A 144,179-nucleotide genomic window follows, 5' to 3' on the forward strand; every position below is an offset into this window, starting at 1 on the left:
GTTATGGTCACGCCAACTTCGATGCATGGAGGTCGGAGAAATTGGGAAAATGAAGATTAATAATGCTTACCTAGGAAGACAGATGTATGTTTATCTACTTATCTGAGAATATTTTGGGGAAATAATTTATTATTGTATGGACTAACGATTTGTGTACATAGTTTCACTGCACGGAATTAAACGTGGGCTCAGAAATGTTCATATTCGTTGTTAGTTTTGAGTCTAAGGGAGTTATTTAAATTAAAAGAAAATATTAATTTGCCGATGGAGTCGACTGGGAATCTGTCACGAGATGCATGTCTCTATTGGGACTTGAATAACGTGTCAGAACCATTGAAGAATTTACGAGCATCTTGCAAACGCTGTAAATCAATTGTTTACTGTGTAGTTCAGATCTGTTTGTATCGATTCCACTGGGGGAAGCATTCAGTGCAAATCCTGGATGGTTTCGGAAAGTGTTTGTTTTCTGGAATCTACACCCGATTCGAATTTCGACAGATTTGTTCCCGCAAAACTATGGTGATGGAATACAGAGCCATACACAATTTCGGCGGCGTACTCGGCTCCGAATCTGTGGAACGCCGCTGGAGACTTCGTTGTGTCGAAAAAGTGTAAGTAGGCTGTTTAGGTTTTTATGTTGGTAACGCCACGTAGCGCTCTATATGAAAATCACTGACTGTGCCGTGTGAAGGCTGTGGTTGGTTTGCATTGTTGGAGTATATGCTATTGTAGTGTTGGGCAGTTGGCTGTTAACAGCGCGTAGCGTTGCGCAGTTGGAGGTGAGCCGCCAACAGTGGTGGATGTGGGGAGAGAGATGGCGGAGTTTTGAGAGCGGATGATCTGGACGTGTGTCCATCAGAGACAGTAAATTTGTAAGACTGTATGTCATGAACTGATATATATATTATGACTTTTGAACACTGTTAAGGTAAATACATTGTTTGTTTTTTATCAAAATCTTTCATTTGCTAACTACGCCTATCAGTAGTTAGTCCCTTCAGTAGTTAGAATCTTTTATTTAGCTGGCAGTAGTGGCGCTCGCTGTACTGCAGTAGTTCGAATAACGAAGATTTTTGTGAGGTAAGTGATTCATGAAAGGTATAGGTTATTGTTAGTCAGGGCCATTCTTTTGTAGGGATTTTTCAAAGTCAGATTGCGTTGCGCTAAAAATATTGTGTGTCAGTTTAGTGTTGATCAGAATAAGTAAAGAGCGAAATGTCTGAGTACGTTCAGTTCTGCTCAGCTGTTTGAAAATCAAATGATGTAAGAGGTTTATCAGCACAGTAATTCACTAATTTTTCTAAGAGGACGTTTCAAAAGTTCTGTGAAAATAAGCGCAGTGGCGCTGATATTTCTGCGGCACTTCAATAGTGTGTCGATTTTAATAAATGTACAGTTTTATTTGGTGTTTAATTAATACGCCGCAATTGACAATTTATGTTAGATATTAGTTTCTTTAAATTTAAAGCAGACTGCATCAACACCACTACCAATAATTACACTATTGATCTGGCGCTTAGGATATGTATGTTATTGTATTATGAATTTGTGTCTTGTAAATTTGGGTGCTACTTCATTACATATATGGCACGCCAACATGTTATGAAGTGGAGGTGTGGGAGTTAAGGAGCACTGCGCTCTCATTTAAATATATGGCCGAAAGAGTCAGCCTACAGGAATTATGAAACGAACCCTGTCGTCCAGGATCGTGTGCCACACAGGGTGCAGATTAACCACGAGATGGGGAAACTCACAAGTGTCTATTGTCTATTGAGGCCTAAGTGCTGCAGTGTGCGAGTGAGACAGACAGGAACCTACGTCATAAGAAAACCCAGTAGAAGGCGTTTGTGGCCGGAGGGACGTAGCAGTGTTAAATATGGCGGACCCAAGGTCGGCCATAAAGGGAAACATTCATGAAAACTATTTAATTCTGTAGTAATGCAGGGAATGAAGCCACAGTAATTTTAATCTACCTTCCTTCATAAAATTTCATGGTGATCCCAATAAAACTTGAATATTGATCATATCTATAATAGTTTAGGATTTACTGTTAAAGTGGAATTCACAAGTTTTGTAACAAAGACCTGAATGCTAAAATCTGAACGCTTTAGTCGATCTTAACGATCGACATTTAATGTAGAAGCGCATCATTAAAATGACAAATTTTGTAAATATAAACTCTGTAACTTCATTTGTTTAAAAGATACAGTAAATTTAAATTATCAGTGTTTTCAGTTAACCATCAGATCATTTCCTCCACACAAAACACATTGAACGATGACAGCATTACGCGTTATTGAACCATTAGGTAGTAGAATATCTGTTGTACAGTTTAATGCATAATAGTTACTTTTGTTCTTTATTTATTTATCAGATAGCACATTGTTGCAAGGCTACTGGCAGTGACATTCAAAGTTAAGAAGGAAATTGTGTTGGTTTTATGTAACAGAATTTAACAATGGATATTATTGTTACTTTATTTAAAATGTGAAAGTGGTCAAGTTTTGATTATTTAAATATGTTGAAATGTAAAATTATGCAGAATAAGCCAACCAGATGGAGGGCTTCAGGAAAGGAAACTGCACTAGTCAGTTGGGCGAGTATGCTCGGCGCGCGGGAGCGGGGCCTGCTACGGGCAGAGGGATAGTGTTGGTGCAGACGCGAAAGCGGACAGTCGGTCTTTAGGCAGCTAGGAAGTGAAACGACTTAGAAAATTTCGCGTTGTGTGGTATTGCGGGACTTAGTCTCTGAGCGGTGAGCAGCCGAGCACCTGGTATCAACTCTAACTTTTCGTGTAATTATAGAGGTGGAGTATTGGACTTGTGTTTCGCGATGAGAAGTAACGGTGTATTTCTAACAGACGCTCTCTATGAAAAAATAATAAGGTATGTTGGTACAGTCATTATTGGTTAATGAAGAAGTATGTCCAGGAAACACAGAAATTTACACAATTGCTGAATGAAACACGTTATGCTATCAAATTTTACGTACCATGGTGAGTTGTTCAACAAGCTTTGTGAGGCTCATTCGTCTGTTGGCCGTAGTGGGCGAGAGAGGATGATAAAGGCGTTGTCTAGTAGATATGTTAATATAACTCGTCATGATTTAGAGCTGTTGTGATAATTTTCATGTTTTATTTTAAGTTTCATAATACATAAATTATTAGTTTAAACATGTTATTTCATTGTAGTATTATACTTTTCCAGTGTCCACTTCGCATTTCCTAAATTTTACACGTTTCGTAGGGAAATTATGCCAATAAAATCAAAATTAAAAACCTTGCCTAAAAGCTCTATGCTTCGAAATATCGCCTAGGCATATTACATAATGCCTAGATTAGACGCTTTACCGGTATCGTATACAGGGTGAGGCAGCTAAGACAGGCCACTGCAAATACATCTAGAATGAACAAATATATCCAGGTGTTGTTTTCGCCGAATTGTGACGGACACTATGGCGAATTTCCTGAAGTTCACACGTAATTTTATCGTTTATAGTCGCCAAATTAAGCACAGTCTGTGTTTTTTTTCTAATGGAACTACACATCTTTTTGCGGTATTTCAAACAATTTTCTAAGAGGACTTCAACGACATAACGTGTATGGCACTCGATCAAATTTCTGTCCTGTTACATCAGATGAAAGCAAGCACGTAACTTAGATGCGTTTCGTGTGTTTATTATCAAGGCTGTTATACCCAGTGTTCAGAACGTTGGCTCTGAGCTTTACTACATGCTATAAAGTGAGTCTGAAGAAACAATGCTTCACGTTGGATTTCATCTGGAATTAACGGCAGCACATGCCCGTATTATAAGGCATTTCGTGCCTTTGGGAGTGGCCGGTGTTTCCTAAAAGACCTCTTGTTTTAATTTTCGCGACAGACAAAAGTACAGAATTGGCTAGTTTGGTGCGTGTGTAGACCATTTTGCGTTTTCTGAACAACCATTCCAATGATTTCCAAACATCCTCGTGAGAGGATCTGTCATCTTATTGCCGAATGGGAGGGACATCTGTCATGTTGGTACCATACTGACTGCCTTATGTCCAGTGTGATATCTTGCAACAACTGCGACGGCAGCATATCTTAGGAACTCGAGATACTATAGCGTATTTAAATTCTCATCAATAAAAAAAGACCAATGATGCGGATCTTGAAGAAGAAGCACGATACATTGACAGACAAAGAGTGTTATTTTTATCTACCTCTTTGAGTCAGAACTGATTTTCAGCTGACGATTAGTGCATATTGCGAAGACTGATTTGCTCATAGATTGTAAGCAATGCTTCTTCCCTAGACAAAATTTAGCATAGATGTGCCGCATCACTTTGCCCTTATCGTAGATAACATTCGAAGAACTGTAACCAATTTTTGCCTTTTTTTTGCATGGCGTATTTTACTCACCAAACTTCCAGTTTCAAAAGTTTTTTTTTATAATGTTTGCAAAGACAAATAGTGAGTGCTTGGCACGATCTGGATACTCTCCAGCATACAACCGCACTGCTGCTCTAATAGATTGGCGACATTCGCCGTAAAATATATTCGTATTTTCGACTGTTGTGTACCTAGCGAATGTCTCAATTGCTTTACGAGTTATCTCATTGCTAAAACAACAGAACACAGACTGATGGGCTTCAAGCGCACAGGTTAACACGGGAACCATGCTGAGTTACGCGTTTGCTTAATTTGGTATAATAGGGCAGACGCTTGTGGTACCTCTTATTCTGAAGGCGGGACAGTGGTTTTCGGCGCTTTTATCTTGATACTACTTGTATTTGATCAAGTCGCTGAAGTTTTCTTGGAAGGTTCTTTCAAATGACACAGAAAAAGTATAAAGTTCCATCAGAAAAAAAGAAGTAGATTTTGTAATTCGGCGAATATAAACGATGAAAATTACTTGCGAAATTCTCCAAAGTGTTCGCTATAACTTGGCAGAAACCGCACCTCGACAGATTTATTCATTCTGAATACACAGGGTGTTTCAAAATGTATATACGAGATTTAAGGCTTTGTAGCACATATTACATTCACCTTACAATTATAAATAATACACAAAGTGAAAGAGAAACACAAACAGTTTTTCTTACAATTATTCAGTTTGAACACCGATCACACATCGAGTCGATAGGCGAGTTGTTCCGAAACCTTGATCAATGTGTCAGGATTGTTTCTAAAGTCGGCTAGGCACATACACATGATCGCGTCAGATCGTGTGTGAACGTGGAGGTCATGCATAACATGCTGTGTCAACCGGCCCCTTGCACCTCATCCGCCGGTCGGATACAACGAGTTGTTTCACCGAAAAAGAAATGCCGACAAACTTTCCGCGGGGATATTTCTTGGGGCTAAGCATGAAAGATTCGCACTAGCTCAACACGTTTTTCACTCACTCTTTGTCATTCCATACTCTTCCCATTGCGCACAGGTATACAAACAAAACTGTTTGAGTTGCTCTTTCATTTGGTGTACAGTTGTAAGTTGAACATAGTCAATGCCAAACGCCTTAAAATCGGTATGTTCATTTTGAAACACATGGGGTGGCCTGTCTTAGCTGCCTTATCCTGTATAAGCGGAACAAAGAGGAACGAGGGGCATCCTAGCGACGATAAGGGCCGCAAATGGGGAAATCCTCTGACGTAAGTGACGTTGACAAAGGACAGATTAATACAGTGAGTCACCTCCGTGTTCTCATGTTGAACTAACATATACGATTGCAGTGGGCACGGTATCATCGAGATTGGAGTGTGCATTAATAGAAACATGTCGCCTGGTCAGATGAATCACGTTTTTTATCACAACAGGTCGACGGTCGTGTCTAGATACGCTGTCACGCAGGAGAACGGCTACTCGAAACATGCACCGCAGCATAGACAGGCTTGCGGAGGCAGCATTATGCTATAGAGGATATTCACCTGAGCTCTCTGGACTCTCATGGAACCTGTGGTAATAAACTAAGGCACCATGTCATCTGTAGACCACTTGGACATTATTGCGGTCCCCCTGGCTTCACTTTGTGCTCGATGTCTTCCTCGAAGACATAATCATTTTATACTGGTTTGAGGAGTAAGAAGGTCAACTCACGTTGATGTCTTGGTTCTCATATTCCCCTGATCTGAACCCTATAGAATACATTTATTACGCTGTCGGCACTAGCTGCGTGGCCACAAATCATTGGATTGTAATTTACGGGAATTGCGGACCTGTGTTAGGGGCACATACCTCAGGAAATATGGTAAGAATTTATCAAATCCACACCAAGCAGAATTTCTACCGTACTGCGCTTCAAAGGTAGACCAACATGTTATTATGCAGGTGGCCATAATGTTTTGACTCATCAACGTGTATTAAATGAAAGTCCTGTATACATGAATTTGTGCTTCCTGATCACCCGACAAATAATGCCACACTATCCATTCATTTCGTTACCGCTGTTGTATTCACTTCCTCTGCGTACAGATGCCAAGTTATGAAGACTCATCTCATTAACAGACACTGTATGACAGTCGTTATTCTAAAATTTTGATTATCTACTGTCGTTTGAAAGAGGGGATATTAGATAGTAGTTATTAAAAATACTAGTTAAGTAATTTCAGAAGCAAGGCACTTAAAATTGGCTGCTATGGTTTTGGTTCTCAGTTTGTTGGGAAAGGCCTCGCTGTCTAGCTCCAAAACTCTATCCTCAATGGTTGTGATTTTGGTTTTGTGATTCATAGTCGCTTCTTAAAGTGCCTATTTCTATTCTCTCAAGCTTTTTCTAAGGTACAGTGAAAGAACAATGGTCAATTAAATTTCGAATTTAGCAGAAATGTTAATGAGAAACTTCACTGTAGATATAATGTTTGTTAGGGACTGTTTGATTAGGCTTTAGAGCTTGTTGTCTACTTTGAATTAACGGCGTTTGAATAGCAAGTGTTCAACCGTCTGTATAATTATATGTCTACAGAGACTTGGCTGTCAGTTGGTAATGTCTCATTACTAAGATGAGGTTGAAGATTTGCCCGAAACATGGCCGCTATCTTCAGTATCCACCCTGATAGTTGCCAGTTTGTTTGTCAGTTTGGCTTTCCACAGTATTTTACACTAAGATGACAAAAGTCATAGGATTCCTCCTAATATGGTGTCGGATATACTTTTGGCCGGCAGAGTGCAGCAGTTCGTCTAGACGTGGACTCCACAAGTCGTTGGATGTCCCCTGCAGAAATACTGAGCCATGCTCCCTCTATAGCCGCCCGTGATCGCGAAATTGTTACCGGTGCATGATGTTGTGCTCGAAATGACCTCTTGATTACGTTCCATAAATGTTCGATGGGGTTCGTGTCGTGCGATCAGGGTGGCCAGATCATTCGCTCAAATCGTCTAAAATGTGGCTTAGATCAATAGTGAACAATTATGGCCCGGTGACATGGTGCATTGTCATCCGTAAATATTCCATCGTTGTTTGAGAACACGAAGTCCATGAATATCTGCAAGCGGTTTTAAAATAGACGAATGTAACCATTTCCAGTGAATGATCGGTTCAGTTGAACCGGTGGATCCAGTCCAGTCCATTTAAACACAGCCTACAGCACTATGGAGACACCACCTGCTTACACATTGCCTTGTTGACAACTTGGGTACGTAGCTTTGTAGGTTTGCGCCACACTTGAACCCTACCATCAGCTCTTACCAACTGAAATCGGGAATTTTATGAATTTGTAATACATTAGATTTTTAAGTGGACAAAGTTGTGTGTAATAGATCTCAAACATAAAGAGGTTAGTACGCCTGGTGTATACTCATGAAGCAACCAGGGAAACGTTAGGATAATCATTTGCAAAGTGGCTTATTGTCTGAATGTCACCTCAGTCACATGTACTTTCAGTGTAAAAGCCCCAGTTATTCATTCCGATATCTGTTAAGCTGCACTCACACCTCCATCAGGTGATGAAATCATGGAGCTTTAATAGTCAGATTATCAGTAAGTTCGTGGTTCCGGGCTTCAGTGGCTTGCCACTCACGTTTCCACTCAGCACCGCTGTCGAACGCATCGGATAGCATTTGGACTACTTCTTCATATGCTGGTCTTCTGTATTTGAAGCGTTTCCTAGGCAGTGACAGTAAATCTTCGTAAAGAGGAACTGACTCATTTCTCATTTTTAGAAACTTACAGGCAAGGGTTGTAGAGAGCCGCCATTCAACAAAGGTGAGCTGGACAGATTGGCAGCCAGAAAATAGGCGTAGATCTGACTGTGTCACTAATGGTTCTCATAGCTGCAATCAAATATCAACTTTCTTCACATGAGCACTGCGGAGCCAAACTGGTGCGTAATATTCTGCAGCAGAGTATACCATCGCAAGGTATGCTTCACGGAGAACTTCTGGATTTGCTCCGCAAGTGCTATATGCCAGCTTCTTCACAAGGTTCACTCGTGCTTTTACCTTATTAGTTGTGTTGGAGAGGGGTTTATGACGTGTCAGAGTTTTGTGGCTATTAAAGTCGCCTGCATATATTGTAAGATGTTCTAGTATTGTAAGTTGCTTGGGGCGAGTGATGTTCGGTGGTTCGTAGATGTTTACTACATTTATGTTACCAATTTGTATCAGCTCTACCATCACGTTTTCTTCAACCGATGCCTCTTCGAGGATAACTGATACATATTTAAGTCACTGAAAACAAAGGTAGTAATCCCATATTCAGGGTGGTTAATGCTGGACACGATTTTGTATCCAGGAATATGACCTCGCTTTCACGGAGCAATTTCGTCTTCGGTGTGAGGCTATAACATCCACCTAATACTCACGTAAGATTTTTGACAGCACTTCGCTCTTATTTCTGGAGAGTCCAATTAGCCTAACTCTCGCGGAAGGCGTTTTGGAAAGAGAGAGGGAGAGTCAGTACTTTCAGATTAAAGCCTTACCATATTCTTTCGATCATATACAATTCTGAATGACCTTTTTGTGAAGGTTACACTCCTTCAGTCTTCTGCAATGGCTTTTCGTTTTCAGGTTGAGTATTCAAGACTCCCAGTAACATTTGGGATCTTATTAGGTATTACAAATCTTACACTATTCCTTCTAATTTTCTCCGTTTTTCTGTTAATGAGTTGAGATGTCTGTTAACCAAAGAGCACGATTTTATTGCACATTTGGCAAATAAAAGTGTTTGTGGCCTTGACAGGGAATGGACGTTATGTTGAAGTTCAATATTTTCTCTATTGACGCAGAATGGAATTTGAAAATGTAGCGTTCCCATGATCCTATTGCCAACTTTTTCTTCCAGATATCTTTAGTTTTTAGTATCAGCCAAGCTGTATTCCAATATTTTCGTTTCTAGTAATACCAGAATTAAGATGAGATCTTCTTCCAAATCTCGATTTCATTGACGTGATTTAGCGACTTTTAGCATGGAATTGACGTTGTAGTGATCGGAACAAGTGTATAAATTTTTCATTTCTTCGCTTTGACGTTATAGTGTGCCTAATAACCCGCTAGCGGCGCGATAATCGAGTGAATGTGGAACGATTTGTGGGAGCCCGAGGGAAGATGCGGTGCGGACCGCGTGGCAGGCACGTGCCGGCGGCGGGGGTGGGGACCGGGCTGCTGCAGCTATCGACCCGCCCGGGGGCGCAGCCCGGGGCCTCCCCGAAACTGAATAAATGTTTCTTACACACACACAGGAGGGCCCCTCACCGCGACACCGTTCGCCCTCCGCGGCGAGCGACCTCCCGCCGTTCGTTCACCCGACTTCCTATTTCAAACGTCGCACCAAAACATAAAACACTTCGCACAAGATGGGTGTTGTCAACATGAAACACACTGCGGATTCCTCTGCCCATCTGCCGATTAGATGTGTTGAAACCTCGCAGCTTCTACCAGAACTGCAAATGTGAACAAGTCCAAAAATTTCCCATCCCCAGCATCTACACAAGAGTGGTGAATTTTATTAAGAAGATCTTGAGTTTCACCATAATCACAGTGTAGTTTTAGGGCTAAGTGAAACAGCCATCATTACGTAGGTAGGTTCAAATACCACAGCGCTTCACGAGACACTGTCCTCCCATGGACGTCCGTAGAAAGTTTTCCAGGGAGTTGGGGGCGGGGGCGGAGGGCGGAGGAGGGGGAGACTTTAAAATAGCCATTTTTATGTAAGTTCAAAATGCTCAAATGGCTCTGAGCACTATGGGACTTAACTTCTAAGGTCATCAGTCCCCTAGAACTTAGAACTACTTAAACCTAACTAACCTAAGGACATCACACACATCCATGCCCGACGCAGGATTCGAACCTGCGACCGTAGCGGTCGCGGGGTTCCAGACTTTAGCGCCTAGAACCACTCGGCCACCCCGGCCGGCCTTTTATATAAGTGAACTGGTCAGTTTCGAGACATGTCTTGCTATAAGAACTATATTTTACATGTGACACAAAAACTTATATCCCACGAAATTGTTGGTTATCCACTCAGTGTATGAATAAATGTCTGTACACAAGGTTCCGGCTGGTCCCGGCGGAGGTTCGAGTCCTCCCTCGGGCATGGGTATGTGTGTTTGTCCTTAGCATAATTTAGTTTAAGTGGTGTGTAAGCTTAGGGACTAATGACCTTAGCAGTTAAGTCCCATAAGATTTCATACACACACTCCAGGTTCCGGAAGGGAGGGGGGGGCGGAGAAATCCCACTTGTCACTCTTTAGGACGCCTATGAGTCCCACTAGATATGGTAAGCTGTTGCTGTTCTCTGATCTGAAAAACCGACCAACCAACCTGTCACAGGAGGACCTACAGTTCCACATGGAATCCTAACCTAGATTCAAAAATGGCTCTGAGCACTATGGGATTTAACTGCTGAGGTCAACAGTCTCCTAGAACTTAGAACTACTTAAACCTAAGTAACCTAAGGACATCACACACATCCATGGCGGAGGCAGGATTCTAACCTGCGACCGTAGCGGTCGCGCGGTTCGAGACTGTAGGGCCTAAAACCTAGATTCAAATCGATACTTTCATATAAATTATACAACGCCATTCTAACACAAGATTGCTCACTCATGCTTATGCGGCGGTGGTGGACGAAATTTTCACCGCTGTTATTTGGCAAAAAAGGGAAGCAGGGGTGTTGGTGACAGGTTCCTGATTTTTCACGTGCCGTTTGAGAGTGAATCACTGGAGAAATTGTCTGAAAGTGGTTCTATGAACCTCCGTCAAACACTTAAAATTTCATTTCAGTTTAAATTTGCAAGCACCTTGCTGCCTTGAAAGTTATAGCCACTAGTTAATGAAACCAACTTGTTTCGCAGTGGCCCAGCGGTTCCCGGCGCTACAGTCTGGAACCACGCGACCGCTACGGTCGCAGGTTCGAATCCTGCCCCGGGCATGGATGTGTGTGATGTCCTTAGGTTAGTTAGGTTTAAGTAGTTCTACGTTCTATGGGTCTGATGACCTCAGCAGCTAAGTCCCATAGTGCTCAGAGCCATTTGAGCCAACTTGTTGGACTACAAGAGGAGTGAGTGTAATGATCGTCGCTGTCGCAAAATAACACATAAAGCCAGATCCTACTGATACAAAACAAGCGAGTACAATCTTCGTTGCTTTCACAAAACAGTAAGTAAATTATCCTTGTAGTTGACCTCCGTGCACAAGGACAACACCGACACAGCGAAGTGAATCAGCTGGAAATACGACAGGTTACATTTACTTTTTAATGGGTCCCCTAACCAGAACAAGTTGTAGGACAACTTCAAGGTTCTTGAAATCTAAGTCAGATTAACAGTTATTTATTTGCTCTAATAACTGACATAAATCACAATGAAATTAAGACGGAGAAAAATCAAATTATAAAATGATGGTAACGCAGTGAGGAGGCACCAAAGGTGTAGAAATGGTTCAAATGGCTCTGAGCACTATGGGACTTAACAGCTATGGTCATCAGTCCCCTAGAACTTAGAACTACTTAAACCTAACTAACCTGAGGACACCACACACACACCGAGCGAGGTGGCGCAGTGGGTAGACACTGGACTCGCATTCGGGAGGACGACGGTTCAATCCCGGGTCCGGCCATCCTGATTTAGGTTTTCCGTGAAAAGGGCACGGCCGATTTCCTTCCCCATCCTTCCCTAATCCGATGAGACCGATGACCACGCTGTCTGGTCTCATTCCCCAAACAACCAACCAACATCACACACATCCATGCCCGGGGCAGGATTCGAACCTGCGGTCGTAGCGATCGCATGGTTCCAGACTCTAGCGCCTAGAACCGCTCGGCCACTCCGGCCGGCTTTTGTGAAAAGTAAGCAAGTAACGGGCTGCACAGAATATGCACCGCGCTACCGCCATTGTGACACTTACATTCCCCTAAAAGGCTAGCATACGTTGATCAGCACCAAATATGAGCCAGAGATGATCCCCTCAAGAAAAAGCGAGGAAAGCACACATAACTTCCCTCCTTTTGTGTAAAAGACACACATTTTTAAAAATGAAGTTGACAGTGGACTGAAGCAGTGTTTTCATGATTGGTCAAACTTACACACCATGAACACTGTCCAGAGCGACGCAATAATATTGGCTGAAACAAATTTATATAGTGAACGCAGCTGACTCTCCCGCGCTGGTCGGATGGGGCTGCGGCATCTGGCTCTTTAAAGTACAGACAGAAAGGCTAGAACGCTGTGTGGTGGCTGTGGAGCAGCTATGGCGTTTACAGACCACAATGCAGGGATCTGCCCGGCATTCAATAGTCGTAGAGCCAGTCGCTTCCCGACCTCTGCGAAACTGCGCGTATCTTCAGAGAAGCTCTTTTAGACTTATGAGATACACAGACTGCCTTCTGCCGACAAAGAAGGCCACTCAGACGTTTCCGGCGTCACATCCGCCCCAGTGTAGGGATCACAAGGCAGCCCTTCCGAATACAGCACTCCAGTATCCTCACTAGAAACAGCACGAAATAGCGGTAGAAAATGAATTTGTATCGCATAGCAATATTTGACAGTAACGTCACATCACGATAGTAACGCCACAGCATGTTGGATGGTATTCTGCCACCGTATTTCATTCTCTCCACTCCCTTCATTCCATAATTATCCTTGAAAACATAAACAGAACACTACAGAGCACAACAACCAATCACAATTGTACACACGATTCAGAAATATACGTGACACCTCATACGTACAAAGTCAGTTACGGCAACATCAAACTAGTCCAGTAGGGCCTTGATAACAACGAGGAGTTCGTAAGTAGTACCCAAAGTCAATAACCTGCTGTCGGACCAACTTTGAACATGAAAGCGTTTTCAGATGTGAAACTCAAGTTAACTGCTGTATCGTAACGCCAGTGACACCGCGACTGCAGTGTCAGCTCTCTACAATGAACGGAACACTTTCATTAAAGTTTTCCCATGACGACAGTTTTCTGCAGAAAAAAAGATTTCGTTAGTGGCAAATTTCAGATGGTTTCTCTCTCTCTCTCTCTCTCTCTCTCTCTCTCTCTTTCTTTCTCTCTCTCCCCTTTTTCTCTATCTCTCAGTCATGGATCCTTTTTACACTTTGGGAACGCCAGCAGCTTCAAACGCTTTATTGTATTTATTGTAACAGGCGTAGAATTTGTTCTGTCCTTGATGACTGCTCATAGTTGCGGCAATATACCAGGCCTGTCATTCATATACGAGATGTGTCAGAAAAGTAATTAGACTGACAACACCGTGAGCAATTTGGCAATGCTGCGTTTTGCTACTTATGTAGACGGGTGTGTTCATCCCTTCCAGATGCTCCGTCCGAGTTTCAGCTCCATGTAGCCATCACATGATTGTGGGAGCGCCATCAGTGAAGCTGTGTTTTTGTTGTGTGTTACGAAAATGGAACAGCGGAATTTAGAGCAATGTTATGCCATCGAGTTTTGTGCTAAAGTTGGGGAATCCGCGAGTGGGACCTATGAGAAGTTGAAAGATGCCTATGGGAAACATTCTTTATCAAGATCAAACGTTTCTCGCTTGCACAAATAATTTTTGGGAGGCCGAGATCACGCTGAAGGTGAACCTCGCTCAGGAAGACCTTCAACTACCCAAAACTGACGAAAACGACGAACGTGTGTGCACTCTTGTGAGATCTGACCGACGTTTAACAATAAGGATGATGGGAGACCTGTTAAACGCTTTCACCATACATCAAATTTTGACAGAAATTTTGAACATGCGAAAGGTTTGTCCCAAAATGGTGACGAAAAACCTCAGAAGTGAGCAAAACGACAATCGAAGCAACGTGTTTGTTGATGTTCTTGAGGGGATTGCCAATGACCACGAATGGTTAAGTCGTGTGATCACAGATGATGAATCTTGGATTTTTGAGTACTACCGTGAGACAAAGCGGTAAAGTGAGGAGTGGCACACTCAGGCATCTCCTCGACCGAACACAGCTCGAATGAGCACATCAAAGATCAAACCAATGCTGACTCACTTTTTTGACACTAGGTGTATCGTGCATAAAGAATTTGTTCCTCCAGGACGAACTGTAAACCAAGTGTTTTACAAAGGTATCATTCAAAGGCTAAGGAAAAGAGTGAATCGAGTGAGATTGGATATAGCCGACAAGTGGATGCCGCATCATGACAACGCCCAATGTCACAGGGCCACTTCCATCACGGAATTTTTGACCTCGAAAGGCATTCCTGGTGTTCACCTGATGTCAATCCTTGTGACTTTTTTCTTTCCCTGAAACTGAAAAACTTCTTAAAAGGACGTCATTTTCGGACTCTGGAGAACATTCGAAAGAATGTGACCACAATGTTAAAGGACCTACCAGTTGAACCCTTTCAGCGCTACTACCGAGACTGGGAGTAACGACTCTGTCGGCGTGCAGCTGCCGAACGGAATTACTTTGAAGAGGACAATATTTTTGTTTGAAAAAAAAATACAAACTTCAGTAAATAAAAAATCTGTGGCATTACTTTTCTCCCACATCTCATATCTGGGAGAATATGACCGTATTTCCTGTCAATACGTCACTCCAATTCCGTAATGTGTATGATACCACCCGTCGAAAAACGATCTCTTCAACTGATCAATTATTTTCTAAATCTGTGTTCACTTTCAAACACGAAATCGAATTAAGTTGTGCAAGGGGTGTTCAAGAAGAAACCATCCGGAAGCTACAAAATGAAAACCGCTGAAGGTATAGTAACGTCATTGCCTACTGTAACGTGAAATTCTCCTCTAGAATCACTTTTCCTCAACAGTAGTTGTCGATACCAGTATTATTTTTCAAATTTTGGACAGGTCAATATTATCTCAGCTGCTTTTCTGAATGCTATACACAATAAGCTATACTTCAAGTTAAAATTTATGAAAAGAATTTCCTTTTTTCGATGTTACAATCGATAAGTACTACCTTTGAATGTACAATTAAAATTATTTTCTTAGAAACATTTGAAATTAGGAATTATTTGGCACACTTAAAATATCTATTATTAATTACACAATCTAGTACTGTTTATTACGTTTATTTCTGGATTCATTTATGAAATAATAATTGAAACTAATAGAAATTCATTTGTCCAGAAAAATTGTAAACCTTTTGAAATATTGTTATTACCGCAGAGAGAAGTGGTAGTAAGCATGCCTCTGATGTGATCGAACGTATTTTTATATTTTGGACGAACAACGTAATTTCGGCTCTGTTAATATGCAAATTCAAAAGCATGTATGATATACTAAAATGTGCAAAGTATATTAACGTAACAACAAAAATTCTGCGACAACAAACTTCAAATTTATTTAGATCAGTTCAATCATGAGGACCTAAAATGTGATAATTTCAGCTTCAAGAATCAGACCCCTAAACAAGAAGAACTGGAGCCAACACTACACGAAAAGCTAAGGAAACTAGAAAGTTTCTTATCAAATTTTTCACAAAAGACTTTGCTTATTGTGTACAATAGCCGAAATTAGGAAAGAGGATGGAGATTACACTACGAAAGCAGGTTTGGTCCCTAGAAGAGCGATGAGGACACAAACTTGCCGCTAGAGGGAGCTGGACGCACACCCACGTGACAAAAGAGCGAGCACGCGCCCTCGTAGACCGTCCACTGCACTCAACCGTGCTGAAAACGGCAAAATAGAGGCGTAAAAGAATGAAAAAGGGTTGTAGTGCGTTTTCTGGCAGCGGAAGGAGTTTTGCGAACGGAAATTCGTCAAAAAATGGCGTAAGTGCACGAAGAGTTCCGCAAGGGTTAAGGCGCGGCACAAACGATTCGAGGAACTAAGGATGTCGTTGGCCGATGTCTCACGATATGGAACGCCACACCGCATTACCGACACCATTGTCCAGCGCGTGTGTGCCCTCATTACTGAAGACCGACGAGTTACATTGACAGCAATTGCCCCAGAGGTCGGACAGCATCGTAACTGCAACGGTGATACAGTGCCCGCCGTAAACTTGTGCCATTATTCAATTAATTTCCCTTCGCTACACACCTCCCACTGTAAGGAAACACACTACACACCTTTGTTCTTCTTTTGAAGTCTCCATTTCCCTGTTTCCAGCACTACGGAATTAAGTAGACGGTCGACGCCTGCATGTACCCCCTGTCCCCCCCCCCCCCCCCCTTGTCACCACGTGTGTTTGCGCCCATCTCCCTCTAGCGTCGAGTTTGGTGCCTCAGTGCTCTTGCAGACAGTACACTTTCTTCAGCTGTCATTGACGTAACGATCCCTTTAGTGGTTTTCATTGTACAGCCTCCGCCTTTGTTCTTTTTGAATGCACCTTATTCGTCGACACACAAAATCTACAAGCCAGTATACAGCGCACAGTAGAGGGTACCAAGTAACGAAAATAGCTGTGTATAGTGTGCATGCGAATCTTGAATATTGGCTACTAATTCGCAGCTTCCAACATTTAATTTTGTTATTCTATAATTCGGTCGTTTTCGCTTACTAATTATCGCAGGTTACTCCATAGATGTGATTCTGGATTCTGTCCATACTACCTACTGCAAACACAACTTGTTTGTCTTTGGAGAATAGACTGTGAGGTTTACGGAAAGTGCGATATACGTTTCCTGGTGATCGGGACAATGAGAAGTGTGCCTGCACGCAGGATATGCTGGAGTCCAACGTTGGAACAAGCTCTCTCGCGTGTTCTGGGGTGTGAAGACGACGCGTTCGGGGTTGAATGCCGCTGGACGCTGAGTTCGTTGTATGCTGAGATGGTATCTAGAGTTGCACTCTACCAAACCTACGGTTCGATAGTTTTGGTACAGTACATAAACGATGTCGTAAATGGTAAATTACGGTACCACTAGTAGCATTTTTAGGGAAAGAAACGTAAATGAATATGTAAGAGATAAACTGGAAACAGATGATTTCTCTTTGTTTTTTGTTGATGTTTCTTTGCTTTTTTCTCTGTTTTACACATAACTATAACAGCACATCGTTCAATCTAAGTCAATTTTAATATTTTATATCTTTATAGAATATAAAGTCAGTTTTATAAGTAATAAAAATAAGCTGATCCCGTAACTTCTGCGCTTTTATGTAACCCAAGGAATTACTTCTGATGTAAGTACAGTTTACATGCAGAAACAAAAAAACCTATACACACTGACAGAAAAAGTCGCAACACCAAGGAGGAGTTATGCGACATAAACGAAAGTTGGTAGACATGTTTAAACATCTGAAAGATGATGTCTGTTCCAATTTTGCACCACTCGCGTAAGAGTGTAGCTAGTAGCGCCGCTATAAACATGCAAATCAGGTTTGTGGTAAGTTCTATAGGACCAAACTGTTGAGGTCATCGGTCCCTAGGCTTACAAACTACTTAATCTACCATAAACTAACTTACGCTAAGGACGACACACACACCCATGCCCAAGGGAGGACTCGAACCTCCGAAGGGGGGAGCCGCGCGAACCGTGGCAAGGTGCCTTAGCCCGCACGGTTTGCTTTAAATACACGCTGTATTGGTTGTGAGGGTTAGTTGCCTTTGAGATTGGACGTGGTGATTTGACGGCAGTCAAGAATCCCTATAAGGCGACAAACACGTCATTATCGACGTCTCATTGAGGTTGAACGAGGTCGAGTAATAGGGCTACTAGAAGCAGGATGTTCCTTCTTTGTTGTTGCAGAAAGACTTGGCAGGAATGTAGCCACTGTACATGATTGCTGGCAGCAGTGGTCACGAGAACGTATGGTCACAAGGAAACCGGTCTCCGGGCGGCCACGTGGCGCCACTGAAAGGGAAGACCATCGTGTTCGGTGTATGATGCAGGCGCATCGTACTGCATCTGTTCAAAGAAAACTTGTGTCTCATTTCAAATAAGTACCCCGCTCATACAATTATAGTCGGTGGTGACTTCATTCTACCCTCGATATGCTGGAAAAATTATACGTTAAAGCCGGCGGCAGGCATGAAACATCATCCGAACTTGTACTTAATGCTTTCTCAGAAAATTATTTTGAACAATTAGTTCATGAGCCCACTCGAAGCGTTAATGGTTGCGAAAGCATACTTGACCTTTCAGCAACAAATAATTCTGGACAAATAGTGACTGTTGTGACGAATACAGGGATTAGCGACCACAAGGCTGTTGCTGCTAGGCTCAATACCGTAACATCTACAACCATCAAAAAGAAACGCAAAGTATATCTATTTAAAAAAGCTGATAAAAATGCTCTTAACGCCTTTTTAAGAGACAGTCTTCACTCATTCCGATCTGATCACGTAAGTGTAGAAAAGTTGTGGAATGTTTTCAAAGAGAGAGTGTCAACAGCAATTGAGAGATATATACCACATAAATTATTAAGTTATGGTACGGATCCCTCATGGTACACAAAACGGGTCAGATCGTTGTTGCATAAGCAACGAAAAAAGCATGCCAAATTTAAAAGAACGCAAAATCCCCAAGATTGGCAAAGTTTTACAGAAGTTCGAAATATGGCGCCTACTTCAATAACGAAATTCTGTCTCGAAGTCTGGCAGAAAACCCAAAAAGATTCTGGTCATACATAAAGGACACCAGTGGCAAGACACAATCAGTACCTTCACTGCGCGATAACAACGGTGAAGTCACTGATGACAGTGCCACTAAAGCAGACATATTAAACACGGTTTTCCGAAACTCCTTCACCAAAGAAACACGAAGTAAATATTCCTGAATTTCAATCAAGAGCAAGTGTCAAGATGATAAACATAGAAGTAGATATCCACGGTGTAACAAAGCAGCTTAAATCATTTAAAAAAGGCAAGGCCTCCGGTCCAGATTGTATGTTCCTCTCAGAGTATGCTGATATAATAGGTCCATATTTAGCAATTATATACTATCGCTCGCTCTTAGGAAGTTCCGTACCTAAGGACTGGAAAGTTGCTCAAGTCACACTAATTCCCAAAAAGGGAAATAGGAGTAATCCACTGAATTGCAGGACCATATCACTAACATCGATTTGCAGTAGGGTTTTGGAATATTTACTGTGTTCGAACATTATGAAATATATCGAAGAAAACAATTTATTGACGGGTTTAGAAAACATCGTTCTTGTGAAACACAACTATCTCTTTACACTCATGAAGTAATAAGTGCTATCGACAGGGGATGTCAAATTGATTCCATATTTTTAGATTTCCAGAAGGCTTTCGACACCGTTCCTCACAAGCGTCTTCTAATCAAACTGCGTGCCTACAGAGTATCGCCTCAGTTGTGCGACTGGATTCGTGATTTCCTGTCAGAAAGGTCAGAGTTCGTAGTAATAGACGGAAAGTGATCGAGTAAAACGTAAGTAATATCCGGCGTTCCCCAAGGAAGTGTTACAGGCCCTCTATTGTTCCTAATCTATATTAACGACGTAGGAGACAATCTGAGTATCCGTCTTAGATTGTTTGCAGATGATGCTGTCATTTACCGTCTTGTAAAGTCATCAGATTATCAAAACGATTTGCAAAATGATTTAGATAAGATATCTGTATGGGGCGAAAAGTGGCAATCGACCCTGAATAAAGAAAAGTGCGAAGTTATTCTCATGAGTACTAAAAGAAATCAGCTAAATTTTGATTACGCGATAAGTCACACAAATCTGAGGACTGTAAATTCAATTAAATACTTAGGGATTGCAATTACAAATAACCTAAATTGGAACGATCACATAGATAATATTGTGGGTAGAGCAAACCAAAGACTGCGATTCATTGGCAGAACACTTAGAAGGTGCAACAAGTCTACAAAAGAGACTGCTTACACTATGCTTGTCCGCCCTATTCTGGAGTACTGCTGTGCAGTGTGGGATCCGCATCAGATGGGACTGAGGGATGACATCGAAAAAGTATAAAGAAGGGCAGCGCGTTTTGTATTATCGTGAAATTGGGGAGAGAGTGTCACAGACATGATACGTGAATTGGAGTGGCAATCATTAAAACAAAGTCGGTTTACGTTGCGAGGGGATCTTCTCACGAAATTTCAATCACCAGTTTTCTCCTTCGATTGCGAAAACATTCTGTAGCCACCCACTTACATAGGGAGAAATGATCATCACGATAAAATAAGAGAAATCAGGGCTCGCACGGAAAAATTTAAGTGCTCGTTTTTCCCGCGTGCCCTTCGAGAGGGAAACGGTAGAGAGACAGCATGGAGGTGTTTCATTGAACCCTCTGCCAGGCACTTTATTGTGAATAGCAGAGTAATCACGTAGATGTAGATGTAGATGTAGATCTGCAGCAGTAGTTTTAGCAACAGTTGGCATCTCCGAGCCAGACGTCCTGTAGCGCGCATGCCACTGACTCCAAACCACCGCCATTTGCGGCTTCAGTGGTGTCAAGCGAATCCTCATTGGAGGGCTGAGTGGAAGTCTGATACGTTTTCTAATAAAAGCTGGTTCTGCCCGGTGCCAGTGATGGCCGTGTGTTGCTTAGAGGGAGGTCAGTTAGTGTCGACATGTCGCCTTGGCCTGCTCGATCACCACATCTGTCTCCAGTCGAGCACCTATGGGACATCATCGGACGACAACTCCACCGTCGTCCACATACAGCATTAACGATCCCTGTATTTACTGACTGAGTGCGACATTCGTGGAACTCCATCCCACAAACTGACATCCAGCGTTGCGATTTTTTGCCATCGGTGTAACTATTGTAGTTATTTTGTACTCAATGGAAAGTTCTTCATCATGATCAAAGGCAAGAGTTTCCTGTTATTAGTGATAACGCGAAAAATGTTTATGAATAACAGAAACATGTTTTATATGTGCTAGACGAAGTACTGAAGCGATGTTTGACACATTTTTTGATTTTTTGTTTTTAGTTTTTTTCTAATAAAATGCGTTTTCCACCGCTGCATGATAAAACTGTGTTGATTTTTTATTTTTACTATAACTTCCGTATGTTTCACGTTACAAATAAACAATTTTCGTATTGACCCTGATTTAAACATTGACAGTTTCAGTTTTGCTGTAACTACTATTTTTTTTAAATAGTAGACACGAGGGTAACTTTGTAGAACTAAAATGATACAATTTTTCGTACAGAGCGTCCAGCGAATGAAACTCTAATTTCAAAATTAAATATCTCGAAAATTAAGATTGATAACGAGTGCCATAAAAGATACGTTTATTGTGAAAGCAGTAAGAATTATATACGTAATTTATATAGAATTTTCTAAATAGCTCGAAAAGTTGCTAACAAACTGCTCGGTACGCTGTGCAGCTCGTACAGTACGAGCGTGCATAGTCTAACTCGTCCTCTGCAAGTAGTCTTTGCAGTCACATCGCAATATTTTCGAAATTTCTACCCCTGGCAGTACCGAGGCGGCGCAAACGGACAATGAAATTTGTCATCACATCCTGTAGTTTCTCAATGGAAATGGATTTAGATGCCCTAAGATTGCCGATTCAAGCTCGTCCATCATGGCGGGATGGTTCTAGTAGACTGTATCTTTCAATGAGCCCCACCAAAAGTAGTCGCAGTGATAGGGCGAATATGGAGGCCAATCCATGCCTGCACCAGCAAGTTTGCAATAATCCATTGCACTGACTCTGTTCCCGAAGAGTTCATCAAGAATGAACTGAAGGGGAAACGATGGATTCTAGAGTAGCCCCCTTGTTCTTCATTAGGCTCCCAAAACTTATTAAAGCTCCAGCCTAACGAGTTGATGAGGCATGTTTCAATGTTGCAGCCGAATTTCTGGACTTTTCTTTCTGCTTCGATTCCGACAGAGCATGGGGTACACGACTGAATTTGAATGCTTTGATTATTTTCTTACTGAGGTGGAACAGCTCCTGGAGTACAGGCACACCTATGATGTCTTTGATGAGGAGATTGATGCTATTAGCAGCACATCCTACATATGTTATATGCATGTACTTTTCTTGCAATATTCCCCAGGCAGCCTGTGTATTTCTTGCCTTGTCGATGATCATCGCTATGAACTTTATCTTGTGCCTTTGTGAGTGCAGTAGGTTACGAGCCTTGGTAGAGAATCTTCTTGTAATCAATTTATCTGAATGGTAGTACTGTCAACTTAGTCACTCTTACTGTCAAGGAAACTTTCTAAAGTCTTTTCAACTTGTACTGAACTTTATTTATTTTCGGTTATTACATATCAAAAATTTGTACACCGGTAGCACATGAGCTACTAAGACTTTTTTGCTTTTTGAAGTGAATTATGTGTACTTACATTTATGTGCTCTGTCTCATTCCGACTTCCTGGTCACTTAAGCTCTCTTTATACGTCTTATCGTGCCTTGTACCTTGCAGCCAATATACGATCGTCCGATGCGAAGCGTAACATTTAATTTGAGCAATTGGTAACATTTTAGAAGTTTCTAACTTCATTTCACATCAACGATAGCATCCTTTAGTACAAATATCATTTACCTCATTCTTTGCATGGTTTTTCAGCCAAAAACTATGTTTTTGTGTTTACGCATATGACAGAGTAGCAGCACCTCGGCAAGTGCATATGTTCGATGCATTATATTTGAGTGTTATTATAACATTCTGGCGCTCACCTCCTCATCTGCTCTGCAGCTGGCTACATGACACTTTTATAGTATTTGTAGACTTAGAGAAAAATTTGTACAGTGCTGACTGGAATATTCTCTTTGAAGTTCTGAAGATAGCAACGGTAAATTACAGGGAGTGAAAGGCTATTTACAACTTGTACAGGAACCAGACGGTAGTTGCAAGAGTCAAAAAATGTGGGTGAATTCCTAAGGGACCAAACTGCTGAGGTCGTCGGTCTCTACACTAACACGCTACTTAAACTGATTTAAACTAACTTATGCTAAGAACAACGCACATACCCATGCCCGAGGGAGGACTGGAATCTCCGGCGGGAGGGGCCAACCAATCAGTGACATGGTTCCTGGAACCGAGCGGTTACTCCGCGTGGCTTCTAAGAGTCGAGGGGTACGAAAATGATGCATTGGTTGAGAAGGGAGTGAGATAGGGTAGCCTATCTCAAATATTATTCAATTTGCACACTAAGCAAGCTGTAAAAGAAACCAAAGAAAAATTTTGAATACGAATTAGGGTTCACGGAGAAGAACTAAAAACTCCGAGGTTTACCAATGACACTGTATTTCTGTCAGAGACAGAAAAGGACTTGGAAGAGCAGTTGGAAGGAATGGACAGTTTCTTGAAAGGAGGATATAAGATGAACACCAACAAAAGGAAAACGAGGATAATGGAATGTAGTCGGATTAGATCAGATGATGCTGACGGAATCAGATCAGGAATCGAGACACGCAAAGTAGTAGATGCATTTTGAATATGGGCAGCAAAATAACTGACAATGGCCGAAGTATGGATGATGTAAAATATAAACTGGCAATGGCAAGAAAAACATTTCGGAAGAAGAAAATTTCTAAACATCGAATATAGATTTAAATTTTAGGAAGTCTTTTCTGAAAGTGTTAGTATGGAATTTAACCATGTATGAAAGTGAAAAATGTACGGTTAAGAGTTTATACAAGAAGAGAATATGAGAATTTGAAATTTGGTGCTACAGAAGAATGCTGAAGATTAGATTGGTCGATAACGTGACTTGTAAGGAGATAGTGAACGGATGTGGGAAGAAAAGAAATTTCGTGGCACAACCTGACCAGAAGAAGGGATCGGTTGATAGAACACATTCTGACAAATCAAGGGATCACCAATTTAGTAGTGGATGGAAGTGTAGAGATAGACCAAGAGATGAATTCAGTAACTAGATTCAGAAGGATGTAAGTTGCGGTAGTTGTTCGGAGATGAAGAACCTTGCACGGGATAGGACAGCATGGAAAGCTCTGTCAAACCATTCTTCGAGCTGAAGACGACAACAACAAAACCATATAATTATGTTTTCTATAATATATATTATGATTTCAGGTTAATTATGGTTTCAAGTGTATGGTGTGACTATGTCAATTTTGATTGTGAGCTGTGAACTGATTGCTGAATGCAACATGGAATGTGCAACATATGAAGGCTAAGTGGTAGTGTTGAGGAAATTTTACCAGCAAGACGGCTTAATGGACGAACTGGAATAATTGGATATCAGGGGGAGACTGCTAAGCTGTATTCCTAGTGCCGACTTACGTTAAGGTGTCAGTAATACATAGAAATTAACGTAAAGAGAGGGTGAAATGCTAATCTTGGTACAACTGAACAAGTAATATTTCTTCATTTATGCATGTTGAGCTGTATATTGTTTTGTTCTAAATGTGTCATGTTTGTGAATAAACCCCTTTGCTCCACAGGCACTGTGAAGGATGAAATAGGGCGATAAGTTGTATACATAAAAGTGCCGTTCACATTTTTCAGATTTAGAACCGGACTATAGGGGCTGGCAGACTGTTATAATGCAATGTTTTGTACCGACCAATTTTTCACTTCCAAGGAAAGCTGTTTCAATGTGGATGGTGTTTCAATACAATGTATATGTGCTTCTGTTTTTGATGTGTCTCATTTTATTGCAACTTTTGTGTTCCTACACGTTAAAACATTCACGTCGTGTGCAAAAAAACATCCATTCTGAGGAATAAATAGAATGCAGATTTGTGATCCACACACAGACCCGCCAGGTTAGCCGAGAGCGCGCCGGCACGGTAACTCAGCGTGTTCGGTCAGAGGGTTAGTACCCGTCTGTAATAAAAAAAACTGAATTAATCGATCAACAACGAACTGAAACGGGTGTCTTGAGACGTCCGCCACGAGCAGCCACAACGAACGAAAACGAACAAAATGACACTAAAAAAAAAGAGCTCTAATGCGGTGTTTCTTGGACTCAGGAAGGTGTGCAGGCCGCGGGTCGAATCCGCCTGGCGGATTAACGACAGGAGGCAGTGAGCTGGCCGGCCTGGATTTTTTTTTTTTTTGCTGTTTTCCACGTCCCACTACGTGAATTCCGGACTGGCCCCCACGTCCTACCTCAGTTACACGACTCTTAGACATTTGAAACACATTCGCACTATTTCATGGTTTACACTAGACGCAGACAGCTGGGGCGGCGGCAGGAAGGACATCCGGCCACCCATTCAAACTAACCATACCAAATACGGTTGTAACCATGCCGACCCTTCGGAAACTGCGGGATAAAGTCACAAGCAAAAGAAGAAGAAGTCGTGATATAGGCACACTGTTGTGCTGTCAGCGCTATTGCATGATGTTTGTTACCAGTCTGCATAAATATCATGGTATGATATGAGATCACAAGTATCCGGACACCCCCAAAAACATACGTTTTTCATATTAGGTGCATTGTGTTGCCGCCTACTGCCAGGTACTACATATCAGAGACTGCAGTAGTTATTAAACATCGTGAGAGCGTAGAATGGGGCGCTCCGCGTAACACACGGACATCGAACGTGGACAGGTGATTGGGTGTCACTTGTGTCACACGTCTGTACGTGAGATTTCCAACCTCCTAATCATCCCTAGGTCCACTGTTTCCTACGTGATAGTGAAGTGGAAACGTGAAGGGGCACATACAGCACAAAAGCTAAAGGCTGACTTCGTCTGTTGCCTGACAGAGACCGCCGACAGTTGAAGAGGATCGTAATGTATAATAGGCAGACATCTACCCAGACCATCACAAAGGAATTCAAAAGTACATCATGATCCACTGCAAGCACTATGAAAGTTAGGCGGGAGGTGAGAAAACTTGCATTTCACGGTCGAGCGGCTGCTCGTAAACCACACATCACGCCGTTAAATGCCAAACGACGCCTCGCTCGGTGTAAGGGGTGTAAACATTGGACGATTGAACAGCGAAAAAACATTGTGTGGAGTGGCGAATCACGGTACACAATGTGGCGATCCGATGGCGGGGTGTGGGTATGGCGAGTACCCGGTGAACGTAATCTGCCAGCGTGTGTAGTGCCAACAGTAAAATTCGGAGGCGGTGGTGTTATGTTGTGGTCGTGTTTTTTATGGATGGGGCTTGCACCCTTTGTGGTTTTGCGTGGCACGATCACAGCACGGGCCTACACTGATATTTTAAGCACCTTCTTGTTTCCCACTGTTGAAGAGAAATTCGGGGATGGCGATTGTATCTTTCAAGACGATCGTGCACCTGTTCATAATGCACAGCTTGTGGCGGAGTGGTTACACGACAATAATATCACTGTAACGGACTGGCTTTCACAGAGTCCTGACCTGAATCGTGCAGAGCACCTTTGGGATGTTTTGAAACGCCGACTTTGTGCCAGGCCTCACCGACCGACATCGATACCTGTCCTCAGTGGAGCACTCCGTGAATAATGGACTACCATTCCCTAAGAAACTTTCCAGCACCTGACTGAACATATGCCTGCGAGAGTGGAATCTGTCATCAAGGCTAAGGGTGGGCCAACACCATATTGAATTTCAGCATTACCGATGGAGGCCACCATGAACCTGTAAGTCATTTTCAGCCAGGTGTTCGGATACTTTTGATCACATAGTGTAAAAGGTAATGTATTAACATGTGCGAGGAATAGTGATCTTGAAATGTAACTAATTATTATTAGTTATTTTTATATGCACAGAACAGACGTTAGAGCTCTTGCCAGTTCCATATTTGATATTTTATTCCTTTGTTGGTGAAATTCGTTAATTTCGTCAACATAACAACGGTAATAATCTTTAACAGCCCAGTGTATTTGCCCTCTGAAAAATTTTTTTCAGTCATATTAAAAAACGAGTTAAGAAATGTTTTCCATCTTCTAGAAAGGAAATGAAAAGTTGTACAGTAATGAATCCCCAAGCACCTAATCTGAAAGTGTAGCTGAAGATACACAAACAACGGACTCCTTTTAGACCTCCTGTAAATTACATAAACATTCAACTACACTTATTAAAAAAACAAAATGAATTGCTTAACGAGTACTATAAATATCTATAAATGTAGGGTAAGAGGAGTAAAGTGGCCACTCTAAGGGAAATTGAATTTTCATCAGTCCATTGTTACTGATAGTGGCTTGCTGCTAGACTATTTGAATTTACATACTGTAGAGTATCACGCCAAACTGCTAAAGCGAAAAAGAAAATAACATATAAGAACGATATACCTTTTTCTAAATTTGTACACCCTGGCACTTTTCTCTCAATAAGGGGGTAAAGCACCCAGTACCTCGCCATTTTTTTAGGTGGGTTATTAGTGCACAGTACACTTTTATGTTGTAAAAACTACATTTTAGGTGCCTAAAATAGGCTGCCTCAGTACTTCGTTTAGACTTTATAAAACCTAAAACAGGCCCTAAAATTATTATGCATAAAAAATAAACATAATGTAAAATACACACTGATTGATATATGAGCATATTACTACTCACCAAAAACAAGGAAAATGAAAATATATGTAGCTGCACAACACAGCAAACATTGTCGTTGTTGTTGTTGTTGCTGTTGGTCTTCAGACCAGAGACTGATTTGATGCAGTTCTCCATGCTACTCTATCCTGTGTAAGCTTCTTCATCTCCCAGTACCTACTGCAACCTACATCCTTCTGAGTCTGCTTAGTGTATTCATCCCTTGGTCTCCCTCTACTATTTTTACGCTCCACGCTGCCCTCCTATGCTAAATTGATGCCTCAGAACATGTACTACCAACCGATGCCTTCTTCTAGTCAAGTTGTGCCACAAATTTATCTTCTCCCCAATTCTATTCAGTACCTCCTCATTAGTTATGTGATCTACCCATCTAATCTTCATCATTCTTCTATAGCACCACATTTCGAAAGCTTCTATACTCTTCTTCTCTAAACTATTTATCTTCGACGTTTCACTTCCATACATGGCTACACTCCATACAAATACTTTGGGAAAAGACTTCCTGACACGTTAATCTATACTCGATGTTAACAAATTTCTCTTCTTCAGAAACGCTTTCTTCACATTGCCAGTCTACAACTTATATCCTCTCTACTTCGACCATCACCACTTATTTTGCTCTCCAAATAGCAAAACTCATCTACTACTTCAAGTGTCTCATTTCCTATTCGAGTTCCGTTAGCATCACATTCCATTATGCTCGTTTTGCATTTGTTGATGTTCATCTTATATCCTCCTTTCACGACACTGTCCATTCCGTTCAACTGCTCTTTCAGGTCCTTTGCTGTCTCTGACAGATTTACAATGTCGTCGGCAAACCTCAATGTTTTCATTTCTTCTCAATGGATTTTAATTCCTACTCCGAATTTTTCTTTTCTTTCCTTTACTGCTTGCTCAGTATACAAATTGAATAACGTCGGAGATAGGCTGAAACGTCCCCTTAGAAAAATTATACATGACTGTGCTTAAACTGATACACAATATTTTTTTTAGCGCAACGCAATCTGACTTTCAAAAATCCCTACAAAAGAATGGCCCTGACTAACATTAACCTATACCTTTCGCAAATCACTTACCTCACCAAAAATCTTCGTTACTCGAACTACTGCAATACAGCGAGCGCCACTACTTCCAGCTAAATAAAGGATTCAAACTACTGAAGGCACTAACTACTGACAGGCATAGTTAGCAAATGAAAGATTTTGATAGACAACGAACAATGTACTTACCTTAATAGTGTTCAAAAGTCATAATATATATAGCAGTTCATGACATCCAGTCTTACAAATTTCAAAACTCCGCCATTTCTCTCCTCACATCCACCACTGCTGGCGGCTCGCCTCCAACTGCGCAACGCTACGCGCTGTTAGCATCCAGCTGCCCAACACTACAATGGCGAGAATTACAACAATGCCAACCAGCCACTGACTGCACACAGCACAGGCAGTGATTTTTATCAAAGCGCTACGTGGCGTTACCAATATAAAAAACCTAAACAGCCAACTTACATAGCCTCCATGCTCCCCACAAAAAATTTTACAAATTGTTTTGGGCAGTGGCCAATACAGATTTGAAAAAAATTTTTATAATTACAATAACAAAGAAATGAAATGCACACACTTATAGAGACAATGTTGGTCAAAAGCTAAAATTTTCTCACAGTCCATAAAGACAGTCCTGATCGTTCATCACAGTAAAATTGCAGTGTTTTTCTCAAAGTCTGAGCAGTAAAAGAAAATGCACACGGAAGTAGTGGATTTCCATGCAGTCTTGAAGAAGTAGTGTTGTCCTTCCAACGGAAAGACAGTGCTGACTCTTGACATGCAGACAGGTAATGGTCCACCACAGAGCAAACCCACAGCAGAGTCATTCGAAGTTTTGAAGAATATTGGTAGGTAGGTCATCACAGAGCTGACCCACTGTAGTCCTGGTAGAGAGTATGGTATTGGTGGGCCACCAGAGGTGCAGACCCACTGCAGTCTTTGTAGAAATAATGGTATTGGTGGGCCATCAAAGATGCAGACCCACTGTAGTCCTTGTAGAGACGGCCAGCAGCCATCTGTTGCGACTGTGCAGGTGCACAATCAACATCGAAGAGTCTTGCGGAGAATATAGCAAGTCCATGAACCACCACTTGTGCACTCACAAAAATTTTTTTCGAAATGTCCTTAGAACCAGCAATGCTGTTAACTAGTCCCTTGCTGAATTATTAACACACGTGCAAACACTATCAGTCCCTACTTCTCACATATTGTCCATATACTATGACCAACAGAAACGTGTGCAGTGAAATGTAACTTACAAATTACTTAATTCGATGAACTGGTGTCAATTACAATTTTATAACATAAAAATACTATAACAAAGGTACAAAATACATCATTAAAGAACATAACAATACAGATAACATTTGTAGTAAAACCGGCTTTACAAAAGAATAGAACTAACAAATACATCAGTGTTACACAGTGTTACAGGAATTATGACATAAGTAAATACATAAGAGGTCAGAATAACTTTTGAAACATCAACTTTACACATGAGCATTAAAACAAAACAGAATAAATAATGTCTAAGCATATTTACAAGGTAAATAACATATTATCAGAAAAATTCTACAACATAAATCTTATTAGCTAGACACATACAGACAGGAAAAAAACAAATACACAAGGGAACACAAACACATAGAGGGTTAACACAAAACGAAAGGACAGGGTTTGTTTTACTGGAGTAATTTGCATGGAGATTTCCCTTTGTTCATCATTATTCCCAAAGAGTCATATCTAAGCCTGCTTTCTGTATTCTGTTCACATCCTCTTTCAAAAATTGTTTTTCTCCACTGTACACTACTTTTTTGGCCAAACCATTTTCTTATAGCTTCTCAATGCATTTCTTTCCATTCATCACAACTCGTTCTCTTATATAGCCTACCCCATCTTAAGCTAACTTAAATCAACTGAGCTCAGATGCTAAACTAAGGGACGAGGCAATGCAGCAGCACAAAACAATTAACACAAACAACAATGACAAAATATGGAAATTGGCAAAGCAAGCTAAGTAAATATAATTACCAAGCAATGCAACATTACAACTAATATGAGCCAATGTGCAGCAACAAGAAAAATAAGTCAGTAGTAAAACTACACTCCTGGAAATGGAAAAAAGAACACTTTGACACCGGTGTGTCAGACCCACCATACTTGCTCCGGACACTGCGAGAGGGCTGTACAAGCAATGATCACACGCACGGCACAGCGGACACACCAGGAACCGCGGTGTTGGCCGTCGAATGGCGCTAGCTGCGCAGCATTTGTGCACCGCCGCCGTCAGTGTCAGCCAGTTTGCCGTGGCATACGGAGCTCCATCGCAGTCTTTAACACTGGTAGCATGCCGCGACAGCGTGGACGTGAACCGTATGTGCAGTTGACGGACTTTGAGCGAGGGCGTATAGTGGGCATGCGGGAGGCCGGGTGGACATACCGCCCAATTGCTCAACACGTGGGGCGTGAGGTCTCCACAGTACATCGATGTTGTCGCCAGTGGTCGGCGGAAGGTGCACGTGCCCGTCGACCTGGGACCGGACCGCAGCGACGCACGGATGCACGCCAAGACCGTAGGATCCTACGCAGTGCCGTAGGGGACCGCACCGCCACTTCCCAGCAAATTAGGGACACTGTTGCTCCTAGGGTATCGGCGAGGACCATTCGCAACCGTCTCCATGAAGCTGGGCTATGGTCCCGCACACCGTTAGGCCGTCTTCCGCTCACGCCCCAACATCGTGCAGCCCGCCTCCAGTGGTGTCGCGACAGGCGTGAATGGAGGGACGAATGGAGACGTGTCGTCTTCAGCGATGAGAGTCGCTTCTGCCTTGGTGCCAATGATGGTCGTATGCGTGTTTGGCGCCGTGCAGGTGAGCGCCACAATCAGGACTGCATACGACCGAGGCACACAGGGCCAACACCCGGCATCATGGTGTGGGGAGCGATCTCCTACACTGGCCGTACACCACTGGTGATCGTCGAGGGGACACTGAATAGTGCACGGTATATCCAAACCGTCATTGAACCCATCGTTCTACCATTCCTAGACCGGCAAGGGAACTTGCTGTTCCAACAGGACAATGCACGTCCGCATGTATCCCGTGCCACCCAACGTGCTCTAGAAGGTGTAAGTCAACTACCCTGGCCAGCAAGATCTCCGGATCTGTCCCCCATTGAGCATGTTTGGGACTGGATGAAGCGTCGTCTCACGCGGTCTGCACGTCCAGCACGAATGCTGGTCCAACTGAGGCGCCAGGTGGAAATGGCATGGCAAGCCGTTCCACAGGACTACATCCAGCATCTCTACGATCGTCTCCATGGGAGAATAGCAGCCTGCATTGCTGCGAAAGGTGGATATACACTGTACTAGTGCCGACATTGTGCATGCTCTGTTGCCTGTGTCTATGTGCCTGTGGTTCTGTCAGTGTGATCATGTGATGTATCTGACCCCAGGAATGTGTCAATAAAGTTTCCCCTTCCTGGGACAATGAATTCACGGTGTTCTTATTTCAATTTCCAGGAGTGTAGCTTAACAGAGTAATACAAAGTGAAATTTAGTAGCACTATGCATGGCAAACAGCAACAGCAAATGCAATAACTTATATCTAAACATGACAAAGCTCAAGCAGAAAAAATATTACACTAAAGATGGCCATGTCTAATACCTATGTCACGTCTTAACACTAGAGTGATGCATCACAATTTATTCAAACAAAGAAATTACCAAGTACTTGAAAAGAAAATTCTATATGCAATTCCTGTGAAGGGAAATGTCTTTTTGTGCTCCTTTGTTTTTTTTTAAGTACATCATAAAGTTATTCTTTACTGGGTCTGTAGACATAAAATATTTATATTAGTAAATCTATAAAATTTTATTTTAACCAATTTTGCAGGGTAGCTAGAAACTAGATATTAAACAAATTGAGCAATCTCTCAACTAGAAAGACAATAGATGTAAAAATGTTTCTCATCATTTCATTAGGCATTTTAGTAAATATCATAAATTAAGAGCTCCAAAGTGTAATCATATGTTTTCAAGTTTCAGCGTGTCGTATTTGCGATGCTTTCTACAAAGAAATGTCAATAGCGAGGATAATGGCCTCTTTTTTTTTCACCCATGCCTCTGAAAGGCACACACTAATGGCTTTTTTCCAGGTGACTGTCACGCAGCTGGGTGCCCATGACGCATTACGTGAAGGTGGTCACTTAACTTTCTCACCGAAATATTTATGACACCAGTTTGCACTACAGTGACAGTCTCATATAAAAAATTTCACAGGTCGTGAATTTGCCTTACAAATGTGTAGAAACAAAATCCTACAAATATAACAGTGTCCAAAAAATTTTCGATGGCGTTGTGATACATTTATGCATATACATACATTTCATAATTCTGAAAGTGCGATTCTTGGTTCCCAACATCCTTTTCCACAAATCAGAGTCCCAAACCACTACTCATTATTCCTTACCTTATTATACATATACATATTCATCGACACTTCTTCAATATTTCATCATAATAAATACGTAGCATAATCAAATTCCTCATATAGCATCAGCTTATTGATCGTAAACATACCGCAACAGCATAATACACATCGTCATCATAACATCGTAAAACCTCAGCCAAATCTCAAAATCGTCGTAGCTTCCTCCAATAATTTCAAAACCTAAAAAAAATTTTCTGCTCATTTCAGTAGTGTCATCTACCTCAAACGTACTTTAAAAATCATGATCCCATACCAAATACATCATTCAAAGCTCTCATAGTATCACAATGGTTCCGAAAAAATATGAACAGTTCACAAAGTACAGACAAAATACAATTTCATAAGTGTGAAGTTACCCAACTGTGTAATTGCGTAAACATGTGTCACTGATGTAGTAAAATAAATGTTTGTCTCTCTCAGTTAAATGATCAGATAGCTGTGTAATTTATGTGTTAGAGAAATATGGTACTGATGTGTAATGTTGTATAAGCAAATACCATATTAGCTAGGGCTCCTTGTGCTTGCCAAACACATGGTACACAAAGTAAGCATGTACGCCCCTGAGGATTAATGTAATTATACCCTGAGGTGTTACAGATTACAGCAATGGAATGAAATGTATCATGGAAAACTTTCTTTGTAATTCAAAAATCTTGAAAAATAAATGGCTTAAGTACAAAATTAATCTCTCAAATGCGTGTCCTGTAGCGCTAAATGTGCGTCTTGATGTAAGGTAATTCTGTGGAAGTGTCGTAGTTATCGTCCTCTGTAAGCAAAGTTCTGCTGAAGTCAATGTACTTACCTCATCATAAACGAAAGTGAAATGCTTTGCGTATAGACATCGTAGTTATTACGTACCTTAACGTGATCAAGAAAGTACTATAACGTAAGGTATTGTTGTGCTACGGAAAAAGCTATCTCATTGTAGCTATACCACAAAAGTTACTACTAAAACATCTTTTACTTTCCAGAATAATACAGAAAAACTGTGCAGATATATAACAGATACACCGCAAAAGCAACAATGTAAATTGTGTCACATATTAGTAGTGTCGCGATATAATCGTGTAACTGTCAAATAAACTAACCACTGTGTCATCTGGTATCTCTCAGAAAGTACTTTAAATCTAGAATGTATTTTCAAGTAAACCAAAATGTTGCATTAAAATCTCATTAGCAGTACCGGTACATGTTCTAAGTATGTCAGCCTTATAGTCGTTACGTAATCGTGCAACTAACAAGCAGGAATGTACACACACAATAACATTGTGTCGTCTGTTCACTATAACAATGCACTCGTAAATACTGTCTAAATATGTTCCCTAGGTTCTAGACTGGATAGTGAACTTCAAAACATTGTTGCATGTTAACAGTTTCTAAGTCTGACAAAGCATACTAGTAACGTGAAGTGAAAAATTTTATGGCAAAGACTAAGTTACAAAGCAGATTATCTTTCAATAAACAGTTTTACATGTGAAATGTGGTGCAATCCTTTACTCTTCCTAGTACGCAGAGTTTCAACTTCAACGCAATTATCATGTGGTATACGTCGGATTCTGTAAGGTCCATTGTAAACTAGAAAGAATTTGTGACTCAAGTGTTTCTTCTTATGTGACAATGAATGAGCTTTAATGAGAAGTTTCTGACCAATATATAATTTCTTTGCATTTGCTTTATCGTGTAGCTTTCTCCTTTTGTCTGCTGCAGATTTTATATTTTTAATAGCTAAATCAATTATGTCTTTGTGTCGAAGTTTACGTGTATTCGGAAAAAGTACAAGCTGTCGGATTCTGTTCGGTGGTTCTTCATTCTTTAGTACAAGAATAGGTGGTAAAGCAGTGGAGTCATGAGGCATTTCATTCAGCACGTTTTGAAATAAGTGTAAATATCTGTCCCAATGCTGATACTTTCTGTGACAATAAAGTCTGCAAAGCTTATTGATTTCTTTCATAATCCGCTCAGACGGGTTACAATGTGCTGAGTACAATGAAATAAAAACAGGTTTGATTTTATGGTTCCGAAGCATGCGTGACCAAACAGCAGATCTGAATTGCGGTCCGTTATCTAAATTGACTTTACTAACGTGTCCAGCTTCACGTAAGACATTTTTAACAAAGGCGTTGGATACAGACCGTCCAGTGGCTTTACGTAACGGAGTGAAAGAAACAAATTTGGAAGGAAGTTCAACAGCGACTAGAACGTACGAAAATCCATTCGATGTTCTGACAAGGGGTCCCAAGAGATCAACAGCAGCAAATTCTTTTAATTTAGAAGGAATGATAGGAAACAACGGAGCACGATGTGAGATAGTAGATGGTTTCGGCTTTTGACAAAGTTTACAAATAGACAAGATTCTTCGAATTCTCTTTTCCATATTGTTAAAATAACAAGTCGTCCGAAGAATATGATAACATTTTCGTGGGCCAAAATGTGCATAGCTGAAATGAATGTACCAAATGAGCTCATTAACAAAATCTTCAGGAATGCAAAGTACCCATAGCTTGTCATCAACAGTGCAGCGTTTGAACAGTATGTTGTTTCTAACCAGATAATAATGCCGAATCTGTGTGTGTGTCTTTTCATGCCATTTGCTTTTGATGTCTTTCCAAATCGGATCTTTATCTTGTTCATGAGCAATGTCCTTTAAAGATGTGGTGATGAAGTTTTCAAAGGCGACTTTCTGAATGTAAAGAATACTGAAATTTTTCTCGAGGTTGCCTTCTGTGTTACTTTTCTCAAGCTCAGCCGGTGCGCGTGACAGTGCGTCCGCAATAACGTTCTCCTTGCCGAGAATGTAGACTGTTGTGAAGTGGAATTCTTGCAGAAACAATTCCCAACGTTTTAACATATCATGATTTAATTTTGAAGACATAAGAAATTGTAATGCACGATGATCACTGTATACTTTTACGTGCTTACCAGAAAGAAAGAAACGGAATTTGTTAAATGCCCAAACGATAGCTAAAGCTTCTAATTCAGTAACGGAATAATTTTTTTCAGATTCTGTTAGCACTCGGCTAGCAAAAGCAATGGTTTTCTGAACAGTAGTGTCATTTTCTGTGGCTTCTTGAAATAAATGGGCACCAAGACCGGCTTTAGAAGAATCCGTGCTAAGGCAGAACTCTTGTGATAGATCTGGATGAGCTAGTATTGGCGCGTTAAGTAGCGATTCTTTCAAAGAATTGAATTACAACTGTGCTTGTTCGTCCCAGTTCCAAATAGTATTTTTTCCAGTGAGAGAACAAAGTTTTGGTGTAACTAGAATTTGCATATTCAGAAAACGACGGTGAAAATTTACGAGACCTAGAAAACTGCGGACTTGTTTTTTTGTGGATGGAACTGGAATTGCTCTGATTGCTTCTAACTTTTCAGGATCCGGCTGAATGCCTTCAGAAGAAATAATATGTCCCAAAAACTTCACCTTTGTCCTACCGAATTCAGACTTTTCCAAGTTAACTGTAATTCCAGATTCTGCAAAAATACGTAACAAACTGTTGAGGATGCGATTATGTTGTTCCCATGAGGCTTCTACTATTAGAATATCATTCACATATAAGGTGATGTGACGTTTTAAGAAATCAGATAATATGGAATTTAACCCGCGAATGAACGCTGCCGAAGAAATGTTCAAACCAAAAGGAAGTTTCCGAAATTGATAAAAAAAACGCCGAAACAAAGGAAAGCTGTGTATTTTCTACATTCTGGATGAAGTTCGATCTGATAAAAGCTGGATCTGAGATCAATAGAAGACAACACTTTTACACCAATAAAATTTTGAAGAAGTTCTTCCAACGTTTGCGGCCTGTCTGTTTCAGGAATGATGATAATATTGATTTGTCTCGAATCTAAGACAAGCCTGATCGATCCATTTTTCTTCTCAACAACATGTAATGGATTGTTGTATGAGCTTACTGCAGGCTCAATAATGCCCTCGTCAAGCATAGATTGTATTTCTGTTCTAACACGGTCCCTATAATGTGCCGGAATTACGTATGGTCTAACACAAAATTTAGTATGCTCACGAACCCGAAATTGGTATTGAAATCCCTTGATTGTTCCTGTTTTGTGAGTAAAAACTGTGGAATGTGCTTGTAAAATCTCAAAAAGGTCCTGCCTATCAGTGTCATTACAATTCTCAATTGTTTGAATTTTATTCTTAATTAACTCATTAGTATCAAATGCGCCGTCGATATCATTCCTGTCAGTACTTGCAGAGTGATTGTTAGTGTCAAGTTCCGTCGAAAATTCCGAACTGTTGTCTAACAGGAGGTAAAGCCGATTAATTTCTTCGTCATGGTTTGAGAACCAATCTATAAATTTGAAAGCTATTGACTTACCTTCCTTCTCTAAACTTATTTCAGCATCGTGAAAGTTTAAGATTGCTTTGTATTCATTCAAAAAGTCTACTCCCAATATAATTTCCGTCGACAATAATGGAACAATAAGAAAGTTCATAGAGAAGCTGTGGCTTTGGCAAAAGAATTCTAAGTTGGTTTGTTGGCATACATCTACACTTTTTCCAAAGATCGCACCTTGTAATTTAATCTTACATAACGGAAGTGTAGGGCAATCGTGCGATTTGTTGCATTTGCTAAAGCTGTTTCACTAATTACTGAAATGGGACTGCCAGAGTCAAGTACTGCCGTAAATTTTACGTCATTTACTGTAATGTGAATCACAGGATATGCAATGTTGTTATGTTTTACGTCGTGTTCCTGGAGTAAGATGTCCCTAATGTCTTCCATTTTTACGTAATTACTAGCTACAGCAGCTGCGTCGTCAGTTTCATAAGTACGTTTTGTGGCTGCCAGAGGTGTGAGTCATTGCCTATTGTCTCTTTGTTGGCGCGCGTCGTTATTGGGATTTGGAGACCTAACTTCTACAAATTCACCTTGTTGAGAGGGCCCAGTCCTGTTTAAATCCCGCCAGTTCTGATGCAATTCAGGTCTGTCGTTACGATCATATCGTCTGTCGTCATGACAGTAGAGTCTATAGTTTCTTTCTTGTCGGTCACGTGGTGGAGAATTTCTCCCTGAATCGTAACTGCGTGCTGGACCATTGCGTCTAAAGTTATTCTGTCTCCCTTGATAATAATTATTTTGGTTCCCATATTGTCTGTTTCTCTGATTGTCTCTGTGATAGTCACTACCGCAGAGAGGTGATCTTTCCCTGTAATTATAACTACTCTGCCAACGGTTGTCATACAGGTGGTGTCTGTTTTGGTCACGATGTGTGTTGTGAGAATAGCCTTGTCGTGTCCAGTTATTATTTCTTTCATCGCGGAATTGCGACGGATGTGACCTGTAATTGTTGTGCTCCTGTTTTCGCGTTCCGCGACTGTCAGTGTCAATTTCTAATTCTTGTAAGAGTCCCTGAAAAGCTTCGATGTCGTCTTTGCAACGTCCTGCCAAAATAATATGTCGTAAATGTTCAGGTAATTTGATTAAGCAAATGCGGATGAGTTCTGAGAGTCTGTATGGGTTTGACAGGTACTGATTCTTGTGCAACATGTCTTCAAAATATTTCACAAGGCTGGGGAATTCAGATTGTTCGAAATGTTTCATCATTATGATGCTATGTTTCACTCGGTCTTGTCTAGCTTGAGACCAATATGCTGAGAGGAAGGCATGATAAAATACTCCTTCACTGTGACAATCGTGAATGACTGATCGCATTCTTACAGCTGGTTCCTTCTCTAAGAAGCCACACATAAATTCTAATCTGTGCTGCAATGACCAGTTGGGAGGAAAACAATGAGAGAATTGATGAAGCCATGCTCCTGGATGAATGTCGTTGCCAGAATTCTTAAATGTTTTGAATTTGCGTGTAGTAATGAACAGCTTATAGTCAAAATCATCTTGTCGTCGAGTCGCACAACGCTCATTGTTACGTCGTTTCGGCGGTTCCATCTCAAAATTCAATGCGCCTTGCCAATTTCTTTCATAATTTCCGAAGTGTCCTGTGTTATTATTTTGTGGTTGTTCCGTATTTCTATGTCCCTCTTCCCGTACTAGAGCGCGAGTGTCCTCTGAAATATGTAATTCTTGTATTACTGGTGCCAACTGATCTTGTACTTCCCGGATTTGTCTTTTGTACAGTGTATTGACTTGATTTTGATTTTGTTTGAATTTTCTAATTTGTTCATACTCTTCAGTGTCAGTAAAGGCTACAAGTCTTGTCTCATTCAGATCATCATCTACCTTTGTAGATAAGTTAGTGAACTGATCCGAAAGTTCGGCTACTTTCTCCGATAGTGTACTTATTTCCTCAGTGGGTTTTATCTGAACCAAGTTTCAGAGTGTCCATTTGTGTTGAAATCATATCTACTGTGTCCTTTAAGTTTTCCTGAGTTTTTGCAAGTTGCGTAACCGAATCGGTAGATGCATCTGAGTCAATTTTAGCTTGCAAGGTCTCATGATTCTCATGAACAATAGTTTGCAGTTCTTTTATGGCTGCTTCGTGATTCTGTAATGCATTTTCATACCGCGAAAAAATGGTTTGAAAATACTCACAAATTTGTGTTTTTACTTCATTACAGACTTTTTGACATTTCGATTCAATGTTATGCAATTCAGTAGTTAAATCTTCACGTGTTTGTTCAAGTGAGGTGTCTAACTTTAGAAACTTTTGCTGTGTTTGTCTCTGATTTTTTTCCATTGTGTCTAACTGTTGCTGTGTTTGTCTCTGGTGTTGTTCCACTGTGTCTAACTTTTGAAGATTTTGTTCCATTGTGTCTAACTTTTGAAGCTTTTGCTGTGTTTGTCTCTGATTTTGTTTCATTTGTTGCATTAATTGCAATAATAATGTATTAGTGTCTGGAAACTGTTCCTCTATGCTTTTCAGCAGTGCATTTGCACCGGCAACATTCACATTTTGACAAGCAGAAAGTGTGTCTTGACTTATTTGAGAAAACGGTGAGGACGCAAAACCTGAATCTAAAGCATTTGCAAGATTTTGTCCTGTCATTTCGGATTCCTGAGGCAAGCTGTTGCCGACCGATCGATCGATAATGCTTCCCTGTTCACTAATTGTTTCACTGCCTAAACCATTATTTGCAGCCCGCTCCATTTCCCTATGCACAATTACCAAATTACTACTTTGAACATTGGTTAATGCATTACACGGTGGCGCTAACACACTGCTTTCATCTTCACTGTCATTTCTCAGTTTTCTTTGGAGCCTAGTATTACGTTTTTCACACGCCATTATTGTCACAGTATTTCACACGACAACACAGAAAATCACAATTTGAAGAGCAAAATAAGAAAACACATTAACATAGCATTGAAAATAATATCTCTTTAATTGCAAGAGCAGCTGCGAAATACTTCGTGCAAATATACATACATGCCACAGCGGTTTTACCTGTACTAGAATGAAAAACTACAACTACAAAGGAAATTCTCTCTACAATTAAGCGCTAGCAATAAACAAAGGCTGCACTAATTTCACAAACTACAATAAAAAATCAGAAGATTCCAGTGAGGTATCCTCGGCTAAGGGTCGACATATGAAACGTCCCCTTAGAAAAATTATACATGACTGTGCTTAAACTGCCACACAATATTTTTTTTAGCGCAACGCAATCTTACTTTCAAAAATCCCTGCAAAAGAATGGCCCTGACTAACATTAACCTATACCTTTCGCAAATCACTTACCTCACCAAAAATCTTCGTTACTCGAACTACTGCAATACAGCTAAATAAAAGATTCAAACTACTGAAGGCACTAACTACTTTTCAGGCATAGTTAGCAAATGAAAGATTTTGATAGAGAACAAACAACGTATTTACCTTAATAATGTTCAAAAGTCATAATATATATAGAGGTTCATGATATCCAGTCTTACAAATTTCAAAACTCCGCCATTTCTCTCCTCACATCCACCACTGCTGGCGGCTCGCCTCCAACTGCGCAACGCTACGCGCTGTTAACATCCAGCTGCCCAACTCTACAATGGCGAGTATTACAACAATGCCAACCAGCCACTGACTGCACACAGCACAGGCAGTGATTTTCATTACAGCGCTACGTGGCGTTACCAGTATAAAAAACCTAAACAGCCTACTTACCCTGTCTCACTCCCTTCTCAACCACTGCTTCCCTTTCATGCACCTCGACTCATAACTGCTATCTGGTTTCTGTACAAATTGTAAATAGCCTTTCGCTCCCTGTATTTTACCCCTGCCACCTTCAGAATTTGAAAGAGAGTATTTCAGTCAACATTGTCAAAAGCTTACTCTACAAATGCTAGACACGTAGGTTTGCCTTCCCTTAATCTACCTTCTAAGATAAGTCTTAGGGTCAGTATTGCCTCACGTGTTCCATCATATCTACGCAATCCAAACTGATCTTCCCCAAAGCCAGCTTCTACGAGTTTTTTCCATTTGTCTGTGAAGAACTCGTGTTACTACACTCCTGGAAATTGAAATAAGAACACCGTGAATTCATTGTCCCAGGAAGGGGAAACTTTATTGACACATTCCTGGGGTCAGATACATCACATGATCACACTGACAGAACCACAGGCACATAGACACAGGCAACAGAGCATGCACAATGTCGGCACTAGTACAGTGTATATCCACCTTTCGCAGCAATGCAGGCTGCTATTCTCCCATGGAGACGATCGTAGAGATGCTGGATGTAGTCCTGTGGAACGGCTTGCCATGCCATTTCCACCAGGCGCCTCAGTTGGACCAGCGTTCGTGCTGGACGTGCAGACCGCGTGAGAAGCCGCTTCATCCAGTCCCAAACATGCTCAATGGGGGACAGATCCGGAGATCTTGCTGGCCAGGGTAGTTGACTTACACCTTCTAGAGCACGTTGGGTGGCACGGGATACATGCGGACGTGCATTGTCCTGTTGGAACAGCAAGTTCCCTTGCCGGTCTAGGAATGGTAGAACGATGGGTTCGATGACGGTTTGATTTGTACCGTGCACTATTCAGTGTCCCCTCGACGATCACCAGTGGTGTACGGCCAGTGTAGGAGATCGCTCCCCACACCATGATGCCGGGTGTTGGCCCTGTGTGCCTCGGTCGTATGCAGTCCTGATTGTGGCGCTCACCTGCACGGCGCCAAACACGCATACGACCATCATTGGCACCAAGGCAGAAGCGACTCTCATCGCTGAAGACGACACGTCTCCATTCGTCCCTCCATTCACGCCTGTCGCGACACCACTGGAGGCGGGCTGCACGATGTTGGGGCGTGAGCGGAAGACGGCCTAACGGTGTGCGGGACCGTAGCCCAGCTTCATGGAGACGGTTTCGAATGGTCCTCGCCGATACCCTAGGAGCAACAGTGTCCCTAATTTGCTGGGAAGTGGCGGTGCGGTCCCCTACGGCACTGCGTAGGATCCTACGGTCTTGGCGTGCATCCGTGCGTCGCTGCGGTCCGGTGCCAGGTCGACGGGCACGTGCACCTTCCGCCGGCCACTGGCGACAACATCGATGTACTGTGGAGACCTCACGCCCCACGTGTTGAGCAATTCGGCGGTACGTCCACCCGGCCTCCCGCATGCCCACTATACGCCCTCGCTCAAAGTCCGTCAACTGCACATACGGTTCACGTCCACGCTGTCGCGGCATGCTACCAGTGTTAAAGACTGCGATGGAGCTCCGTATGCCACGGCAAACTGGCTGACACTGACGGCGGCGGTGCACAAATGCTGCGCAGCTAGCGCCATTCGACGGCCAACACCGCGGTTCCTGGTGTGTCCGCTGTGCCGTGCGTGTGATCATTGCTTGTACAGCCCTCTCGCAGTGTCCGGAGCAAGTATGGTGGGTCTGACACACCGGTGTCAAAGTGTTCTTTTTTCCATTTCCAGGAGTGTATATTGCAGCCGTGGCTTATTAAACTCATAGTTCGTTAATTTTCACATCTGTCAACACCTGCTTTCTTTGGGATTGAAATTATTATATTCTTCTTGAAGTCTGAGGGCATTTCGCCTGTCTCATACATCTTGCTCACCAGATGGTAGAGTTTTGTCGGGGCTGGCTCTCCCAAGGTATCAGTAGTTGTAATGGAATGTTGTCTACTCCCAGGGCCTTTTTTCGAGTTAGGCCTTTCAGTGCTCTGTCAAACTCTTCATGCAGTATCATATCTCCCATTTCATCTTCGTCTACGTCCTTCTGTATTTCCATAATATTGTCCCCAAGTACATCGCCCTTGTATAGACCCTCTATACACTCCTTCCACGTTTCTGCTTTCCCTTCTTTGCTTTCCGTCTGAGCTCTTGACATTCATACAAGTCGTTCTCTTTTGTCCAAAGGTCGCTTTAATTATCCTGTAGACAATATCTATCTTACCCCTAGTGATATATTCCTCTACATCCTTACGTTTGTCCTCTAGCCATCCCTGCTTAAACATTTTGCACTTCCTGTCGATCTCATTTTTATGACGTTTGTACTCCTTTTTGTTTGCTTCATTTACTGCATTTTTATATTTTCTCCTTTCATCAGTTAAATTCAATATTTCTATTGTTACCCAAGGATTTCTACTAGCCCTCGTCTTTTTACCTACTTGATCCTCTGCTACCTTCACTACTTCATCTCTGAAAGCTACCCATTCATCTTCTACTGTATTTCTGTCCCCCATGCTTGTCAATCGTTCTCTAATGCTCTGTCTGAAACTCTCTATAACCTCTGGTTCTTTCAGTTTATCCATGTCCCATCTCCTTTTTGCACCTTTTTGCAGTTTCTTCAGTTTTAACCTACAGTTCATAACCAATAGATTGTGGTCAGAGTCCACATCTGCCCCTGGAAATGCAAACATTATGCTACTTCAATGTCCAGACTGTTCCCAAAGTTTTTAATTTTCCCAAGATAAAAATATGGTATTAAACGCCTACAGCCGTATGTTGAAATACGTGTAATATACCGGGTGAGTCAGTAACTATTGCCACCTATGATAGTAGTTGAAAAGTTTGTGGGACAAATGTTGCATGGGACAACGTCGGCCATTATATGACGTTGGTTTTTTGTTGCTAGGTGGAGTCGCGTCAGTGATGTGAAAGTAAACTGTTTTTTTTAATGGGAAGCTATAATTCGGTACTTATTCTCTGATAGCGGCTATCGAGACGAATGCAATGGTGTGTAGCTTTCGGAGTTATTCTTGGTGGCAATAGTTAGTGACTCACCCTGTATAATTTAATAAATGTTTGTTAAACCAGTGGTTTCAAACATTCAGACTATAGTTAGCTTGCCGGTCCTGGTGGCCTAGTGGTTCTAGGCGCTTCAGTCCGGAACCGCGCGACTGCTGCGGTCGCAGGTTCGAATCCTGCCCCAGGCATGGATGTGTGTGATGTCCTTAGGTTAGTTGTGTTTAAGTAGTTCTAAGTTCTAGCGAACTGATGACCTCCGATGTTAAGTCCCATAGTGCTCAGAGCCATTTGAACCATAGTTAGCTTCACAGTAAATAACTAAAACCTTTTCTAGGTTCTACAGAGAAAAACTATGGCACTTGTCGGTCAGTATTAATTTATATCCCGAAAAAGAGCGTTCTACATCAACGAATGTAACAGAAGCACACTTCACTTTCGGCACATGGTGGATAGGAATGCTGCACTCAGGGAGCTGCATTAAATATGTATGCTGATGCCCACAAGTCCTTGAGGCCGGTGTTCTGCAAAACCTTTTGCATTTTTGTCCGTACTTTTTCTCCTACTTCACCTGGTGCTTCATTACTTTTCTTTTTAATTTTCTCCAGTAAAGAAATGTTCTCGTAGATAGGTCTCTCTGAACCTTCTAACTCAGAAATAACTCTTGCTATAAACGAGTAGTTGGCTCTAATATAAGCCAAGTCCCGTTGGATTGAGGGCTCTTTGGGTAATTGCTTCTCTGAAGTTACAGAGGCGGCATTCTTCTCTAGATTTACAATTATCTTTCTGAACTGCTGTGAGATGCTTACTGCAGTTTTCTGCTGCTGCTAACCAAGTGCTCCAGCGGGTGACAACAGGTTCAGGTGGCAAGGAGACATCTGGTAATCGTCCTTTAAACGCCTGTATCCTTTACGGCTCCTTAACAAAAACTTTCTTTAACATGGAAATTAATTTATTCACATTAGGAAGTTCTGGACTTACTTGCCCTGCTATACAACTGGTAGCATATGCTACACAAGGTACATGCAGCATCAAAGGGTAGAATATTCGAAGCAAATGAAACGCTGCAACCATATATGCATCGGCATCTGTTAAGGCCCGGAGAACCTTGTCTTCATGCACCATATTTTGTGACTGCAGCTTCAGCCCACTGTTGGCAAAGTGTGCAACTGTTTGCTAGTTATGTTTTGGGAGTTGTTTTGTACAAGTCAAATAAGTGCGGGACGGTGCATCTAGATCTCACTTGCCAACAGTCAGATTTGCAATGATCCGCCAACACTCTCAGCAGCTTCATCAACAGAAATCCATATGGAATACTCTCTAACATCTCCTCGGATTCTGTGCAATGCAACAGTGTAAGTTAAATCCACATAATATTTATATAACGCTGACTCTGCAGTAACTGACAGGTGGCGGTACTTCTCAAGAAATCTTAAAAATAGTATTTTCTAATTTTCGAAAAAGGATGTTTGCTGCCACAGATGTATGACTAAGATCACTCCAAAATTAGTTCTTTTTGGTGGATTTATCAGATGTCTTTGTTAAAAGCGTCTACTTCAATTCTGATTTTCGTTTAACATATCCTTATGTTACGTCCATCTGCATGCTGAAAAAACTGGCTCTGAGTACTATGGGACTTAACTTCTGAGGTCATCAGTCCCCTAGAACTTAGAACTACTTAAACATAACTAACCTAAGGACATGACACACACCCATGCCCGAGACAGGATTCGAACCTGCGACCGTAGCGGTCGCGCGGTTACAGACTGTAGCGCCTAGAACCGCTCGGCCACCCTTGCCGGCCTGCATGCTGAGTTAAGTGGGACTTTTATCAGTCGAAACCTAATACAAGAAAGAAACAATATGCTATATAGAAGTGTGTATAAAAGGTATTTTGTATTGTTAAGGAACACTAGTACTTAATTTTAGCAAAATAAAAAACATACAAGAAAAAGTAGCAATTTTAGTTTTCCAACTATACTGTCACTGAAGAGACATTTTTATACAACTCAAAACATTAAAAAAAACAAGACTTGGTGTGCCGTCTTAAAATCATTTATGCTTTGTCCAGGAGGTATAATATTTTCACATGGCTTACTTTTTCTTTATGTCAAAGCTGAACTCAGCAATTTAAAGTTATAATAATAGTGAACAACTGAGTCCTGATGTCTATTAGTACAATTTTAAACAATATTTACAAAATAATCGCCGGCCGGAGTGGCCGTGCGGTTCTAGGCGCTTCAGTTTGGAACCGTGTGACCGCTAGGCAGGAAAAACTAAGAAGCAGAAAAACACAAAAACTGACCTCTTTATTGCATGCGTGACAGAACATAGTTTCTCCGTCCGTCGTATACAGAGGAAACTCTGGAAGCCACAGTCTTATACGAATAGACTTTGAATTATCTGTTTTCGGCATTTACTTCTGTCTAATTACTCGCGCACTGAAACTGGAATAGATTTTGAGCAATGAACATGTTACACTTTATATATCCATTAGTACACTACGTACGAGTTTAGTTTGGTGGTTGGATGACAAAAATTCGTCAATGGCCTCGATTTCCTTCAGTGAGAGTCCATGTGTAACAAAGGAGAGCGGTGAGGTTTCTTTACTATAATGGATAGGAATCTTTAACTCTCCCCTTGCATATATGGTTTTCTTTCATATGAGGTCATTTCAAGGCCTATGAACAGCTTTCTCTGTAGAAATAGGCAGCTGGCCAGGATTCTATAACCTACAGTTCTCCCACCTTCGATTCTTGTAAGCAGTTCTCATCTTTTGAAAATACAAGACTTTTATGTTACATTAAAGAAACAGGTGCCGTTTAGGACAAGCTAAAATTGGCAAAAATAGGCGTTAATGTCGAAATACGCTGTTTTAGATGCAATAAAATTAGCGGCTTCGAGTTTAATTAGTCACGAAACGCATAAGTATAAGTTTATTTGCAACTGGGAATTAAGGAAAGAATTGGTTTTAGCGTAAAGGTCCGCGGTCTGATTATTAGTATAAAAATGAAATGGTATTATGTTTTGCTCTGCGAATTAAAATGCTAACCTCCTAACCGTAAATGCTAACCTCCTAACCGTAAATACATAAAAATCATTTATTCATTTCTAAAATATAATTAAGAATTTCTTGTTCTCCTTCTTTGTTGACCATACTCTGAAACGGCTGTGTTTCGATCAGTGCTAATTGTCGTAATTTGATGTCGTGATTTAGAGCCACCTGAGGGCACTCCGATTTCGCTCATGCGCGTCATATTCTTAGCCCTACATGACCATCTGATATGTTTCTTACAAACAACAGAACCAGCCTAATAAGAAAACTTATAATTATTATCATTCCTGCATAATGGATAACTAGGATGAGAGCCTTCTGATTTCTTGATAGGCTTATTGGGGAAACGAAGATTACGTTATGAGTAGTGCAATGTTTCCTGATTCCTTTTCTACTGCCTTACTCAAAAACACTCTTTCGTTGATTCAAAATATATCTAAGAGCAAGATTCACACTTGTACTTTGGGGTCTCATAGTATAGATTTGAGATGAGAGATTGTGTATTACAAGGAGCGATAAATTATCTGAAGATACTTTAAACACGAGGTGTGTTTATTCATCAATTATTATGAGTCATCACACAAGCCCGAGAATTATATGCCATGTGACGGCTCCTTTCAATACCTGATTAGAGCGCTCAGTGACCTTGTTCCTGCACCGCAGTATGATTCTCTTCGCCACGACCAGACAGGAGGCGCGCGAAGGAAAAAAAGTGAAAATGTAACGCCACACGGTTGAGGGAGAGTGGGGTGTTGCTCGCTATGTGTTGCACTAGAGCTCTTGTTTGGTACGCTGCCTGGTGAGGAAGAGCGCAGAGGCGTCACACATTGCACTGAACGGTTTGACCGGCTTTTTATCGGTATGTGCTGCACCACGAGGAACAATATTATCGAGCAACGTCGCCCAGCAGCGTGTAGCGTGGTTTTTACTGAAGATTTCTGAAAGCTGAGGTTTAAGCTTAGCTGCAGTTTGCAGCCGGCCGCGGTGGTCTAGCGGTTCTGGCGCTGCAGCCCGGAACCGCGGGACAACTACGGTCGCAGGTTCGAATCCTGCCTCGGGCATGGGTGTGTGTGATGTCCTTAGGTTAGTTAGGTTTAAGTAGTTCTAAGTTCTAGGGGACTTATGACCTAAGATGTTGAGTCCCATAGTGCTCAGAGCCATTTGCAGTTTGCTGAGGCATATTCGTCGACGATTTACGGCCATCTCATGTGCACAGAGGGATTGTGTTGGATCTAATGAGGTTTGATTTTTAATCTGTGCCAGTGTGTTTTGCTCTGTGGGAAACCTGTTTTGCTGCTACTGACCGTGGCCTGGCTTTGGCGATATTAGATGTAATTATGTTGCACATCGTTTTAAGTGGCTTTTCTTGTAGTGAAGCAGTTTGTATTCTGTTTAGTTTTCAGAAGTCTGTTAATGTAAAGTATTAAGCCAGGGCTTAACAACTGGCCGGTTTTGAGCGCGAGTACTCGCGTCTGCTCAGGCACGTGTTCGCGAGCAGGTGCAAGGTCGCGGAGTAGGGAGTAGGGAGGGAGGGGAAGGAGGGGAAATGCGCGCGCACGTTTGAACAGGGCCGCAGCGTGCCTATTGAATTCGCGCCGACTGTGTAACGTTTAAAGTACTACGATCAGCTCTAACAGTCACTTCGCAGGTTAAGAATCATGTCAAGTCGCCGTTGTGTAACCCCAACCATGTTTTCGCAGTTCAACCCCCATTGGGAGGAATTGTATCTGTTTACAGTAAAAGATGGTGTTGCAAAATGTTTAGTACGTCACAAAACGCTGAATTCTTTTAGGAAATTTAATTTGCAGCGACATTATATGTCGTACCACGCGAAAGACTACGGAAGTGGAAAATGTGATGGACCAGATCGTGCACAGGAAGTTATTAAACTTAAAAGGAAGCTATCCGAAGAAGATCTGGACGACGAAGAAAAATCAACTGAGGCAGCTCTCAGAGTGAGTTACAAAATTTCTTTGCTTTTAGCAAAATCCCTGCGCCCCTTCACTGATGGCGATTTAATAAAGAATGTTTGGTAGTTGCAGCGCAACATTTGTGTCCATCTCAAGTTGAAGAGTTTCGGATTGTGCCATTATCTAACATGACCATTATGCGTCACATACAGGACATGGCAGACGACGTCCAGAGCCAGCTTGCAAATATCTGTAAAGATTTTATGGCGTATTCTCTAGCTCTGGACGAAAGTATTGATATCACTGGAACAGCGCAGCTTGCCATCTTTATTAGAGGTGTTAATAGAGATCTTCAGGTGAGGGAGGAGTTCCTGGATGTAGTAGCCATGAAGAACACTACAACCGGAGGTGATATTTTAAGTAGTGTTGAAGAAAGTGTTGAAAATATAGGAGTGTCGTGGAATTCTTTAGTTTCAGTGTCTACAGACGATGCACCAGCGATGACAGGGAACAAATCAGGTTTCATTGCGCTGTTGAAGGAGAAAATGAAAAAACTGACCGTGCCGAATGAAATAAGGTGCGTTCACTGTGTGATCCACCAGGTAAACTTATGTGCAAAGAGTATCACTCTAAAAAATGTGATGAGTGTTGTTGTTCGTACAACTAAATATATAAGGAAGCATGGGCTACAACACAGGCAATTTAAAAGCTTTCTTTAGGATGTAGAAAGCCAGTATGGTAGCCTGCCTTATTACAGCGAGGTCCGCTGGCTTAGTCGTGGCGAATTATTAAATCGATTTTTTTGCCTATTAGATGAGATAAATATGTTCATGGAAATAAATAACATGTGTGTTCCTGAATTGAAAGAGCCTTCATGGAAATGTGATCTCGCGTTCTTAGCAGATTTAACTAGCCATCTGAATGCTTTGAACATTTCACTGCAAGGTAAAGATCTGCTAATTACTCATTTCATAGATCGAATACGAGCTTTTAAAATGAAATTGACACTTTGGGTGAGTCAGCTGGAAACAGGAAATCTAGATCATTTTCCTAAATTATCATCCATGCAAGATGTTCACAAAGACTGTGAACGTTAGTCACATAGTTTAGTTGCCCTTAAGGAAGAATTTGATCAACGCTTTCAAGATCTGACAGCACTAGACAGTGATTATGAACTGTTCTCCTCTCCATATTCAGCGAATATTGAAGAGATTCGTCCTGAGCTGCGACTGGAACTTATTGACCTGCAGTGTGACAGAGAATACAGAGACAAATTTCAGAACAAGAAAAACATTTTGGAATTCTGCAGACACTACCCTCAGGATAGATTTCCTCGTTTGCACAAACTGGCGGCTACAATAATATCAATGTTCGCTTCCACGTATGTTTGTGAACAACTGTTCTCTGGGATGAAATGTAACAAGACGTGCCTGAGAAACGCATTGCCTGATCGAAATTTCAACTGCACGCTGCGCCTAAAATGCACAAGAACAATTACTCCGAACATAGACGCAATTGTAAAGGGCAAAAAGTACAAGATAACCGAGAATCCCACACTTCAGTGACACCTTTTATTGTGTAACAGTTCACAAATTAATACGAATGTAGAGGCATACACTAAGCTAATAAAATTATGTGGCACGTGTATATTCTCCTTTATTTGTTTCATTTGTCGCAGCAATAATTCGTGAGTGATATCCCTGCAGGTGGTCGCCGATTTACATTGACTGGCGGCAGCTTGTGCCCCACGTGACTCTCCCCACTCTCCGCTCTGGTCCGGTAGTGGGGGTAGCGTGCTCGCGCTGCTCCATGCTCGCGCCTGGCTGTTCACAGCTTGCTCCGCGAGCACGTATGTTGTGACGCCCTGTATTAAGCTGACCGGAAAGTAATGTCGTTGCTACGTATGTCGATATTCGTTTGTCGTTTAGCACTTCGTTTTATACTTAAAACTAGTGTCAAAGACATTTTAGAATTAGAGTGACTTGAAAGTCTCTTCGGGTTTGCTGCCGGATCCTAAAATCAACTTGACTCGATATTTCGGCGATCCAACTATTCGCCATCTTCAGGAAATGCTGCTTCTGCTGCTGAGTCCCGCTGAGAACTGACGCAAGATTGCAATTCGACGTCCTATATAGGCCACCGTTCAGTACACGGCGCATGCGCCGCCCATCACGGTTTCTGCCTTACAAAACAGGGAGGTGGCGCCGCCCGTAGTGAATCACTGCTGGCAGCGATATATCGCAATCCATGCCGCACCGAAGAACGTTCAGTTTTGATGCGAGATAATACGGGATTCCACGTTTTGCTAAGAGGAAACCTATTGTCTCTGTTGATTAAATTATCAGCCAACCTAATTTCAATCGCCTCGTTATAGACACTATTCCAAAAACCGGAAATGTTGGCAATCACAACAGTTTCCTCGAATTTCATTTTGTGTCCCTCATTTAGGCAGTGTTCTGCTACGGCCGATTTTTCCGGCTGTTGTAGCCTCGTGTGACGGCGATGTTCCACACACCTGTCATGCACTGTGCGAATAGAAGGGCCAACGTAAGCTTTCCCACATTGACACGGGATTTTGTACACTCCGGGTTTCCTAAGTCCCAAATCATCCTTCACAGAGCCGAGAAGAGCCCTAATCTTAGAAGGTGGACAGAAAACACTCTTAATGTTAAAATTCCTTAAAATTCGTCCAATCTTAAACGATAAGCCTCCAGCATAAGGAAGAAAGGCCACAGACCTATGTTCCTCTTCGTACGCCTCCGGAGATGGTCCAAATTCCATAGCCCGACGAATCTGTTTCTCGGTGTATCCATTTTCCTTAAAAACAGTCATCAAATGCTCAAGTTCATGGGTTAAGCTGTCTGCGTCGGAAATGGCATATGCTCTCCGTACCAAAGTCCTAAGGACGCCACTACGTGGGCGCTATCAGATTGGATACATAGGAGCGCCATTACCAGACAATCCTCGAAATTTGAACGGCTTCTTTCTCGTTCTGCAGCATCAGAAGTGGATAAACGTCGGCGTACTGTGATTAATCTCTCTAACAAGGCGTTGGATGGGTCCACAGCGTCGATATTGGAGAAAGGTTTAAATTTTTCGCCCACTCCCACAGAGTTCATATGCTCTGTAGGACAAGCAGTACACCGCCTACCCGTGGATCAAGCAGAGGAAATAAGGCAAGAAGTGTCGCACGCATTACGTCGGGCTCGACCACCGCGGGATAACATCTCTTCCGCAGAGAGGACAGCCATTCGTTCCCTTAAGAATGATGACGAAGTAGTAGTTTTACCAGCTGACAAGGGGAATGCCACAGTTGTAATGACGCGGGATGATTATGTCCTAAAAATGGATTCACTTCTCAACGACGCGGCGTACAGAAGACTATCTAATGACCCCACAGAAAGGATCAAACGTAAGACACTTTCACTGTTGAAAAAGAGTTCGTTGTCAGATGATTTACGTAAGAAACTTCATCCTGGTGCTGCCGTTCCACGTAGGTTGTATGGTCTGCCTAAGTTGCATAAGGAAGGGGTTCCTCTACGCCCTATTATTAGTAATTTGGGTGCACCCTCTTATAACCTGGCAAAGTACTTATCACCTGTCCTCAGTCCATTTGTTGGCAAGTGTGAGCACCATATATCCAGTTCGGTGGATTTTATTCGACGATTGGGATCTTTGAAGTTGAGTCCTTCAGATCTGTTAGTGAGTTTCGATGTGGTATCCCTATTTACACGAGTTCCCCTGGAAGAGTCCCTTAGCTTGTTCAGTGAAAGACTGGATGAAGAGCTGGTGAAGCTTTGTCGTCATGTGATGACCTCCACGTATTTTTTATTTAACGGTAACATTTTTGAACAGAATGACGGAGTGGCTATGGGTAGTCCTTTGTCACCCATAGTCGCCAATTTATTTATGGAGGACTTCGAGGCCATGGCACTGAGGACTTCAGCTTTGCAACCAACGTGCTTCTGGAGATACGTGGACGATACATTCTTCGTCTGGCCGCATGGACGTGATGTTCTTAACAGATTTTGGGACCACTTCAACTGTCTTCATCCCCATATCAAATTTACTATGGAGGTTGAAAATGATGGGATGCTTCCATTTTTAGACGTAATGGTTTATAAAAAACCAGATGGAACTTTGGGACACAGTGTTCACCGAAAGCCGACACATACAGATTGGTATCTGCACCCTAAGAGTTTTCATCCACCACACCAACGTAGTGGCGTCCTTAGGACTTTGGTACGGAGAGCATATGCCATTTCCGACGCAGACAGCTTAACCCAAGAACTTGAGCATTTGATGACTGTTTTTAAGGAAAATGGATACACCGAGAAACAGATTCGTCGGGCTATGGAATTTGGACCATCTCCGGAGGCGTACGAAGAGGAACATAGGTCTGTGGCCTTTCTTCCTTATGCTGGAGGCTTATCGTTTAAGATTGGACGAATTTTAAGGAATTTTAACATTAAGAGTGTTTTCTGTCCACCTTCTAAGATTAGGGCTCTTCTCGGCTCTGTGAAGGATGATTTGGGACTTAGGAAACCCGGAGTGTACAAAATCCCGTGTCAATGTGGGAAAGCTTACGTTGGCCCTTCTATTCGCACAGTGCATGACAGGTGTGTGGAACATCGCCGTCACACGAGGCTACAACAGCCGGAAAAATCGGCCGTAGCAGAACACTGCCTAAATGAGGGACACAAAATGAAATTCGAGGAAACTGTTGTGATTGCCAACATTTCCGGTTTTTGGAATAGTGTCTATAAAGAGGCGATTGAAATTAGGTTGGCTGATAATTTAATCAACAGAGACAATAGGTTTCCTCTTAGCAAAACGTGGAATCCCGTATTATCTCGCATCAAAACTGAACGTTCTTCGGTGCGGCATGGATTGCGATATATCGCTGCCAGCAGTGATTCACTAAGGGCGGCGCCACCTCCCTGTTTTGTAAGGCAGAAACCGTGATGGGCGGCGCATGCGCCGTGTACTGAACGGTGGCCTATATAGGACGTCGAATTGCAATCTTGCGTCAGTTCTCAGCGGGACTCATCAGCAGAAGCAGCATTTCCTGAAGATGGCGAACAGTTGGATCGCCGAAATATCGAGTCAAGTTGATTTTAGGATCCGGCAGCAAACCCGAAGAGACTTTCAAGACTTATTACGCCGGGAAAGCCTACATAATCACATTAGAGTGACTTGTTTGCTCGGAAGCGATTAAATCTGAACTGCCTTTTTGCAATTAATGGTGAAATGGCCAGCCAAACACCATAAGAGATATATATGAAGCATCGTATGCTTTTTGACTTTCGTAAGTGTAATTACGCAACACTTACTACCAAAAATCATTTGCAATGATTATCCAAGTGCATCAGACGATTGCAAATGCCAGAGGTGGTTTTCTAAGTTCAGATACAGTAATTTTGATCTTTCCGATTAGTACCAGTCAGGAAGACTATCAATTTTATAAATGACATGTTAAGGGCGGAAGTCGAAGAAAATCCGTGTCTGACAATCGATAAACTGACACACACTCTTAATCAACCTTGGTCGACTATTCAAGAGCATTTGCAGTAGATAGGCAAAGACAAGTAAAACTAACCGATGCACCACTTACTATTTATTTCTTAAGGGTAGAATACTGAAGCGTTTTTTGATCGCTTGATGACTAGGTATGAAACATGGGCCCTCTATGATAATCAAAAACGCAATAGACAGTGGCTCTCCCCGAACGACTCGCCACGAAGTTCAACTAAGCCATGTTTACACCTCAAAAAAGCGTTTCTGTGTATTTGGTGGAGTATTCGCGTGGTCGTTCATTTTGAAATCCTGAAACCTGGACAAACTGTGAATGCAGGCCTTTATTGTTAACAACTCGATCAAGTAAATCAATCTTTGATTGAAAAGTGTCCAGCAACTATCAACAGAAAAGGCGTTATTCTGCAACACGATAACGCAAGATCGCACGGCGCATGTCGAGTCCTGGAAAAAATTAATGAGTTGGGGTGGTAGGTATTGCCTCACCCACCACACTCGCCTAATATTGCCCCACCGGATTTCCATTTATATCGATGGCTACAACATTTTCTAAGTGGTAAAAAATTTGAAAATGTGGATGATGTCCAAAATGTCATATTTTGCTCAAAATCAATTGATTTTATTGATCCGAAATTGAAAATTTGCACAATAGATGGCGAAAATTTATAGATAACTAGGGTGATTACATCATAGATTAAAAATAAAAACTCGTTAACCATTTATCATGTTAACTGAGGCACCTCCTAGTGTACACGACGCGGTGGATCCGTCCTCACAGCACTGTGAGTGGCGGGTGGTAGCTCGTTCGTGTCGCTCGAGGAGGAGGGCCAATGTGGAGACTCGCCACCTGTCCTCGCTCATTCACCCTGTGAGTGGACAGGTGGCCGCTCCTTCAGCAGGACCCGAGCAGGCACACAGGGGTAGAGGTGTTTACTGGTTATTGGGAGCTCCAATGTTAGGCGCGTTATGGAACCCCTTAGGCAGATAGCGTTCGGGACTGGAAAGAAAGCCAATGTATACTCGGTATGTCTGTCGGGGACCTCATCCGAGATGTGGAGGCTATCGAGCGTGCAGGGTGAAGTAGTCTGCAAGTTGTGGCTTACGTCGGCACCTACAACGTCTGTCGCAAGGATTCTGAGGCGATCCTCAGTTCTTACAGGGGGCTGGCCTCGCCCGCTAGGTGCAAGCAGAGCTCACAATTTTCAGCATCGTTCCAAGAGCTGATCGGGGTCCTTTGGTTTGGAGGCGAGTGGAGGGCCTCAACCAAAGGCTTCGTGGACTCTGTGACGGAGTTGGCTGAAAATTTCTGGACCTGCATTATAGTGAGGGGATTTGTAGAAATCCCCCTGATAGGACAGCTGTGCAGTACACAAAGGAAGCAGCTACTAGGGTACCAGAGTAAATGCGGACTGCACATAAGAGTTTTTAGGCTAGACGGTAGTTTCAGGTGCTCTCATGAACACCCACCAGTCGGTTCACTGCAAGGGAAGTCAAAAGACGTTCAGAATAGACAATTCGACTGTCATAATTTTATCGGTAAACTGTTGAAGTATTCGCAATAAAGTTCCAGAATTTACTGCCCTCTCGCGCTCAGATTATTCTTGGGACTGAGAGCTGGCTGAAACCCAAAGTGGAAAACACTGACATGTTTAGCGAGTCGTAGAACGTATGCCGGGAAGACAGATTAGAGGCCACAGGAGGGGGAGTTTTCATTGCAGTTGACAAAAATTTTGTCTCTATTGAGGTCGAAGTTGAGTGTGACGGTAAAGTTATCTGATAGCGTGTAACAGGTCTAGGTGGAACAAAGTTAATTGTTGGAAGTTTTTACCGGCCACCCGATTCCGCTGTGACAGTTCTAGAGTCATTCAAAGGAATTTACGGTCAATAGCGCGTAAATACTCAGATCGTGCAATACTAGTTGAAGGCGACTTCAACCTGCCGAGTATAGACTGCGATGTCTATGCATTCGTTGCGGGGGGTACAGACAGACAGTCGTGCGAAATACTTTTGAAATTTTTTTCTGAAAATTGTCTTGAGCAGCTAGCTCGGCAGCCCACACGCAATAGAAATATCTAAATACTCAGATCGTGCAATACTAGTTGGAGGCGACTTCAACCTGCCGAGTATAGACTGGGATGTCTATGCATTCGTTGCGGGGGGTACAGACAGACAGTCGTGCGAAATACTTTTGAACACGTTTTCTGAAAACTGTCTTGAGCAGCTAGCTCGGCAGCCCACACGCAATAGAAATATCTTAGACCTCGTAGCTACAAATAGACTGGACCTTATGGACAATGTCAGTATACAAAACGGGGATTAGCGATCATGATGTCATTATAGCAACTATGATTACGAAAGTTAATAAATCAATCAAGAAGGCTAGGAGAGTGTTTCTGCCAGATAGATCAGATAAGTGGTTATTAATATCTTACTTAGACAGTGAACTGGCATCACTTAGTACCAGTAAGATGGATGTAGAGGAATTATGAGCAAAGTTTAAGCAGATTGTAAATCGTGGTCTGGAGAGCTACGTTCCTAGTAAGTGGATAAAGATTGGAAGAGACTCACCATGGTTTAATAACAAAATTCGTAAGATTCTGAGGAAGCAGAGGCTATTGCACTCTCGGTTCAAAAGGGGACTCACAAACGCCGACAAGCGAAGGTTAGGAGAGATTCGTGCGTCTGTGAAAAGATCTATGCGCGAAGCATACAACAACTACAACCGTCACACCTTAGCAAAAGATCGGGCAGAGGATCTGATTTAATTCTGATCGTATGTAAAATCGCTAAGCGGATCTAAGGCTTCCATTCAGTCCCTTGTTGATCAGTCTGGCGTGGCAGTTAAAGATAGCAAAACGAAACGGACGTTTCAAATTTCACGTTCAAGAAATCGTTCACGCACGAGAACCGTACAAACATACTGTCATTTGGCCATCGGACAGACTCCCGTATGGACGACCTAGAAATAAGCATACCTGGCGTAGAGAAACAACTTAAAGATTTGAAAACAAATAAATCACGAACTCCGGATTGGAATCCCAGTTCAATTTTGCAAAGAGTACTCTACGGCACTGCTCCATTATCTAGCCTGCATTTATCGTGAATCTCTCGCCCAGCCCAAAGTCCCAAGCGACTAGAAAAAAGCACACATGACTCCAGTATATAAGAAAGGTCAAAGAACTGACCCGCAAAATTACAGACCAATATCCCTAACTTCTGTTTGCTGCAGAATCCATGAACACATTCTCAGTTCGAATATAATAAACTTTCTTGAGGCTAAGAAGCTTATGTCCACGAATCAGCATGGTTTTAGCAAGCATCGCTCGTGCGAAACTCAGCTCGCCCTTTTCTCACATAGTATACTGAGAACTATGGATGAAGGGCAACAGACAGATTCCATATTTCTAGATTGCCAGAAACCATTTGACACGGTGCCCCATTGCATGCTGTTGACAAAGGGACTAGCATATGGAATAAGTTCACAGATATGTGAGTGGCTGGAAGACTTCTTAAATAATAGAAGCCAGTATGTTGTCCTTGACGGCGAGTGCTCATCAGGGACAAGGATATCGTCAGGAGTGCCCCAGGGAGGTGTGATAGGACCGCCGATGTTCTGTATATACATAAATGATTTGGCGGACAGGGTGGGCAGCGGTCTGCGGTTGTTTGATGATGATTGCGTGGTGTATGGTAAGGTGTCAAATTTGAGTGACTAGGAAGATACAAGACGACTTAGATAAAATTTTCAGTTGGTGTGATGAAAGGCAGCTAGCCATAAATATGGGATAATGTAAGCTAATGCGGATGAGTAGGAAGAACAGACCTGTAATTTTCTAATACAGTATTACTAGTGTCCAGCTTGACATAGTCAAGTAGTTTAAATTTCTGGGCGTAACGCTGCAGAGCGATATGAGGTGGAACGAGCATGTGAAAACTGTCGTAGGGAAGGCAAATGGTCGGCTTCCATTCATTGGGAGAATTTTAGGGAAGAGTGGACCACCTGTAAAGGAGACCGCATATCACTAGTGCGACCTATTCTTGAGTGCTGCTCAAGTTTTTGGGATCAAAAAATGGTTCAAATGGCTCTGAGCACTATGGGACTCAACATCTTAGGTCATAAGTCCCCTAGAACTTAGAACTACTTAAACCTAACTAAACTAAGGACATTACACACACCCATGCCCGAGGCAGGATTCGAACCTGCGACCGTAGCAGTCCCGCGGTTCCGGAATGCAGCGCCAGAACCGCTAGACCACCGCGGCCGGCTTTTGGGATCCGTACCAGGTCGGATTGAAGGAAGATATCGAAGCAATTCAGAGGAGGGCTGCTAGATTTGAGAATGGTAGCTTCGAACAAAACGTAAGTGTTACGGAGATCCATCGGGAACTCAAATGGGAAACCCTGGAGGGAAGGCGGCGTTCTTTCCGGGAAACACTATTGAGAAAATTTAGAGAACCGGTATTAAGCTGACTGCCGGACGATTCTGCTGCCCCCAACATACATCGCTTGTAAGGACCACGAAGTTAAGATACCAGAAATTAGGGCTCATACGGAGACGTACGGACAGTCGTATTTCCCTCGCTCTATTTGCAAGTAGAACAGGAGGCGCAATGAGAAGTAGTAGTACAGGGTACACTCTGCCAAGCGCCTTACGGTAGCTTGAGGAGTATCTATGTAGATGTATATCACTTTTCCGGCCCCTCTAATACGAACCAGCTAGGCACTGGTGTTAACTAAAATGATGATATTTGTGCCTTCGGATTGTTAAACCTAGTGTACCGCCAAGTGCAGCTTAAACGAGTAATTGTACTTGGCGCGCATTTTACGCTGTAATGTCCATTGAGTGCTTATACTTCTTGTGTGTTTAAGTGTATGGCATGTGTGTAAATTTCATTTCTGTATGTTATACTCAAGTGGCCCATTGGCGCTAGTGGTTTTCGTAACTTGAAATGCACACACACTACCTATGTGGAGCCGAGAATTTACTTGGTGGGTTGACCGGGTGCCCTCGCTACAAAGAAGCTGATGATGAATTGTTATTTGTTTTGAAACCTGTCCGTCTTTAATTCTTGTCAGTAACCAAGTATTAAAGTTGTGACTGAACTTTGTCATCTTACTCTTTTATTGATTTTAAAACTGCTTTGCTAATTGAAATTCGTTAGACTAAGATGTAATCTTAGAGGTCAAAATCTCTACAATAACTTTTCATTTATTTTCAGTTGATGGATGGTTCAGAGTGCTTTGTTTAAACTGCTACATTAATTGAAAATTGTGTTTTAGAAGATTGTGCCAAATTTCCTTTGTGGAGACCTTCGGAAAATAAAAGCAATTATTCATCTACATCAACATCTACGTGATTACTCTGCTATTCACAATAAAGCGTCTGGCAGAGTGTTTAATGAACCACCTTCATGCTGACCCTCTACCGTTCCACTCTCGAACGGCGCCTGGGAAAAACGAGCACTTCATTTGTTCTGTGCGAGCTCTGATTTATTTTATCGTGATGATCCCTATGAAGGTGGGTGCCAACACAATGTTTTCGCAGTCACAGGAGAAAAATGGTGATTTAAATTTCATGAGAAGATCCCATCGCAAGGGAAAACTCCTTTGATTCAAAACAACCAGGGGTGCAAGCCCCCTCCATGAAAAACACTACCGCACCATAGCACCAAAAGTCTCCGAATTTTATTGTTGGCATTACACACGCTGGCAGATGACTTTCACCGGGCACTCGCCATACCCACACCCTGCCATCGGATCGCTACATTGTGTACCGTGATTCGTCACTCCACATAACGTTTTTCCACTCTTCAGTCGTCCAATGTTTACGCTCCTTAAACAAGCGAGACGCGGTTTGGCATATGAGCAGCCACTCGACCATGAAATCCAAGTTTTCTCACCTCCTGCCTAACTGTCATAGTACTTGCAGTGGATCCTGATGCAGTTCGAAATTCCTGTGTGATGGTCCGGATAGATGTCTGCCTATTACACGTTAGGTCCCTCTTCAACTGTCGACGGTCTCTGTTAGTCAACAGGTGAGGTCGGCCTGTACGCTTTTGTGTTGTACGTGCCCCTTCACGTTTCCACTTCACTATCACAACGGAAACAGTGGACCTAGGGATGTTTAGGAGTGTGGAAATCTCGCGTAAAGACGTATGACACAGCCAACTGACCACGTTCGAAGTCCATGAGTTCCACGGAGTGCCCCATTCTGCCCTCTCACGAAGTCTAATGACTACTAAGGTCGCTGATATGAAGTACCTGGCAGTAGGTGGCAGCACAATGCACCTAACACGAAAAACGTATGTTTTTGGGTATGTTCTGATACTTTTTATCACATAGTGTATGTTTCTCTTCTTGGCAGTTGGTCTTGCTAGGAATTCAGAACGACTGCATCCGGTTCAGAGACTTCATCAGCCACAGATAACGCCCGAAACCTATTCGTCAAACGAACTGGAGAGGTCATACGGTCGGCGCCTTGGAAAGTCTTTCGCTGGCTGCCCGACTTTGGTATGTTCTCCCAATCGACCACGGGTGAGAGGTCAACCTCAGTGCAGGCAGTAAACGGGGCGGCCACAGCACTGGACCGATTGGGGGACACATGGGACGCGCTCGACGTGCCTGTGCAACGGAAGCCAACACCACCTGAAGCTGTGAGCGAAGGGTCACCAACTCAGCTCACATCTGTAGACAGAAATCACAGTTCCCATCCATTACTGAAGTCACTCCTGTTTGAAGCTCGTAAAAATATGTAACAAACGAACGGTTTACTCGCCTTATTAGCAGCAGGAACTGGAGATGCTCTTTCACTGACGGTATAACCGACACTGAGCTATACTAACCAATCTTACTCTGCTGGTGCCCAGTGCCTACCGCTCCAGTGCTCCATGCAGTTGCTACCATGGTAAAGATCTGTCACTATATCAGTGGTAGTAAGAAAGTGGTTGTGTGCCAGGAAACACAGAGGAAATATGGCAAACTTATGAAATTAGGTTAGTTGAGATATATTTCTTAGTATCGTTCTCTGTGTAGTGTTACAGGTTATTTTAATGTCAAGCATAGCTACCCGAGAATTGACGGGCATCTCACATTTAAAAAAGAAATTTCTCCAATCCTAAGTGAGGGACCAAATCACTGAGGGAAGCTTGACGGAACTTCCACAGATTTTGTGGGGCGCTTTGGACTGCTCGTTACAGCTGAGTAAATAGGATGTAAGTGAGATAGGTGCGGCTGCTAACCTCTGCTTCGAATACCTCACCGCGGTGGAAGCTAGTAATGAGTTTTTACAGGATAGCTGCCCTTCCCGTGAACAAACATTGCTTATTTAAGCTCAGTTAAGCCACTTGGTTAATCGTGTGGAAGATTTGTTTCGGATTAATACAGGTAGGGAGCAAATTCCAGTCCTAAAAAAATGTGGAGGAAACTGATGGGGATTCAGATCTTGGCCAATGGAAGGATCGGAAGACGGTATTAATGTAAATGTAGAGCATAAGGCTGTGGCGACAGGAGGTAATGTGGAGTATGGCGTTGCTTTAACAAACTTCCCAACTCGATTGCTAGGACACTACAGGCAATAGAAGTTTTGTCAATTGAGTCGAATATCGAGATGGTTCAGTTTTGGCGTGAACGGTTAGGTTACACCGTCAAGTTGACGACCTGCAATTTTCGCACCTTTCGATATTTTAGGTGATTAATCCTCTCGGCACTGGTAGATTTAGTGGGCTAGTTGAGCAAATTATTCACGAGCAAGGATCCTGTAGGAACTGCGTAGGACAATTGTTCATCAAAATCTCTCCAGCAAAAACAAGAATGAGTTAACAAGCAGGTATTATTTTACAGTTAGAGGAGGAAATGAAAGTTTTGCTCATTACGTGGAGAATACTCGAGAAGCTAGGCTGGCGTTATGTTTAGAAACTACAGAAAGTGACATTGTTAAAGATAATTCGGATGGCATGCGCCTTGAGGGCCGCTGGCGGGTGATTTTCGCGGCAAAGCCTAAACATTTTGCAGAACTTGATCAGTTAGTACCCACTTTGGAAAGTTTCATCTTTCATGACGGAAAGAGGACGACAACAGCGTACGAATCTGTAGAGAAAAGTCCAGTATATCTAGGAGCGGAACAATACAGGTAAGGTTCTTTTCGCGCCGGTAATTGTTATAGATGTAATTAGGCGGTTCGCGATTGTAAAATTCGGCAAAGTAATCTTAACAAAAGCTGACGGTATTGGCGAAGCGATGGGCCGTCAAAGGGTTGTAATAATGTTATGGGGCTGAAGCGCGAATATCCCTTCAGTTGCACGACAATCAATCACGAATCGGTCTGTAGTTTACTGGATTCGGGGAGTAGTTGTTCCTTAATGTATTATCATTGATAACAAAGACATAGGTCCATTTGTAAATTCCCTTTCTTGCAATCCGTTAATCACAAATGTCGTACGGTGAGTGGGAAAGTTTGCCGTTGCAAGGCAAGATACGGGTGCAAGTAAAAATTCTGGATTTATCTTGACGGTTAGAACTCCTGGTAGTTATGGGCCTGTCTTCAAGTCTTATTATGGGTTGTGACTTTATGGTCAAGATGTAATATGTTTTCGATTATGCCGGAAAAACTTTTTTCTTCAAATTTATTGTGCAAGCATAAGCGGCCGGTAGATTCATCGCAGTGGAAAGCGTCGAGCAAACAATTCCAATCAGACCATCTTAAAGCCACAGGTAGCTCATAAAACAATAAATTTGATGGATGAGTTCCTTAATATTTTGACAGATTTGTTGGGCGTCACTAACAATATCGAATATGAATATAACATTCAATGAAGGGATCAGGTGCCAGTACGGCAGTCGCCGTACCATCTGTGTCCACCAAAGCTGCCTGAGTTGAAGGAGCACCAGAAAGCTGTGCTGGAGTCATTCCCTTTACCGAATCTCCACGACTGCTTTACATGGTTCGTGCGAGCCCATTATTGACAGTACTAGATCTGAATGAGGCCTATTATCGAATACGATTCATCGAAAAATCTAAGCCCCTAACAACCTTCCGTACTGATTGCAATCTGTTCTAATTTACCAGAGTCCCATTTGACTTGGCAATGGGTACTGCCGTGCTATCCTGCTTACTGCATTCCATCTTGGGAGACTAAAAATTTCAGTGTGTTTATAACTATTTGGTCGCTGTTGTCGTTTACAGCCGAACTTCTTCAGGGCACCTAAGACACATAGGGCCGGTTTTGGAGCGCCTATGGTAAAGCCTTCTTAGTTTGATTTAGTCTATCCGGAAATTTCTTTCCTGGGACACTTGGCCGGCCTGAGTGACCGTGCGGTTCTAGGCGCTACAGTCTGGAACCGAGCGACCGCTACGGTCGCAGGTTAGAATCCTGCCTCGGGCATGGATGTGTGTGATGTCCTTAGGTTAGTTAGGTTTAATTAGTTCTAAGTTCTAGGTGACTGATGACTTCAGAAGTTAAGTCGCATAGTGCTCAGAGCCATTTGAACCATTTTGAACACTTGGTTTAGGGCCAAGGAATTGCAATCCACGAAGAGCGAACGAAATCAATACATGATTATCCACCCTCAAACGACAAAAAGGGAATAGCCTGATTCATGGGGGATGTTTAATTCCTTGCGCAATTCATCTCCGAGTTTGCACAGTTAGCCGTGCCGTTAATTCAGCTCCGTAGGAAAGGTGAGCATTTTGCTGCTATGAGAGCTACCAGACGGCGTTTGACCCTTTAAAGTTGGCTTTCAGTAAATCCACCGGACCTAGGAATCCTAGATTTTGGAAAGGAGTTTGTCCTTCTAGCTAAGACGTCCAATGCTGGGGTTCTGTTTCAGAAGCAAGAGGAAGAATGTCGGCCTATTGCTTATGCTTCTAGGTCCTTGTCTGCTCACGAAATGACATGTTCTTTTTATGAATTGGAGGCTCTCACCATGTTATTTGAGTTAGAGAAGTTTCGCTTCTCTCTCGAGCATAAATGTTTCATACTGGTGAGTCCGCAGCTCGTGGTCTAGTTGCTGCCTCTGGATCAAGGGGTCCCGCGTTCGATTTCCGGCCGGGTTGGGGATTTTCTCTGCCCGGGGACTGGGTGTTTGTGTTGTCCTCGTCATTTCATCATCATCGTTCATGACAGTGGCTAAACTGGACTGAGTAAAGAAACTGGAATGTGGGAAAAACTGGAACTTTTGTATGAGCGCTGCCGACCGCTCAATTGAGCGCCCAACAAAACCAAATATCATCATCATTGTACTGATGACCGATAACCAAGCCCTCAGCAAGGTTTGGGCGGGGCCCAGGAAAACCAGAAAGGCAGCCTGCATGTTTGTGTTTTAAGTTTTCAGTGGGGCATATAAAAGGCTCTGATAATCAAGTGGCTGACGCCTTAAGTCATATGTTCGAGACCAAGCAAACTGTCGCTGAGGTACTGTGAACCGGAGAACTGTTTTTACTGAATGCTGCAATTCAAACGGAGATCACATCCTTGCTCGAAAATTTACAGGAAAAACTTGATGATGAGATCTCCGGGGTCGCAGAGAGGCAGTTTAGGAAAGGCGGCTCAGAATATGGATACCAGCTCATTAGAGGAGTCTTATGCTACCGTACCCACCGCGATAGCTGGCCGAAGCTTTGTTCGCCCAAGCAGCTTGTACCAGCAGTCTCTCAGGGTTTCTATCGGCCATTATGTGGGGTACACTTAGGAACTTACAGAACGGTCAAAACATTAAGGTGTACCTGAAGTCGCCAATGTTGAATTCTGAAATGAGAAACTTAGTGGCTTTAGTGGCTGAATGCTCGGAATGTAAGGAGGCAGACGCGAATATGAATATTCATAGAGTTCTAAGAACATAAACGTATGGAAAAGTTGTCATTGACTATTTGGAGTCATTGCCCCCGGACCAGAAATGATAGATCTTAGTTGTCGTAGACGCATTTAGCCGTTTTGTGTGGTTGTTCTCTAGAAGGGTGAATGACCACTGGTATTACCACTAAACACCTACAACGTCTATTTCCCACAGATCTGGGGTGGCTCAACATTGCCCTGAATTCAGCGGTCCTTGAGGCCCTTAAGACCAGCCTGCAAGGTTAACTTTTGGCCATCCACTCAATTCAGTACTAGCAAATTTGTGGAATATGAATGATTAGTTGCCAGAGAAAAATGATGCCTAAATGATTAAAAAAAACTTGTCTAGGGCACTCAGAAATATTCAGCTTGCACACTGGAGATGAGCTTGGCGTTATAGAGAGGGGAGGCGCCCAGCCTCTGTGAAAGTCAGGGGTTTAGTATACATAAAAAATTTTCATGTCCGAAGTAAAGCTGCCGAAAAATTTTCCACGTTTCCACGTTTTCGGTGATATAACAGATTCCAAATCATCCTTATAATTTTCAAAGTCAACTAAGGTGTTTCTCCTGTCTAGAGAACCAGCAAATGTGTCTTCCACCCGTCTTTCACCTGCTAGATGCGCACACCACAATCGGTGTTCTCTCAAGCAAATAAAGACGGGAAATGTGCAGCAGCAGTCAACTGGACGATTGACATGGGAGAGAATAATGATCCAGCGCAAACACACATCCATACTGAATCTTCTCAAATTTCCACAGAGAACACATGCGAGCACGAAGACTGCCCACACATACTGAGTATCAGTTCGGTATTCAGCCATCCAGAGGACGACACAGTTAGGTTAGGTACATTCCTATACCCCCAACAGGCCTCTCCATTCGGACAGCTCCTGCCATTAGCTGGAAACGTGAATCATTCCCGCCACAGGCTACCGCTGCTGTGCGCCACGCCCAGGCAGAATCGTCCTAGGAAACTGGCCACATACATATTTGATCGCTATACTTACAATTAAATATTACGATTGTGGTCTCAGTTGGACGCAATTCGACAATGAGCGAAGTATCAGAAATACCCCCTGCTGACGGCTGTGACTCTGAAAATAGAAATATCTGTACCATTCTTATGACCTGACATACTTTTCCAAGTAAGAAAACAATCTTTCATTCCCCTTACGGCTATCGCAGTATTCCACTTCAATTCCATACCCTCCCTTACGTTTCGTAAGTCCCTATGAAGTTGTGGAAGTCACGGCCATGACAGATTAAAAATGGAAGAAGCTCAGATCAAGAAGAAGCCAATACTGATGCCCACTACGCATTTGGTTAGGGCTGGGAAACCGACTCATGCGTCGCTCCTACCGTTACCTGATGACAGCAGTCAAAGACTGTGCTACTGCACCGCGGCGTGATGGTCTTCGTAGCAGCCCGATTAGAGGAGCGCGAAAATAACAAAATGAGGACGTAACTCCGCACGGCGGAGGGAGGAGGAGGAGGATATTAATTTTTAAAGTAAAGGAACTTTCCCGGCATTTGCCTGAAGGCATTTAGGGGAATCACGGAAGACCTAAATCACGATGGCCGAATGTGGGTTTGAGCCGTCATACCCCCCAGTGCTAGTCCAGAGTGCTAACCATTGCGCCACCTCGCTCGGTACAGTGGAGGGTAAGAGTGGTCTTGCTCGCAGTGTCTTGTGACAGAGCTCTTGTTCGAGACATCACCTGGTGTAGAAGAGTGTAGAGATGCTAGACACTGCAGCGAACAGTTTGATCAGCTATGTATCGAGGTGTGGTAGGCTGTGAGGAATGTTATCATCAGGCTGTATGAGCAGTGGGATAAAGACAGTTCTGATGTAATTTTGATATCAAATTGATATCAATAAATTAATTAATTGATCATTTAATTATCCCCACCCTCTGATGATGTCATGGGTTGTTCCCAGCCAGCATGTAGGTCCCTCTCAGGGAACTCCCAGTCTCCACCCCTCCACCCTTGAAATGGTGGGAAACTGAAATTTTGGGAGAAATTCAAACATGGTGGGAAATTCGAATTTAATAGTGGGAATATCAAATATTGTTTGTGTTCACTTCGAGATTCAGAGACCAGCTAGCCTAGTTCACAACACCACCACTGGAGGGTGCTGTTAGCCCTCTCTCACTCCCCTCTCCCATCTGTTCCCCCTCTTCCCCATGATATAATCCAAAAGAAGGAGCAGGAACCAATAGCAATGCTGAATCTGGTAACGTGATAGGCTGAAGCCTATAATTCTTCAACAACAATCATGCATCCTATATTTTTACAGCTAACACATGAACATGGAAACTACATAGCCTGGCATTGAGATCTAAATGAATAACTCAGAATCCAGTGGAATCCACATCAATGTCATTCACACACCTGTACAATTCTCTTGTCCCTAGTTTTGATGCTGAAGAGGAGAGCTTATGTTCTTCATTTTGAGCTGCTTCCTCTTTTTTGTTGGTAAACCGATTTCCATGAAACCTCCATTTCCTAAACACAGTTCTTCCACAACCCATTATACATAAATCTTGACTTCCACATAAAGGTTTGCGAATTCAACCGTCCACCTACTAATATATGTTGGTATTGTCAAAATGTAAATAAACCACATGCAAGAAAGTTTTCTGGCAAAGATGTAGATGTCACCCAGAGATATAGATGTGAACCAAAGATATCGAAAGAAAATAGCCTTTACAGTGACAAAAATTCCTCTGAAGCAAGCTGTTGGCCAAATATCAGGAAAGATGGGAGTGGCCACCAGTGAAGAGTTAATCATTTTAACAATTTAAAGGCATTTCTAAAGCTGCTATCATGATAAAATTCACACACAACATAGTTTAACTGTGTAGATGAAGAAAATAATACTTTTTAAAAATCAATTTTTTGGACCAAAATCCATTACATCCCCCTTAACTAATTCTTAACCACATTTTTCCTTTATTCCAATATGTATATGGTAACTACACTAAAAATCGAATTAAACACATTTTGTATTAATAATGGTACAATCATTGACATATTAGTTAACATTTCTATACACTTACATTTTCGTTAATATAATAATTTTCATTTTCAGCTCATTCATCACCATGAGCTATCATTAATTTATCAATTAAAACCCTAACATCAGTCATCAAAACATATTCAAGTAGTTTTTTCTGTGCATTTTTGTTACTCTTTCACCTGTCTTCTCACTTTCTGAAAAATTTCTAATTGATTGTCTAAATTTTAGATAACAATTCAGTTCCTTTCATCAAATTGTTCCAGTTTATATCCCTGCTTGATTTGATTTTATTTGAATTCTTTTCAGCATATAGAGCACCAGAACCAAATAATGTATTTTCATGAACTTATCAAATGACAGAATCAAATTTTGTACTTATATCATCCATAGACTATATAGTTACCTATTGTTACTATATCAAATAGTTACTATATCAGCTACAGATGATACAGTTACAAGATTAATTAATCTATCTATACCTTCCAATTCTATTTCACTGATAATTAATTTGTCTTCATCAAATTTTCCTCATAAATTACCAATATATTGAAACATATCAACAGGTGTTAATTAAAAATTTGTTCTTTTCGATTTTTATACTCTTCATATTTATTTAATACATCTACTATTTGTGATTCACTTAACGTATAATCACTTGGTGGTATATCTTCAAATTTTTCTAAATGTTGTTGCTATGATGAGGAACAATTTCTTTTTAACTTATCTGTTTTCTTCAATTGCTTTTAACACATTATCACCTAAACCTTCAGTTCCTTTTTTACCTTTCTCAATTCATCAGTAACAGGTTGATTTTCTTTTTGAAGTTTCTCATATCCTGTTTTGGTTCTTTTTTCCACTTTTTAAATTCTTCTTTTAATTGTTCAACTTTTTTCTATTTCATTTAGCTTGTTTAACAATTTCTGAACCAAAAATGGTAATTTTGGATCTTATTTTGCAAATGCTTAGTTAAAATAAAAAACATTAATATTTTTTCAAACATTTGTGTATATGTTTAACATGTTTAACATTTATGTTTGTGTTTAACATTTAGTTTTATGTTTAATGTTTGTGTTTAACATTTATGTTTAATATCTGCATTTAATATCTATGTTCCATTTTTATGTTTCATGTTTACGTATTACATTTATGTTCGCTGCCTAATTTTTATGTGTCAAAGCATTAATAATTTTATTTATTTTCAGCATACAGTCTTAAAAGAGGTCAAAATAAAAATATATTAACAAATGTTTAATACCTTTTCTTGAGGTAATTTAATCAAGATAGCAAAATACTGGTTCTTCATATGTTTAGCAAAATTTCCATTATTAATTTTTCTTAACATAGCTATGGTAAAAAATAAGAAATGATCCTCATTCCAACATTTAATAATTTTTTCTCTAAAATCATCAGGATCTAAATATGCACTAACAAATACGATTTCAGTTTGTGCCATTTAGTCTACATATATTTAAAAAGGTCATGCTAAATTGTATATGGACGTAAAAGAAAGTGTTGCAACTGTGTTAGGATTTAATAATTAAATTATTCTGGCTAGTGATAGAATTTATTACTAATAATATTCCACAAATTATACCATTTGAATTAATTAATGTTACTTTTAATTTAACTGAAAGTATGTTTGTGAAAATGATGATTAATTTCACTGAGAAACTAATAATCTTGCTTCATGTAAGTCTAATACTGAAATTGGTGGACAAATAATTCAGGGTGTAAAATGAATGTTACTGATGAAAATGTTAATTCGATTGATTTCAGTGATGCTAGTGTAACAGTTCTTTTGAAAACGAATTAATAAATTTTAATTCTTATAAATGAACAAGATTGATACTATAAGTCTTATTCTTTTCTTGTGAATGGTAAATCTTAAAATTACCTACATATTCCTAATAAAGAGATAGAAATTAACATTAATATTTGGTGATGGCTGGTTACATCCATATCATCCATATCATCGATATCAAATTACTACAGCTGATTGAACAGATTATCCAACTGATGATCGAAAATCAAATAAAAATAATTGAAAACTATGAAGCAAAACCATCCTGATTTTGTAAATACCAAAAAAGTAAATAATATTTTATCTAGAATAGAATATCATTTTATTTCATCATCAGTTTTATAACATTTAAATTCGTCATATTCAGATAGCTTTTGTATGTAAGAACATATAACTGATAATAGTAAAATAAGGAGCAAAAAATATAGTACTATTTTTGCTTGAGATTTTTGGTAGGTTTTTAAAGATTATAGAGGAGTAATGTGGGACAAAGATTTAACCATAATTTTTATTTGGAGTTCAAGTTGAAATGATGTTATTCTTTTATGGGCCACCTATAATGATTCTTGAGCAAAAATAAAAGATATGTTACAAAAAGAAGACAAAACTGTATTTGAGAATATAGAAATACAGCTGTCATTTTTTAAATATTAACCAGTTTATGAGCTTAGACAATGGGAAATTCTACTCAAAAATCCTAATATACCTTTCTTTTTAGAGACTAATGAGGTAGCACAATTAAGTGGTATGAAAAATTTTGAGACAGATATGAAAATTATTATAATCCAGTGCAGTTTAATGGGCTTAATATTATTTTTGTTGCGTTGCAAACTAATTGTAAAAATAATCAGATGACTCATTCATAATTATGCAATCATTTTAAATTACATAAATTAGATCTGAAAATGGAAGAAATATTTCCATAATAAATGTGGAATTTAGAGGCACCACATAATTATTTGAAAGCTTATGATCCATTTCGTGATTTTATATGTGTTACACAATTAAAAGGAGATGCTGATATAAATCCATATAATTTTGTTACAGCACACACACACACACACACACAGACACACACACACACACACACACACACACACATATATATATATATATATATATATATATATATATATATATATATATATATAAACTCGGAATTTTTGTATTTTTCACATTTTTAAATTATCACCTTTTCTCGGTTTTTTATTATATTCTTCAACTTGCTCATCAAAAAATGGAATATTTTTGTCCATCAGTTTTTATTATAAACAGATCAGTATCCAAATTATTAAAAAGCAACACTATAAATTTCTAGTTTTAATTTTTTTTTGTTCTTGGAGTCCATTTACAACAAAATAATTAATTACAAAAAAGTTTTTCTGTATTTGCATAATGGATAAATTACATTTTTATATTAAACATGTTTTCCATTTTTTGCAATGAATAAATTTAAATTTTTAGATACAAATAGCATATATGACCCTAGTTATATTATTAATAATCAGATATATTATGAGAGATAAAGAATACCTTAAAGTGACAATCTGGAAGCCACTGTCAATCATTTAAAACCTTCAGATGAAGAAGCAGCTCCTGTACAGAAACGCAAGAAACATGCTTTGTGGAATGAGGAACGAGATGTACCGATTCAACATAGACATAAGGCCTGGTTAAATGACCAACAACAGAGAACTCTACGCTCCAGGGAGGAATTAATAAATGCCAGACGATCAACAGCCAAAGAAAGTAGAAAGGTCAAAAGGCAATTTTATAAGGACTCGGTAAAATCTATCGAGGATGCTTGAATCACCACAAGACGAGAGATTACTATCAACCATTCAAACACTACCAGTCCAAATACAATCCATCTACTTTATGATGAAGGATACTAACGGAAAGGTAGCACATAGCAATTATGACACTTCAATTATATTGGCTAAATATTACAAACAATTACTATATAGTGTAGAACCTGAACACCATTTGGAATTTGACCCCTATCTAAGAAACAAAACGCATTTAGAAAGAGTTATACCACCACATCCAGATGAAATACAAACAGCGATTAACTCACTTTGGAGTTATAAAGCAGCAAGTGAGAACCAGCTAGTGGCAGAACTTTCGAAGTATGCAAATGTACAAACTATTCATAACTTACACAAACACCTTACTGACATTTTGAATACTGAGAAGTTACTAGAGGAATGGAATGTTGCAATAATCCATTCACTACACAAAAAAGGCGATAGATCGGATCGGAATAATTATAGGGGTATATCTCTGCTGGATATTACTTATAAAATTTTTCCAAGGTTGTGTATTTCAGAATTCATGATGGTGGACTAGGCGAATATCAAGGAGGCTTTCGTCCAGGACGAAGCTGTCCTGATGAAATTATTAGTCTCAAAGCGATAATGAAACGTCAAAGGGTCAGAAACAAGAAGCTAGTGAGCAAATTTGTCGATTTTAAAAAACCCTATGATATTATTCATTATGGATCTCTGCTGTCAATTCTTAAAGAATTTGGTTTATATCAGAATCTTGTCAACCTCATTGCAGTCACCCTTTGAAATACCAAAGCTAGAGTGAGGTTCAGAAATGAATTCTCTGAACGTTTTGAGATTGATACTGGCCTTCGACAAGGCGACGGATTGCTTCTATTATTGTTCAGTTGTGTGCTGGAGAAAATCATGCATGAATAGAACAAGATATGCACACCATCTGTTAAGATTGGAAGAAAGATTTGGCTTAACTGTCTTGCATTTGCAAATGATTTGGCACTGTTAGCAAACAATACTGACGAAGGAAAGGTTGGATTGAAAATTTCGTTTGAGAAAAAAGAATTGATGCCCAGCTTCCCAGTTGTCACATCCCATATCATACTCCATAATGATCAAAAAATTAAAGTAGGAAAAAAGTTTAAATATCTAGATGAGATCATTACCTGGAATGCTAATGAAAGACCATCAATAGAGAGTAGAACATTAAAAGTACAGTGAGTGCAGAGAACCATATGGCCAACCTACAAGAAACGACCTCTCTCCATACATGCTAAATTTCGACATTACTCACCCAGCGTTAAACCAGAACCAACATATGCAAGTAAAACAATATTCAAACTAAATGCCCTTAGCAACAACTGACAAATTTCAGAAATTTTATAGAAGAATATTCTGAACAATTATCAGTAAAAAACATCAAGTTAATAGGCAGTGGATACTTTTGCCCAATTCAGTAGTGTACAAAGGAAGTTAATCCATTATTGATACAATGTGGAAAAGAAGGATTGCATTTTTCGGCCACATATCTCGCCTACCAAATACTAGAATCCTGAAGCAACTTTTTGACTACTTCTGGAACAGTAAACCCAAAAACGTCTGCTTTAAAGAAGTACAAAGTGATCTGGATGAATTGAACATCACCACACATCAAATTCAACACAGAGAAGAGAAACTGCTTCTGAAGAACAAGTACACATGACTGACATTCAAACAATTAGAAAGGAAGAAGTATGTCATATCTGCAGAAGAATGAGCAGCCAGATCACAGCGAATGAAGAAATTTTGGAAAACGAAGAAATTGCTGACTGCTAAGACCTAAACTTAATCATTGTAGACTCTGTTGTATTATGTCTTATTTTAGTGCTCCAATGTGGGTGTAAACTATAGAACTAAATAAATAAAATGGAGAATGTACTTGAAAAGCTCAACAGTGTAAACAATGCAAAATTGATTGAGAAAACCAGTAAGATGTAACTGCCTAAGTACACAATATGGAGAAAAATTTTGTATGGAGATCAATAATGAATTTAAACTAATTTTGCCAAACAGATTTTTGAAATTAAGTAGTGGGTTTGATTTTCAATTTTTTACAGATGGATATCTTAAACTGAGACACAAATAAAATAGCTATAATGTATTTCATGATATTGAGGTTCTAGTTTAAATATTATTGAATTTGAACATTTTCACTGTTGTTTGTTTAAAGAACTATTTTGAGCAGATACTGTTTGTGGTTTCAAGCTCAATTTCTGAGAAAATGAAATATCGTGAAATTTCAAATAAAGATTGAGGAAAGTGACAGAAACTTTGACAAAATGATAGGAGAATGATTTGTCATTAAAAAATGATTTAGTAACAAGTTGTGAGAAAACTTGAAAAATAGTAAAGTATTCATAAAACGATTAAAATATTAGAGAAAAATGGTCGAGAAGTGATGAAAATGGATGAAAAAACGAGTAACTTTATTTGAACATGTGTGATAAAAGTTTTTGTTGTGATTTTTTTATGAGTCGTGGAAAACATGGAAGATATGTGTTTTTCGTCATAGATCCGATCATTGTCAGCAATATTTTCTCAAAATTTCGCGTTTTTTTCACAATCTTTTAAGATCTGAGCTAGAATCCCCAAACTATGTCTAATTTCAAGTGTTTTGGATCGCCCTTGTGCTGGGCAAAATTTTTATTCCCCACAATAGTATCGTCTTAGGGTCGATATCCTACAGTACAGATAAAAATTATGAATCTTTCAAAATTCCCCCTCCTCATGCAAATGGAGGAAATCTGTTGGTTCTTTTTGCATTTTATGTAGTCTATGGTGGGCCTTAAAGGGCTTATGGGAATACAATTAGTTCACAGTTGGTTTCTTAAAAAACTCCAGAAAAAGGGAGTTTTTACAATTAATGCTCCTTTTGGAGCACAAAAAATGCTAATATGTTAGTGTTTATTTAAAAGACTCTGACTGAAGAGTGGATACCAAGACGGCTATGCACAGAAAAGAATGAAATTTTTACGATATATTTCTAAGTTCTGAATGTCGAACAACCTTGAAAATTTTCTTTATATCTTTATCTGTTTCCAAGATACAGAAGTTTAAAGTTCCCCTATTTATATACGTAAAAGACGCATGTGAAATCCAGTTTGAGGCGAAAAGTGACGCAGCATGGAGAAATAAGGTCTAAGGTGAGTTCGGTATCATCTAGGAAAACCATGTTCTAATACTGAAGCACATGCAAAATTTTTGCACGTGCAATTCGGTATGACGTGTAAAATTAGTTTAGCGTTATTTCAGTTTCACATAAGTAAACTCTCAAAATTTTACTGACCAATACGTTCCGTTTCTTATAAGTTGATTCACTACTGCAGTACGCTAAAGAGGAGAACCAGCGGAAAAATGCTCCTTTTGGTATTGAATGAGTGAAAGAGACAATGGGAATGTGAGACACATAGAGGGACACAGTGGCAGTGGAACATAGTTGACAGAGACAGAATTGTACCTAGGAAAAGAGCGGAGGAGACAGTGCCGGTTGGGGAAGAATAAAGAGAAAGAGAAAGTGGAAGTGTGTAAGGGCCAGTAATAATGAGAGATAGAGTATATGACAGTGACAACAAGGAAGAAAGAGATGGTGACAGCGAGAAGACGCTGCAGCCGTGGTAAGGAAAGAATAACGTAGTAGCAGTAAGAGAGAACAAGAGAGAGACAGTGACAGTGAGGGGAGCCTATACTAAAATGACAGGGTGTGTAAGACTGGCTGTATGACAGCAGACGGTGAAAGTTCGAGAGACACAAAGAGATAAACACGATGGAATGGGCTAAATAAGTCAGTGAGAATAGGCAAGTGAGAGTGTATGGATATGAGCGACTAACAGAGATGGAGTAATGAGTGAGAGCGAGATACAGTTAGGGGAGTTTGAGACAGTGAGAGGCGAGTTGCATATTAAAAAGAGCATTAATATGTCCATATGCCAAAATTTTTAAAGCTGACAAGAAAAGTAGAATGAGGCAGCTGGTACACAACTTTTCAGTCAGAGCCTTTTAAACAGGAGCATATTCGCCTCTTTCATGTGCCCATAGATGCATTTTTCCACTGGTGATTTTATACTTACAACTGAGTGTGCAAGTTATTTTATCTGTCAGGAAGTGGTATATCTCTGATGACGCTTCATAATGATGTTCACCCTTTCACTATGGAGTAAAGAGAACAAGTGGCAGATCCATTTGACAGATAGTAAGTCTGGGCATTGAAGAAGAGTGGTGGAGGTAGACAACGACAGCAATACAGAAACTGGAATAACTATTTTGGTCTGCGCTCATATATTCAGGTCAGTCATCTTTGATTCTGATGTGGTTGATGATGTTATGGATCGCCAGCTTGGATTCTAAACTTAGAATCACACAGGATAGTACCTGTAGGGAGACATCATAGAAATACTGTTCAAAAAATTTTATTCAAAGATATATACCATTAGCCATGGAATGTTGGAACAAATATATAACATAATTAATTATAATGATATATAAATAATTAAAAATCAACATTTGCTTATAAAATGTAGTTAACTAATTAGTAATTTGTACAAGTCAAACATGAGCTTTACTTTAAATACTGTTCCACACACACTGAAAAACGCGTAATAAAATCAGCTGTTATTTTATGTCCCAGTTGCTCTCTGTCATCAACAGCTGGCTGCACTGCAGAATACATACACTGTTTGTTCTTTGTAGCACGAGTTTCTTACTGTAAGCAACAGATGTAGAAAACGCGAATAGTTTCATTTTTAGAGCACCCGTTTCTTCCTGTCGCCCAGAGATGTCCGCACTGGTAAAAAACGATAACTGTTAGTCCTGTTTACAACAGAACGTGAAATTAATTCTTTTCGCATGTACAATGCTTCTGAAGGGTCACATTATTCTAAAATGTCTGAAAAAAAGTCTGAAAAGCAAGAAAGTGCAAGTATCATAATGTTAATTTCGACATACACAAATAGTTACCAAATTAGTGCCTAAAACTGTAAAGTAAGTGCTCCAATGCTATTTACATGTCCAATAACAGTTGACATGTTATAAGATAGGCAAAGGAATCGATGTCATAAAACTAACCTGATCAGGTTTTTAGCTGCAGAAAATTACATGTTCGCTAAAATACTATGGAAAGCAGGCAAGCACAGAAACAGACTGACACTCCGAATGCAATTAATTAGGCTCACTCTTGATGTAAGCCATAATAGATCATTATACTAAATATCTCCACATTTAAATTGTTCTCAAGAACCATTTTAGGAGGGATAAAGATAATGTATCACATTGTACACTAGAAAAGTATAATCAGTGATACTAGTTAACAATTGTTGCTATTATTACAAATGACAAAGGCCTGGTGGTAGTAAGGCACAATAACAACTTTCGACAAACTTTGCAATAAGAGCTACGGTGCCAAGTCTCTCTACATGCCTTACAGATTGTATTTTCTCTAATCAACACAATTAAGTAACCCATTCATCTAACAACGAAAGTGTGAAAGTATCACACACATAAACACAAACACACAATATAACTAGAAAACAAACACCATTTTAGAAAGGAAGGAAGAAAGGAAAGAAGAAGACGTTCAATTTTAGGAAGGAAGAAGTTTTTTATTACAATATGTTATTTATACTGCAGAACGATGTGGTGTTTTTATACACATCCATGAGATGACCAAAGATGATAATGGAGAGAGATGTTGAAAGAGTCAATATCTCGAAAATAAATAAAATTAGTTATCACTTATTGTATTATATGTGAGGTATCACACTTGCAAGCTCTATGGAACATTAAACTAAGTTCAGTTCTAAATTGTCTGTATAAATTATTAAAAAACATGCCACTTGCATGTTTATTATAATATGTAAGACCTCCACAAATATTAGAGCAAAAATATAGTTGTATTTTATGTAATAACTGACACATTTTGCAAGCACAATAATGCATCAAATTAATAATTTTCACCCCTAAATAGTTTGTATTGCTAAAAAAAATATGGATTAGCTGACAGCAGTAGTTCAACTGCGTTAAAGTCATCTAAATACATAAAAATTGGTTGGACATGAGCAAATAGACTCATTACCATCCCATTTAGTCATTTAAGAATTTACAATAGATGTTTAGTCAGTGTAGCTCAGCGTGTAAGGAAGCTAATTTAAAGACACAGGCTTATACATGCATGAAGTAGAACAGTCCCATTATTTGAACTACAATGACCACACATTTTTTCTAAGAAAAATATGTGTATTACCAAAATTTGGTTGTTGTGAATTATTAGATGCTTTGCATTTCAAATTCTACAATAAGGCAGAAAATGTTAGTCCACCCACTCCTCTAGGTGAACTGTATGTGACTGGGGGCTAAACTACGTAATACGGTAGCCAGTATTGCCATAATGAATGTCCACCTCCGAGTTCCATATATTAAGGAACACAACTAGCAGCAAAGTATTGGACATTCTCTTCTGTGAGCACTCCATCTCCATTGCTTTTAGTTCGAGACTGTGGAGTAAATAAACTACTGCTGCAATCAAACACTGCCTCTACGCATCCTGCTGTGTACATTTACATTAAATATTCACGTGCAACTGAATATGGATTGTCTATGCTATGCATTACTTATTGTGTTAGACAGACTAAGCTGCTGGCATCTGTATGTTAGAGATGTGTACTATGACTCTGTAGAGTATTTGTTTGGTATGGTGTGACACACATGTCGGTTTGGCAGTAGCAACCCTGAACTCGCAGACTAAGCATTTTTGCAAGCCTCAGCCTGTCCTAAGAAAAGCACAGATGAATTTTTGTCTGTCAAGTCAGTGATGTACTGGAGATTGCACAAGTATTGACTCACTGACTAAGTGTTTCCGCAAGCCCCAACTCTTCAGGACTTTTCGAGATGGTGAAATATGACATTTTAGACGGTCATTAAAATAAGATCCATCTACTAGTCGAATTGGATGTTGGGTGTAAACCAGTAAAGGACGAGTATGCAAATGCCACCTACCTATTCGTCATTATATACAGTTTGATTGCTAGCAGATCTAAACACATGAATGTGGGCCTAGCACCAAACTGCGTTTTACTAGTTATTCAGTGTCCATCACCCTGGTAATGTTAGTCTGGGGGACATTGGTAGGAATGGTTCAATGTGGTTCAAAGGACGAAACTGTCTTAGTCTCCTACACATGAACCATATGGTATCAGCAATAGGAATAATGGAAAAAATTGAACAACAAATACACGCCTGCTTATACTTTATGCAAGTGCACTGACGAGTGATCACATACCTCCATCACTATTTAATGGTGTGTTGGATGGCTGACAAGAGGCTATTGCAGTTGTAAACACTCTCTCAAGCACTCTATCTATGATGTCCCCACACTATTGCCATGTGACGACGTGTTGCGAATTAAAATGGAAACTTGTCCTACCGACAGAATTACTATAATTTAGTGATGTCATGGCGTTGTTTTTAATCACCTCAAAGTATGACCACTACACAGTATTCCAAAACACGTATTTAAATATGAGGGTGCCTCAGATGTTTCATAAATTCTGCCATTGATTATTTAGCAACAAATACCTATTAAGTCTACAGTGTTCTCTCATTATGACTGTGACGCCTGGAGAAGACAACCCTAGTATATTCATGAATAATAAAAACGATGGAAAAAATCCGAGTATGTCCACTCACAACGCATGGATAGTTACATTACGGTGTCCTATTTGTTTTCTCCTTAGTATGCCAAAGAAACAAAACGTGACTGAACAACTAACACACTGCAGTATTTAAAACTATTGCGTTGAATAACTTGTTTCTGCTTTACTAAAATCAGCGACATAAACAAACCAATATATGAACCTCGTAATCCAAAAACGCATGTAAATACGTATCACGTGGATGCTTCCTCGCTGCAACTAGACTAACTTCCTCAGCATTCAACAGGGTCCAACATGCTGACATCACACCAGAAACGTCTGCTTGTCAGAACTAACGACGGCACAGCAGATGAAAGAGATGGGACAAACACACACACACACACACACACACACACACACACACACACACATACAAGACTCCTGGCAACACTGTCGCCCGCAGTCAGAGGGTTGTAGAACATAGCGACAGACAAGCAACGCAGTTGCTAGTAAAAACTACACAAGGCGAGACCTGCTGCAGATACACTGTGGTTACTGTGCTGTTATTTGTGTTACTGGAAGAGGAAGGTGTGGACATTTTATTATTACATGCCCGTAAAGGGCGAAAGCTGGCAATACCTTTATATAATAGTAAAACAGCAGAAGAAATTTACACAGTGTTGATTAAAAAACATTTGTATTTCATGGAAATTTATTCAGAAACTATTGTCGTTTAAATAAGAGATAGTTTAATTTCGTGTTCAGTTTTATTAGTGATGACATAAAACCACAGTGCGTAAGCAGTGCAATAAGTGCAGAAATAAAATTGTTTTTGACACTCAGGAAAGTTTTTGGGGGGAAGAGACCAAACAGCGAGGTCATCGGTCTCATCGGATTATGGAAGGATGGGGAAGGAAGTCGGCGTGCCTCTTCCAAGGAACCATCCCGGCATTTGCCTTGCTTAGAATATTTTTATTTCATTTCAGCTTGAGTATTAGAAATGACTCCTTCAAACGTATGTCGTTGTATTTCGACAGCAGCAGAAGGTGATTCTGTACCTATGTGCCTGTTTCTTTAACTCAAATAAAACTGTAAAATTCTTGCCACATTCATTACTGCTTATAGTCACTGTCATAGTAACAGTCACAATTTGCTGAGGCGAAAATGGCGATAAATGTCGCTATGATGACGTACCATTAGGCGTTGCTCTCCGTATTTTCGAATCCTTAAGTGTGCTCTATCTGCTCAAAACTATCTGGGCACCTGTTAGTGCTATTAATATGGGATATGTCCACCATTCGCCTTTACGATGGCTTGAACCCAGCTGGGGATACTTTCAATGAGGTGTCTGCACGTCTGTGGAGGAGCAACAGCCCATTCTTCTTAAATAACCGCAACCACAGAAAGAAGTGAGGATGGACGCTGGAGTCTGGAGCGAATTCGACGTTTTAACTCATCCCAAAGGTGTTCCATTGGGTTCACGCTGGGACTCAGGACAGGCGAGTCCATTGGAGGAATGTTACTGTACAAAAACCATTGACTCACAGAAACTCCCTTACGAAAGACTCAAGTGCCATGCTGATACAGCCGGCCGCGGTGGTCTAGCGGTTCTGGCGCTGCAGTCCGGAACCGCGGGACTGCTACGGTCGCAGGTTCGAATCCTGCCTCGGGCATGGGTGTGTGTGATGTCCTTAGGTTAGTTAGGTTTAAGTAGTTCTAAGTTCTAGGGGACTTATGACCTAAGATGTTGAGTCCCATAGTCCTCAGAGCCATTTGAACCATGCTGATACAAACAATGATCAACCGCGAAATGTTCCTGCGCGTTACAAAATACGTATGCTGTAAAATGTGTTCATATCCTTTCGCACTTAGCATTTTATTAAGTGCAATAAGGGAACCACACGTCAACCACGAAAAATACCCTCACACCGTAAGGCCACCTCCTCCATACTCCACTGCTGCCGCTAAACACGATGGCGTCCTTCAGGCATTCACAAAACCAAAACCCATCCATCGGATTGATACAGGCTATAGCGTTATTAATCACTCCAGAACACTCGTTTCCCGTCACCCACTGTCCAGTGCCGTCACTTTTTACATCACTTCAGCCATCGCCAATCATTGTCTACAGAAATTAGTGGCTACTGAGAAGCCACTCAACCATTCACTTTAACTCCCTACGCACAGTCATTGTGCTAAGTAGACGGCTGATAGCACTTTGGAACTCACAAGCAATTCCTTCTGCTGATTTCATGAGATATTTTACAACCATTCTCTGCAATGCTCGACTGCCAGATTTCGATAACTTCGTCGTGTTCTTGAAATGCTGCTTCAGCTTGAAATAGGACTTCCTGTATACACGCAACATATCAAGGTCAAAACTATGTAATATCTTAAGAATAAGCGAAGATTTTGGCAGGCTTGTGGTCAGTAATTTTTTGTTTATCAGAACATTCATTTTTCATAAAGCTACGAACTCTGTGTTAACTATAACCAGAACGAGATAATATATCTATATGTGGTTTTCACTAAGCTATAGCAAACACTATGGCGAAATTTCTCGCTCACGCAAGTAGTTTACAATGTCCAGAGCTGCTGAATTATGACACGAACCTTGTGTTTTAAATCGAGCTATAAACTTTTTCCTGTGCCATCGGAAAATGCCATCGAAGAGGATGTCAGCGACAGGTGTGGAACATTACCAAATAGTAACAACATAACTACGCCGCATATCACTAATCAGCCGTCAGGGTAAGAGGTCCCAGAAACTTCTGGCATGCTGTGCCAACTGTACATAAATACACAACTGACTGTCAGGTACACTATGTGTGTTTACCTGTGAACTGTAAGGCCATTAGTCTGTGTTCTGCTGCCGTAGCAATCAGAGCACATCATGAAACTATTCAGATTTTCACCGTGCACACAACAATTGAAAAAATGGTTACGGTCTTTGTTAGCAGTGGGACAAAGACTGGGTCGCCTCACGCTGTGGATCCAAGATGTGTGCATAGTGTACATGTTAAACACTTGCAGCAGTACCTTTATTTGCAGGTGAACACAGAGCCAAAAGAGAAATATGTTAAATGCGCATGTGAAAAACCAGAGTATTGTGAGGCGCCCATTGGTTTTAAGGAGTTACACATAGAATTTATCGCATATCAAAAAACTTTATTTGGGGAATGTTGTACAGGTACAGAGTAGATAAAGAAAGACTCCGATGATTTTTTTGAAATACTGCATTCAAATCTCAAACTGTGTCTGTGTTTTATTTCATACCTCTCTCATTGTAGTCCAAGTATTACACTTATTAGCATCATTATTTTCAATGCTGCACCTATAATCAGACAGCAGCAGATAACTGCCTCAAACACCTCCTCACCAGTTATTGTTTGAATGAATGACGAAGTTCTGTATCGCCAATATAGCTCAGTTGGTTAAGTGAAGGAGCTATAGTGGCTATACATACTATTACCATCATTACAAATGTGTGTCTTTATATACAGGGCGATTTTTTCCACCATGTACAAACTCTAGGGGTTGATCAATGAGAGGATACAGAACAAAAAAGGTTTAATGAACTTAGGTCTGGAAATGCATGGTTTCCATGTTAGAGACCATTTATTGAATCATACTTTGTTCCAGAGATGGTGGTCTAATAGGAGCTGTGCCATGGAGCCACAGATGCAGTATGTATGGTTTCCTCCTAGAATGTAGTACTGTTCCTCATACGTCATGCCCTAGCACCCTCTTCTGTCATAGTAATTGATAATGTTGTGTGTGATTCACTTATCTTGGTGACTCACCTTGTGGTGGATGTGATACAGCATTGTACACAATAGTCCCATTTTCGAATCGAGAGCTTGCTGAAATGATGTTTACTTAAGGAAAGGCAAGTGGCAACGGGTGGCAGGCAACAAAGTTGTATCAGGAAACCTATCCCGACCGATAACAACCACAGCATTCAATGTTTGCAACAGTGTTTTGCCGTTTGTCTGAGACATGGTCGCTTCAGGAAGCAGGAAATCATGAAGGATGTACCCAAAATGTTCAGAAACCAGACTTGGTGGAAAATGTAATTAACACTGCAAAAGGTGACCACTGTGTCAGTATCATGCAGTTGGCCTGCCAATACAGGGTAAGCTAGACGATCGTGTGGAACATTCTCCATGACAATTGTTACAACCCTTATCGCATACAGCATGTGCAGGGCTTACTAGCGACAGACTCTCCACATCGGGAGCAGTTTTTTCACTGGTTTCTTTACCAGGCAACCACGATTCTGGGATTTGTGTCATCCATCCTATTCATCATTTACACGTAGTGGTATCTTCAGCTTTCATAACAGTCATTAGTGGGATAGTCTGCAGAACCCCCATGGTATGGTGACAGCAAATCATCAGCATCGGTGCAGCCAGAATGTGTGGGCTGGGATAATTTGTAACCATACTTTGGGACCAGTCTTCTTTCCATGTCGCCTAACAGGCTGGAACTATTGGCGTTTCTAACGATTGACTTCGTGTCCCTTACTGGAAGAAGTGGCACTGATGGTTCAAAGGGTTATGTGGTTGCTTGGTACATGATTGCACTCCAGCCCACTTCGCCATTAACACCCGGATGCATTTCAATCGTGTCTTACCTGATCAGTGGATCACGTGAGGAGGTCCAGTTGCATGCCAGTTGCATGGCCTGCTCGTTCACCGGATCTCTGTCCGTGCGATTTCTAGTTATGGGAGGATCCCAAAAGTATCGTGTATGCAGAGCCCATTCCAGATGTGGAGACAACGGAGCAGTGTATTCATGCTGCCTTTGACACAGTTCAGATACAGCCTGGCAGATATGAACATGTGAGACAGAACATGCTACGGCGCATGCACGCATGCGTTGAGACACATGGGAACCATTTTCAACTCATTCTGTAACTGTGGCTGCACAGTACAGTACATATTGGACAGCAGTCTCTGTAACAATGTGTGATTAAGTAAACAGTCTTTAGCATGGAAACCATGCGTTTCCAGACCTTTTTTTTCTGTATGCTCTCATCGATCAATCCCTACAGTTTGCACACGGTGGGAAAAAATCACACTGTACATGCCCACTACTTGTCAGTATCATGGCAGGGCAGGTGAAACATCCTCGTTGCAAGGACTTTGTTGTTGGTGACTGATCCTGTGAAGATGCAAAAGAAGACCCAAAGAAGAAGAATGGAATATTCTTTCCTGATAATAAACGAGCAATTATTGTTCGTCGATTCAATTTTGCCAAGATTAGTGTCCTTATGACGCTGATAACACACGTGGATAGATTTGAACATGTTTGTGTATTGTCAATAACACTGTTACAGCCCAATCATCAGCTATTACATGAGATATTGCGTGGTGTAAAAGGCGTTGCATACACGACATTCAGTGAAAGCGGTGATACACTCTCAACTGAAAAATAAAGCCAAACACTGTGATCATATTTGTCAAGGTTGCTGTGGAAAACCAATACAAAATTTGAAAATTATTTCTGTTTCCGTCATCATATGGGTCTTGCTGTATTTCATCTAAGCCAAACATATTCCAGAATCCCGAAACAGTTGGTTGAGGATAATGTAAACCTGATTATAGGCTTCAAACAGGACTATCTGAATTTAAAACACATTTACCAATCACATTTAGGAACATGTCGTTCAGTGATTTTGTAAAGATATGAGCCTGTTGCTGGACTCATTCACAATATGGGTATCTCGTTATTGATAAATCACAAAAATTGAATGATAGTATATACAGGCGAAACTTGCAAGAGTTTCTGTATACAGGGTGGTCCATTGACAGTGACCGGGCCAAATATCTCACGAAATAAGCACCAAACGAAAAAACTACAAAGAACGAAACTCGTCTAGCTTGAAGAGGGAAACCAGATGGCTCTATGGTTGGCCCGCTAGATGGCGCTGCCATAGGTCAAACGGATATCAACTGCGTTTTTTTAAACAGGAACCCCCATTTTTTATTACATATTCGTGTAGTACGTAAAGAAATATGAATGTTTTAGTTGGACCACTTTTTTCGCTTTGTGATAGATGGCGCTGTAATAGTCACAAACGTCTAAGTACGTGGTATCACGTAACATTCCGCCAGTGCGGACTGTATTTGCTTCGTGATACATTACCCGTGTTAAAATGGACCGTTTACCAATTGCGGAAAAGGTCGATATCGTGTTGATGTATGGATATTGTGATCAAAATGCCCAACGGGCGTGTGCTATGTATGCTGCTCGGTATCCTGGACGAAATCATCCAAATGTTCGGACCGTTCGTCGGATAGTTACGTTATTTAAGGAAACAGGAAGTGTTCAGCCACATGTGAAACGTCAACCACGACCTGCAACAAGTGATGATGCCCAAGTAGGTGTTTTAGCTGCTGTCGCGGCTAATACGCACATCAGCAGCAGACAAATTGCGCGAGAATCGGGAATCTCAAAACGTCGGTGTTGAGAATGCTACATCAACATCGATTGCATCCGTACCATATTTCTGCACTAGGAATTGCATGGCGACGACTTTGAACGTCGTGTGCAGTTCTGCCATTGGGCACAAGAGAAATTACGGGACGATGGCAGATTTTTTGCACGCGTTCTATTTAGCGACGAAACGTCATTCACCAACAACGGTAACGTAAACCGGCATAATATGCACTACTGGGCAACGGAAAATCCACGATGGCTGCGACAAGTGGAACACCAGCGACCTTGGCGGGTTAATGTATGGTGCGGCATTATGGGAGGAAGGATAATTGGCCCCCATTTTATCGATGGCAATCTAAATTGTGCAATGTATGCTGCTTCCCCACGTAATGTTCTACCGATGTTACTACAAGATGTTTCACTGCATAACAGAATGGCGGTGTACTTCCAACATGATGGATGTCCGGCACATAGGTCGCGTACGGTTGAAGCGGTATTGAATAGGATATTTCATGACAGGCTGATTGGTCGTCGAAGCACCATACCAAGGCCCGCACGTTCATCGGATCTGACGTCCCCGAATTTCTTTCTGTGGGGAAAGTTGAAGGATATTTGCTATCGTGATCCACCGATAACGCCTGACAACAGGCGTCAGCGCGTTGTCAATGCATGTGCGAAAATTACGGGAGGCGAACTACTCGCTGTTGAGAGGAATGTCGTTACACGTATTGCCAAGTGCGTTGAGGTTGACGGACATCATTTTGAGCATTTATTGCATTAATGTGGTATTTAAAGGTAATCACGCTGTAACAGCATGCGTTCCCAGAAATGATAAGATCACAAAGGTACATGTATCACATTGGAACAACCGAAATAAAATGTTCAAACGTACCTACGTTCTGTATATTAATTTTAAAAACTTACCTGTTACCAACTGTTCGTCTAAAATTGTGAGCCATACGTTTGTGACTATTACAAAGCGAAAAAAGTGGTCCAACTAAAACATTCGTATTTCTTTACGTACTACACGAATATGCAATAAAAAATTGGGGTTCCTATTTAAAAAAAAAACGCAGTTGATATCCGTTTGACCTATGGCAGCGCCATCTAGCGGGCCAACCATAGCGCCATCTGGTTTCCCCTCCAAGCTAGACAAGTTTCGTTCTATGTAGTATTTTCGTTTGACCCTTATTTCGTGATCGTTTGGCCCGGTCACGTTCAGTGGACCACCTGGTATATAGCACGGTAGGAGAGGTGAGTACATCAGTATACGCTGCACCATGGACAAATTCGCGCTCATGTCTGGCTCTCATCCTCAACAGAATGTGTGTACATGGACAGAATATTCGCTTGTATGTGGATGCGAAAATTCAGACTATCGTGCATAAAGTTGAATGTGTGCGCAGGGACCTACAGACGTATTACCGGACTCTTCTGAGAAAGATCAATGCATTACATGAGTTTGTGGTATCCTGCCCACCCGTCTCTTATAGAGTGCATAAAGGATGCTACTTTCTTAGACAACTGTACAACAATTCGAGCAAATCACAGTAATGGTTTTTATTACAATAAAATAGATCGAAATTATTTAACTTTGGGTCGCAAGCAATTGGCGACATACCTCGCGCCCACCGTCTGCTGCCGCTGAAAACCCTGTAAAGGATAATATCATGCGCCGCGAAGCGATACTTGCGGTCTTCCTTCGGCACGGGGTGCTGCAGAGGATAGAACAGGGAGGCAGTGTCCGATGGCGGCGGCCGTGAAGCAGTTCCGCTGGCGATGGCCCATCTCGTGGGTGAGAACGATAGGAGGCGAGAAACAGTTACAATGCTTGATCTCTGGTGTGTACGGAGTGAAGCTTGGCCATCTGCTCCTTGAAGGTTCTGACGAAACGTTCCGCTTCGTCGTTTGACTGTGGATCGAACGGTGCACTAGTGAGATGCTGTATGTCATTGCGTTCACAGAATGTTTCAAATTGAGGGCAATTGTCTGACATTATGACTTCAAGTAAACTTTCGAGACAAAACATAGAGGATAACACCTAAATTGTGCTACGTGAAGTTGTCGAGTTCATTGGCACAGCGAAAGGAATCTTGCTATACGAGTCAACCATAATCAACCAACGAGTGTTCCAAAAAGATCCCGCAAAGTCTATGTGCACACGTTGCCATGGTGATTGTGACTGAGGCCATGCAGAAAATTTTTGTGGCGGAGAGGGCTGATTTTCCGCACATGCGTGACAGTGTGACGTCATCTGTTCTATGCCAAGTACAGTGCCGACGCGCTAACTGTTTTGTACGAACAATCACCCAGTGTCCTTGGTGAAGTAACTGCAACACTTCTTTTTGCAAAGCTTTAGGGATCAACATACGCGACTATCCACTGCCATTTTCAACAAGAATCACGCCTTTCTGTACAATGAGGCTATGAAGACGTGCAAAGTATCGGCGCACTACAGAGTTCTTTATGCTATGCAAGGAACGAGGCCAAGATGTGCGAATATATGTTAGCAAAACGTTCAAAACTGAATCAGCTTCCGTGGCCTGTGCAATTTTCCTACAGTTCATGAGAAAAGATTGAAGCAATTCAGAATCCTGAGCATCGATGTGATAACAAGATGCAGTAGGAGCGTCAGAGTCTGTATCAGGGCCAACCGGAAGACGCGAAAGTGCGTCCGCACCATGTTGAGCTGTCGGTTGATACACAATCTCGTACTGGTATTGAGACAAGAACGAAGCCCATCTTTGCAATTTTTGGGCCGTTCGTACAGGAACCGGTTTCGTCGGATGAAACAAGGGCTTCAAAGGCTTGTAATCCGTCACTAAGTAAAATTTTCTGCCATACAAATAGTGGTGGACTTTGGTGACACCATACACAATAGCCAAAGCCTCTTTTTCAATTTATGAATAGCTACACTGAGCTTTGGACAACATTTTTGATGCGAAAGCGATAGGCGTGCCTTTATCACCAATTTTGTGCGAAAACACTGCACCGATTCCGTAAGAGGAAGCGTCAACTTGCAATACAACTGGTTTGTCAGGATCAAAGTGAACTAAGCATCGATCACTGAGCAATGCATCTTTAAGTGTTTGAAAAGCTACTTGGCGCTCACCTGTCCAAACAAAGGGGACATTCTTTCGACGCAAGCGATGCAATGGAGCCGTTATTTGCGCAGTATGAACCGAATATAGTAGTTCATTTTCCCTAAGACTGAGTGAAATTCTGTGACATTGCGCGGAACTTGCAAATCTCGTATGGCTAACAAATGCGACTGCAGAGGATGTACACATTGACTGTTTATAAAATGACCAAGATACTACAACTCAGATTTAAGAAATCACACTTGTCCTGTCTACACTTTAGTCCTGCATCAGATAACATACGGAACAAAGCACGTATATTTGCAATACGTTCTTCAGATGTACGACCTGCTACGACAATATCGTCCAAATAGTTTGAACAGTTTGGCACTTGTGCAGTCAGCTGTTCCAAATACCGTCGGAAAATAGCGGGTGCGGAAACACTGCCAAAAGGCAAACGCAAATATTTAAACAAGCCCAAATGAGCATTCACTACGCACACTTTTTGAAATTTTTTTATCGAGCGGTATTTGAAGATACGCATAGCGCAAATCAATTTTTGAAAAGTAGCGTCCGGCACCTAATCTGTTCATGAGATCCTCTCGGCGTTGCAATGGATAAGTATCAGTTACAGTTTGTGGGTTGACTGTAGACTTAAATTCAACACAGAGGCGAATGCGATCTGAAGGTTTGGGGAGCAAATCCAGTGGACTTGCCCATTGACTAGCTGATATGGGCGCAATAACTCTGCTATCTTGTAATCCATTACGTTCAGTAGCGACTTTGTCCCATAATGCAATGGGAACAGTTTTAGCCCCGCAAAATTTCGGCTGAGCATTGTCTTTCAGAGTAATATGTGCAACAAAATTGTTAGCTTTGGCTAAATCTTCACAAAAAAGTTCAGGGAATTCTTTTAGCACGCTACACTGTCGTCTGCGTGGAATTCAGACCCTGAAATCACATTGTCCTCAATGTTAAAGCCAAACAAATCAAAAGAATCAAGACAAAATATGTTCTCACAATGGCGTGATTGTAGCACTGTGCAAGCCATTGTTCGCATATGCTAGCGATACATGACAGGCAAAGTACACTTTCCGAGAACGGGAAAGTCTTGTCCATTATAAGCCGTCTGTTGCGTGCCAGTTTTAGATAGGCATGGGGAACCAAACAGTTCATATGTGTGACGGCATAGCAATGTGACAGAAGCCCCCTTGTCCAATTGAAATTTCATACGTTTCCCACAAAGGAGTAAATGAACAAAAAGTTTGTTTGACTGATCTATCAGTGAAGAAACTGTACGCTTGCTAGTTTCGCGAATGCCTGTTGCAGACTTTGAATATACTTCATTAATGACATGGGCCTTGCGACTAAATTTTTCTGAGTGGGCTCAATTCTTATGTTTGTTCCATTGCAAACATACGGTTTGTACGTGTCCTTTCCTACCACAAGCGTAACACTGAGTTTGTCAGGAGGGGTAGTCTTGGCGTTTGTGCCATGTATAACACCGAGGGCAAGACTTAATTCTGTTCGCCTGTGTAGCCGCCTGTTTAGCGAACTGCTTACGCAGCGTGGAGCGTTGTTTACTGATCGTGACTAGTGCAAGCTGCTGCGGGATGATTGCAAACACGGGACTCAACCCGACAAATAGCTGGCTGCTCAAATTTATGAGCTCACAGGACACCTGAATCATACTGATCTAGTATTTGCACTACCTGCTGCAATGATGGATCGGACTGTTTCGAAATCTGTTCTCTGAGTTTGACATCGGGTACATTGTACACGATCGCATCACGCAACATAACATCTGAATATAAAGCATTGCAAGCACATTTGATTTGCATTTCCGTGTCATACCCTGCAAATCTGTTACCCACTCGCGATAAGTTTGTTCTGACCTTCATTGCTATTCAAGAATTGATGTCTAGCTGCTATCACAATCACTTGTTGGACATAATAATTAGTTGGCAGCTGTACCACTTTTTCACAAGTAAGTTCACTCGGAGTGGCGTTAGGAAATAACTTCAACACTGCACTTCCTACCCTTGGTAATAGCTATGGAAGTTTCACAGTACCTGCCTCGTACGTTTTGAGTGCCTCGAAATGGTGCCACCACTCAAGACATTCCTCTTCTTGTTCACAAAACTGTCGAAAATGCGGTATAGCGGTAGGTATTGCTGTGGATTGTGCTTGTGTCGTCGGGCGTGCAGCGTTGGCCAGTAGCTGCTGCACCGTGTTGAGTAACGTAGAGATTTGCTGCGTCTGGAACTGAAATATGTCCATTAACTGTGTGGAATCGAGCGCTTGCGGCTGTGGCGTGTGAGCAGGGAGCGGGAGAGGTGGGGTGGGCATTTTTGGAAGAGACAAATCACGGCCCTTCTAGTGCCTTTCTTCTAGTGAGTGGTTTCTAGTCTTTGACTGCTAATGCCTCGCCAGTACGCGTCTTCTATTGTCTGGTCGAGGCTGTGAGGAGCGGCTCTTATATTCTCTACGGATAGAGGCCACTCCTGTCGTGGTGCTGTCCTAGTCAGAATTTTATTGGGAGACGTCGTCTAACAGCCTTCTCTGCTCTTGCGTTCTTCATCGTCGTGCCGGCGCTTGTCGTTACTCCGGAACAGAGTTAGTTAGTGAAATCCGTCAGAAAGCAACCGACTTAACTGGAAAGTCTGAGGCTATTGAGGGGAAAATACATGTAGAGTCCCCAGTTGTAGAAAAGGGGCTAACCACATCATAAGAGGAAGAAGAGTAGATATATAAAGCCTCTCGCTGCAAATACGTCTGACTAGTTTACATCTAGATGTCAACGAAACAGAAGATCATAAATGCGTGGAAAGCCGTTAGTGAGAAATTACGGTTGCTACTGTTAGGGCATATGGACCTATAGCAAAAACTAAGAGAGTTCTTTAAGCTGGTTACTGTATTTCTCAGGCAACTCTCAGCAAAAACAGAACTACACTATAACGATGGTGTTGCCATTGACTAAATTATTATTCGATATGCCCCTGGCCAGATATATAGAACATTCTGTGTCACCAGGGGAAGACCATACACGCTGGTTACGCAGCCTATAAATGTAACTGATGACACAATACAAACTGGTGATAGGCAGTTTGAGAGAACACCTGGCGTAATGAATCTTATTTTCCTAAGACACACGAAAAAACCCATAAATTATTCAGTTACTGATAGGGAAATGTACCATGAAATACTACATTAGACGGGTGTACGTAAGATCGCAAAAAGCCAGAGCAACAAGAAATACAAAACCGTTATAAAACCAATACTTGAATGTGAAATTACAATGAAATGAATATCCCTAGCTGCATACAGGCGTTCATATAAGTCAACGGGGACAGTTGAAAATGTATGCCCCGCCCGGGAATCGAACCTGGGACCTCCTGCTTACGTGGCAGACGCTCTAGCCTTTTTTTTCCATTTTTTTCGGTATTGTTCGTTTTGTTAGGTCTGCGCGAACGTTACAAGACATCCATTCACGTTGATCGTTGATTCTTTTACTCAGTTTTTTATTACAGAAGGTGAGCAGCCGTCTGACGGAACACGCTGAGCTTCCATGCCGGCGAGCCAACACGAAAAACATGCTCTCGTAGGCATGTTATGATTAAAGGTTTGGATGACCTATGGCAGGCTGATCTTGCAGATATTATGAGGGAATATTCACATGAGAATAGTGGATTCAAATATATTTTAATGGTTATTGACACATACTCCACATTAGCCTGGGTACTACTTGTTAAAACAAACACGAGGAGAAATGTCGTGGATATGTTTGAGCGTTTGCTACTGACAGGGACGAATCGGTGCCCGGACAACCACCAAACCGATCACGGTGGAGAGTTTTAGTAGGTATTTCAAGATCGTGATGCAGCGGTATGGAATAAATCACTACTCAACATTCACCCACCTACAGGAGAGTATCATGGAACGTCTGAATAGAACAATAAAAGATCAAATGTGGATGCGTTTCAGTCTTCGCGGCTCATACAAGTGGACAGATATCCTCCCAGAAATATTTGCACAATATAAGCGAACCAAACATAGCACAATAAAAATGAACCAATTGATGTTCGTGATGATGGACTCTTGTATACGATGTACTATCGCATTAAAATGCTCTATCCACGGAAACAGAAATTTAATGTAGGTGATTTGGCACGTATCTCAAAACACAAGACAGCATTTAAGAAATGCTGGTCAACAGAGATATTTACAGTTTCAAAGCTGCAAAGAAGGAATCCTAGAACTTATATCTTGAAGGATAGTAAAGGTGAAGAAACTACAGGTTATTTCTACACCGAAGAGTTGCAGAAAAGCTCAGTACCGGATGTTTTTCTCGTGGATTGAGTCATAAGACGTCAAGGAAATAGAGAGCGAGTCAAACGGCTTGGTTTTCCTGTAGCACAAAACTGTTGGACTGATGCTAACGATCTGCTATACAATGTTGTGCGCAGTCCACAACCACCGCAGTAGCATAATATGCGTGCTAGGAGACGCATTAGAGGAGGTAGTGGTATTCTAGACAAGCTGCCAGTGGAATTACACATTGCGGTGTATAACTGCTGTGCACCTGGAAAAAATCTTCAAAAACGCTTGGCACAAGGTGAAAGGGGATTAATCTTCTTGACGAAGCGTATATGGAACCTGACATTGCACACCCTGCAAATAAATATCTCCCAAGCCAGCACATTGCAGACCGGACATTACCTGAGGAGGCTAAAGCGATACGCAAAAGAAAGGATAGTGGTATAGGGCAAGCGCATTGCTGCATTTACAGTTGATAAAACCATGCGTGGAAAATTAAGCTGGGTTTAGGAGTAACGAATTTCAAACGGGTTTTGAATGCTGCACGTTGTGCATTAAAGAAAAAGAAGAATTGTGGAAAGCAAAGGTGTTCGAAGAACTATAGAGGGGTCCAAAAAATGTATCCACTGTTTACGTCCATAACTTGCAAACTAATTGGCGGAGTTGTCTCATTTTTGGTGAAAGTGTAGCTTAAAGTCCAACTTAAAGATATCACTGTAGGTTTTGGAAATGGTCACCATTAACACCCACACATAAACGATGCCGCCGAACTGCAGCACGAACTAATGACTGCAACGTGTTCAGTTGGATATTTGCACATGAATGTACGATGGATTCTCGAAGTCCATCCAATGTGCGTGGCTTTTGTCGATAAACGACGTCCTTTAGTGTTCCTCACAGGTAAAATACCAGAGGAGTTAGGTCTGGGGAACGTGGTGGATACTCCACAGCAACTCTACGGCCTATCCATTTTACTGGTAGATTTTCGTCGAGATACGCTGGGGCACCATCTTGTTAGGCGCTAATGACCTTAGCAGTTTTGCGCCCTAAAACCACAAAAAAAAAAAAAACCATCTTGTTGAAAGTAAACTCTTGCGTCTCCATGCAAGTCTCAGATGGCAGGTAAAATGTATGTCTGAAGCTTCTGAAGGTATACCTCACCGATAACTGTACCGTCACAGAAGAATGGCCCAATCAAGCCCCGGTAAGACAACCCATACCACACATTTACTCCTGGCAAATTCACGACTTTGTCTACATGGACGTTCGGATTTTCGGCGGCCCAGTAGATGCAATTGTGGCGATTTACTGTGCCATTGAGTTTGAACTGTGCCTCATCAGACCACACAATCATCTCTGCAAACTCTTCATCGTTACGCACCATGTTAGTAAACCACTCGCAGTACTCCATTCTACGACCTGGGTCGTCCTCGTTCAATGCGTGTAGCAATCGTGGGATGTAGCACTTCCACTTTGCTGTCTTCAAAATTCGCCGATCACTTGAGCGACTCACTCCAGTTTCACGGGCACACTATCTCACAGACTTCTGTGGTGGGCGAGTGAATTGTTGTAACACACGGTGGGAGTTAGCTGAACTTGTTACTGTTACAGGTCGTCCGGATCGTTGTTTGTGAACATCTTTAACACAGCCTTTGGCTTCAAATTTGTCTCAAATGCGACGAATCGTTAAACGTGTCGGTGGCTCTGTTTGACACTCAATTCGCCATTGCCGTTGAACCTCATTAATGTTTTCGTACTTAAAATACCTCTTCAAAACTGACTTCCTTTCATCGGATGTAAGCCTTGCGCCAGCCATGTTCACTCGAGTAGCTAGGTGCAACTATGAACAAAACACTGACTATCTGGTGACTGTCATCTGACAAAACAAAACAACGCAATACAACGTTTGTGTGGCGATTGCCGGAACTACAAACTATTACACTACCAAAAATGAGACAACTCCGTCAGTTAGTTTGCCAGTTATGGACTTTTAAACAGTGGATACATTTTTTTGGACCCCTCTGTATATTCTGACAGCGATGTACGCAGCTAAAAAGATCTGAAGTAGAATATTGCGGAACGAAGAACAGGATATGTTAAAGCGCCTCGAGTTCTCCTAGTATCCAAGACATCTGGTTGTTTTCTCCCATTCCTCGTGCCAGCCCTCTCAGCTCTCTCGGCGGTAGAGTCCCTCGCTGATGGAGCTGCAACTATTGCTCGAACAGTCAATAATGCGCGATATTCCTAAGTGCAGTTAGTAGAAGCAAGAAGATATAACCGCATGATGGTATCCGTAGCCGTTGGAAAATCACTATACTTGAAACCGTACAGGAAAGGGCTTGGTCTATTCACAAATAAAAACAAAAAAAAGCCCATTAGCGGTCCTACCAGATCGACCACTCACAAATAGTGATCTTCTTAAGTTTGTTAGAAAACAGTTCAACATTCCAAGATTCCGTGATGTGTTTATGCGGGATACATTACCGACGACTATGTGGAAAACTGGTGAATGTGGTACTGTGAATTTAGATGTTGCTGGAGGCTCCGGCACCCACTGGGTATCATATTTTATGAAAAATGCGGATACCGTCTACTATTTCGACTCATTTGGTGACCTTCAACCGCCAGAAGAATTACAACAATACTTCACTTGTAGAAGACGTGTGTTCAAAAATTTTCGCCGTTATCAGTGCTTTAATACACACCTCTGTGGACACCTATGCATCACGTTTCTCTTGTCGTTTACAAAGAGGAAGAAGGATACATATAAGGAAGAGCTTTAAACATTCCTTCATCAGTTAAGGTTCAGAAGCAATGTCGTACACTTTGACTTTAAAAGAACGCTCATCTACATTACGTGCAAATTACTTTTCACCAACTGATTTGAGCATTGGTGGATGGAGTATTGCATTGATTGGAGACGTACAACAGCATCCCAAATATCACCGAGGCTAACAATAAACTGCAACTGAATATTAATGGTGAAAAAGACTTGTGGAAATAGAACCTGGAGCAAACGATATTGACGATCTAAACGAAGTCTTAAAACAGCCTGGAGAAAGTACTGAGCTACGTGCAAACATTAAAATGCTTAAATCTGAAATAAGGACTGTGAATGCAAGGATTGACTTTAACCAGAAAGGTTCAGGATGGCGCCTAGTAGGTTTCACAGAAGGACAGTTTTTGAAGAAGGATCGTAGTAAATTTTAGAAGTCAGATCGGACTGTGGACATACTGTCTGTCAGCACAATCCGAGTCGAGTGTAACATTGCAACGAACTCCTACTTCAACGACAGTCTGATTCATACTATTTACGGTTTCTTCCCCCAGTTGCAACATGGTATAAGATTGTTGAGACTCCCAGCAATGCAGTTCTCCTTCCAGTGGCAGTTCAGACATTGTACTATTTGGATTTGTGTATTGTGTACGAGAATAATGAACTTGTTGACTTTCGCTGTCAGGAAAGCATTGTACGATTACATCTAAGGCAGAATGGGAGTACGGTATAAAACCAGTGCACGCAGTCCACAGCACGTCAGTTCGTTGCTGAACCACAAAGTGATAAAACGTGCGAACTACGAGTTTCTTAAATCAGTTAGCTTGAAACCTCGCAATGCCGACTTCATTCAGTATAATCACTCCAATAGAGTATGATAAGCGAATTATACGTCGGGGAGACTTCTCACAGAAACCTTATGCTTCAACCCCATTTCACAATAATGATGAAATTAGGATTGTCGCCGGCAGGAGTGGCCGAGCGGTTCTACGCGCTACAGTCTGGAACCGCGCGACCGCTATGGTCGCATGTTCGAATCCTGCCTCGGGCATGGATGTGTCTGATGTCCTTAGGTTAGTTGGGTTTAAGTAGTTCTAAGTCTAGAGGACTGATGACCTCAGATGTTAAGTCCCATAGTGTTCAGAGCCATTTGAACCATTTTTATGTGTGTGGAAAATTAAAACCAGAGGTCTACAAGAAAATACCGACTACTTCCGAAGACGTGAAATGCCGTATAAAATGGACCTGTGCTGCCATAAATCAAGACGAAATTCAACGTGAAGTAGTGTTCGTCCAGTATCACTTAACAGCCGCCGGCCGTTGTGGCCGAGCGCTTCTAGGCTCTTCAGTCCGGAACTGCGCAGCTGCTACGGTCGCAGGTTAGAATCCTGCCTCGGGCATGGATGTGTGTGATGTCCTTAGGTTAGTTGGGTTTAAGTAGTTCTAAGTCTAGGGGACTGATGACCTCAGATGTTAAGTCCCATAGTGCTCAGAGCCATTTGAACCATTTTTATGTGTGTGGAAAATTAAAACCAGAGGTCTACAAGAAAATACCGACTACTTCCGAAGACATGAAATGCCGTATAAAATGGACCTGTGCTGCCATAAATCAAGACGAAATTCAACGTGAAGTAGTGTTCGTCCAGTATCACTTAATAGCCACCGGCCGTTGTGGCCGAGCGCTTCTAGGCTCTTCAGTCCGGAACTGCGCAGCTGCTACGGTCGCAGGTTAGAATCCTGCCTCGGGCATGGATGTGTGTGATGTCCTTAGGTTAGTTTGGTTTAAGCAGTTCTAAGTTCTAGGGGACTGATGACCCAAGAAGTTAAGTCCCATAGTGCTCAGAGCCATTTGAACCATTTTTTGATAGGCTGTTTGGTAGGTGATCAAACACTTCCCATCGCAAACGCTGCAGGAACGTCTTCGTTGCACATGCAGAGTGCGGCTGAGAATTATCATGATGAATGCAACACGTAGTAGTTACGTTATACAGGGTGTTACAAAAAGGTACGGCCAAACTTTCAGGAAACATTCCTCACACACAAATAAAGAAAAGATGTTATGTGGACATGTTATGTGGAAATCTGTGGTAAGTTCCTATGGGACCAAACTGCTGAGGTCATCCGTTCCTAGGCTTACACACTACTTAATCCAACTTACGCTAAGGACAACACACCCACCCACGCCCGATCTTGCTAGATATATTTGGGGTGGCCAGCCGTAGCTGTCTTTGCCTGTATACAGGCGGGCGCTGTGAAGGTTGCCGATACCGCCCTGGTAAAGGTAGTCTCGTGTGCGAAAAGGATGGAAGAGAGATATCCCAGCACCGTGGTGGCCTGTGAAAAGAACCAACGACAGTACCGTCTTCCCTGAGCAAGTCCGTGGGTAATCTGGTCTGCACGCATTGTAAGTAGTACGGATACGGACAGTAGTCGTGCAGAAAGTACAACCTGGTCGTCTGGCTTCCCCCATGCTGGCACGCCACCTGCCTGGTGCTGATACTGGGGTCACTGTCAAAAATCTTTTATCTAACTATTTCATCAGATGTGCAGTTTCTTCCAGTAAACTGTTTACAAATTATAGTAACGATGAATAGGCCTCGCGGGATTAGCCGAGCGGTCTTAGGCGCAGCAGTCGTGGACTGTATGGCTGGTCCCGGCGGAGGTTCCAGCCCTCCCTCGGGCATGGATGTGTGTGTTTGTCCTTAGGATAGTTTAGGTTAATTAGTGTGTAAGCTTAGGGACTGGTGCCCTTAGCAGTTAAGTCCCATAAGATTTCACACACATTTGAACATTTTTTGAACGATGAAAAATCCATCGACATCATTCTTATTGTTCTGGTCCTTCTCTTGATCTTAGCCAGTAAGGAAGTCTCAATATCATATTATATGAGTAATACACGATGGCTTTCTAACCGGGGAAAGGAGGAGGGCAAGAAAGGCAAGTGGGGGAGGGGGGGGGGGTGTCGCGCGGGTGACTTTTACACATTATAGCCGTCTGTCGTTTATTGTCCCTTACCCCACCCCTTGTAGCTCACAGGCAACTCGGATGTGTGGATCAAAGACAAACCGAAAAATCACTTCCCCTGAGATGACGTTATTTTCCATGTTCTATCTGAAAACTTTTGTCTGTCTTGTTTGTTTTCGAAGGCATTGATTCGTCATCAGTTGAGTGACAATTGGACTAGGACGTTAGTTCTCACTACCACTGAGTGTGCAGTGCCCAGAGCCCACGCCAGGTTTTCTGTTGTGTGTACGAGTTGACTATTAGCGACTCAGCTGACGGAAAAGGTGAAGTTCGATTGAAATGGGGGACTGTCGATTGAATATGAAAACTGTGTTCAGATACATGGATAAAGGCAGTGAGAGAAGTTTTGTAGCATGACGAATCCCATACGACGGATAGGATATTTGCCGGCCTGAGTGACCGAGCGGTTCGAGGCACTTCAGTCTGGAACCGCGCGACCGCTACGGTGGCAGGTTCGAATCCTGCCTCGGGCATGGATGTGTGTGATGTCCTTAGGTTAGTTTGGTTTAAGCAGTTCTAAGTTCTAGGGGACTGATGACCCAAGAAGTTAAGTCCCATAGTGCTCAGAGCCATTTGAACCATTTTTTGATAGGCTGTTTGGTAGGTGATCAAACACTTCCCATCGCAATCGCTGCAGGAACGTCTTCGTTGCACATGCAGAGTGCGGCTGAGAATTATCATGATGAAAGCAACACGTGGTAGTTACGTTATACAGGGTGTTACAAAAAGGTACGGCCAAACTTTCAGGAAACATTCCTCACACACAAATAAAGAAAAGATGTTATGTGGACATGTGTCCGGAAACGCTTAATTTTAGTTTCGTCAGTATGTACTGTACTTCCTCGATTCACCGCCATTTGGCCCAATTGAAGGAAGGTAATGTTGACTTCGGTGCTTGTGTTGACATGCGACTCATTGCTCTACAGTACTAGCATCAAGTACATCACTACGTAGCATCAACAGGTTAGTGTTAATCATGAACGTGGTTTTGCAGTCAGTGCAATGTTTACAAATGCGGAGTTGGCAGATGCCCATTTGATATATGGATTAGCACGGGGCAATAGCCGTGGCGCGGTACGTTTGTATCGAGACAGATTTCCAGAACGAAGGTGTCCCGACAGGAAGACGTTCGAAGCAATTGATCGGCGTCTTAGGGAGCACGGAACATTCCAGCCTATGACTCGCGACTGGGGAAGACCTAGAACGACGAGGACACCTGCAATAGACGAGGCGATTCTTCGTGCAGTTGACGATAACCCTAATGTCAGCGTCAGAGAAGTTGCTGCTGTACAAGGTAACGTTGACCACGTCACTGTATGGAGAGTGCTACGGGAGAACCAGTTGTTTCCGTACCATGTACAGCGTGTGCAGGCACTATCAGCAGCTGATTGGCCTCCACGGGTACACTTCTGTGAATGGTTCATCCAACAATGTGTCAATCCTCATTTCAGTGCAAATGTTCTCTTTACGGATGAGGCTTCATTCCAACGTGATCAAATTGTAAATTTTCACAATCAACATGTGTGGGCTGACGAGAATCCGCACGCAATTGTGCAATCACGTCATCAACACAGATTTTCTGTGAACGTTTGGGCAGGCATTGTTGGTGATGTCTTGATTGGGCCTCATGTTCTTCCGCCTGCGCTTAATGGAGCACGTTATAATGATTTCATACGGTATACTCTACCTGTGCTGCTAGAACATGTGCCTTTACAAGTACGACACAACATGTGGTTCATGCACGATGGAGCTCCTGCACATTTCAGTCGATGTGTTCGTACGCTTCTCAACAACAGATTCGGTGACCGATGGATTGGTAGAGGCGGACCAATTCCATGGCTTCCAGTCTCTCCTGACCTCAACCCTCTTGACTTTCATTTATGGAGGCTTTTGAAAGCTCTTGTCTACGCAACCCCGGTACCAAATGTAGAGACTCTTCGTGCTCGTATTGTGGACGGCTGTGATACAATACGCCATTCTCCAGGGCTGCATCAGCGCATCAGGGATTCCATGCCACGGAGGGTGGATGCATGTATCCTCGCTAACGGAGGACATTTTGAACATTTCCTGTAACAAAGTGTTTGAAGTCACGCTGGTACGTTCTGTTGCTGTGTGTTTCCATTCCATGATTAATGTGATTTGAAGAGAAGTAATAAAATGAGCTCTAACATGGAAAGTAAGCGTTTCCGGACACATGTCCACATAACATATTTTCTTTCTTTGTGTGTGAGGAATGTTTCCTGAAAGTTTGGCCGTACCTTTTTGTAACACCCTGTATAGGCTGCACTAAATCAGGCGAAAACCCTCAGTAGGACTTCACACTTGGAGGGAGATACTATTTTCTAGGCATCTTTCCTTACTCACTGAGCACTCTGAACTGAAAAGTGTGACATGACGCAATAGAGAGGCATACTGCGCAACACATATCCTCAAAGCTTCCCCACGTTTCACGACCAATCGCAAGTTGAAAAAGAAAAGTATCTGTGGTTAACAGTTAATGACTGTTTTCTGTTATCTATGTGTTCAGCCAAACATTATTTATCGTCATTGTGTAGACAGCAAATATTCCGAAAATACCTTTGAATACAGAGGACTCTGCACAGTGTATCTACCTGCAGAGAACTTTCCCGGTTTGTACTAAGTGACATAAGAGTGTATTTCTATGACAAGACTAACTCGGTAACAGAAACAAAAGAGATCTACATCGATCTGTCTTGTCAGATACTTGACTGAACATGAAGCCGTGGAGAGACTGATAGGGGAGTGCGTAAGTGTACGTGTCTTATAGATCAGAAATGAGCTTCGAAAACTCGCTTTATGCTCGTTTCGAACTCACGGGGCCAATGAGATACACGGGTCCTGCAACGAACTTGTGACGTCACACTAGTCGGCTTGTTCGCCACACTTCGCGAACGATCAGCTCCGTGCAGGGCCCGGGGGAAATCAATACTTAATTGGAAAGAAACCCAGTAAACGTCTTATTTTTGTTTTGTGCCATCGAGAACTTGCATGCAGTTAAACACTGAGTAAACAATTACTAAACTCGCCTGAAATAGTTACTCGTTCCCAGCCGGAGACGGCTGCTGGCATCCGAAAGACCCGCAGTGTCACGCGCTGTGTACGCGCCACGGCGTGACTTTCTCGTGGGCCTCGCGATTTCGCCGTTCCGTATGCTCGGAGACTCGGCTCGGCGGTCTCCGCCGCTTCTCATGTACCCGACAACACGTCACTTGAGTCTGTTGGCGGGTACAAACGTACTACACGAGAACCCCAGGCCAATTAGTAAGAGAATCACCAAATCGGGGGAAAATATATAAAGTTTTGAAACATCGGCAAAATACTCATATGGGGTGTAGTAATAAGAAACAGAATAGTTCCCCTTCGTAAGGGGGGTTAGGGGGGGGGCTTTTATCTCCTGCGAAATTCAATTTGTACTATATTTTAAATTTGTATGCAAAAGGCTGATTTTTCGAAAGGAGATCTTATTAATAAATATATTTCTCGCAAAATTGTACACGAAAAAGATATTGTGCATCTTTTCATTTATACGAATGGTATTTAAGGTATAAGAATTGCAATAGAATTCTGTTAACGTAATAGTTCGGAGTTTTTGTTACTTGTTCAAAAAATGTTCAAATGTGTGTGAAATCTTATGGGACTTAACTGGTAAGGTCATCAGTCCGTAAGCTTACACACTACTTAACCTAAATTATCCTAAGGACAAACACACACACCCATGCCCGAGGGAGGACTCCAACCTCCGCCGGGACCACAAGCGCCCAGAAAATTAGTCTGCTACCATTCCGAAGGCAGAATAGAGTTGGAATTAAAGAAATTGTTCTGCAAAATGTCTACTCAGAACGATAATTCACTAAAGCAACAGTGCTTACCAATCACGATTTTACTTGGATGATGAGAAAGTTTTTACAGCTGCATGGCAAGGTTTTATGGAGAAAATCACAACTGGAGAACCTTATACGCACTCAAACAACATTCATCAACAACCTGCCCACGGATTATAGTATTATTTTAATTGTTTTAACTTATGCCATCACGGAAATTAAGAAGACTACACAGGAAACATGTATCATGACGTTTGATCAATCACTCTACATGAAAGCTATAGTTGCGGTGGAGCCTAATGGAGGGAATGAGCTATTCACTAATGTAGCTATTCGACTAGGAGGCTTTCACCTGATAATGTCTTTTCTAGGAGCAAAAGGATTCTTAATGAAAGACAGTGGACTCTCTCAACTTTCGGAGACTGTATATGCTGCAGCTTCAGTTCCCCATATACTATCTGGTCGTGCATACACGAGGGCAATTCAGGCTCACTCTGCAGTCACGTATGCTCTTTCAATCATAAAAGTGGAGGAAATGGCAGTCATGGAGAAGGAGAAGCAACATATTAAAAACTGTATTTCTGATTTGAGTGGAAACGGTGCATCTTGTGGCGATTTGGAAAAAGATCAAGTGATTGAAAAGCTGAAAAATAAATTTGTCAACACAATGGATGATATTAAGCAAAGAGGGAATACTTCCCAGTTATGGATACAATACATTCAGCTTGTCATCTTGGCACTGAATTTCATGCAGGCAGATCGTATGGGGAATTGGAAGATCCATATAGATTGTGTGAGAGCTATGCTTCCAACATTCCATGCAACTGGACACTTCCCTTATGCTAAGGCGAGTCTTTTGTATCTTCAGGACGTGGAAAAACTGAAGAAACCATGAAAACCTCGATACAACGAACGCTTATCAAGAACCTGAAGAGTGTTGGAGGTGTTTCACAGGGAAGAGGTTTTACCGACAGTGTGTTGAACCTATGGATTTGCGGTATACCAACAGCCAATCACATATGTGAGTCTATGGAACAGTTCTGCAACTTACATTTGGTTTCGAGTGAGCAACATGTTGAACTGAGGGGTGGGAGGATAGAAATTGACGAGAAAATTCGCAGAATATTTCAGCTGTGGTTGCAACAACATACTCCATTTGTTTATAAGGAGCAATTGTATTCATTAGGATCTGGATCAGTAGCTTCTCAGGAAGTAAACTGCTACAAAGCTGTGTCTGTTGGCATAGTTACTGTCTCGCCAAAATTTGGTTCCCTGAAACTTAAGCGATGCAGCATGGTTAGCACAATGTGCATTCACCTGTTAGGCTTCAAAAAAATATAACTGAAGTAGACACAATGCAGTGATTTGAGAGAATTCTGTGCACGTTTCATTCACCTGATTATTTAAAGGATTACTTCAAGTACGAATTATTGAGTTTACCAATGTCTCTGTTTGATAGCAGTGGATTGATGACGAAAACAAAAAGTCATCGCTGTACAATCTTTTCAATCCAGTACCTGAAAGGAATATTGTCAATAATGAATCGATGTTCTTTGTTATAGATGGAGGCTTTCTTATCCATTATGTCGGTGGCCCGAGAACTGAACTTTTGGTGACATTTATAAAACCTTACTAGCCTATAATCAGAGACATTATACAGATGATGTTGCTGTTTATTGAGGGATATTCAGGAAGTTCTCTGAACATAAAAATTATTGAACGCCAAAGGCAAACGATGAAGCGGACCTCGCGAGAAAGTTTCTTTAATGACGAGACGTTGGTTGTTGAATGACAGTCTACCATTCTTAGTAACTTCATCAATAAGTAAATGTTTATTAGACAGCTTGTGAAAAAACTAGACAGTTTTGGTATTGAAACCAGGATTGCGGATGACAATGCAGATGTTAAAAATTGTTACAACAGCAATAAATGCCTCAAAATTTTACCAGCAAGTGATTATAGTGGGTCAACATGTAGATCTTCTTGTGCTAGTTATCGCTCTTGCTCCAGACGACAAAGACATAATCCTGATGAAGGAAGGTAAAGGTGGCATCAGAACAAGGTGTTACAGTTCTGCTGCACTAGTATTAGCCTTAATCGTAGGAAAGGAGAATTTTGTTAAAAATTCGGTAAAAGCGCAGTTGGGGGATGAAGTCTGGGGCCGCTGGCAGAGTGTGGTAAGTCAGCAGCCAGTAGGCCAGGTACAGTAAACATGGAGCAGAGCTGCAGTGGTGTATTCCACGTACGATTTGTTTGGAGTTGAGCAACAGTGAGGCAGGGAACTGCAGCGTTGCTTTAAGTTATTGCAACGTATGAGGCGAGGCAGTAGGCCAGAGCCAAGAGTGGCGATGTGTAAGTGGCTGACGTATGGGAATTTACCCCTGCTATAGTTTCTGTGTCTCTTTGACACTGGGGAAAAGCAGTTTAAATAGACAGGCACTTTTAGCTTGAGGCGTGTGCCAGGTCAGTCGAGAGTTGAGTCGGACCAGTGCTGGTCTATGTTTGTTTATAGGGACCAGTCTGGCAGCGATGTTGTAAATATTCTGTGTAATCCTGTACTTTGTTTCTATGTACCTGTTCGGGCTGTATTCCCCCTCCGAAGACCCAACACTGGGACAGGACGGAATGGCAGCCGGGTATTTGGAGACTGCACGGTCTGCCTGAAGGAGGGCAGTGACAGCGGTCTGCAAACGGTCCAGGACGGGTCACGTTCGCTTCCCATCTGGCGTAGCGGGGTCCGTGCGAGGTGTACACTGCGGGAGACGCAGCAGTGCTGAAACAGCATTAGGGATGGCGGCGGGTGTTGCCATCTGGCAAGCTCCACTAGCGGCAAGTTGCAGAACGACATCCAGGAGGGCGCCGGTTCAAGTCCGATCCTGTCATGGGGGTAGCAGCGGCTGAGGGCCACGGGTGACCAGTACAACCACCTTCGTCCTGTGGTCGGACAGAGCAGGCCAATTGGGGTGGAGGGTGGCGGGGACTGTAACAGTCTCCGAAATCGCACACAGTAGAGCGGCACCACTCGCTGCACCTCGGCGAGCAGCAACCAGACAAGCGCGGCTGACTTCCATCATGGGGTGGCCTTGATGACCGCAGCAGCGGTGTCAGCAGTCCAGGAACAGCGGGGGGGGGGGGGGGGGGGCGAACCGGCATTACACTTCTGTAAACTAGCTAAATAAAGGAATACTTACGAATACTGCTGTATCACTCTGCACTGCCCCTTGACGCTATTGAACTGACTCGATCTCCTGACGAGGAACGGCGCGGTGGGCCCTGGCTTCAGCTCTGCCAACTGGAGTTTCGGGTTCGACCATCGACAGTGTGCAACAGTGGTGTCAGAAGTGGTGCCGGTTACAACGCTGGTACCGGATTTCCACTCCCACATCTTATGTCAAGCAAGTAGTGTTGAGGTGTGCCTGTGTAGAGGGGTGGGTGAGGTGTTTGGTTGCGTTCGAGATGGAGGGTCGTAGACTTATTGTTATGTCTTGTCTTTTAGGAAGTGTTTGTCCATAGCAGTATAGGGAGGAAAGCAGGACTGTCTCCTGCGCATGAGCACGATGGGGATGGGTGTGTGATGTTTGATTTACTGTTTATGTGTCATTCTATTGTGTTTTAAGGAGTTAAGTGTCAATTAGGTTGGACTTTTTGAAGGTGTCTTTTGTAAGAATGGAGGAGCCTGTAGATCTATCTGAATTCAGGGGAAATGGGGGACATGACGGTATAGCGCCTAAGCGATATAATTTTTTTTAACCTGTCAGGTCACAGATTACCATGTACAAAGTGGGTGCCAAGGAGTTGTTTTATTTGTAACAGATTTGGATGTTTGGCGCATCATTGTTCAGAATGTAGATGAGCCATGATTCGCCACAAGAACTAAGTTTTAGGAGTAGCAGAATGGAATTAACACTAACAGTAGAGCTATAAGCAAGAATGGTGGAAACATGGCAAGCAGCGGAGGCTGCGGCAGTGACTACAGCGGAAGCTGTAGCCACTCTACCTGAGCAAATTCGGGTATTATTGGAGGCAAGCATAAGGGACAAAGAAAAATATCATGAATCAGCAGAGAGATTTGAGGCATTGCAAGTAGGGGAACGAATATCGGGTGAAAGTAGATTGTAGGTCGGGGATTGTCATAGACCGTTTGACTCGGCAATCGCGGCATTGATTAACCCCTTTTTGGGTAAGACAACGGAGGGTGTTTCAGTATTCCTTAATGACATTATCACAATGGCTGAGGCCAGTGGGTGGTCGGATGTTGCAGTGTTGAGAGTGGCGAAGTTATGCCTGACAGGGGATGCCAAGTCGTACGTACTGTACCATGAAACGTTGAACAATGTGGGGACGTTTGCAGAACTTGAGGCTGGGTTACGACAGTGGTACCAAAAGCAGAATATTACCAGGTTTTTTCAGGAAAAATTAAGTGCGTTGGTTATGAGACGAAATGAGAATGTGGAGGTTTTCTCAGACAGGAGTCGAAAGCTGAATGTACAAACGTTCGAACTATCACCGAATGGAGAGACGAAAGAGTGCTGTTACAGGAGGCCGAGAACTGGGCGTTAGATGTGTTTTTGCAGGGAGTACCGCCGGAGATGTCACGTCAGGTGAGAATGGAGAATCTCAGTGATCTTGCAGCTGCTCTAAGAATTGCCACATACTTAGAGGAGGTAGATTATGCGACGAAGCAAAGGGTGGAGCATAAAGAGCTGGCAGCGGAAATTAAGTGTTTTGGTTGTGGCCAGGTAGGACGTATTAGGAGGCAGTGTCAGCGTCAACTGCGGTGTTACTCATGTGGGAAAATGGGTCACCGGGCAGTGAACTGCAGGAGTAAGAGTAGGGGGGAGCCTCGGCGACATCAGCCATTAAACGAGAACGGGACTGCTTCAACCGTCGGAGGGCAGTCCCAGTGAAATTAGGAAATGCGTTTGTTGGTGCACAGACAGAATGCTGCTTATTAGGCTTGGTGAGGGGTATTCGGTGATTCTCGGACTGGACGTCCTTGACAAACATCATGCGAAGATGGATCTTTGGCAACAAACAGTGGAACTCAGTGGAACAATATTTTGCATCGGGAAAACGGTTGCAAATGGACGAATGTCGCAAGGCGCACTTAGCGCGAACGGATTCATTAAAGGTCGATCAGCAGGATAACGTACCGGCAGGTACAGGGAAGGTATTCTGGGTTTCGATAAATACAGACTTACCAAAGGAGACGTTGTACATGGTGGACCCACTCTCTAGTAATGAGGAGTTCGCTAATGCGCACTGTTTTGTGCGGAGGAGTTTAGCTCACGCAAGTTATGTGGAAGGAGATTATAGGGTTAATGTATGTATATACAACTTCGGCAGAGCGGATTTTAGCTTGTCGAAAGGGTTGTTATTGGCCACATTGGGGTTTTTTGATGAAGATGATCTCGATAGAGAGGATTTAGAGGCGACCCATAAGCAAAACGTCGATGCAGCGCAATTGAGGGGAAAATTACAGCATCTGCAGGAAGACGACAAGGTCGCGTTGGAGGAATTGTTATTGACATTTAGCGATTTATTCGGAACGGAGGGTAGGTTACCGGCAACACCAATTACGAAGCATCACATACCAACGGAGGATAATACACCAGTGTTTAGGAAACCATATAGGGTAGCACGTCATATGCAACTGCTGCTAGAGGAGTTTATAGAATAACAACTATGGGATGGAATCATAGAGCATAGCGATAGTCCGTATTCAAGCAATGTAGTTCTCGTTCCTAAGAAGTCGGTGGTTGGTTCAAGGAAATACAGGTTTTGTTGTGATTATAGGTTTCTGAATGCGAAAACCATTCCGGACGCATATCCGATTCCTAATATGACGGGCACATTGGATAATCTGGGGCAATGTAAGTATTTTACGAAGATTGATTTACGGAGTGGATACCACCAGTTGGAAGTTGCGCCAAAGGATAGGGCAAAGACAGCTTTTACTGTATGTATTTATGCCGTTCGGGTTGAAGAAAGCACCGGTCATTTTTCAGCGATTATTAGTTGGGATTTTAAGGGGATTGAACCTAAAGACATGTATGGTTTACCTAGATGACATTACAGTTTTTTCGAAGGATATACCATAACACGTCGGTTCTAGGCGCTTCAGTCTGGAACTGCGCTACAGCTACGGTCGCAGGTTCGAATCCTAACTCGGGCATGGATGTGTGTGATGTCCTTAGGTTAGTTAGGTTTAAGTAGTTCTGAGTTCTAGGGGATTGATGACTTCAGATGTTAAGTCCCATAGTGCTCAGAGCAATTTGAACGATTTGAACCAGAACATGTATCGCGTTTAAGAGAAGTCCTTAGAAGAATGCGGTCGGCACGGTTAACATTAAGTATAGAAAAATGTAATTTTGCGCAGTCGCAGGTCGAATATTTAGGTCATATAATCAGTGAACAAAGGGTTCAAACCGATCCACGGTTAACAGAGGCAGTTCAAAATTTTCCGACACCACGTACAACGAAGCAATTACAATCGTATATTGGGTTATGTTCATATTACCGTAAATTTGTAAAGGATTTTGCTAAAATAGCCGAGCCGTTAACAAAGCTCTTAAAGAAAGGGGTAAATTTCATTGGACGGAGGAATGCCAGTAGGCTTTCGATTAATTAAAAATGAGATTAGTTTCTGCTCCGGTGTTGGTGTTTCTGAATTTTGAAGAAGACTTCATCATATCATGTGACGCTTCAAATGGCGCAGTAGGATATATTCTGGGGCAAATGGTAAAAGAACAGGAGCATCCAGTGGCATATGCTTCCAGACGGTTAAATAGGGTTCAAAAATCGTTCAGATGGTTCTGAGCACTATGGGACTTAACTGCTGAGGTCATCAGCCCCCTAGAACTTAGAACTACTTAAACCTAACTAACCTAAGGACATCACACACATCCATGCCCGATGCAGGATTCGAACCTTCGACCGTAGAGGTCGCGCGGTTCCAGACTGAAGCGCCTAGAACCGCTCAACCACCCGGCAGGCAGTTGAATAGGGCAGAGGGGAATTATTCCACAACGGAAAGGGAGATGTTGGCTGTAATATATAGAGTAACGTATTTTCGTTGTTACCGTACTTTTATGGTAGGAAGTTTAAGGTCGTGACAGATCATGCAGAGTTGAAATATTGAAATGTGTGTGAAACCTTATGTGACTTAACTGCTAAGGTCATCAGTCCCTAAGGTTACACACTACTTAATCTAAATTATACTAGGGACAAACACACACACCCATACCCGAGGGAGGATTCGAACCTCCGCCGGGATCAGCCGCATTGTCCATGACTGCAGCGCCTTAGACCGCTCGGCTAATCCCGCGCGGCTATGCAGCGTTGAGATGGTTACTGGGACTCAAGGATCCTTCTAGACGGTTAACAAGGTGGGCTCTAAAATTAAGTGGGTTTGAGTTTGAAGTAATTCATAAGCCAGGAAAGAAACACAGGAATGCAGATGCATTAAGTCGCAAGGTAGACACATTAGAAGTAATAGGTAAGAGTGTCACAGAATGGCAAAGGGCACAAGCAGAGGATGAGGACTGCCAGGGTTTTAGAACTCAACCACATTTCATTGTGGAGGGAAATTTGTTGTGTAGAGTTACCAGGTGTGGACCACGGGTAGTGGTACGAAAGAGCTTGAGAGAGGAAGTCTTAAAGCAGGCCGATGGTCATGTGCTTTCAGGGCATGGGGGTCGTCGAGCAACGAAAATACGAGTAGCACTCGGAGAAGGGATGTGGAACAACATGTAGCAAATTGTGTACCGTGTGCGCAGCGAGCGGTTGTGATGCGCGCAAGAATTCCATTGCAACAGTTACCAGAGGCTTCGAAACCTTTCAAGTTTATCGGGCTAGATGTCTGCGGGCCATACAACAAAACACCGGCAGGGAATCGTTACGTTTTAACTATAATTGATCATTTTTACCGTTTTCTAGCCATGGTCGCAATACCAGACCAACAGGCAAGTACGGTAGCACAAGCTTTAATCAATAGCTGGTTACTGAAGTTTGGGATGCCTGATTCCGTAATTAAGGATCAGGGAACGAACTTCATGTCCGAATTAATGACACAGTTGCGTCGGTTATTGAGAATTAAAAAATTACGGACCAGTCCATTTCATCCGCAGGCGAATGGGAGAACGGAGCGAGTACATAAGACAATTTCAAAAATGCTAAGTTATTATGTGAATGGAAACCATAATTGGGACATTTATCTTCCGTACGTAGTATTGAGTTATAACACCAAAATACATTCGGAGGTCGGAATGTCACCATCACCGTTTGACGTTCTATGTCCGAAATCGGGAGCTAAATGGGACGCAGTGAGGAAATTTGCACGGGCAATACGGGAAGTCTGGAAGAGGGTACAGAAGGCCAATACCAAAGCGTTGGAAAGACAGGAAGAACAGAATAAGCGGTTGGGACATTTACCACATGACAGGGTAGGTCAATGGGTACTGATCACGAATCCATATACATCTAAGGGAAAAACGAAAAAAATGTTGACGAAGTACCACGGTCATACCAGGTCGTGGATACGACTTCGCCTGTAAATGTTAAAGTGCAGCTGCCAACAATAACACCCGTTATCCACGTAAGTAGAGTAAAGCCTTTTGAAGGAATGGAGGACGGATTACCTCAATTACAATGAAATGACCCAATTGCAGGGGCTAGGCAAAGCAATTGGAAGAAGAAGGTCGCAGCGGAGGGACAACAGCGGACGCATAACGCTCCGTATGCGTTATGGTCACAGAGAGAGAAAATTATTATATGTGTAATATTGTATAGCATGTTTATATTTTGCGTTTTTTTATCAAGGGATAAAAAAATGGTTCAAATGGCTCTGAGCACTATGGGACTTAACATCTGAGTCATCAGTCCCCTAGAACTTAGAACGACTTAAACCTAACTAACCTAAGGACATCAAACACATCCATGTCCGAGGCAGGATTCGAAGCTGCGACCGTAGCGGTCGCGCGGTTCCAGACTGAAGCGCCTAGAGCCGCTCGGCCACAACGGCCGGCTATCAAGGGATAATATGGGTTTTTTTGTGTTTTGGTTCAAATGGCTCTGAACACTATGGGACGTAACTTCTGAGGTCATCAGTCCCCTATAACTTAGAACTTAAACCTAATTAACCTAAGGACATCACACACATCCACGCCCACGGCAGGATTCGAACCTGCGACCGTAGCGGTCGCGCGGTTCCAGACTGAAGCGCCTAGAACCGCTTGGCCACACTGGCCGGCTGTGTTTTGGTGGGTCAGATAATAGTAACGTTTTTCTTGTTTGTTGTTTTAGTTTTGTCATTGTATGGGGGGAGACTATTTTCAGAGAGTTCGATAGGGGCGGAGTGTACTATCGGGAATTTTTGACTATGTCGTACGATGTTGTAGTAACTTGTAGTGGAAAAGAGGTGGTGCACGCATGTTTCGTTTCCCTTTTCTTCGAAGGGACGAGTGATGATTTACTCTAATCGACCAATTTTTTCGGATAGTAGTACATGTGAAGTTGGGTTATCCCTGGGGATTACGAAAGGCTCAGATTGTGAACAAGAGGTATTATCGACACATTCCTACTTCCAGAAGGTAGGTAGGCATTGTTTATATTCGGTATTTACGCCGATATGGGTGATGGTCACTTGTTATACCAATTAGAGAGTGGACAAAATAAGGAGGTTGCAACTGCGGGAGAGTGGAGTAATTATAAATGGTACTGTTTGTGAAATTGTGGGGAAGTATATCCGTCTTCCAGCATCACGTACGGGTGAAACAGCTTTAACTTTGTCACAGGGAAAGTTGTTTTATCCGGAAGGGGTTCTGGAGATATTACCAATGCAGAATCTGACATATTTAAACTCCACGTTAGGTTCAGAGTTTTTGGAAATGTTGCATCGCTTTATAAATGCACAGGAAGGATCTACCGCGGTTAATAAAGTATTGGAACACGTTCGCACCGACTGAATAATGACAGTCAGCATTTCAGCCACAGGGTGTGCCGTTTTTCTGTTTTTCTTGATTATAGCTTCGTGGAGAGTGTGGAAACGTGCACCAGTAGAGGAGGTGCCAACACATCAGTTGCCTACGGCATGGGTAACCAGTGTAAACAATGTATAGGGGTAGCATTAATGTTTTTATGTTCTCGTTAGGTTTAGTCTGTAGAATATAAGTTTTGCGAACAAGGTATGTTCACACAGCCACAGGCCACGGCTGTTATATTTCAATTCGGGACGAATTTTTAAAGGAGGAGGTGTGCTATGCTAGTATTAGTCTTAGTCGTAGGAAAGGGGAATTTTGTTAAAAATTCAGTAAAGGCGCGGGTGGGCGATGAAGTCTGTGGCTGCTGGCAATGTGTGGTAGTAGTTGACAGCCAGTAGACCAGGCACAGTAAACATGGCGCGGAACTGCAGCAGCGTATTGCAAGTACAATTTGTTTGCAGTGGAGCAACAGCGAGGCAGAGAACTGCAGTGTTGCTTTAAGTTATTGCGATGTATGAGGCGTGGCAGTAGGCCAGAGCCGGGAGATTGTGATGAGTAAGTGGCTGACGTATGGGAATTTACCCTACCATAGTTTCTGTCTCTCTCTGACACCACGTCAGAAGCGGGGGGAAAAGCAATATAAATAGTCAGCCACTTTTAACTTGAGAATGTGTGTGCCACGTCAATCAAGAGCCGGGTCGGAACTGTGCTGGTCTCCGCTTATAGGGGCCAGTCTGGCAGCGATGTTGTAATTAGTCTGTGTAAACCTGTATTTTATTTCTATGTACTTGTTCGGCCTGTATTCTGCCTCAGGGGACACAATACCTGGCCTGGACGGAACGGCAGCCGGGTACTTGGAGATTGCACAGTCTGCCTGACGGAGGGCAGTGACAGCGGTCTGCAGCGGGTCCAGGATGGGTCACGTTCGCTTCCCATCTTGCATACCAGGGTTTTTGCAAGGCGTACGCTGCAGGAGGCGCAGCAGCGCTGAAACAGTGTTAGCGACGGCGGCGGGTGTTGCCATCCGGCAAGCACCACTAGCGGCAAGTTGCGGCACGGCATCCAGGAGGGCGTGGGTTAGAATCTGGTCCTGCCCTGGGGGCAGCAGCGGCCGAGGGCGACGGATGACCAGTACAACCACCTTCGTCCCATGGTTGGACAGAGCAGGCCAAATGGGGCGGAGGGCGGCGGGGACCAGAGACCGTAACAGTCTCCAGAATCGCGGGCAGTAGAGTGGCGCCAGTTGCTACACCTCGGCTAGCGGCGACCGGGCGAGCGTGGTTGTCTTCCATCGTCCGGCAGCCTGGATGACTGCAGCAGCGGTGTCGGCAGTCCAGGAGCGCACGGGCGGCGCGCCAACATTACACCTCTGTAAACAAGCTGAATAAAAGAACACTTCCGAATACTGCTGTATCACTCTGCACTGCCCCTTGACGCTACTGAACTGACTAGATCTCCTGACGAGGAACGGCGCGGTGGGCCCTGGCTTCAGCTCTGCCAACTGGATTCTTGGTTTGGACCGTCGACGGTCCACAACAGTTCTAAATATATACACTATGTGATCAAAAGTATCCGGACACCTGACTGAAAATGACTTACAAGTTAGTGGCGCCCTCCATCGGTAGTGCTGGAATTAAATATGATGTTTTCCCACTCTTTGCCTTGATGACAGCTTGCACTCTTGCAGTCATCTACATCTACATCTACATGGATACTCTGCAAATCACATTTAAGTGCCTGGCCGAGGATTCATCGAACCACCTTTACAATTCTCTATTATTCCAATCTCGTATAGCACGCGGCAAGAATGAACACCTATGTCTTTCCGTACGAGCTCTGGTTTCCCTTACTTAATCGTGGTGATCTTTCCTCCCTATTTAGGTGGGTGTCAACAAAATATTTTCGCATTTGGAGGAGAAAACTGGTGATTGGAATTTCGTGTGAAGATTCCGCCGCAACGAAAAACACCTTTCTTTTAATGATGTCCAGCCCAAATCCTGTTATCATTTGCCGCACGGGATTAGCCGAACGGCCTAGGGCGCTGCAGTCACGGACTGTCCCGGCGGAAACTGCTCGAAATAGTTTTTAGGGGATGCGTTTAGATCAATTTCGGATGATATTTTATGCGTACCTCCGGGCGTAAACATGTATTTTCGCCAACATATCGAGGGTAAATTAAAGTGACCACCAACTACACTCCTGGAAATTGAAATAAGAACACCGTGAATTCATTGTCCCAGGAAGGGGAAACTTTATTGACACATTCCTCGGGTCAGATACATCACATGATCACACTGACAGAACCACAGGCACATAGACACAGGCAACAGAGCATGCACAATGTCGGCACTAGTACAGTGTATATCCACCTTTCGCAGCAATGCAGGCTGCTATTCTCCCATGGAGACGATCGTAGAGATGCTGGATGTAGTCCTGTGGAACGGCTTGCCATGCCATTTCCACCTGGCGCCTCAGTTGGACCAGCGTTCGTGCTGGACGTGCAGACCGCGTGAGACGACGCTTCATCCAGTCCCAAACATGCTCAATGGGGGACAGATCCGGAGATCTTGCTGGCCAGGGTAGTTGACTTACACCTTCTAGAGCACGTTGGGTGGCACGGGATACATGCGGACGTGCATTGTCCTGTTGGAACAGCAAGTTCCCTTGCCGGTCTAGGAATGGTAGAACGATGGGTTCGATGACGGTTTGGATGTACCGTGCACTATTCAGTGTCCCCTCGACGATCACCAGTGGTGTACGGCCAGTGTAGGAGATCGCTCCCCACACCATGATGCCGGGTGTTGGCCCTGTGTGCCTCGGTCGTGTGCAGTCCTGATTGTGGCGCTCACGTCTCCATTCGTCCCTCCATTCACGCCTGTCGCGACACCACTGGAGGCGGGCTGCACGATGTTGGGGCGTGAGCGGAAGACGGCCTAACGGTGTGCGGGACCGTAGCCCAGCTTCATGGAGACGGTTGCGAATGGTCCTCGCCGATACCCCAGGAGCAACAGTGTCCCTAATTTGCTGGGAAGTGGCGGTGCGGTCCCCTACGGCACTGCGTAGGATCCTACGGTCTTGGCGTGCATCCGTGCGTCGCTGCGGTCCGGTCCCAGGTCGACGGGCACGTGCACCTTCCGCCGACCACTGGCGACAACATCGATGTACTGTGGAGACCTCACGCCCCACGTGTTGAGCAATTCGGCGGTACGTCCACCCGGCCTCCCGCATGCCCACTATACGCCCTCGCTCGAAGTCCGTCAACTGCACATACGGTTCACGTCCACGCTGTCGTGGCATGCTACCAGTGTTAAAGACTGCGATGGAGCTCCGTATGCCACGGCAAACTGGCTGACACTGACGGCGGCGGTGCACAAATGCTGCGCAGCTAGCGCCATTCGACGGCCAACACCGCGGTTCCTGGTGTGTCCGCTGTGCCGTGCGTGTGATCATTGCTTGTACAGCCCTCTCGCAGTGTCCGGAGCAAGTATGGTGGGTCTGACACACCGGTGTCAATGTGTTCTTTTTTCCATTTCCAGGAGTGTATTATCGTATGAGTCGGGTACGTGTTTGAAATCAAACTCAAGTTTTCCTTGAACCTTTCAGCAATTGTATCATTGGATTGGGAGGTAGGTAAAAGGATCCAATTATTATTTCATTCCGGTTGCCAACAATGACCTATGCCCATACTAATTCACAGGAAGTATCTACTTCAATTTTGTGACAAGTTAAACTACTTCTAACAGCAACAAACACGCCACCGCCAACCGTGTTTAGCCTATCTTTTCGGAACACAGTTAGGTTCTTCGCAAAAACTTCGGCTGAGCTTATATCCGGCTTTAGCCAGCTTTCAGTGCCTATAACGATTTGAGCATCAGTGCTTTCTATTAGCGTTTGGAGCTCTGGTACTTTCTCAACACAGCTACGACAATTTACAACTGTTATACCAATGGTTCCTGTATCTACGTTCTTCTTCTGTTCAGCCTGCACCCTTTGTGACTGAAGCCCTTCTTGTGTTTTCCCGAGACCCTCTAACCTAAAAAACCGGCCAGTCCACGCCACACAGCCCCTACTACCCGTGTAGCCACCTCCTGCGTATAGTGGACACCTGACCTATTCAGCGGAACATGAAACCCAACCACCCTTTGTCGCAAGTCGAGGTATCTGCAACCTACACGATCGCAGAACCGTCTGAGCCTCTGATTCAGACCCTCCACTCGGCTCTGTACCAGAGATCCGCAATCAGTTCTGTCGACTATGCTGCAAATGGTCAGCTCTGCTTTCATCTTGCAAGCAAGACTGGCAGCCTTTACCATTTCTGTTAGCCACTCGACACCGGAGAGAATCTCTTCTGATCCAAAGTGACACATATCATTGGTATCGACGTGAGCAACCAAATTGCTCTGAGCACTATGGGACTTAACATCTCAGGTCATCAGTCCCCTAGAACTTAGAACTACTTAAACCTAACTAACCCAACGACATCACACACATCCATGCCGGAGGCAGGATTCGAACCTGCGACCGTAGCAGTCGCGCGGTTCCGTACTGAAGCGCCTAGAACCGCTCGGCCACCACGGCCGGCCGTGAGCAACCACCTGCAGTTGGCTCCACCCTGTGTGCTCTTCATAACATCCGGGAGGACACTTTCCACATCTGGAATGACTCCACCCGGTATACACACGTGAAACGTGCCCTTGGAAAAATTATACATGACTGTGCTTAAACTGACACACAATATTTTTTTTTTTGCGCAACACAATCTGACTTTCGATAATCCCTACAAAAGAATGGCCCTGACTAACATTAACCTATACCTTTCACAAATCACTTACCTCACAAAAATCTTCGTTACTCGAACTACTGCAATACAGCGAGCGCCACTACTGCCAGCTAAATAAAAGATTCTAACTACTGAAGGCACTAACTACTGATAGGCATAGTTAGCAAATGAAAGATTTTGATAGAGAACAAACAATGTATTTACCTTAATAGTGTTCAAAAGTCATAATATATACAGGGTGAGTTACCTAACATTACCACTGGATATATTTCGCAAACCACATCAAATACTGACGAATCGATTCCACAGACCGAACGTGAGGAGAGGGGCTAGTGTAATTGGTTAATACAAACCATAAAAAATGCACGGAAGTACGTTTTTTTAACACAAACCTACGTTTTTTTAAATGGAACCCCGTTAGTTTTGTTAGCACATCTGAACTTATAAACAAATACGTAATCATTGCCGTTTATTGCATTGTAAAATGTTAATTACATTCGGAGATATTGTAACCTAAAGTTGACGCTTGAGTACCACTCCTCTGCTGTTCGATCGTGTGTATCGGAGAGCACCGAATTACGTAGGGATCCAAAGGGAACGGTGATGGACCTTAGGTAGAGAAGAGACTGGAACAGCACATTACGTCCACATGCTAACACCTTTTTATTGGTCTTTTTCACTGACGCACATGTACATTACCATGAGGGGTGAGGTACACGTACACACGTGGTTTCCGTTTTCAATTACGGAGTGGAATAGAGTGTGTCCCGACATGTCAGGCCAATAGATGTTCAATGTGGTGGCCATCATTTGCTGCACGCAATTGCAATCTCTGGCGTAATGAATGTCGTACACGCCGCAGTACATCTGGTGTAATGTCGCCGCAGGCTGCCACAATACGTTGTTTCATATCCTCTGGGGTTGTAGGCCCATCACGGTACACATTCTCCTTTAACGTACCCCACAGAAAGAAGTCCAGAGGTGTAAGTTCAGGGGAACGGGCTGGCCAATTTATGCGTCCTCCACGTCCTATGAAACGCCCATCGAACATCCTGTCAAGGGTCAGCCTAGTGTTAATTGCGGAATGTGCAGGTGCACCATCATGCTGATACCACATACGTCGACGCGTTTCCAGTGGGACATTTTCGAGCAATGTTGGCAGATCATTTTGTAGAAACGCGATGTATGTTGCAGCTGTTTGGGCCCCTGCAATGAAGTGAGGACCAATGAGGTGGTCGCCAATGATTCCGCACCATACACTTACAGTCCACGGTCGCTGTCGCTCTACCTGTCTGAGCCAGCGAGGATTGTCCACGGACCAGTAATGCATGTTCCGTAGATTCACTGCCCCGTGGTTTGTGAAACCCGCTTCATCGATTAACAGGTAGAACTGCAACGCATTCTCTGTTAATGCCCATTGACAGAATTGCACTCGATGATCAAAGTCATCACCATGTAATTGCTGATTTAGCGACACATGAAACGGGTGAAAGCGGTGACGATGCAGTATGCGCATGACACTACTTTGACTCAGTCCACCGGCTCTCGCAATGTCCCGTTTACTCATGTGTGGGTTCATGGCAACAGCAGCTAACACGCCAACTGCACCCGCTTCTCCTGTGACGGGCCTGTTACGGACCCGTTTGCGTGCTACGACCATACCTGTTGCATACAGTTGGCGGTAGATGTTTTGCAATGTGCGGCACGTTGGATGCTCTCTGTCCGGGTACCGTTCTGCATACACCCTGCAGGCTTCAGCTGCATTTCGTCGACACTCGCCATAGACAAGTATCATTTCCGCCTTTTCAGAGTTCGAATACACCATGGTCACAGTTCCTACAACGCTACACTATCACAGACGTCTGGTAACACGGTGTACTACAGTTGGTCTGCGTGCGGAGACGAATGCAGAATAACAATAGCAGCAAGCGCTACATGCGGACACTGCGACAGCTAGACCAAACCACAACAGTGCACTACAGCCACACTCGTAAACACGGTCGTCATCGTAAACATGTCCCTGCAGATGCTGCTCGCCGACCGTGGCCCGTGTTTGTTACAACACGCAACTGAACGTCGGAGGTTTCAAGCGTCAACTTTAGGTTACAATATCTCCGGATGTAATTAACATTTTACAATGCAACAAACGGCACTGATTACGTATTTGTTTATGTGTTCAGATGTGCTAACAAAACTAACGTGGTTCCATTTTTTAAAAAACGTAGATTTCTGTCAAAAAACATACTTCTGTGCATTTTTGCATGGTTTGTATTAAACAATTATACTAGCCCCTCTCCTCACGCTCGGTCTGTGGAATCGGTTTGTCAGTATTTGATGTGGTTTACGAAATATATCCAGCGGTAGCGTTAGGTGACTCACCCTGTATAACAGTTCATGACATCCATTCTTACAAATGTACTGTTTCTGATGGACACACGTCCAGATCATCCGCTCTCAAAAATCCGCCATCTCACTTCCCCACATCCACCACTGCTGGCGGCTCACCTCCAACTGCGTAACGCTACGTGCTGTTAACATCCAGCTGCCCAACACTACAATAGCCAACAACAATGCAAACCAGCCACAGACTGCACACAGCACAGCCAGTGATTTTCATACAGAGCGTTACGTGGCGTTACCAATAAAAAAAACCTACACAGCCTACTTACATAGCCCCCATGCTCCGCACAAAAAAATTTACAAATTGTTTTGGGCAGTGGCCAATACAGATTTGAAAAAAAATGTTCATAGTTACAATAACAAAGATATAAAATGCACATGCTTATTGATACACTGTTGGTCAAAAGCAAAAATTGTTCTCATAAAGACAGTCCTGATCATTTATCACAATAGTAATTACAGTTTTTTTCACAAAGTCTCATTAGTAAAAGAAATTGCACACAGAAGTAGTGGATTTCCATGCAGTCCTGAAGAAGTAGTGTTGTCCTTGCAACAGAAAGATAGTGCTGACTCTTGACATGCAGACAGGTAATGGGTCACAACAGAGCAAATCCACAGCAGAGTCAGTCGAAGTTTTGAAGAATATTGGTAGGTAAGTCATCACAGAGCAGACCACTGTAGTCTTGTTAGAGATTACGGTATTGGTGGGCCACTAGAGGTGCAGAGCTACTGTAGTCCTTGTAGAGACGGCCAGCAGCCATCTTTTGCGACTGTGCAGATGCACAATCACCATCAAAGAGTCTTGCGGACAATACAGCAAGTCCATAAACCACCACTTGTGCACTCACAAAGTTTTTGGAATTGTCCTTAGAACCAGCAATGCTGTTAACCAGTCCCTTGCTGAATTATCAACACACGTGCAAACACTAACAGTCCCAACTTCTCATCTACTGTACATATACTATGACCAACAGAAACGTGTGCAGTGAAATGTATGTTTACAAGTTACTTAATTTTATGAACTGGTGTCCATTACAATTTTACACCATGAGAATACAATTACAAAGATACAGAAAACATCATTAAAACATAATAATACAGATAACATTTGTAGTAATACAGGCTTTACAAAAGAATCGAAATAACATATACATCAGTGTTACAGGAATTATGACATAAGTAAATACATAAAAGGTCAGAATAACTTTCGAAGCACCAACTTCACACGTGAGCATTAAAACAAAACAGAATAAATAATGTCCAAACATCTTTACAAAGTAAATAACATAGTATCAGAAAAATTCCACAACATAACTTATCAGATAAACATATAAAGACAGGAAAAACACAAATACACAAGGTACACAGACACATAGCGTAATAACAGAAAAGGACAGGTCACGGTTTGTTTTCAGTGTGACATTTGGTACTGCAGTCCAACCCAAACTTCATTTCATAAATGTTTCCTCTTATTCCACCTTTTTTTATACCTTGTCAATGCATTTCTTCCAATTCATCACAACTCATTCTCTTATATAGCCTACCCCTCTTAAGCTAACTTAAATCTACTGAGCTCAGATGCTAAACTAATGGATGAGGCAATGCAGCAGCACAAAACAATTAACACAAACATCAATGACAAAAAATGGAAATTGGCAAAGCAAGCAGCAGTATATCTAAATTAGCAAAGCAAATGCAACATTACAACTAATATAAGGCAAAGTGCAGCAAATAAGAAAAATAAATCAGTAGTAAAACTGGCTTAACAGAGTAATACAAAGTGAAATTCAGTAGCACTATGCCTGGCAAACAGCAGCAGCAAATGCAATAACTTATATCTAAACATGACAAACCGACAAGCAGAAAAATAGTACACTAAAGACAACAGTGCAGATAGGGGAAATGTATATTCACGTCTTAATGTCTATGTAATTAAAGTGGTGCACCACAAAAACTTATTCTACAAAAAATTACCAAGTACTTGAAAAGAAAATTATATATGCAGTTACTGTTATTAGTCCCTTCTTGTTGTTCTTTCCTTTCCAAGTGCTCCTTTTTCGAAGAATGTGGATCATAAAATTATTATTTAATAGATCTGTTGACAGAAAGTGTTCACATTAGCAAATGCATTTAATTTTATTTTATATAACCAATGCTGCAACACAGCTGGAAGCCAGATATCAAATGAAATAAGCAACTATGTAAAGCAAAGCTTAAAAACATCATTCAATAGCCATGTGGCATTTCATAAGTCAGTAGGAATTCCCTCAAGTCTCGTAGAAAGACACTTGTCATAATCAGGTGTGCAGATGTAAGAATATTTCCCATCAACTCATAACCATATCAGCAAGTAGCACAAATTACGTGCTCCACAGAATAATCATATGTTTCCAAGCAATAGCGTGTCATATTTGCGATACTTTCTATAAAGGAATGTCAATAGATAGGTTAATGGCCTCCTTTTCTCCACCTAATGGTTTTTTCTCCAGGCGGCTGGCACAGCTGGCCGCTCACAATGCATTACGTCGTCACTTGGCTTTCTTACCGAAATATTTACGACAGCAGTTTGCACTACAGTGACAGTCTCATATAAAAAATTTCACAGGTCGAGAATTTGCGTTACAAATGTGTAGAAACAAAATCCTATAAATATAAGAGTGTCCAAAAAATTTTCGTCGGCATTGTGATACATTCACGCATTTACACACATTTCATAACTCTTAAAGTACGATTCTTGGTTTCCAACATCCTTTTTCACAAATCAGCGTCCCTAACCACTACTCATTATTCCTTACCTTATTACACATATACATATTCGTCGACATTCTTCAATATTTCATCATTATAAATATGTAGCATAATCAGATTCCTCTTACAGCATCAGCTTATTGATCATAAACATACCTCAACAGCATAATACACACCGTCGTCGTAAAAATAACATCATAACACCTCAGTCAAATCTCAAAAACGTCGTAGCTTTCTGCAATAATGTCAAAACCTAAAAAAAAAATTCTCTTCTCATTTCAATAGTGTCATCTACCTCCAACGTACTTTAAAAATCATGCTCCCTTACCAAATACGACATTCAAAGCTCTCATAGTATCACAATGGTGGCGAAAAAATATGGACAGTTCACACAGTACAGACAAAATACAATTTCATAAGTGTGAAATTATCCAGCTGTGTAATTGCGTAAACATGTGTCACTAACATGATAAAAAAAATTTTTTTGTTTCTCTGTTAAAAAATCAGATAGCTGTGTAATTCAGTGTTAGAGAAATATGGTACCGATGTGTAAAGTTGTATAAGCAAATACCATATCCGCTAGGGCTCCTTGTGCTTGCCAAACACATGGTACACAAAGTAAGCGTGTACCCCCCATGAGGATTAATGTAATTATACCCTGAGGTGTTACTGATTACAGCAATGGAATGAAATGTATCACGGAAAACCTTTGTATCATTGCAATTCAAAAATCTTTAAAAATAAATGTTTTAAGTACAAAATTAATCACTCAAATGCGTGTCCTGTAGCGCTAAATGTGCGTCTTGTTGTAACATAATCTCTGTCATTACTTACGGGTAAAAAATGTGCCAAGTGCCGTAATTATCGTCGTCCGTAAGCAAAGTTCTGTGGAAGCCAATGTACTTACCTCGTAATAAACAAAAGTGAAATGCTTTGCCTATAGATATCGTAGTTATTACGCTTATTGCCGTGATGAAGTAAGTACTGTAATGTAACGTATTGTTGTGCTACGAAAAAGGCTGTCTCATTGTAGCTGTACCACAAAGTTACTACAAAAACATGTTTTACTTTCTAGAAGAATTCAGAAAAACTGTGCAGATATAAAACAGATATAGCGCAAAAGCAATCATATAAATTGTGTCACTCATTAGTAGCGTCGTGATATAATCGTGTAGCTGTCAAATAAACTAACCACTGTGTCATCTGGCATCTCTCAGAAAGTACTTTGAATCCAGAATGTATTTTCAAGTAAACCAAAATGTTGCATTAAAATCTCATTAGCAGTACCGGTACATGTTCTAAGTATGTGAGCCTTATAGTCGTTACGTAATCGTGCAACAAACAAGCAAGAATGTAGAAATAACAACACTGTGTCGTCTGTTCACTATAACAATGCATTCGTAATTTATGTTTAAATAAGTTCTCTTGGTTCTTGACTGGATATTTAACTTCAAACATTGTTGCATGTTAACAGTTTTATTAGTAACGTGAAGTGAAAAGTTTTATGGCAAAGACAAAGTTAAAAATCAGATTATCTCTCAATAAATGGTTTTACATGTGAAATATGGTGTAAATCTCTACTCTTCCTAGCATGCAAAGTTTCAACTTCAAAGCAATTATCATGTTGTATACATCGGTAAGGAATACTGGAATTTTTCTCAAGGTTAGCTTATGTTATTTTCCTCAAGCCGAGCCGGCGCACGTGGCTGCCTGCGGTGCGAGTCATTGTCTGTCTCTTTGTTGGCGCGCGTCGATATTAGGATTAGGAGACCTATCTTCTGCAAATTCGCCTTGTCGAGAGGCCCCAGTACTGTTTGAATCCCACCAGTTCTGATGTAATTCAGGTCTGTCGTTACGATCATAACGTCTGTCGTCATGTCGGTAGATTTCATAGTTTCTTTCTTGTCGGTCACATGGTGGAGGTGAATTTCTCCCTGAATCGTAACTGCGCGCTGGACCGTCGCGTCTGAAGTTACTCTGTCTCCCTTGATAATAATTATTTTGGTTCCTATATTGTCTGTTTCTCTGATTGTCTCTGTGATAGTCATTACCGCGGAGAGGTGGTCTTTCTCTGTAATTATTACTACTCTGCCAACGGTTGTCATATGGGTGGTGTCTGTTTTGGTCACGATTTACGTTGTAAGAATAGCCTTGTTGTGTTCAGTTATCATTTCTGTCATCGCGGAATTGTGACGGATGTGACCTGTAATTGTTGTGCTCCTGTTTTCGCGTTCCGCGATTGTCAGTGTCAATTTCCAATTCTTGTAACAGTCCTTGAAAATCCTCAATGTCGTCTTTGCAACGTCCTGCCAAAATAATATGTCGTAAATGTTTGGGGAAGTTTGATTAAGCAAACGCGGATGAGTTCTGAGGGGCTGTATGGGTTTGAAAGATACTGATTCTTGTGCAACATGTCTTCAAAATATTTCACAAGACCGGAAAATTCAGATTGTTCGAAATGTTTCACCATTATGATACTATGTTTTGCTCAGTCTTGTGTAGCTTGAGAACAATATGCTGAGAGAAAGGCATGATAAAATTCTCCTTCGCTGTGACAATCGTGAATGACCGATCGCATTCTTACAGCTGGTTCATTCTCTAAATAGCCACTCATAAATTCAAATCTGTACTCTAATGACCAGTTGGGAGGAAAACAATGAGAGAATTGAAGAAGCCACGCTTGTGGATGAATGTCGTTGCCGGAATTCTTAAATGTTTTGAATTTACGAGTAGTAATAAACAGATTATAGTCAAAATCATCATGTCGGCAAGTCGCATATCGGTCATCGTTACTTCGTTTCGGCGACTCCATCTCAAAATTCGGTGTACCTTCCCAATTTCTTTCATAATTTCCGAAGTGCCTCGTGTTATTATTTTGTGGCTGTTCCGTATTTCTATGTCCCTCTTCCCGTATTGGAGCGCGAGTGTCCTCTGAAATATGTAATTCTTGTATTACCTGCGTCAACTATCTTGTACTTCCCGGATTTCTCTTTTGTACTGTGTATTGATTTGATTTTGATTTTGTTTGAATTTTCTAATTTGTTCATACTCTTCTGTGTCACTGAAGGCTATGGGTCTTGTGTCATTCAGATCATCATCTACCTTTGTAGATAAGTTAGTGAACTGATCCGAAAGTTCGGCTACTTTCTCCGATAGTGAACTTATTTCCTCAGTGTGTTTTTCTGAACAAAGTTTCAGAGTGTCCATTTGTGTTGAAATCGTATCTACTGTGTCCTTTAAGTTTTCCTGAGTTTTTGCAAGTTGCGTAACCGAATCGGTAGATGCAGCTGAGTCAATTTTAGCTTGCAAGGTGTCGTGATTTTCATGAACAATAGTTTGCAGTTCTTTTATGGCTGCTTCGTGATCCTGTAATGCATTTTCATGACGCGAAAAAATAGGTTGAAAATGCTCACAAATTTGTGTTTTTACGTCATTACAGACTTTTTGACATTTCGATTCTATTTTAAGTAACTCAGCAGTTAAACCTTCACGTGTCTGTTCAAGCATTTGTTCCATTGAGTCTAACTTTTGAAGCTGTTGCTGTGTTTGTTTCTGATTTTGTTCCATCGTGTCTAACTTTTGAAGATTTTGTCCCATTTGTTTCTGATTTTGTTCAAGCGTTGTGTCTAACTTTTGTAGCCTTTGTACCATTTGTTGCATTAACTGTAATAACAATGCACTGGTGTCTGAAACATGTTCCTCAGTGCTATTCGGCAGTGCATTTGAACCGGCAATATTCGCTTTTTGAAAAGAAGACAATGTGTCTTGACTTATTTGAGAAAACGGTGAGGACGCAAAACCTGAATCTACAATATTTCCAAGATCGTGTCCTGTCATTTCGGATTCCTGAGGCGAGCTGTTGCCGACCGATCGGTCGATAATGCTTCCCTGTTCACTAATTGTTTCACTGTCTACACCATTATTTGCAGCCCGCTCCATTTCCCTATGCACAATTACCAAATTACTACTTTGAACATTAGTTAATTCATTATACGGTGGCGCTAACACACTGCTTTCGTCTGCACTGTCATTTCTTAGTTTACTTTCGAGCCTAGTATTACGTTTTTCACACGCCATTATTGTCACAATATTTCACACGATAACACAGAAAAGCACAATTTGAAGAGCAAAATAAGAAAACACACTAACATAGCATTGAAAATAATATCTCCTTAATTGCAAGCGCAGCTGCGAAATACTTGGTGCAAATCTACATGCATGTCACAACTGTTTTACTGTACAACAATGAAAAACTTCAACTACAAAGAAAATTCTATAATTACGCGCTAGCAATAAACAATAGCTACACTAATTACACAAAGTACAAGAAAAAATCACAAGATTCCAGTGAGGTATCCTCGGCTAAGGGTCGACATACGAAACGTCCCCTTAGAAAAATTATACATGTCTGTGCTTAAACTGACACACAATATTTTTTTAGCGCAACGCAATCTGACTTTCGATAATCCCTACAAAAGAATGGCCCAGACTAACATTAACCTATACCTTTCACTAATCACTTACCTCACAAAAATCTTCGTTACTCGAACTACTGCAATACAGCGAGCGCCACTACTGCCAGCTAAATAAAAGATTCTAACCACTGATGGCACTAACTACTGATAGGCATAGTTAGCAAATGAAAGATTTTGATAGAGAGCAAACAATGTGTGTACCTTAATAGTGTTCAAAAGTCATAATATATATAGCAGCTCATGACATCCATTCTTACAAAAGTACTGTTTCTGATGGACACACGTCCAGATCATCCGCTCTCAAAAATCCGCCATCTCACTTCCCCACATCCACCACTCCTGGCGGCTCACCTCCAACTGCGCAACGCTACGCGCTGTTAACATCCAGCTGCCCAAAACTACAATAGCCAACAACAATGCAAACCAGCCACAGACTGCACACAGCACAGCCAGTGATTTTCATACAGAGCGCTACGTGGCGTTACCAATAAAAAAACCTACACAGCATACTTACACACGGATTGCGCATTGGTTCAAATGGTTCAAATGGCTCTGAGCACTATGGGACTTAACTTCTCAGGTCATCAGTCCCCTAGAACTTAGAACTACTTAAACCTAACTAACCTAAGGACATCACACACATCCATGCCCGGGGCAGGATTCGAACCTGCGACCGTAGCGGTCGCGCGGTTCCAGACTGTAATGCCTAGAACCACTCGGCCACCCCGGCCGGCCAGTGCGCATTGGTTTTCTTACCCTTCTTGTCAGCCTAGTACCTAAGGAGCCCCATAACGCGCCTAACGTTGGAGCTCCCAACTGTCGGCGGTCTCTGTTAGTCAAAAGACGAGGTCGGTTTGTACGCTTTTGTGCTGTACGTGTCCCTTCACGCTTCCACTTCATTATGACATCGGAAACAGTGGACCTAGGGATGTTTAGGAGTGTGGAAATCTCGCGTACAGACGTATGACACAAGTGACACCCAATCACCTGACCACGTTCGAAGTCCGTGAGTTCCGCGAAGCCCCCCATTCTGCTCTCTCACGATGTCTAGTGACTGCTGAGGTTGCTGATATGGAGTACCTGACAGTAGGTGGCAGCACAATGCACCTAATATGAAAAACGTATGTTTTTGAGGTGTCCAGATACTTTTGATTTCATAGTGTATGTAACTCCTCACTCATTCACGAATGCAAGAATTCAGTACTGCTTTTGCAGCAAGTGGTTGCGACAGCCTTCAGCCTTCTCTGGGAAAGGAAAGCTGCAAGATTTCCAACTATTCAACCGGTGTCTCCAACTTCATAGTATTTCACGGATATTCAACAATTGTGCTTCCTATCCTGATACCATTGCAAAAGCAGGAGATAAATTTATACTCTGCCACTCTGTATACAAAAACAGTAGTGTCCTGATGGTGACAACTTAAATGCCATTCGATTTAAATATTTTAATGTACTTGTGGGTCAGGCAAACGATGCTGTCATACTCTCTCGTTTGCCACTCACTACTGATGCAGGTCGGCTACACTCTTACCGAGTTTACTTACAAGTCCAGCCATGGCGGCGGAACAAATTGGACCCCAGGAACTGGGGCTGGAGGGTTCAAATGCTTCAAATGGCTCTGAGCACTATGGGACTTAACAGCTGAGGTCATCAGTCCCCTAGAACTTAGAACTAATTAAACTTAACTAACCTAAGGACATCACACATATCCATGCCCGAGGCACGATTCGAATCTGCGACCGTAGCGGTCGCTCGGTTCCAGACTGAAGCGCCTAGAACCGCTCGGCCACACTGGCCGGCATCGTAAATATAACACAACGAAAGCTATTGTTCATTAGTTTCACAGTAATTTTTAATTTACATGAGAAATGATTTTCTTTCCAATAATTTAAGTTGCATAAATCTAAAGTAAAAGACTATAAAGCAAAATCTTCCGTATAAATAAAAGAAATTTCACTTTTTTTACCCTCATATTTTAGCACTCATAAACTAATTACCATGCGTAAACGCGCATTTGACCCTCTCTGAGTAGAATTTCACCAGAAATATTTTCTGTCATGTAGATAACTTAATTAAATGAACCGTTTTTCGTAAAGTTTGAAAAAAAGAAAACAAATTACATTAAGGGGTGGGGGAGGGGAAGCTCCCCCCGTAGGGGAGGGAACTTTCTGTATTTAACTTTTCATCCTTAAGAGTGTTATCCCAAAAAGCCGCGCAGAGTGGCAGCGCGTTTTAAGGCATCATGTCGCAGACTGCGCGGCCCCTCCCGCCGGAGGTTCGAGTCCGCCCTCGGGCATGGGTGTGTGTGTTGTTCTTAGCGTTAGTTAGTTTAAGTAGTGTGTAAGTCTAGGCACCGATGACCTAAGCAGTTTGGTCCCTTAGGAACTCACACACACATTTGTTATCCCAAAGTTTCAAAACTTTATAAATGTTTCCCCCATTTTTCCTAATTTGCCTGGACTACAGCGTGGAAAGGAGAGTAAGTACACGAGTTCACGAGTATAATCGAGGACTCGCAGCATTACCGCTACATTCACGACGGTTGGGCTTCACGAATATCTAGACATATTATAATTTGAAGTCCTCCGACGCGATTTTCTGTCTGTGTGTGAAGCCAGTCTCAGGAACCACTGCCGGGATCGTCATCTACATCTACATGAGTACTCTTCAATTCACAATTAAGTGCCTGGCAGAGTGTTCACCGAACCAACTTCAAGCAATTTCTCTACCCTTCCTCTCTCGAAGAGCGCTCGGGAAAAACGGACGCTCAAACCTTTCCGTGCTAGCTCTGATTTCTCTTATTTTATTACGATGATCATTTCTCCGTATGTAGGCTGGCGACTGTAAGATATTTTCTCATTCATAAGAGTTTTTGGTGATTAAAACTTACTGAGAAAACCACGAAAAACGTCTTTGTTTTAATGATTGTCTACCCAATTCCCGTATTATATCATTGTCACTCACTACCATATTTTGCGATAACACAAAAGAAGCTGCCATTGTTTGAATATTTTCGGTGCCCACCGTCAAACGTATCTCATGCGGATCCACACCGCGGAGCAATTCTCCAGAAGAGAGCGGACGAAAGTAATGTAGGCAGCCGGGTCAATTCTAGCGTCCCATTCCACTCGTCAGCTTTGAGCAATGATGTCACACTTAAGGCAGAGATGCTATATAGAGACAATCTATGAAGGCAACGAATCATACTCGTAAACAAACAAAGCGATAAAATTACAAACAGTTCACGTGATTAATTACTCAGTCACAAATTATACCGACAAGAATTAAAGGTAACGAAAATAAATAAGAACAGAAAAAAGAAGTATGCATGCCTGAAACAAATTATTGTCGTAATTTATGCGAGTAAGCAAAGCACAGAGAACCTTTAAATCCAGTACAGTATAGCGCATGGTGAAATCACAATACTATGGTTCAGCGTTAACTTTTAATACTACACTACTGGCCATTAAAATTGCTACACCAAGAAGAAATGCAGATGATAAACGGGTATTCATTGGACAAATATATTATACTAGAACTGACATGTGATTACATTTTCACGCAATTTGGGTGCATAGATCCTGAGAAATCAGTACCCAGAACAACCACCTCTGGCCTAAATAACGGCTTTGATACGCCTGGGCATTGAGTCAAGCACAGCTTGGATGGCGTGTACAGGTACAGCTGCCCATGCAGCTTCAACACAATACCACAGTTCATCAAGAGTAGTGACTGGCGTATTGTGACGAGCCAGTTGCTCTGCCACCATTGACCAGATGTTTTCAATTGGTGAGAGATCTGGAGAATGTGCTGGCCAGGGCAGCAGTCGAACATTTTCTGTATTCAGAAAGGCCCGTACAAGACCTGCAACATGCGGTCGTACATTATCCTGCTGAAATGTAGGGTTTCACAGGGATCGAATGAAGGGTAGAGCTACGGGTCGTAACACATCTGAAATGTAACGTCCACTGTTCAAAGTGCCGTCAATGCGAACAAGAGGTGACCGAGACGTGTAACCAACGGCACCCCATACCATCACGCCGGGTGATACGCCAGTATGGCGATGACGAATACACGCTTCCAATGTGCGTTCACCGCTATGTCGCCAAACACGGATGCGACCATCATGATGCTGTAAACAGTACCTGGATTCATCCGAAAAAATGACGTTTTCTCATTCGTGCACCCTGGCTCGTCGTTGAGTACACCATCGCAGGCGCTCCTGTCTGTGATGCAGCGTCAAGGGTAACCGCAGCCATGGTCTCCGAGCTGATAGTCCATGCTGTTGCAAACGTCTTCGAACTGTTCGTGCAGATGGTTGTTGTCTTGCAAACGTCCCCATCTGTTGACTCAGGGATCGAGACGTGGCTGCACGATCCGTTACAGCCATGCGGGTAAGATGCCTGTCATCTCGACTGCTAGTGATACGAGGCCGCTGGGAACCAGCACGGCGTTCCGTATTACCCTCCTGAACCCACCGATTCCATATTCTGCTAAGAGTCATTGGATCTCGACCAAAGCGAGCAGCAATGACACGATACGATAAACGGCAAACGCGATGGGCTACAATCCGACTTTTAAGTCGGAAACGTGGCGGTACGCATTTCTCCTCCTTACACGAGGCATCACCAGGCAACGTCGGTCAACTGCTGTTTGTGTATGAGAAATCGGTTGGAAACTTTCCTCATGTCAGCACGTTGTAGGTGTCGCCACCGGCGCCAACCTTGTGTGAAAGCTCTGAAAAGCTAATCATTTGCATATTACAGCATCTTCTTCCTGTCGGTTAAATTTCGCATCTGTAGCACGTAACCTTCGGGGTGTAGCAATTTTAATGGCCAGTAGTGTAACTGTTAAATCTAATGGGACGTGTACACAAGTAACGAAAATTGACAAATAGTGCCGTCTAATAAATACTGAAATTGGTAACTGGAACTGACCTATATGGGTTAATTCTAGTTACCGATTCCAACCATTCCACGGTTCGTTATTTGTATCGTTTTAACAACAAGTGTGTGCATTAAAGTGTTACAGGATTTCTACATATGGTATTACTACCTTCATTACTACGAAAAAGAGAAAAAATTGGAAGCTGTACCTAAAATAGTTATTAGGTTTTCGTAGTAGTTCTGAGATCAGTAAGAAATAAAAAAATCCTAAAAAACATAGTCCACAAATTTACTGCAAAAAGTACAAAATTATGAACCTTCTAAAAGTTGGAATCGTTAATTAAAATTGACCTCCTATGTAGCCAGTACATGACAAACGAATTTCTACAAAAAATAAAGAATATTGAAATCGATAGCTAGAATTAACCCATGTAGCTAAATTCCAGTTACAGATTCCAACCGCTCCATGAATCATGTGTAAATTATTTTTGCAGTTGTATGCACTGAAACGTAACACCATTTCTACATTCGTAATTGCTCTCTAAAGCTGCTGCGGCGTATAACAAAAATTGGAATCGATAGCTAGAAATGACCTTCTATATAGGTCAATTCTAGTTATCGATTCCAGCCATTCGATGATTCATTAATTAGATCGTTTTTTCGGCACGTGTGTGCACTAAAATTTAGGCTCATATGATTTCAGCATTTGTAATTGCTCTCTAAACTACTAAACAAACTTGCTAATATTGGAATCGGTAACTAGAATTGACCTTTATAGAAGGTCATTTCTAGCTATCGATTCCAATTTTTGTTATACGCCGCAGTAGCTTTAGAGAGCAATTACAAATGTAGAAATGGTGTGTCGTTTCAGTGCATACAACCGCAAAAATAATTTATACATGATTCATTGAGCGGTTGGAATCTGTAACTGGAATTTACCTACATGGGTTAATTCCGGCTATCGATTTCAATATTCTTTATTTTTTATAGATATTCGTTTGTCATGTACTGGCTTTTGTTTTAGAATTTAGTGTGTCCGTTTCTCCACATTTTATGCTACTGTTTCATATTTGTTGTCATTCATTTAATTTTCCCGTTTTCCTGATACATTTTAGTTTCTCTCCGCCCAAAATCTCCACTTTCCTCCGCTTCTCCCGTTAGATTCAATAAAAAAATGGTTCAGATGGCTCTGAGCACTATGGGACTTAACATCTATGGTCATCAGTCCCCGAGAACTTAGAACTACTTAAACCTAACTAACCTAAGGACATCACACAACACCCAGCCATCACGAGGCAGAGAAAATCCCTGACCCCGCCGGGAATCGAACCCGGGAACCCGGGCGTGGGAAGCGAGAACGCTATATACGATTTACCAGTGGAAAAAATGCTCCTATTAGTGCACAAAAAATTCAGGTATCTTCTGTTTGTCCACAGCTCGTGGTCTCGCGGGAGCGTTTTCGCCTCCCGCGTGCGGGCTCCCGGTTTCGATTCCCGGAGGGATCAGGGATTTTCACTTTCCCTGAGGTGACTGGGTGTTTTTGTGTCGTCTTCATCATCATCATTCATCCCCAGTACGGTCGGAGGAAGGCAACGGCAAACCACTTCCATTTAGGACCTTACCTAGTACGGCGGTGCGGGTCTCCCGCATCGTTCCCCTACCCTCTGCCAAGAAGCATAGGACTTCATTTCCATCTTCTGTTTAAAGACCCTGACTGAAACATGGGGTTCCAGCTGGCCTCATTCTAGCTTCCTCAGCACCCTTAAAAATTTTCCCAAAAATTTTGGCATGCGAACATCCGCACCTTTTTTAACAGGCAACTCAATTTTCCCAAAAATTTTGGCATGCAAACATCCGCACTTTTTTTAACATGCAACTCACCTCAACAGCACACAAGCTCCCCTATCTGTAACTCTTTCACGCCCGTTAGTGCAACGCTGAAAGTCGCTCACACCTGTCCACAACCAGTTGCCCTTTCTCACTGACTCACGCAGCCCAACTCATTGTCAGTGTCCTTTGTGTTTCCCTGTCATTGTCTCCTGTCACAGCCACAGTCCCCTTCCTTCTGTTCTACTAGTGCAGCCTCCTGTCACTGCCACTGTCTCCCTCTTGCTCTCTCTTACTGCTACTATGTCATTCATTCCTTTCTCTTGCTACTGAGTCTTCTCACTATCACTGTCTCTGTCTTCCCCGTTGTCACTGTCATATACTCTGTCTCTTATTATCACCAGCTCTCACCCATTTCCTCTTTTTCTTTATTCCTCCCCAATTGGCCTGGTCTTCTTCACTATTTTCGTAGCACTGTTCTGTCAGTATCAATTATGTTCCACTGCCACTGTGAACCTCTCTTTTGCTGACATAACCACTGTCTACCGTCTTCCAGCATTTATTACTTTTCTATCTCTTTACCACTGCCACTGTCTTCTTCTCTCTCAGCATAAAAAAGCGGGAATACATTAAAAATTTCAAAGGTGCTTGCGAAGATAGACTGAGGCAGCTGGTACCCCACTTTTCAGACAGAATCTTTTAAATGAACAGGAACATATTCGCATTTTATTTGTGCTTCGATAGGAGCATTTTTCCGCTGGATCCCTTCTTTTCCCTGTTGCAGAGGAGAATGTGACTCATACGAAAATAAATATATTAATCATTAAAATTTAGATAGTTTACTCATGTGAATCGCACATAATGCAATACTAATTTTACACCTCCAGGCGGATTTTATGCGCAAAACAATTTAGCATGTCCTTCAGTACTACAAGATGGAGTTCCCAGATGATAAAAGGGACACATATCTCTCCGTGCTACGCCATTTTATAAACTATGTTCTCCCCTCAAACCGGATTTTATGTGCCTATTTTATGTGTATAAGTAGGGTAACTTTGAACCACTGTATCTCGGAAACGGACAAAGATATGAAGAAAATTTTCAACGCTGATAGAGATAGGGATCTTACAAGGGAACCTCCCCATCGCACCCCCCTCAGATTTAGTTATAAGTTGGCACAGTGGATAGGCCTTGATAAATTGAACACAGATCAATCGAGAAAACAGGAAGAAGTTGTGTGGAACTATGAAAAAAATAAGCAAAACATACAAACTGAGTAGTCCATGCGAAGATAGGTGACATTAGGACACTGGTCCCGTGGTTAGCGAGAGCAGCTACGGAACGAGAGGTCCTCGGTTCAAGTCTTCCCTCGACTGAAAAGTTTAATTTTTTATTTTTAGTTTATGTGGCAAACTCTTTTGTTTTCATCACTTTTGTGGGAGTGATTATCACATCCACAAGAAAACCTAAATCGGGCAAGGTAGAAGAATCTTTTTACCCATTCGCTAAGTGTACAAGTTAGGTGGGTCGACAACATATTCCTGTCATGTGACGCACATGCCGTCACCAGTGTCGAATAGAATATATCAGACGTGTTTTCCCGTGGAGGAATCGGTTGACCTATGACTTTGCGATCAAATGTTTTCGGTTCCCATTGGAGAGGCACGGTTTTGCGGTGCGGTCGCAAAACACAGACACTAAACTTATTGCAGTGAACAGAGACGTCAGTGAACGAACGGACTGATCATAACTTTGCGAGAATAAAGAAAGTAAAATTTTCAATCGAGGGAAGACTTGAACGAAGGACCTCTCGCTCCGCAGCTACTCACGCTAACCACGGGACCACGGCGCTTTTGACCTCAGAGCTTCCTTGATGTTGCATATCTTGCGCATCGACTACTCAGTTTGTATATTTTACTAATTTTTTTCATGGTTCCACACAACTTCTTCCTGTTTTCTCGATTGATCTGTGTTCAGTTTTTCAAGGCCTATCCACTGTGCCAACTTATAACTAAATCTGAGGGGGGTGCGATGGGGAGGTTCCCTTGTTAGGAATACATAGTAAAAATTACAGCCATTTTTTGTGCATAGCCGTCTCGGAATCAGCTACTGGGTTTTGGTACCCAAAAAACAAGTTTTGGGGTGTTGCTCGATAACGGATATAGATTTTTGACCACGCGGGGTAGCCGCGCGGTCTAGGGCATCTTGTCACGGTCCGTGCGGCTAACCAACGCCGGCGGTTCGAGTCCTCTCTCGGGCATAGGTGTGTGTGTCGTCCTTAGTGTAAATTAATTTAAGTTAGATTAAGTAGTGTGTAAGCTTAGGGACGGATGACCTCAGCAGTTTGGTCCCATAAGACCTTACCACAAATTTCCAATTAAGATTTTTGAAAACAGAGACATGGTTCTTCTAGATAAATGTCTAGAGAATATACTGTTATAATTTGAGCAATTTACTGTGGTTATTTATTATTCAGATTTGACCTGATATCGCATTTTACATATAGAAGTAGGGTAATTTTGAGCCTCTGAATCTTGGAAACGGATAAGGTGTCAAAAAAAATTTCAGGGCTGTTCCAGATCGGGATTTTGGGAATCTATCGTAAAAATTTCAGCCATCTTAGAATCCTCGGGTGGGTCTTCGTTTGCTGGTGACGGCGAAAATATAGTAAAAAATCCTTTTTGTATTGTTTTACGAGGATCCGCCCATGAATTAAAGGTGCTTCCAGAAGCCTCATCAAGCCCACCGTAGACCACATCAAATGAAAACTGAACCAACCGATTTGCTCCATTTGCCGAAGCAGGAGAAGCGTCTAATATTCATAATTTGACCTTGAACAGTAGGACACTGACACTAGGACATTCCTTCTGTTGTGTATGCAAATGGTCCCAAGCCCAAGGACCATCGAAAACAACTGATCCTATCTTTTTATCACCAATATAACCCGAGGTATGAGCACAGGAAGATCCCATTTTTATGTGCGGCGTTTTGGAACACAAAAAAGATCGTAACAATTTTTTTTTATTATTTATCGAAAAAGTGTTTGCTTGGACTGCTGACCGCCACAAAATCTCCGCAGCACATGAGTTCGACTGAATCACAAATAGCACGCTTTTTGGTTGCAGAGGCACACGCTACAGAGACAAAGAAACTGGTATAGGCATGCACATTCAAATACAGTGATATGTAAACAGTCAGAATACGGCGCTGCGGTAGGCAAACAACACAACAAGTAAAACTCTGGAAACACAACAAGTGTCTGGCGCAGTTGTTAGATCTGTTACTGCTGTTACAATGACAGGTTATCAAGATCTAAGTGAGTTTGAACGTGGTGTTGTAGTAGGCGCACGAGAGATGGGACATAGCATCTCTCGCCCGCCGCTCGTGGTCTCGCGGTAGCGTTCTCGCTTCCCGAGCACGGGGTCCCGGGTTCGATTCCCGGCGGGGTCAGGGATTTTCACGTGCCTCGAGATGACTGGGTGTTTGTGTTGTCCTCATCATTTCATCATCATCCAGGAAAGTGGCGAAATTGGACTGAGCAAAGTTTGGGTCATTGTACGGGCGCTGATAACCACGCAGTTGAGCGCCCCACAAACCAAACATCATCATCATCATCATCACATAGCATCTCCGAGATAGCGATGAAGTGGGGATTTTTCCGTACGACCATTTCACGAGAGTACCGTGAATATCAGGAATCTGGCAACACATTAAATCTCCGACATCGCTGCGCCGGAAAAAGATCCTGTAAGAACGGGACCAAAGACGACTTAAGAGAACCGGTCAACTTGACAGGAGTGCAACGCTTCCGCAAATTGCGGCAGATTTCGATGCTGGTCCATCAACAAGTGTTAGCGTGCGAACTATTCAACGAAACATCATCGATATGGGCTTTCGGAGCCGAGGGCCCACTCGTGTGCCCTTACTGACTGCAAACACAAAGCTTTACGTCTTGCCTGGGCGCGTCAACACCGACATTGGACTGTTGATGACTGGAAGCATGCTACATACTCGGACGAGTCTCGTTTCAAATTGTATCTACCGGATGGGCGTGTACGGTATGGAAATAACCTCATGAATGCATCGACCATGCATGTCAGCAGTGGACTGTTCCAGCTGTGGAGGGTCTGTAATGGTGTGGGGCATGTACAGTTTGAGTGATTTGGACCCCAGATACGTCTAGATACGACACTGACAGGTGACACGTACGTAACTATTCTATCTGATCACCTGCATCCACTCATGTCCATTGTGCATTCGGAAGGACTTGGGCAACTCGAGCAGGAAAATGCGACACCCTACAAGCCCAGAGTTTCTACAGAGTGGTTCCAGGAACACACTTCTGTGTTTACACATTTCCGCGGCCAGAAAACTCCTCAGACATAAGCATTATTGAGCATATCTGGGACGCCTTGCACCGTGCTGTTCAGAAGAGATCTCCATTCCCTCGTACTCTTAAGGATTTGTGGACGGCCCTGCAGGGTTCATGGTGTCATTTCCCTCCAGCACTACTTCAGACATTAGTCGAGTCCATGCAACGACTTGTTGCGGCACTTCTGATTTCTCGCCGGTGCCCTACCGATATTAGGCAGGTGTACCAGTTTCTTTGGCTCTTCAATGTTATAACGAAGTCGTTCTGTGTCCTGTTTTCGTTTGATGGAACACCTATGTTTTCTCATGGTGGAGACTGAAGAACAAGAATACAATCATTTTGTGTTCTCGGTGTCTTTAGCGGCGGCATGTCTGAAGAAAATTTCTAGGTTTTAAAGCCGCATCAATTTGAATAAAATACTCGAGCTGGCCACCATCGTCGTCAGGAGTAAAAAACACTGACTGTCGGGACTGGCACAGTTTTCCGCTTACATAAGCACAATTGTTGCATCTGGCAACAATCAGGGAGGGTCGAAACGACGCATACGCGGAAGCTGATTTAGATAGCTCATAGCAACTCCGGGGCGCCACGGGACCGAATGATTACAAGTGGGGGCGATGGGTCGGCGTCAAGTTTGAACCAGCCGCTTCCGCCTCCCTACAAGAGTCAAGTATCCGTCTTCGCTTTATTTCGATTCCAAAGCCTGCCACACGCCCTGCTAAGTGTGTACCCCTGGTATCTGTTGCGAATGCGGCAGTATCTACACACATCAAAAAAAGTTTTGCATCACCACGGTTCCGAGAGTTCCGGAACCAGTACAGAAAATTGGAATATAGATCAACATAAATATCATTTCCGCCCTTTTTATTGCTCATGAAAACCACAAACTGCATGTTGTACCACCATACAGGGAGACCTCCAGAGGTGGTGGCCCAGATTGCTGTACACACAGGTACCTCTAATACTCAGTAGCAAGTCCTCTTGAATTGATGCACGCCTGTATTCGTCGTGGCATACTATCCACAAGCTCATCAGGGCACTGTTGGTCCAGATTGTCCCACTCCTCAAAGGTGATTCGGCATAGATTCCTCAGAGTGATTGGTGGGTCACGTCGTCCATAAACAGCCTTTTTCAAGCTATCCCAGGCATGTTCGATAGGGTTCAGGTCTGGAGAACATGCTGGCCACTCTAGTCGAGCGATGTGGTTGTCCTGAATGAAGTCATTCACAAAATGTGCGCGATGGAGGCGTGAATTGTCGTCCATGAAAACGAATGCCTCGCCAATATGACGCCGATATGGTTGCACTATCGGTCGGAAGACGGCATTCACGTATCCTACAGCCGTTACGGCGCCTTCCATGACCACCAGCGGCCTACGTCGGCTCCACATGATGCCACTCCAAAACAGCAGGGAACCTCCACCTTGCTTCTCTCGCTGGACAATGTGTCCAAGGCATTTAGCCTGACCAGGTTGCCTCCAAACACGTCTCCGACGATTGTCTGGTTGAAGGCATATGCTTCGCCCATCAGTGAAGAGAATGTGATGCCAATTCTGAGCGGTCCATTCAGCATGTTGTTGGGCCCATCTGTACCGCGCTGCATAGTGTCGTGGTTGCGGAGATGGACCTCGCCATGGGCGTCGGGAGTGAAGTTGTACATCATGCTGCCTATTGCGCACAGTTTGAGTCGTAACACGACGTCATGTGGCTGCACGAAAAGCATTATTCAACATGGTGGCGTTGCTGCCAGGGTTCCTCGGAGTCATAATCCGTAGGTAGTGGGCAGCCACTGCAGTAGTAGCTCTTGGGCGGCCTGAGCGAGGCATGTCATCGACAGCTCTTGTCTCTCTGTATCTCCTCCATGTCCGAACAACATCGCTTTGGTTTACTCCGAGACGCTTGGACACTTCCCTTGTTGATAGCCCTTCCTGGCACAAAGTAACAATGCGCACGCGATCGAACCGCAGTACTGACCGTCTAGGCATGGCTGAATACAGACACACGAACCGTGTACTTCCTTCCTGGTGCAACGACTGTAACTGATCGGCTGTCGGACCTCCTCCGTCTAATAGGCGCTGCTCATGCATGTTTGTTTACATCTTTGTGCTGGTTTAGTGACATCTCTGAACACTCAAAGGGACTGTGTCTGTGATGTAATATCCACAGTCAACGTCTATCTTGAGGAGTTCTGGGAACTGGGGTGATGGAAAACATTTTTTGGTGTGTGCATATAGATCAAACAGTACGGACATTGCGGACTGTTGTACCGACATATTAAATAGAAGAAGGTTGACATGTTGGCCATAGCTGAGTGTGTAAGTAGGCTGTTTATGTTTTCTTTATGTAAGTTTGATGTTTATGTTTTCTTATTGGCAACGTTACGTAGCGCTCTCTGTATGAAAATCACTGGCTGTGCTGTGTGCAGTATGTGGCTAGTTTGCATTGTTGCCTGCCATTGTTGTCATGAACTGCTATAGCTGGATGTGAACAGCAGATTGCGTTGGGCAGTTGGAGGTGAGCCGCCAGCAGTGGTGGATGTGAGGAGAGAGATGGCGGAGTTTTGAAAAATGTCATGAACTGCTGTATATATTATGAATCTTGAGGTAAATACATTGTTTGTTCTCTATTAGAATCTTTCATTTGCTAAGACTATCAGTAGTTAGTGCCTTCCGTAGTTTGTATCTTTTATTTAGCTGGCAGTAGTGGCGCTCGCTGTTTTGCAGTAGCTTGAGTAGCGAAGATTTTTGTGAGGTAAGTGATTTGTGAAAGGTATAGTTTAATGTTACTCAGGGCCATTCTTTTGCAGGGATTTTTGATAGTCAGATTGCGTTGCGCTAAAATTATTGTGTGCCAGGTTAAGCACAGTCTTGTACAATTGTCTAAGCGGACATTTCATATGTATAAATTGTTCTAAGGGGACGTTTCATAGTGTTTCCTGGAAAACAGACACAAAATACAATTTGAAAAGACGAGCGTCTTGGCTCATTCGTCAACATATTGGGATTCCTTCATAAAGGAGGGGGATGAGATTAGAATAAACAGTAACATTTTGACAGAGACCAGGGGTACAGACTTACTAAAGCGTGGGGGTAGGCTCAGGATGTCGAAAGAAAGCAGAGACGCATGCTTGACGCTTGTAGGGAGGCGGGAGCGGCTCTTTCAAACTTGGTGCCAGCCCGTCGCACTACTTGACGGTCCTCTGCCCCGCGGCGAGCCGGAGCTGCTATGAACTGCTCGACTCACCTTCCGCGCACGCATCGTTTCGACCCTCTCCGACTGGTGCGCGCTGCTGTAATCGTGCCCTTGTAAGCAGAAAACGGTGCCAACTCAGACAGTCAGTGTTTTGTACTCATGACGACGTTGTCGGAGATAGCCATAGAAAACTCGAGTATTTTATTCGAAATGCCGCGGCTTAAAAACCGAGATTTTATTCAGACAACCATTTTGTTTGCACTATACAAACTATGTACAATTTTCGTCTGCAGCGTCGAAATTTTTAAAACGTCACTCTTTCTCTTCTGGAGATTATTTGCAATTATGCACACTCCATCACTTGATTTTCGTTTTACATCGTCTACAGCCTCACAAAACACAGCTTCGTTAGAGGCCATCTGATCCTGACGGTCGGTCATTTTCGCCCTGTCAGTACTACACACCAAAAGTAAGACAGTTCACTCAGCATCTGTATTGCATCACGGCTAGTGACGAGTCGACGAGTACGAAGCGACCACAGCGCCACCGTTCTCAGATTCGTCATATTCGCGAAACTACAGCGGGAAGGAGAGAAGCCAGAACAGACTGCCGTCAGAGGGGCGCCTTGATTTCTAATGTATGCCACCCTCAGCATTACACACCTACTCGCTCCGTTTCTGATCTCAAATGTTCAAATGTGTACGAATTCCTAAGGGACCAAACTGCTGAGGTCATCGGTCCCTAGACTTACCACTACTTAAACTAACTTAAAGTAACTTATGCTATGAACAACACACACACACATGCCCGAGGGAGGACTCGAAACTCCGGCGGAAGGTTCCGCGCAATACGTGACATAGCACCCTAAACCGCGCTGTCACACCGCGCGGCGTTTCTATCTCTGATGTGAATTGCGTGTGTTGTGCGTATAGCCCAGTCAAATTAAGAAGAGTGAGCCATAAACCTGGGCAAAATGCCTTCACAAGCGATTGAAGTGGTGTTCAACCCAACAACTGTCCGAAATCAGACAAAATTGGACCATGGGAAAGTACAGAAAAATCAAATTAAATATTTTGTCTGTTTTTCGAAGTATTGATTAGCTAGTTTGAAGGTGCAGGGTGGCACAAGTGAGATGGACAGTTTTTAATAAAGGGTGCTTGGTCACTTTTAAAATTAATATATGCTTATTGACATTAAATCAAAGCCCATAACTTACCATTTAAAGTAAGTCAGATATATTTGTGAGAAATTATGTCGTCGAGTTGATGTCCATCATTTCAAATGTACAATTCAGGTCTCTTCTTCAAAACTCCCATCACACGGACCAATGTCTCTGCAGGAATGACAGCAATTCCTTGAATAACTGCGTTTCCCAACTGGTCCAAATTTCGCGATTTGTGTTTAAAGACATAACTCTTGAGTTATCCCCAACAGAAAAAATGTCACACACTGGTAAGTCTGGATATCTGGGAGGCCAAGAAACACGAACTTACCTCTCGATTATGTACGATAAATGTTTGATGGGATCCATGTTGAGGCAAGTGGGTGGCCAGATCATTTGCTCGAATTGTCCAGAATGTTCTTCAAACCAGTCGCGAGGAACTATAGCCTGGTGACATGGTGCATTGTCATTCATAAAAATTCCATCGTTATATGGATTTAAACTAGTCGTGGCGCTGTCACGTCAAGTAGTGTCAAATTCAAATACGATATAGATCTCCATAGTGTATCCCAGCATACGAAAAATCTGTGCTTAGTTTTAATTGGGGAAAGAGCTTTGTTAATGTTTTTCAAACAGATTAAGTTTTCCTATTAGTAGATAGCTTCAAACGTATCACAGTTTATCTCAAAAACTATTGATCCACAGCAATACTTTGTTTTTTCGTTGATAACCAAAATATCTCGCTCGACAACGAATCTCTTAAAATTTTCTTATTGCGTTGTGTTTCCTATATAAGATTCTGAAACCGGCTTTCTTATTCCAGTTGTGACAGTATAAAACTCGTAAGAAGTATGAAGTGTAAAGTCTCTGCCTCCTACAAAAATAATGTAAAAAATCTGAAACTTACATATGG

This window comes from Schistocerca cancellata, chromosome 4 (genome assembly GCF_023864275.1).
Source record: "Schistocerca cancellata isolate TAMUIC-IGC-003103 chromosome 4, iqSchCanc2.1, whole genome shotgun sequence".
NCBI classification, from domain to species: domain Eukaryota; kingdom Metazoa; phylum Arthropoda; class Insecta; order Orthoptera; family Acrididae; genus Schistocerca; species Schistocerca cancellata.